Source organism: Macaca mulatta, chromosome 9, assembly GCF_049350105.2.
Source record: "Macaca mulatta isolate MMU2019108-1 chromosome 9, T2T-MMU8v2.0, whole genome shotgun sequence".
NCBI classification, from domain to species: domain Eukaryota; kingdom Metazoa; phylum Chordata; class Mammalia; order Primates; family Cercopithecidae; genus Macaca; species Macaca mulatta.
Window position 1 is genome coordinate 6,708,261 of NC_133414.1, and position 144,179 is coordinate 6,852,439.

Below are 144,179 nucleotides of genomic sequence, written 5' to 3' on the forward strand. Positions count from 1 at the left end.
CACCTCCCCACTCAGCCCCACCTCCCCCACTCAGCCCCACCTCCCCCACTCAGCCCCACCTCCCCACTCAGCCCCACCTCCCCACTCAGCCCCGCCTCAGCCATGCCTCCCCACTGAGCCCCGCCTCCCCACTGAGCCCCGCCTCCCCACTGAGCCCCGCCTCCCCACTGAGCCCCGCCTCCGCCCCACCTCAGCCCCGCCTCAGCCCCGCCTCAGCCCCGCCTCAGCCCCACCTCAGCCCCACCTCAGCCCCACCTCCCCACTCAGCCCCACCTCCCCCATGCAGCCCCGCCTCAGCCCCGCCTGCCCACTCAGCCTCGCCTCAGCCCTGCCTGCCCACTCAGCTCCACCTCCCCACCTCAGCCCCACCTCAGCCCCACCTCAGCCCCACCTCAGCCCCACCTCAGCCCCACCTCAGCCCCATCTCCCCACTCAGCCCTGCCTCAGCCCCCCCTCCCCACTCAGCCCCACCTCCCCCACGCAGCCCCGCCTCAGCCCCGCCTGCCCACTCAGCCTCGCCTCAGCCCTGCCTGCCCACTCAGCTCCACCTCCCCACCTCAGCCCCACCTCAGCCCCACCTCAGCCCCACCTCAGCCCCACCTCAGCCCCACCTCAGCCCCATCTCCCCACTCAGCCCTGCCTCAGCCCCGCCTCCCCACTCAGCCCTGCCTCAGCCCTGCCTCCCCACTCAGCCCCGCCTCCCCACTCAGCCCCACCTCAGCCCCACCTCCCCACTCAGCCCCACCTCCCCCACGCAGCCCCGCCTCAGCCCCGCCTCCCCACTCAGCCCCGCCTCCCCACTCAGCCCCGCCTCCCCACTCAGCCCCACCTCAGCCATGCCTCTGCCCCACCTCCCCACTCAGCCCCGCCTCAGCCATGCCTCCCCACTCAGCCCCCAGTCACGCCTCCCCACTCAGCCCCCACTCAGTCACGCCTCCCCACTCAGCCCCACCTCAGCCATGCCTCTGCCCCACCTCCCCACTCAGCCCTGCCTCAGTCACAGCTCCCCACTCAGCCCCGCCTCAGCCCTGCCTCCCCACTCAGCCCTGCCTCAGCCCTGCCTCCCCACTCAGCCCTGCCTCAGCCCCACCTTCCCACTCAGCCCCGCCTCACCTCCCCACTCAGCCCCGCCTCCCCACTCAGCCCCGCCTCACCTCCCCACTCAGCCCCGCCTCATCACACCTCCCCACTCAGCCCTGCCGCAGCCACGCCTCAGCCATGCCTCAGCCACGCCTCTTCCCCACCTCCCCACTCTGCCCTGCCTCCGCCCCACCTCCGCCCCACCTCCGCCCCACCTCCGCCCCACGTCGGCCCCACCTCTGCCCCACCTCCCCACTCAGCCCCACCTTAGCCCTGCCTCAGCCCTGCCTCCCCATTCAGCCCCACCTCCCCCACTCAGCCCCACCTCCCCCACTCAGCCCCTCCTCCCCCACTCAGCCCCTCCTCCCCCACTCAGCCCCACCTCCCCCACTCAGCCCCTCCTCCCCCACTCAGCCCCACCTCCCCACTCAGCCCCTCCTCCCCCACTCAGCCCCACCTCCCCCACTCAGCCCCACCTCCCCACTCAGCCCCACCTCCCCACTCAGCCCCACCTCCCTCACCTGGACTTGCCTCAGCCCCACCTCAGCCCCACCTCCCCACTCAGCCCTGCCTCAGCCATGCCTCCCCACTGAGCCCCGCCTCAGCCCCGCCTCCCCACTCAGCCCCGCCTCCCCACTCAGCCCCGCCTCCCCACTCAGCCCCGCCTCCCCACTCAGCCCCACCTCAGCCACACCTCCCCACTCAGCCCTGCCTAAGTCCCGCCTCCCCACTCAGCCCCACCTCCCCACTCAGCCCTGCCTCAGCCCCACCTCCCCACTCAGCCCCATGGCCCTCACCTGGACCCACCTCACCCCCACCTCCCCACTCAGCTTCACCTCCCCACTCAGCTCCACCTCCCCACTCAGCCCCACCTCCCCACTCAGCCCCACCTCCCCACTCAGCCCCACGGCCCTCACCTGGACCCACCTCATCCCCACCTCCCCACTCAGCCCCACCTCAGCCCCGCCTCAGCCCCGCCTCCCCACTCAGCCCCACCTCAGCCATACCTCAGCCCCGCCTCCCCACTCAGCCCCACCTCAGCCCCACCTCCCCACTCAGCCCTGCCTCAGCCATGCCTCCCCACTGAGCCCCACCTCCCCACTCAGCCCCATCTCAGCCCCACCTCAGCCCCACCTCAGCCCCACCTCAGCCCCACCTCAGCCCCACCTCCCCACTCAGCCCCGCCTCAGCCAGGCCTTCCCACTCAGCCCCTCCTCAGTCACACCTCCGCACTCAGCCCTGCCTCAGTCACGCCTCCCCACTCAGCCCCACCTCAGCCCCGCCTCCCCCACTCAGCCCCGCCTCCCCCACTCAGCCCCGCCTCCCCACTCAGCCCCGCCTCAGCCATGCCTCCCCACTGAGCCCCGCCTCCCCAATCAGCCCCACCTCAGCCACGCCTCCCCACTCAGCCCCACCTCCCCAATCAGCCCCACGGCCCTCACCTGGACCCACCTCACCCCCACCTCCCCACTCAGCCCCACCTCCCCACTCAGCCCCACCTCAGCCCCACCTCCCCACTCAGCCCCACCTCAGCCCCACCTCAGCCCCACCTCTCCAGTCAGCCCCACCTCCCTCACCTGGACCCGCCTCAGCCCCACCTCCCCACTCAGACCCACCTCCCTACTCAGCACACATAACAATATTTTAGTCAATGATAGATCACATATACAACAGCAGTTTCATAACTTAATAGTTTATTTTATTGTAGCATTTCCATGTCAAAATGTATTTGGATATGTAAATTGGATATGTAAATACATTTGGATATGTAAAACTATCCATTGTGCTATACTTGCCCATGGTATTCAGTGCAGGACCATGCTGTACAGGTCTGTAGCCTGGGACCCATATTTTTATTTTACAGATTTCTTTTTTGAGTCAGAGTCTTGCTCTGTTGCCCAGGCTGGAGTGCAGTGGTGTCATCGTGGCTCACTGCAACCTCCCTGGTCCAAGCAATTCTCCTGCCTCGGCCTCTCAAGTAGCTGGGATTATAGGCATGTATCACCATGCCTGGCTAATTCTTGTATTTTTAGTAGAGACAGGGTTTCACCATGTTGGTCAGGCTGGTCTCAAAACTCCTGACCTCAAGTGATCTGCCTGCCTCGGCCTCCCAAAGTGCTGGGATTACAGGCATGAACCACCGTGTCTGGCCCCATATTCTATATCATACCTTTTAATGTATAGTAAGCTATGCCATCCAGGTTCATGTCATTATACTCCCTCATGTTTGTACAAAGAAAGATGTAATTGCCTAATAAAGCCTCTTTCAGAAGAGAATCCAGGTCTGATGTGATGCATGATTGAATTAGTGACAGGAAAATGTGACTTTTGCTATTTTCAGTTTTTCCTTTCTGTGGCTTTTTTTGTCTTTCATATCCACAGTTACTATTTTTTTTTTTGGTGTGTTTGTATGATTTTTATAAGTGACATTGGGATTCCCATATCATTTCCTCTTAAGTGTATTCTATAGTTATTTGTGGTTGCTGTGAGGATGACATACAACTTTATAAAGTTATAACAATTTACTTTGAATCAATACTAACCTACCAATATTTCATAAAAAACTTTCCTTTTCCACAGGGCTTCTCTTTACCTCACCTTACTTTTGTCAGTAAAATTATATACTATGTACATATTTAGTGTTATTTGCATACATTTATATTTTAAATCTGGAGATAATTGGAGTACAAATGTGAATTTCAAAAATACATTTTTTTCATATTTTGTCCTATGTATAGAGTCTAGCAGTCTTTATACCTCTTCATGGGTTTGAGTTACTACTTTTTATTTAAACCTGAAGTACTGACTTTAGCATTTCTTTTTTCTTTTTCTTTTTTTTTTCTTTGAGAGGAGTCTCACTCTGTTGCCCAGGCTGGAGTGCAATGGTGCAATCTTGGCTCCCTGCAACCTCCGCCTCCCGGGTTCAAGCGATTCTCTTCCCTCAGCCTCCTGAATAGCTGAGATTACAGGTGCATGCCAGAACAGCTGGCTAATTTTACATGTTTAGTGGAGATGAGATTTCACCATGTTGGCTATGGTGGTTTTAAACTCCTGACCTCAAGTGATCTGCCCACCACGGCCTCCCAAATTGCTGGGATTATGGGCGTGAACCACTGCTCCCAGCCTCACTTTAGCATTTCTTATAGAAAAAAAATAGTGAAATGAGGAATTGGAGGTTATAGAATTTTGTTACATCCCATGTGTTACCAATTTAAGCTTTAAAACATTCTAAGTAACTTTTATTTATTTTTTTTTAATTTATTTATTTATTTTGAGACGGAGTCTCGCTCTGTCGCCCAGGCTGGAGTGCAGTGGCACGATCTCAGCTCGCTATAAGCTCCGCCTCCCAGGGTCACGCCATTCTCCTGCCTCAGCCTCCTGAGTAGCTGGTACTATAGGTGCCCGCAGCCGCACCCAGCTAATTTTTTGTATTTTTAGTAGAGATGGGGTTTCACCGTGTTAGCCAGGATGGTCTCGATCTCCTGACCTCGTGATCCACCCGCCTTGCCCTCCCAAAGTGCTGGGATTACATGTGTGAGCCACAGTGCGTGGCCTTTCTTTTTTAGATAAAGTTTTTGTGAAAATGAAGGATAAACAAGTGGAGTAAGCCTGTAGCAGATTTACTATTTATAAATGACTGTTCTAATTATTACTTCACATCTTGGGGAAAAAAATGTCACGCATGCTAAGAAAATCTGAAATTCTTTGGCATTACAAACTTGACTAATGAGCTTAATTTTTGATTATGTCAATCAACTTTACAAGATGTGAAATAATCATTACTTAGTCTAGGAACATTGAGGTGGAACAGGAAGGCAGCAATCGAAATGAGCTTTGCGGCATGCTAAGTGTGACTGTCCGTTAGGCACTAAGGTAGAGATGCAGTCAATATGATGATTCATTCTGGAGTTTTGGAGAAAAAGCTGAGCTACAGATATTGATTTACAGTTTCTTGGCCTAGAGGTTGTATTTAAAGCCATGAGAATATTTGACATCAAGGAAATGAGTGAAGGCAGAAAACAGTCCAGAGATCACCCAAAGGTCTTCCAAAGTTTATGGCCTCTTCCAATTTTAAGAAATAAATCATTTTAGGAAATATTGTAAACTACGAAACTTGGCAGGATATTTCTCAGCTGAAATACATGGCTTAAGGAAACCCCTCTAATGGGGTTAAGTCAGTGGAGGGTAAACGCATTGGGAAATGTGCACAGGTCATAAACATCTGTCAATCTCAAAGTGCTTTGCCCAGTAGCCCATGACATTGTCCCAACTTTTCAAAAAGTTGTCTGGAATGAAATGTTATGTTCTTGACTAACTGATTAAATTTGTACCCCTACAAAGTATAGGAACAATTAGGTGTCTTTGTAAGAATTATTCCTGAAAGTTACCAAAGTTTGAAAGCATCATGCTATTTTACATACTGTTTTCAAAAGATTTTTGAAATTTTGGATAATTAGATGTATTTGCAATTTTGAAATTAATTTGACAATAACATGTAATGGCTTTTGGATATTTTATATTAGTGTCCCTTTTTAAATGTACGAAATATTTCAAAAGACTGAGTAGAACAAATTAATAGTATATTTTTAGGTCCTAATATTTGCTCTATATGGAGCTGATATTCAGGAGAATGTGACCAGTCAATGGTGTCTTTGGTGTCCTGCTCCACCACAGCCCAGCAAGGCCACTGCTGATACTGGGCACACAGGAGGTCAAGGCCTGGCTCTCAGCCTTGAAACAATGTGGGAAGTTTCCTTTTATGCACAAGACCTAATTGACAAAAGAGCATGTGTTTGTATTTCCCAAGCAGAATTGTGCTCAACTTTCTTCTTCTAACCTCTCCCATATCTGACTTCTCATTATTTATCCTGGATGGGTGCCCTCCCACCTCCCTAACCATTAACCCACAGGGATGCTGCATCCCTAGGTTGCTGGAGCTCCAATTTGCGATGCTGGAGGGAGGCCATAGATTGTTGGTCATCCTGTCAATATGGCTTGTGTTCAGGTTCTATGCTGTGTGTTTTCCTCTTTCTGAAAGAGCTAAAGACAGACTAACTGATAAATACTGGTCACTTGCTCCTCCTCTAGAGGCTGCAAACTCCACCCACTCTCACCTCAAAAATGTATATAAAATATTTATCTACTCTGCCCCAAACTTATAGGCAAATCAATTTTTGGCCCTAATGAAGTAGAAGGAAAAGAAACACACAAGTGTGTAGAAAGGAGTAGGAAAAGAACCTTTAAGGAAAACATTCAATTACTTCAGGATAAAATTTATTTTCTTTGCTTTCTGGACTATGGATGTATGTAGCTAACTGAAGTTGCCAAGCAGGAGGGATTTAACCAGAGGCCGTGTGTCCACCAGCATAGAGACATCCTCTGCATCACCATCCACACGCAGGGCTTCTGCTAGATGTCGTGCAACACCCTCTCTGCTAATATTCATCTGAAAATGGATAATCAGGGTGGTCCACAAGACTGAAAAGAGAAATGATAGTACATAATATGGATGAAATGACTCTATTAAAAAGCTGGTAGCAAAGTGATTTCTAGGACGCTGCCATTAGTGTGAATGTTAAGTTTATTTTCAATTTGTACAATCTGTCTTTCATGAACATGACTTTATAATGTGTGGTTTTTTTTTCCAAATTAAGAGCATTTTCAACTTATATTCCCTTGCCTGGAATTTATCACACAAACTACACAGGGTCAGTTGTTCAAACATAGTCTTCCATATCTGTCAACAGAGCAAAGAGATACTCTGACCTTTTCTATTTCAAATTCTCAATGAAAGCAGCAACTCATTCTGCATTGTTTTGAATAGAAACAAGCCAGCTATATGTTCATCACTAAGTTTTGAGGGTTAAATGTTCTTCGTAGCAATCACACATCCTTTAAAGTATTCATTACTGACTAGCTGCTTACCATATGGAAAATATTTTCGATTCAGACATGTAAACTGTCCTATGTGATATGGGGTTCCATATCCAAAACTCTACAATATAAGGGCAATCTTTAGGTGGAAATAACACAAAATAGAATGAATAAATGATTAATATTGAATAATTGGTGAGAATTACTGATGTTTGCCACTCTTCATTTCCTTTTCCTGATTTCCTATTTTACTATTTTCCTCTAAACTAATAAAAATGTATACAATGATATTTAAAAACGTTTGAGTTCTTACGAAGTGCTGCTGTGTTTATCTTTTTTAATACATTATTTCATGTCTATTACCTGTTAACATCGCCACTGCAAGCAGTGACATAACTTGTTTTTCCCTCATCACGTGAGTGCCTTTCTGTTAATCCTAGAACCTTGGAGCATATAGAAAAAGAGTAAGATCTTTTGTCAGCTATATATTATCCCCAAAGATGGGACTTTCCAACTCTTCCCTTGATTTTTTTTTTTTTAATGATGGAATCTTGCTCTGTTGCCCAGGCTGGAGTGCAGTGGCACAATTTCGGCTCACTGCAACCTCTGCCTCCCAGGTTCAAGGGATTCTCCTGCCTCAGCCTCCTGAGTAGCTGGATTTACAGGTGTATGCCACCACGTATGGCTAATTTTTGTATTTTTAGTAGAGACAGGGTTTCTCCATTTTGGCCAGGCTGGTCTGAAACTTCTGACCTCAAGTGATCCACCTGCCTTTGCCTCCCAGAGTGTTGGGATTATAGGCATGAGCCACTGAGCCTGGCTCTTCTCTTGACTTTTAATCTCTCTTCTCTAAAACTTCTTTATAGTCTGCATTTAGATTTCCATATTGGAAAAAAACTCAAAGCCAAGAGTTCTAACGCCCACTAAGGGCAAACTTTCTGGAGGCAAAATGCAGTGTTTGGGTCATGAGCAAATGTCTGAAGAGAAGGAAGAAAGAAATTTGAAAAGGGTAAAGATACTGAATTGACATGATCTAGTGAGCAATTCTACACGGAAGAGATGAATTTCTGGCATGGACACCAATGTTGTTGGAAATGTTTATCTGATAAGGAACTGAGCAGATTTGGAAGAAAAAGCTGTAAGTACAGATTTGGAAAAACATGTAATCAAGCCATGTGCACAATATCCAATTTGTCCACTAGGCCATAGCAGAAATGCCAGGCCAACATGAAAGGTGCTGATTCAGCAATAATATTGGCTGCTCTGGAAATTTTCAGGGAGTCAGGAGAGCAGAGGCACAGGTTGACCCATGCTGACCCTGGGCCCGCTCACCCTGTCAGAGAACAGAGCTCTGGAGTGAATCCAGAAGGAGAGTTCCAGAGTTCCTGTCTCACCTCTGACACATTGGCCTCTGTCTCCCTGGTATTAAGGTCACTTTTCACACCCATTTGACATTCCTCCTCTAAAAATAAACTTGGCAACCCATTTTCCAAAGTTACTTACAAATCCATGACAACATATCGAAAATTTCTGTTTAGGTCATCTAGAACTTTCATATCCTCTGAAGTCAACTGGAATTCAAAAACCTACCAAAGAAGTAGAAAATTTTTGTTGTTAGATTGCATAATTGTCAACTTGGAATAGCCAAGTATATCACAGCAGGGTGTAGAGGCAATATGTAAAATATTTGATGAGTTTCCAAAAGTTATGAAAGATCAGCTCTAAACTCTCGAGTGATTAAAGAATATCAGGTAAAATATAAATCCATTCCTAGATATTATATATTGAAACTGCACAAAACTGCAGACAAAGAAGATCTCAACAGAAGCTGGAGATGGAATGAAGTTGACCTGGTGTGTGCATGATTGGCTCATGTACTTAGAAGATTTAGAAGAATCTAGAGGGAAAATTTTGAAACTTATAATTTAGAGAGTTTGGTGGCGATACAATTTGGATATCTGTATCCTAATCTCATGTTAAAAACGTGATTCAGCAATGATGGAAGTGGGTCCTCGTGGGAGGTGTTTGTGCCATGGGGGCATCCTTCATGAATGGCTGGGTGCCCTCCCCATGGTAATGAGTGTTCACTGCATTAAGTCACATGAAATCTGGTTTAAAAAGGAGACTGACATTTTCTTTGTTTCCTCTTCATCTCTTGCTATTTGATATGCTTCCTCCTCTGTCACCTACCATGAGTAAATGCTTCCTGAGGCCTCACCAAAACCAGATTGGTGCCATGATTTTTGTACACTCTGCAAAATGGTAAGCCAAATAAACCACCTTCCGGCATATTTTATCTGGCCTCAGGTATTTCTTTATAGCAGTGCACAATGGACTAATATGGAAAATTGTTACTAGGAGTGGGACATTGCTAAAAATGTCTGAAAATGGGGTAGTGGCTTTAGAACTGGGTAACTAGCACAGTTTGGAAGTGTCGGGAGGGTTCAGAAGAAAATGGGAAGATAAAGGATAGTTTGGAACTTGCTCTGCATTGGTTAAATGATTCTGACCAAAATGCTGATAAAAATATGGGCAATGAAGTCTAGGCTAATGAGGTCTAAGACCAAAATCAGAAACTTATTAAAAACTGGAACAAAGATCACCCTTGTTATACCTTAGGAAAGAACTTGGCTGCATTGTGTCCATTCCAGGACTTTGTGGAAGTCTGAACTTAGTGATGATTTAAGGGTTTCTGGTGGAAGAAATTTCTAAGCAGGAAGACATTCAACAGATAGTGTGACTGCTTCTAACAGCCTATGATCAGGTATGGGAGCAAAGGAATGACCTAATGTTGGAATTTAAAGCTTCCTGAAGCCTCTCCAGAATCTGGTGCTATGCTTTTTGTACAGCCTGTAAATTGTGAGCCAAATATAGCTCTTTTCTGTATAAATTGCCCAGCATCAAGTATTTTTTTATAGCAGCACAAAATGGACTAATACAGATGGATATTGTTGGATTTCTATATTTCTGTATTTGTCCCCATGACATAAACAGCCCCAACCAGACCCCACTTCCATCATTGAGGATAACTTCTTTTTTTAAGTTCTAGGGTACATGTGCACAACGTGCAGTTTTGTTACATATGTATACATGTGCCATGTTGGTGTGCTGTACCCATTAACTCGTCATTCACATTAGGTATATCTCCTAATGCTATCCCTCCCGCTTCCCCCCTCCCCACAATAGGCCCTGGTGTGTGATGTGTTCCTCTTCCTGTGTCCAAGTGATCTCATTGTTCAATTCACACCTATGAGTGAGACCATGTGGTGTTTGGTTTTCTGTTCTTGTGATAGTTTGCTGAGAATGATGGTTTCCAGCTGCATTCATGTCCCTACAAAGGACACGAACTAACCTTTTTTGCATTTTAAAATGAGATTAGAAGGAGACAAATATCCAAACTCTGTATCATCATCAAACTATCTAAATCATGAGTTTCAAAATTGTTCTCTAGATTCTTAATCTTATAAGTACATGAACCAGTCATGTACACACAAGTTTATTTCATCTCTAGTATTTGTTGAGATCCTCTTTGTGTTTAGAGTTGTACAGTTTCACATCAGATATAGAAATACTGAAATCGAAATATATTCATCTGATTTCCATCTTCAATGAACAGGTATAATGTGAAAATTGTTTTCAACAAGATTCGAGACAGTAATTGTCCAAACCCTAATAACATCATGCTCAAAGAAAACAAGTAGTTGCTTGAAGAGGATCTCAGTATTCAAATTGGAAAGAATTTAAATATCAAAAGATGTCACTAATTGCTAGCATAATACTAAATTACTAAATTTTATTGGAATACTCTCATACAGAGAATAAGAGGAAAAGAGAAAGTCATCAATTTAACAATTGATGAATCTAGGTAAGAAGCATTCATTGTATTCTTAGAATATTTGCATAGATTAGAAAATTCTCAAGTTATCCAAAGACTATTAAAACTATACGTTTTCTATGAATAAATCTAGGAAAACATACACAAATGCCTTAAGAATGCTATGTAACATAATTTAGACAGTACAGGAAAGTTAACTCTGAAAGAAGGGAAATGTCAGAAGTACTTAGGGACACTTTATGACAGGATGAAAAATCAAGATAGGTGAGCAAATATGGACTTTTCAATAATTCTTAGACATTTTAGTATTAAGTGAAAATTATATGTACATTTGCATCCTTATTTCACATATTAAAAATCAAATTATCCCAATTTATGAAAGTACATTAATACTTTTATAAGAGATTAATAGAATATAGTATATTACTTTGTATTACTATATAATATTTTACTACATAATATAGTAACGTATTGTCATGTTTCCAATATAGGAAAAGTCATGATATTAACAACTACAAGACAATATCATAAAGAATTTGACTACGTTAAGAGTAGAAACTTTTGTTAAAACCACCATAAAGAGAATCAAAACACGGGTACATTTTGGGAGAGCTATTTCAACAATACATATGAAGCTCTAAAGAATATCCAGAATACAAATTCTGGATTAATTCTGCAGAGCTGCCTCATTGCCCTGCACACACGTGAGACAGCCCAGCCAGGAACAGAACTAGACTGAGTTCAGGTGGAGCTTAGGCTAAATTACAAACCATGAAATTGTCAGTTAAATAAATGGTTTTCTATTAAACCTCTATGTTTGAGAGGTTTTCTTTTTTATAATTTTACTTAGTATTATGTTTTTCTACACATAGAAAAAGGCAGGCAACCTAATAAAAATACCCAAAGACTTCAACAGGCACTCAAAAAATAATTCTAAGAGAATAAATACATGAAATTTATACGGAATAAACAAGGGCATGAAGAAAAAATCTGCAATGATTTGAAGACTAGAGAACATCTAACCCAACTCACTTCAGAAAATGAAGACAAGGTGATGTCCCTAGCAGAGGGATACAGAGTAAGTTGCCAACTTTATGCCAAAATTTCTGGTTTTGGTCCCATCCTGATTCTCTCCACCCATGCTGCCCCTCCTAGAGTATAATAGAAAACCCTTATGATGCACACAAAGCATTTGTACATAGGAAATGCCCAGGAGATGGACTTAGTGCAAGGGTGTCCTGAGAAGCTTACAAGAAGCACACATGTGAAGGACACCATGCAGGAGCCCTGACGCCCACTCAGCTCCTCACCTGGACATTTTCTCTGATCCGCTGCTCATTGTAGCTTTTGGCCAGGACCACAACCCCACGCTGCAGCTGGTAGCGCAGGGCAATCAGGGCTGGGGATCGTTTGTGTTTCTTTGCTAAGGCGCAAAGAACTGGGTCCTCCAAAAGAGCTGGGGAGTTCTGGTCCACCCTGGAAGGAAAGCCAGAAATGCTGAAGTCTTGAGGCTGGATTCAGTTTGGTAGGAGGCTCCCTAAACAGACTAAGGTGTTCATTCTGCACCAGAGCCTCTCAAGTGAGGCCCCTGAACAATAGCATCACCTGGGATCTCATCAGAAATGCAAATTCTCCCCGTACACTGATTCACTGAGAGTGAACTCCAGGAGACTGAGTAGGCTATAATTAAACTTTTTCATCAAAATGGCATTTTAGGTAAACTTCCTGTTGCTTTTATTACCATAGTTTATGTCGTTGGGTTCCCAGAGCACTATGGGCAACCAGGACAATGTCTTTTGACTTGCAGAAATCCAGCAGTTTGCTCTGGTTGAGGTAAGGATGACATTCCACCTGTAGATGAGCAAGATGGAAAAGCATCAGATAATTCAAAACATATGTTAATATAAAGATTAAAATAAGCTGAATAAAGTATAACATTAAATTTGAACTGAGAATATTACTGTCAAGTAATGATCTTTTTAATAAAAATACATTTTATATTGCTGTCCTAAAAGTATACACAGAAATGTTATTTCTGAGCATAAGCAACTCTATGAACCAAAGTCAGGTTCTAACAACCTTTGACCACTAGAATTGCATGTGGCCAATTCCAGACTTGGGATAGGTTAAGATTCTGAGCTTTGAACATCAAATTGTGCCAGAACGTAAGAATTTCTTTAAAGACTTATGAGGTCAGATTTAAAAGAAAAAAGTAGTTTTACAGGAATCTCAGTAATATTTGTGTAGATTTGAGCATCAAAAACCAATAATGAATAAAAATCACATATTATAGGAAAACAATCCATGTCTTCATAGTGTTGAGTGGTTAAAAGTGATCAAAAGTATTTGCCTTCACCAATGGTGATTGATATGTTTTGGCTCTGTCCCCACCCAAATCTCATTTTGTAGCTCTCATAATTCCCACATGTTGTGGAAGGGGGTCTTATCTGTGTTCTCATGATAGTGAATAAGTCTCTCAAGATCTGATGATTTTAAAAATGGGTTTCCCTGCACAAGCTGTCTCTTTGCCTGCTACTATCTATGTAAGATATGACTTGTTCCTCTCTGCCTTCTGCCATGATTGTGAGGCGTCCCCAACCATGTGAAGCTGTAAGTCCATTAAACCCCCCTTTTCTTCCCACTCTTGAGTATGTCTTTATCAGCAGCATGCAAATGGACCAATATGGTAACTTCGTACCAGTACAGTGGGGCATTGCTGAACGATACCTGAAAATGTGGAAGTGACTTTGGAACTGGGTAACATGCAGAGGTTGTAACAGTTTGGAGTCCTCAGAAGAAGACAGAAAAATATAAGAATATTTGAAACTTTCTAGAGACTTGTTGAATATCTTTGACAAAAATGCTGCTAGTACTATGAACAATAAGGTCCAGGCTGAGGTGGTATCAGATAGAGATGGGGAACTTGTTGGGAACTGGAGCAAAGGTGACTCTTGTTATGTTGTAGCAGAGAGTGGTGGCATTTTGTCCCTGCCCTAGAGACTTGTGGAACTTTGGATTTGAGAGAGATGATTTAGGGTATCTGGTCAAAGAAATTTCTAAGCAAAGCATTCAAGAAATGACTTGGGTGCTGTTAAAAGTTTTAAAACTTTTAAAACCAGTTTTAAAAGGGAAACAACATAAAAGTTCAGAAAATTTGCAGTCTGGTGATGTAGTAAAAATTAAAAACCCATTTTCTGAGAAGAAATTCAAGCCAGTTGCAGAAATTTGCATAAGTAACAAGGAGCCAAATATTAATCACCAAGACAATGGGGAAAACGTCTCCAAGGCATGTCAGACACCCTTGTGGCAGCCCTTCTCATGGCAGGCCCAGAGCTGGAGGCCTAGGAGGAAAAAATGGTTTCATGGGCTGGGCCCAGGGTCTCCATTCTGTGTGCAGTCTAGGGACTTGGTGCCCTGCATCCCAATCACTCCTGCTGTGACTAAAAGGGGCCAAAGTACAGCTCAGGCTGTGGCTGCACAGGGTACAAGTCCTAAGCCTTTGGCAGCTTCTATGTGGTGTTGAGCCTACGGGTGCACAGTAGTTAAGAATTGAGGCAAGGGGCCAGGCGTGGTGACACATGCCTTTAATCCCAGCACTCTGGGAGGCTGAGGCAGGCAGATCACAAGGTCAGGAGTTTGAGACCAGCCTGACCAAGATGGTGAAACCCCATCTCTACTAAAGATGCAAAAATTAGCCAGCTGTGATGGTATGTGCCTGTAATCCCAGCTACTCAGGAGGCTGAGGCAGAAGAATCACCTCAACCTGGGAAGTGGTGGTTGCAGTGAGCTGAGATCGTGCCACTGCACTCCAGCCTGGGCCTGGGTGACAGCAGCACTCTGTTTCAAAAAAAAAAAAAAAAAAAATTGAGGTTTGGGAACCTCCACCTAGATTTCAGATTTCAGAGGATGTACAGAAACGCCTGGGATATCCAGGCAGAAGTTTACCACTAGGCCCGTGCTCTCATGGTGAACCTCTGCTAGGGCAGTGCTCTGGAGTCAGAGCCCCCACACAGAGTCCCTGCTGGGGCACCACCTGATGGAGCTGTGAGAAAAGGGCCACTATCCTCCAGACCCTAGAATGGTAGATCCACTGACAGCTTGCACTGTGCACCTGGAAAAGCTGCAGACACTCAATGCCAGTCCATGAAAGCAGCCAGAAGGGAGGCTGTACCCTGCAAAGCCACAGGAGTGGAGCTGCCCAAGAACATAGGAACCACCTCTTACATCAGCATGGATGTGAATGGAGTTCCATTGACTCCTGGATGTGAAACATGGAGTCAAAGGAGATCATTTTGAAGCTTTAAAATTTGACTGCCCTGCTGGATTTCAGACTAGCATGGGTCCTGTAGTCCCTTTTTTGGCCAATTTCTCCCACAGGGAACAGCTGTATTTACCCAATGCCTGTACCCCCATTGTATCTTGGAAGTAACTAACTTGCTTTTGAGTTTACAGGCTCATAGGTGGAAGGTACTTGCCTTGTCTCAGATGAGACTTTGGACTGTGGACTTTCGATCTAATGCTGAAATGAGTTAAGACTTTGGAAAACTGTTGGGAATGCATGATTGGTTTTGAATTGTGAGGACATGAGATTTGGGAGGGGTTAGGGGTGGCATGATATGGTTTGGGTATGTGTCCCCACCCAAATCTCATCTTGTAGCTCCCATAATTCCCATGTATTGTGGGAGAGACCTGGTGGGAGATAATTAAATCATGGGGGCAGGTCTTTCCCGTGATGTTCTTGAGATAGTGAGTAAGTCTCATGAGATCTGATGGTTTTATAAGGAGGAGATTTCCTGCACAAGTTCTTTCTTTGCCTGGTGCCATCTGTGTAAGATGTGACTTGCTCCTCCTTGCCTTCTGCCATGATTGTGAGACCTCCCCAGCCATATGGAACTTTAAGTCCATTAAACCTCTTTTTCTTCCCAGTCTCAGATATGTCTTTATCAGTAGCATGAAAATGGACTAATACAGTGATCATTACAGTAATTTTTTTCCAGGACATGAATAATTAAAGGGAAAGAGTTAAGCTTTTTAGCATATCCAAGAGGAGTAATTGTTTCTTGACTTAGTGAAAAAAATTTTTTCATAATAAAATGTAAAGTGAGAACAGTAAACTTGTAGTTAAAATTGAAAGTAATTACTTTAAAGCCCCCAGGAAAGAACAAATACAATAATAATGCAATACAAAAATTTAAAACATCATTAATGTATACTCAATCATTATGTGAAAATTTGCTGTGGAATATAACTTTCCCTTTTGATTATTTTCACCCAGCAGATTACTAGCAATTGCAAAGTGGAGAACACGTGTCTCTGGAAATTATTGTTATTTCCTTATATATAATAATTGCAGTGTTACTGGGAGAATATCTTCATTCCTATGCCATGCTTTGAAAGGTCTGTAGAGGTGAATTGTGATCATTACAATATATTTTGAAGAGATTCAACAAAGACTACATGTATTGATGCAGATCTACTCATATATACCTATATATTTGCCAGGTTGGCAAAGTGTCAACAATTTTGGATATAGATGGTAACATGTAGATGTCCTGTATTATCCCTTCAAATTTCTCTAAAATTTGAAAATGTCATAATAAAAAAATTGAGTAAAACTAATATTAAAACCACATTAATTCCTTAACTTTTTAATTGGCAATCAAGATTTTGTATTATATTACCAAATACATAAATTTTAAATACTACATGTTTCAGCTGTAGACCTGTACTCATTGACTCTAAGTAGTAAAAGAGTAAGTTAGAGAACCAGAACCATATGCAGAATAGATGCTTCTCAACAGTTGATTTGATGACAGAAAGCAAAGAGGTGCATCAAAATTAGATGTGGGCAGTCACAAGGTCGGCTCAATGTTCTGCTAAATTTTCCTCAGTGTTGATTTCATCCACCACAACTAGTGATCTCCATAAATTGTTAACTCTCTTTTTTTCAGTCTTTAAAGTTTTATTTCACCAACTTCGCGTCAAATTTCCGCAATTGCGTTCTGGTTAATTTAGTATACTTGCTTGACTTCCCAAAATGATAGTACTGAAATATTTGTGGGGTAGGGAGAAGAGACCACTTGAAGCATCACTGCATTTACTCATCTTCCACACAGCCACAGAGTTGGGCATCTGATTGTTCGATGAAACGAAGCTTTGACAGCACGCAGGAGGGCATACGGGATCTGATTGTTCAATGAAATGAAGCTTTGACAGCACGCAGGAGGGGCATACAGGAAAACCAGGCTTAGACAGTCTTGCATTTGTCAAAATCAGACCAGAGAAAATCTATTCCACATATATAGAAAAGGTATCATATTCATCTTTTTATATTACTGCAATATTTTTCTTTTCATTGTCACATCATGGAGTTTCTCAAATCCTTTATTTCATGTCCTATGATTGCACAGGTAGGCGGCAAATGCCAAGGAGTGGATGAGCTCAGTTCAACCATTGCTAACAATTTCTCAATTTCTGAGAGAGACAAGTTCTTCAAGTCTAGTTTCTTAGCACCCGTAAGTACAGGGACATCTTTATTTTCTTATACCCTATTTTATAAAGTTCAGTTTTGACTTCTTCCATTCTTTCAACATCAACAGAGTCCACAGCAAACACAATGCCATCTGTGCATCTTGCATATGGCTTCTACAGTGTTCCTCATTTCCCCTGACCACCTACATCTCAGGAGTGAAAAGTGACTGTTTTAGAATTTTCCAAGGTTACCTTAATTTTTCAGTGTTAAATCCTTTGGTGGGTATGGTATTTACAAATTTATTGAATAGCAGCCTGTATAAAACAGTTCTTCCAGCACAGTCCAAACACGAAATAACAATGTGGAAGGACTGAAATGAACGGCAGGATGGACAGGATGGTAATTTAGTCAGTCCATTCCCCTATTTCCAGCTGCAAATAAGTGTTCCAAAATGAAATGCTTTCTTTTTTGTGCTTTAGAACTTTTCTTCCCAGGTGGTCTAGCTATAAGACTCCCGTTTTGGGTCTGGGTCTAAATGAGACAACATTAGCAGGCTTTTCTACACGAGGCAAGGGTGGGGGTAGCACGCCACGTCCTTTCAGCTTCTCTCTCAAGCAGCTCTCATAAACAGGTAACTTCCTCTCCCTAACCTGGATGACTTTCACTGTTTCCAGTTAGTTCTTAGTACCTGCTGAAGAACTATGAAAACAGAGATGCCAATAAAAAGCATTCAGACATCTAAACCTTATTTAAACCCGTAGTACCTATCTTCTCTTATTCTCACTCCCCTGATTTATTGCTCATCCCATGTTTTTATGGTCTTTATAATTATACACATTATACTCCAAATCATCTTTACCAATCCACTCTCTGGTGGTTTTTTTTTTTTTAATTATTATACTTTAAGTTGTAGGGTACATGTGCATAACGTGCAGGTTTGTTACATATGTATACTTGTGCCATGTTGGTGTGCTGCACCCATCAACTTGTCATTTACATCAGGTATAACTCCCAGTGCAATCCCTCCCCCCTCCCCCCTCCCCATGACAAGCCCCTGTGTGTGATGTTCCCCTTCCTGAGTCCAAGTGATCTCATTGTTCAGTTCCCACCTATGAGTGAGAACATGTGGTGTTTGGTTTTCTGTTCTTGTGATAGATTGCTAAGAATGATGGTTTCCAGCTGCATCCATGTCCCTACAAAGGACACAAACTCATCCTTTTTGATGGCTGCATAGTATTCCATGGTGTATATGTGCCACATTTTCTTAATCCAATCTGTCACTGATGGACATTTGGGTTGATTCCAAGTCTTTGCTATTGTGAATAGTGCTGCAATAAACATACGAGTGCATGTGTCTTTATAGCAGCATAATTTATAATCCTTTGGGTATATACCCAGTAATGGGATGGCTGGGTCATATGGTACTTCTAGTTCTAGATCCTTGAGGAATCGCCATACTGTTTTCCATAATGGTTGAACTAGTTTACAATCCCACCAACAGTGTAAAAGTGTTCCTATTTCTCCACATCCTCTCCAGCACCTGTTGTTTCCTGACTTTTTAATGATCGCCATTCTAACTGGTGTGAGATGGTATCTCATTGTGGTTTTGATTTGCATTTCTCTGATGGCCAGTGATGATGAGCATTTTTTCATGTGTCTGTTGGCTGTATGAATGTCTTCTTTTGAGAAATGTCTGTTCATCTCCTTTGCCCACTTTTTGATGGGGTTGTTTGTTTTTTTCTTGTAAATTTGTTTGAGTTCTTTGTAGGTTCTGGATATTAGCCCTTTGTCAGATAAGTAGATTGCAAAAATTTTCTCCCATTCTGTAGGTTGCCTGTTCACTCTCATGGTAGTTTCTTTTGCTGTGCAGAAGCTCTTTAGTTTAATGAGATCCCATTTGTCAATTTTGGCTTTTGCTGCCGTTACTTTTGGTGTTTTAGACATGAAGTCTTTGCCCATGCCTATGTCCTGAATGGTACTACCTAGGTTTTCCTCTAGGATTTTTATGGTATTAGGTCTAACATTTAAGTCTCTAATCCATCTTGAATTAATTTTCGTATAAGGAGTAAGGAAAGGATCCAGTTTCAGCTTTCTACTTATGGCTAGCCAATTTTCCCAGCACCATTTATTAAATAGGGAATCCTTTCCCCATTTCTTGTTTCTCTCAGGTTTGTCAAAGATCAGATGGCTCTAGATGTGTGGTATTATTTCTGAGGACTCTGTTCTGTTCCATTGGTCTATATCTCTGTTTTGGTACCAGTACCATGCTGTTTTGGTTACTGTAGCCTTGTAGTATAGTTTGAAGTCAGGTAGCGTGATGCCTCCAGCTTTGTTCTTTTGACTTAGGATTGTCTTGGAGATGCGGGCTCTTTTTTGGTTCCATATGAACTTTAAAGCAGTTTTTTCCAATTCTGTGAAGAAACTCATTGGTAGCTTGATGGGGATGGCATTGAATCTATAAATTACCTTGGGCAGTATGGCCATTTTCACGATATTGATTCTTCCTATCCATGAGCATGGTATGTTCTTCCATTTGTTTGTGTCCTCTTTTATTTCACTGAGCAGTGGTTTATAGTTCTCCTTGAAGAGGTCCTTTACATCCCTTGTAAGTTGGATTCCTAGGTATTTTATTCTCTTTGAAGCAATTGTGAATGGAAGTTCATTCCTGATTTGGCTCTCTGTTTGTCTGTTACTGGTGTATAAGAATGCTTGTGATTTTTGCACATTAATTTTGTATCCTGAGACTTTGCTGAAGTTGCTTATCAGCTTAAGGAGATTTTGGGCTGAGACAATGGGGTTTTCTAAATATACAATCATGTCATCTGCAAACAGGGACAGTTTGACTTCTTCTTTTCCTAACTGAATATCCTTGATTTCTTTCTCTTGCCTAATTGCCCTAGCCAGAACATCCAACACTATGTTGAATAGGAGTGGTGAGAGAGGGCATCCCTGTCTTTTGCCAGTTTTCAAAGAGAATTTTTCCAGTTTTTGCCCATTCAGTATGATATTGGCTGTGAGTTTGTCATAAATAGCTCTTATTATTTTGAGGTATGTTCCATCAATACCGAATTTATTTAGCGTTTTTAGCATGAAGGGCTGTTGAATTTTGTCAAAAGCCTTTTCTGCATCTATTGAGATAATCATGTGGTTCTTGTCTTTGGTTCTGTTTATATGCTGGATTATGTTTATTGATTTGCGAATGTTGAACCAGCCTTGCATCCCAGGGATGAAGCCCACTTGATCATGGTGGATAAGCTTTTTGATGTGTTGCTGAATCCGGTTTGCCAGTATTTTATTGAGGATTTTTGCATCGATGTTCATCAGGGATATTGGTCTAAAATTCTCTTTTTTTGTTGTGTCTCTGACAGGCTTTGGTATCAGGATGATGTTGGCCTCATAAAAGGAGTTAGGGAGGATTCCCTCTTTTTCTATTGATTGGAATAGTTTCAGAAGGAATGGTACCAACTCCTCCTTGTACCTCTGGTAGAATTCAGCTGTGAATCCATCTGGTCCTGGACTTTTTTTGGTTGGTAGGCTATTAATTATTGCCTCAATTTCAGAGCCTGCTATTGGTCTATTCAGGGATTCAACTTCTTCCTGGTTTAGTCTTGGAGAGTGTAAGTGTCCAGGAAATTATCCATTTCTTCTAGATTTTCCAGTTTATTTGCGTAGAGGTGTTTATAGTATTCTCTGATGGTAGTTTGTATTTCTGTGGGGTCGGTGGTGATATCCCCTTTATCATTTTTAATTGCGTCGATTTGATTCTTCTCTCTTTTCTTCTTTATTAGTCTTGCTAGTGGTCTGTCAATTTTGTTGATCTTTTCAAAAAAACAACTCCTGGATTCATTGATTTTTTGGAGAGTTTTTTGTGTCTCTATCTCCTTCAGTTCTGCTCTGATCTTAGTTATTTCTAGCCTTCTGCTAGCTTTCGAATGTGTTTGCTCTTGCTTCTCTAGTTCTTTTAATTGCGATGTTAGAGTGTCAATTTTAGATCTTTCCTGCTTTCTCTTGTGGGCATTTAGTGCTATAAATTTCCCTCTACACACTGCTTTAAATGTGTCCCAGAGATTCTGGTATGTTGTATCTTTGTTCTCATTGGTTTCAAAGAACATCTTTATTTCTGCCTTCATTTCGTTATGTACCCAGTAGTCATTCAGGAGCAGGTTGTTCAGTTTCCATGTAGTTGAGCGGTTTTGATTGAGTTTCTTAGTCCTGAGTTCTAGTTTGATTGCACTGTGGTCTGAGAGACAGTTTGTTATAATATCTGTTCTTGTACATTTGCTGAGGAGTGCTTTACTTCCAATTACGTGGTCGATTTTGGAGTAAGTACGATGTCGTGCTGAGAAGAATGTATATTCTGTTGATTTGGGGTGGAGAGTTCTATAGATGTCTATTAGGTCTGCTTGCTGCAGAGATGAGTTCAATTCCTGGATATCCTTGTTAACTTTCTGTCTCGTTGATCTGTCTAATGTTGACAGTGGAGTGTTGAAGTCTCCCATTATTATTGTATGGGAGTCTAAGTCTCTTTGTAAGTCTCTAAGGACTTGCTTTATGAATCTGGGTGCTCCTGTATTGGGTGCATATATATTTAGGATAGTTAGCTCTTCCTGTTGAATTGATCCCTTTACCATTATGTAATGGCCTTCTTTGTCTCTTTTGATCTTTGATGGTTTAAAGTCTGTTTTATCAGAGACTAGTATTGCAACCCCCGCTTTTTTTTGTTCTCCATTTGCTTGGTAAATCTTCCTCCATCCCTTTATTTTGAGCCTATGTATGTCTCTGCGTGTGAGATGGGTCTCCTGAATACAGCAGACTGATGGGTCTTGACTCTTTATCCAGTTTTCCAGTCTGTGTCTTTTAATTGGAGCATTTAGTCCATTTACATTTAAGGTTAAGATTGTTATGTGTGAACTTGATCCTGCCATTATGATATTAACTGGTTATTTTGCCATTAGTTGATGCAGTTTCTTCCTAGCCTCGATGGTCTTTACATTTTGGCATGTTTTTGCAATGGCTGGTACCGGTTGTTCCTTTCCATGTTTAGTGCTTCCTTCAGGGTCTCTTGTAAGGCAGGCCTAGTGGTGACAAAATCTCTAAGCATTTGCTTATCTGTAAAGGATTTTATTTCTCCTTCACTTATGAAACTTAGTTTGGCTGGATATGAAATTCTGGGTTTAAAATTCTTTTCTTTAAGAATGTTGAATATTGGCCCCCACTCTCTTCTGGCTTGGAGAGTTTCTGCCGAGAGATCTGCTGTTAGTCTGATGGGCTTCCCTTTGTGGGTAACCCGACCTTTCTCTCTGGCTGCCCTTAAGATTTTTTCCTTCATTTCAACTTTGGTGAATCTGGCAATTATGTGTCTTGGAGTTGCTCTTCTCGAGGAGTATCTTTGTGGCGTTCTCTGTATTTCCTGGATTTGAATGTTGGCCTGCCCTACTAGGTTGGGGAAGTTCTCCTGGATGATATCCTGAAGAGTGTTTTCCAACTTGGTTCCATTTTCCCCCTCACTTTCAGGCACCCCAATCAGACGTAGATTTGGTCTTTTTACATAATCCCATACTTCTTGCAGGCTTTGTTCATTTCTTTTTCTTCTTTTTTCTTTTGGTTTCTCTTCTCGCTTCATTTCATTCATTTGATCCTCAATCGCAGATACTCTTTCTTCCAGTTGATCGAGTCGGTTACTGAAGCTTGTGCATTTGTCACGTATTTCTCGTGTCATGGTTTTCATCTCTTTCATTTCGTTTATGACCTTCTCTGCATTAATTACTCTAGCCATCAATTCTTCCACTTTTTTTTCAAGATTTTTAGTTTCTTTGTGCTGGGTACGTAATTCCTCCTTTAGCTCTGAGAAATTTGATGGACTGAAGCCTTCTTCTCTCATCTCGTCAAAGTCATTCTCCGTCCAGCTTTGATCCATTGCTGGCGATGAGCTGCGCTCCTTTGCCGGGGGAGATGCGCTCTTATTTTTTGAATTTCCAGCTTTTCTGCCCTGCTTTTTCCCCATCTTTGTGGTTTTATCTGCCTCTGGTCTTTGATGATGGTGATGTACTGATGGGGTTTTGGTGTAGGTGTCCTTCCTGTTTGATAGTTTTCCTTCTAACAGTCAGGACCCTCAGCTGTAGGTCTGTTGGAGATTGCTTGAGGTCCACTCCAGACCCTGTTTGCCTGGGTATCAGCAGCAGAGGCTGCAGAAGATAGAATATTTCTGAACAGCGAGTGTACCTGTCTGATTCTTGCTTTGGAAGCTTCCTCTCAGGGGTGTACTCCACCCTGTGAGGTGTGGGGTGTCAGACTGCCCCTAGTGGGGGATGTCTCCCAGTAGGCTACTCAGGGGTCAGGGACCCACTTGAGCAGGGAGTCTGTCCCTTCTCAGATCTCAACCTCCGTGTTGGGAGATCCACTGCTCTCTTCAAAGCTGTCAGACAGAGTCGTTTGCGTCTGCAGAGGTTTCGGCTGTGTTTATTATTGCCCTGTCCCCAGAGGTGGAGTCTACAGAGACAGGCAGGTTTCCTTGAGCTGCTGTGAGCTCCACCCAGTTCGAGCTTCCCAGCAGCTTTGTTTACCTACTTAAGCCTCAGCAATGGCGGGTGCCCCTCCCCCAGCCTCGCTGCTGCCTTGCCGTAGATCACAGACTGCTGTGCTAGCAATGAGGGAGGCTCCGTGGGTGTGGGACCCTCCTGGCCAGGTGTAGGATATGATCTCCTCGTGTGCCTGTTTGCTTAAGGCGCAGTATTAGGGTGGGAGTTACCCAATTTTCCAGGTGTTGTGTGTCTCAGTTCCCCTGGCTAGGAAAAGGGATTCCCTTCCCCCTTGCGCTTCCCAGGTGAGGCAATGCCTCGCCCTGCTTCAGCTCTCGCTGGTCGGGCTGCAGCAGCTGACCAGCACCGATCGTCCGGCACTCCCCAGTGAGATGAACCCAGTACCTCAGTTGAAAATGCAGAAATCACCGGTCTTCTGTGTCGCTCGCGCTGGGAGTTGGAGACTGGAGCTGTTCCTATTCAGCCATCTTGCTCCGCCCCTTCTCTGGTGGTCTTTTCAAACCTTAGAGATAAGTCCACCTTCTCCCTGAGCTCTGATTAACCATTTCAGTCCTCCTTGATGAAATTTACCTTCTCCAAAAGTAGTATACAGAATTCAGCATGAAGGTCTCTGTACCTTTTTCACTAAGACTTCTCCAAGGAGAGGTACAATTAAGGGTCTTCCATGTTCTTCTAGGCAGAGGCTTTGCTTTCTAGAATCTTCTATTTCACAAATGTAAGTGGAACAAAATGAATGGAAGCCAGGCAGTAGGACAGGAAGATGGGTATTGAGAAAAGAAAGGAGAGGAGGCTGAGGGCCCTCACCTGGTTGCAGACGGGCTTGTACTTGAGTCCTGGGTTGTTGAGGATCATCTCCAGCTGTCTGCGGTTGAAGTTTGACACCCCGATGGACTTGGCCAATCCTGCATCCTTACACTTCTCCATGGCCTGGGAAGGGGTTGTGAGGAATTATTTGTGCAGTTGGCTGCAGATTATGATAAATGCAAGACAGAACTGCTAAGCAACAACTGTTAAGATATGACAATGAAAATAGCAGTGATTCTCAAGAGAATCACAACGGATAACAGAAAAGGATAGTGACAGCAAGAAGAATTTGGGTATCCTCTTTAGGAAGCTGGAGAGAAAAATGCACATGGAGGGGGAGGAATACCTGTCTTCCTTGTCCCCAATTTATCTCCTTCATTTCCCACTATTCTATTTCAGTCATGTGTTCTTCCCTACCACTCAGCAAAACTTCCTTCGTCAAGCTCCTGAATTTCTAGTTCCAGTGATGCATATTCCACTGGTTGCACATGAAAGCTGGGAAACAGGTTTACCTCTTGTCTTCCTTTTCTGTACTCTGTCCTCCTAGCACTTACCTCCCATATGGCACAGAGATCCACTGTGTCGAACATTACTTTTCCATTTTCATCTTTTGGTAGTGGCGTCTCACCTGGCTGAAGTAGAAGCAGTCATTTTAATGTCACAATTTAATTTCTCCACCCATAGGCTTGTTCCCATGTACATTTTAGGATAATCCACCAGGTGCTGCAATGTTCTAGAAAGTGGTGTGGGCAAAGTGTCTCACATACGGAGTTTTAAGGCATGTCTTTAGGAGACAGGTTTCCTTTAATCTCCTACTTTCATTATATATATATATATGTATAGTATATATAATATATATACACTATATAAATATATATAGTGTATATATATATAAACATTTTACAGGTTTTACTTTTATCTGCTCCTATAATTTTCTCTGGGGAAATGCCACTTTTTGACTCAAAAAGTCCTTGATATCCAGCAATAAGGGATTGTATTCTTGATCCACGTGATACAATAAGAGTTCCTTATCCCCCTGAAGATTTGATAGCACATGAGCAGGATCATAAACCAAACATGGTCAAATGGAAGTTCTTTTCAATATGTATTTGAAAGTTGTAAGACCCATGGAGGCTGTCTTATGTTAATCACCATGAGCCTTGAGCTGCCTCAAAACTATCATTGCCAACAATGAAAAAGGCTGGGACAAAAATCCAGAAAACCTCTTGGAGTTCATAGATAATTATGGAGAAAAGGTCACATTTTTAGAGTGTAGGTGAAATCTTTATTCATGGCAGTGACTACCCATTTGCATCATGCAATAAACTCTTCTTTAAATAAACTAGCCTGAGTTTTTCCCTATAAATTTAAAAGTTATGCACAACCGAAATTCATGACTAAGCAAAGCTACAAACTCCAGTGTGAAACAAGCTTTAGTGAAGAAGGCAACGATTCTCAGGTCCCATTATGGTTTCCTTTTTAAGACTCACCCAGAGTGAGTTCCACCAAATCTACTTCAGCTTAAAATGGGGAGAGATAATGGAAACTCACTGTACCACATGTGCAGTGATTTTTTTTTTTTTTGGCACCACAGCTGCATAAATCTCTACATCTGTGAACATCCTAAGAGATGGACTCAGGAACCCCAATTAAGACAGGGTCTTAAAGGTGGCTATCATTATTTTCTTGAGTTTTTGAAGCAGAGGCTTTTGAGGTTGATGTACTGTCTTCTGTTGTCATCATATATTAGACAAGAAGGTTTCACTATTTATTCAATAAAGCATGTTAGACATTATACTTGGGACCCTTCTCCCATGTAATAATACCTACATCCTCAGAAGCTTAATTCAACCATCATCATAAAGGATGGTCATGCTGACAACAGAAGAGAAAGAAGTTTGATCTCAAGATTCCTTACCTTGAGAGCCATTGGGAAATGAATAAGATAGAGGTCCACATAGTCCAGTTGAAGTTTTTTCAGTGAGCTTTCCAAGGCTGGTTGGACCAACTGTGGTCGAAAGAAAGTGCACCAAAGCTGCATGGTAAAATAAAGGATTGATGTTGAATAAAAACATGAGCCAATTTTATTAGTTTGCTTCACCTAATATTTAGACATTTTTCACCGTTCCAAACTGATGACCCCTGGCAAAAAATATTCCCTTTGTTTATTTTGATATGACCTACCCATATGAAAGCTATTCTATATTGCATATATAGTTAGTACAACTACTGAACAATGGAATTAAAATTTTCAATAGGTAAAAATTGGTATCAAATAATAATTCTGATTATCTGAACTGTGTTTGAGAGAAATTGTAAAGCATTTGAATAGTCTAATTTTCTCATCCATTGAACCCGATGGCTAAGAATAAGTATTCCTGTTTAGAAACTGAAGAGCAAAAAGTTGTTACATGCTGACAAGTGTTGAGCATCATTCAAGATACTTTTATCTGTTGTTTCACACTCATAGGGCTCTCTTATGTTGTATCTCCCTGCCTCCCACACTCTTCAATGAAAAGGACAATTGAGATTCAGAATAATAAGATACTGAAGAAAGTCATCCCAGACATAAGAAAAACTAAAATATGATTATAGGTCACTATTAATCTCTAGTCTAGGTTAAACCATCCTGATTTGAGTTTTTTGTTCCCAAGATCGTGGATCAGAGGCAGTGTTAGCATGACTCTCCCACTTGGAAAGACAGAATAGCGTGTAGAGATTCACAATGCAAACTTTTTTCCAGGAAGCAATGCGGTAACTGAATAGGAAAACTGAAAGAATCCACAGACCCTTTGAAAGAAGTGGCAGGCTGCAGCCTACATTGTGAGACAGATGAAAAACTAAGTGCCCAGAGTGTGAGAAGGGGAGAAACTGCCTCCAGAATACCCTTCCCCACCAGGGACTCTGAAAATTCAGGCCATGGGTGTAAGGCCTTAACCCTACCCAGGCTCAGAGCTGATTTAGGGAGAGGTGAGAAATAAAGTAGAAGCAGCAGTGACAAGTGCCACAAGGGTATTACCAATCTGCAGCATGGACTGAAGGAAGCCATTTCTTATTTTATCTCACAGGGGACATCAGGGAAGTCAGCCAATCTGAACTTGGGGAGTTCCGGCACATGCCACAGATCGAAAGAGGCTCCCAGCTGAATTTCATGATATTAATATTATCTCGAGTAGGGATGAGCTCCTTTGGCCAGAACTCTGGAGGAAAGCAGGAAGTGTGCTGCAGACAAATGCAGAAGCCTGGCACCTGGCCCTGCAGGTGGATGGGCAGGACATAGCTTGAAAGCCAAAGTTGCTATCTCCACAGGAAAAGCTTATGGCCCATGGCAAGTCTGAGTTCTGAGCACAGGATTCTTGGAACTTAGTTCAGTGCTCTTAGAGCACTGTGGAACTGGGATCTGCTTCTAACTGCATGCGATCTTGGTGAGGCTTACTGCCACTAGCTACTCCTTACTCCATGTGTGAATGCTTTTGTGCAGCAAAGGCAGTTATGCTCCCCTTTGGAACATTACCCCAGTAGTCTGAGCACCATCCCCTGATGCTCACAGCAGCTGTAGCTAGTCTCCAGAAAGTCAGAGTGCATACTTGCCTAACCCGGACCAAACTTGGTTGTGCCCCTCCACCCACCCTGGTAGCGTAACACACAATAAATTTTTAGAAAATTTATGGCCCTGCCCGTCACCTGAGAAACCAGAATACCTCCCCAGGGCAACATAAGGGAAGTTCAAATCTCACTGCTACCACCACAGCTGGTGCTCTTTTGCAAGTGCCATCTCTTGGTTGGAGGCCAACCAACACAGTTCATCACAGAATATCTAGGTAGACTAACACTGCACCCCGCTAGGAGAAAACTTGTGTAGGATCTCAGCTACCACCATTGCCTGCAACTACCTGGCCAGACAGAAGTCCTGAGTGTGGCCATGGGACAAGTTTGCTACTATTATCACCAACATTTGAGAAAGCCAGCACATCAGGGCTATTGATAATCAAGGCATCTCAGAGTCTATGTCACTTCCCTGCCTTCCCCATGACAGCTGGAGCTGGTACCCACTGCTGGGAGACTTGAAGACAGGCCACATCACCGAATCCCTTGCAGATATTCCCCAGCACTAGTCCAGAGTGAGGCAACCTCACTGCTGGGTGGCTAGACCCAGAAGAGCAATAACAATCACTGTAGTCTGGCTCTCAGGAACTCCTACTCTCAGGGTAAGGGGATCGCATCACATCAAGGGAACTTTCCGTGGGACAAAATAATCCAGAGAGCAGGCCTTGAGTCTCACATCTTTCCATAGGTGGAAAGTTTCAGCAGACACACAATTGCAGTGCTGGGTTCAGTAGGGAAAGTCTCAACCTCTACTCACAACAGTCAAGCAGCCTTGGTGCTCATGAAAGGTCTTAGAGAAGGGGTGGTCTTTCCCCTCTTGTCCATCACTGCAGACAAAGCTAGGGCTTCTCCCAGAGGAGCTCAGCATTGGTATACCTATAGCCAGCCTTCCTGTAACATTTCAGCATGACTGCATCCCCACAGGAGGAGCACTTCCCAGGTGCAGGCTTCCATGAGCGGCAGTCATGATTTCTCCCTACTTGGAACATTTGCGTTCCTATAGACGAAAAGTGGTGCCTGTCTGATCTCAATATCCAGAACACTGGGACAAAAGAGGCTGGGAGGTGGATAGCTTTCCTGTCAGCCTGGCAGGTGAGCTGTTCAATTCCCACCTATGCGGTGTTTGGTTTTCTGTTCTTGCAATAGTTTGCTGAGAATGATGGTTTCCAGCTGCATCCCTATCCCTACTAAAGGCCATGAACTCATCCTTTTTATGGCTGCATAGTATTCCACGGTGTATATATGCCACATTTTCTTAATCCAGTCTGTCACTGATGGACAGTTGGGTTAATTCCAAGTCTTTGCTATTGTGAATAGTGCCGCGATAAACATACGTGTGCATGTGTCTTTATAGCAGCATGACTTATAATCCTTTGGGTATATCCCCAGTAATGGGATGGCTGGGTCAAATGGTATTTCTAGTTCTAGATCCTGGAGGAATCGCCACTGTTTTCCACAATGGTTGAACTAGTTTGCAGTCCCACCAACAGTGTAAAAGTGTTCCTATTTCTCCACATCCTCTCCAGCACCTGTTGTTTCCTGATTTTTTAATGATTGCCATTCTAATTGGTGTGAGATGGTATCTCATTTTGGTTCTGATTTGCATTTCTCTGATGGCGAGTGATGATGAGCATTTTTTCATGTTGTTGGCTGTATGAATGTCTTCTTTTGAGAAGTGTCTGTTCATATCCTTTGCCCACTTTTTGATGGGGTTGTTTGTTTTTTTCTTGTAAATTTGATTGAGTTATTTGGAATAATTAAGGAAAACTTTCCTGGCCTGGCTAGAGATTTAGATATCCAAAGAAATCCTGGGAAATTCATTGCAAAAATATCACTACCAAGGCACAAGGTCATGAAGCTATCTAAAGTCAACATGAAGGAAATAATTCTAAAAGCCATGAGACAAAAGCATCAAGTAACTTATAAAGAAAAATCTATCAGACTTAACAGGAGGCTTCTCAGCAGAAACCTTACAAGTTAGAAGGGATTAAGGTCCTATCTTTAGCCCCCTTAAACAAAATAATTGTCAGCTAGGAATTTTGTATCTAGCAAAACTACATCTCGTAAATGAAGGAGAAATAGTCATTTTCAGACAAATGCATAAGGAATTTGCCACTATCAAACCAGCACTGCAAGAAATTCTGTAAGGAGTTACAAATCTGGAAACAAGAGCTCATTATGCACCACAGTAGAACCTCCTGAAAGCACAAAACTTACAAAGCCTATTAAACAATAACACAAAAAACCAAAGTATATAATAACTAAAATGATAAATAGAATAGTGCCTCCTATCTCAATATTAACATTGAACATAAGTGACCTAAGTGCTCCACTTAGCAGATACAAAATGGCAGAATAGATAATAAACCACAAACCAAATACCTTCTGTCTTCAAGAGACTCACCTAACACATCAGGATTTGTATGAACTCAAGATAAAAGGGTGAAAAAAAAAGATTCCATGCAAAAATGGAAACCAAAAGTGAGCATGAGTTGCTATTCTTACATCAGACAAAATAGCCTTTAAGGCAAAAATAGTAAAAAAAAAAAAAAAAAAAAAAAAAAAAAAAAAAAAAAAAAAAAGACAAGGTCATTATATAATGACAAAGGAATCAATCCAACAGGAAGCTATTATAATCTTGAATTTATATTTACCTAACCCTGGAGCTCCCAGATTTATAAAACAATTACTACCAGACCTAATAAATAAGATAGCAGCACAATAATGGGGACCCAATACTCTACTGTACAGCACTAGTCAAATAATTGAGACAGAAAATCAAACAATGGATTTAATTGTACTCTTAAAAAATGGACTTAACGGATGTTTACAGAACATTCTACCCACCAGTTGCAGAATATATGTTCTTCTTATCAGCACATAGAACATTCTCCAAGATAAACCATATGATAGGCCACAAAACAAGTCTCAATAAATTTAAGAAAATCCAAATTATATCAAGTATCTTCTCAGAACTAAGTGGAATAAAACTAGAAATCAACTCTGAAAGGAACCCTCAAAACTACAAAAATACATGGAAATTAATCTGTTCTTGAATGTTTTTGGGTTAAAAAAATCAAAATGACAAGTAATTTTTTGAAATAAATGATAATATTGACACAGTTCTCAAAACCTCTGGGATATAGCAAAAGCAGTGCTAAGAGGAAAGTTCATAACATTAAATGCCTACATCAAGAAATCTGAAACAGCACAAATTCACAATCTAATGTCACACCTCTATGAACTAGAGAAACAGGAAGAAACTAAAACCCAGGCTAGCAGAAGAATAGAAATGACGAAGATCAAAGCAGGACTAAATGAATTGAAATAAAAAATTACAAAAGATCAATGAAGCTAAAAGCTGGTTCTTTGAAAAGATGAACAAAATTGAGACCATTAATGAGATTAACCAAGAAAGGAAGAGAAATCGAAATAAGAACTCAATTAGAAATGAAACTGGACACATTACAAATGATACCACAGAAATACAAAACAATCATTTGAGACAACTAAGGATACCTTTATGTGCACAGACTAGAAAATCTAGAGTAAATGGATAAATTCCTGGAAACATACAACCCTCCTAGATTAAATCAGGGAGAAATAGAAACCCAGAAAAGACCAATAACAAGCAGCAAGATTGAATCAACAACAACAAAAAAATTGCCACCAAAAAGTCCAGGTTCAGGTGGATTCACAGCTGAATTCTGCCAGACATTCAAAGAAGAATTGGTACCAATCCTACTGAAACTATTCAAAAATATAGAGAAAGAGGGAATCCTGCCTAAATTATTCTATGAGGCCAGCATCACCCTAATACCAATACCAGGAAAGGACATAACAAACAAAAACAAAAAGCAGAAAAAGAAAACTGTAGACCAATCTCCCTGATGAACACAGATGCGAAAATCCTCAAGAAAATACTAGCTAACCAAGTCCATCAGCACATCAAAAATATATCATGATCAATGGGTTTCATCCCATAGGTGCAGGGATGCTATGATATACACAAGCCAATAAATATATCACACAAAGAGAATTAAAAACCAAAACCATATGATCATCTCAATAGATGCAAAAAAAAAAACAATAAAATCCAGAATCCGTTTATGATTAAAAATCCTCAACAAACTAGGCATAAAAAGCATGTATAACAAATCCATAGCCAACATCATACTGAATGGAGAAAAATTGAAAGCATTCCCCTGAGAACTGGAACAAGCTAAGGATATCCAATTTTTACCACTTCTGTTAAATGTAATACTGGAAGTCCTAGCCAGAGTAATCAGGCAAGACAAAAAAATAAAGGGCATCCAAATTGGAAAAGAGTAAGCCAAAGTATTGCTGTTTGCCAATAATATGATCATATACCTACAAAACCCCAAAGCCTCATCCAATAAGGCTCCTCTATCTGACAAATTCAATAAAGTCTCAGGTTACAAAATCAGTTTACAGAAATTAGTAGCACTGCTATTCAACAACAACCATGCTGAGAGTTGAATTAAGAATTCCATTTACAACAGCTGCAAATAAAATCCCTAGGAATATGCTCAACCAAAGAGTTGAAAGATCTCTACAAAAAAATACAAAACACTGCTAAAGGAAATAATACATAAACAAATGGAAACACATCCCATGCTTATGGATAGAATCAATAGTATGAAAATGACCATATTCTAAATTCACATGAAACCACAAAAGGGCCTCAATAGCCAAGGCAATACTAAGCAAAAAGAAGAAATCTGGAGGCATTTTATTACCAGACTTCAAATTATACTACATGGCTATAGTTACACAAACAGCATGGTACTGGTATAAAAAATAGGAACTTAGATCAATGAAACAGAGAACCCATAAATCAGGCCAAATACTAATCTTCGTTCGACAAAGCAAACAATAACATAAATTAAGGAAAATAACCCTATTCAATAAATGGTCCTGGGACAACTGTCAAGACACGTGTAGAAGAATAAAACTGGAAGCCATCTCTCACCATATGCAAAAACCAACTCAAGACGGATCAAAGACTTAAGTCTAAGACCTGAAACCATAAAAATTCTAGAAGATAACATTGGAAAAACTCTTCTTTACATTGGCCTGTACGTTGGCGTCAGCAAAGAATTTATCTCTAAGACCCCAAAATGCAAATGCACAAAAAGCAAAAATAAATGGGACCTAATTAAACTGAAAAGATTCTGCACAGCAAAAGAAATAATTATGTGAGTAAACAGACAATCTACAGAATGGGAGAAAATTTTTGCAAACTATGTATCCAGCAAAGGACTATTATCCAGAATCTACAAGGAACTTAAGTCACCAAGATAAAAACAACCCTGTTGAAAAGTAGGCAAATAACATGAATAGACATTTCTCAAAAGAAGTATACAAACAGCCAAAGAACATATGAAAAAATGCTCAACATTACTAATAATCAGGGAAGTACAAATTAAAATCACAATATCACATCACCTTCTGCAAGAATGGTTATAATTAAAAAGTTGAAAAAACAGAAGTTGGCATGAATATAGTAAAAAGAGAACACTTTTACACTGCTGGTAGGAATGTAAATGACTATAATCACGGAAAACAGTATTGGAGATTCCTTAAAGAACTTAAAGTAGATCAACCATTTGATTCAGCAGTCCCAATACTGGTATCTAACAAAAAGAAAATTCATTATATGAAAAAGACACATACACATGTTTATAGCAGTACAATTCACAATTGCAGAAATATGAAACCAATCCAGGTGCCCATCAACCAATGTATGAATAATGAAAATGTGGTATATATATATACATCATGGAACAGTGTGTATATAAAAAGGAATGAAATAATATATTTTGCAGGAACTTGGATGGAGCTTGAGACCATTATTCTAAGTAAGGTAATTCAGGAATGGAAAACCAAACACTGTACATTCTCTCTTTTAATTGGGAACTAAGCTATGAGGATGTATAGACATACAGATTATATAATGAACTTTCAAGACTCAGTGTGGGTTAGGTTGGGAGTAAGGTAAGGGATAAAAGCCTACATATCGAGTACAATGTCCAGTGATCGCCTGACAGCTTCACTTAAATCTCAGAATCACTACTATAGAATTGATTCATGTAACCAAAATCAACTTGTATCCCCAAACCTATTGAAATTAAAATATGAATTCATAAAAAAATTACACTGAGCTGAGGCTCAACACTTAAAGTAATTTTCAAGTAATAAATTTGAACACAATAATGATGAGAAAGGCATCATCATTCTCTGCCTTTTATTTCAGTTTTAATACATGAATATGTGTGAATAAATTGGAACTAATAAGCACAATTCACCCACAACTACTGAACCAGTTACAGAATTGTCATCTCCACACGATCACATTAAATACAGGTGCATGCAAGCTCATCATAGGCACAGTACCTTTGAAGTGTAGAATATGTCTTCTCTCTTCACACTGCCGTCTGCAATCTTGCTTCGGATGGCCAGTCCAACTTGCTCCTCATTGTTGTATAAATAAGCAGAATCAATATGGCGGAAGCCAGCTTCTATTGCCAATTTGGTGACCTCCACAACTCTGTTCCTCGGAACCTGAAGGAGCAACGGAAAGTAGTAGTTGGTGATTAGTGTGCTTGAGAGGTAGTGAAACAGGAAAAGTTCCCTTGTCCTCACAGGGTGTGCGATGGGTGTGTGGTCAGTGCTCCGCTGCTCAGACCTCTAGGGGAGCATACAGATGGGGGCAGGGTGTGGGGCTCCGAGCCCGCAGCAGTGTCTAGGTGTGGATGTTTACAGCTTCTGAAGCCCCACTGGGCGTGTGTTACAGGGTGCTCTTTCAGTTTTGTTCTTTTAGTTTTGCCATCTACAGGCTTGTGTTAACCAGCTCAATTAGACCCTCTACCTTGTTGCAAGGACAGAGGGGCTTTCTGTATCCTGGATTCTTGCTTTGCTGCACCGGAAGGATCGGATCACACCTGGGCTTGGAGAATGAGTGCAGGGTTTTATTGAGTGGAGAGTGGAGGTAGCTTGGGGGAAGTCAGAAGGGGATGGAGTAGGAACGTTTTCCCCTATCAGCAGCCTGGATTGTCTTTTGACTGCCTCAGTCATTCAGCGTCATTCTGCTTCTGCCAGTAGGTGGCCCGCTGGCGTGCTGGTGCCTTTTGGTGAGTTTCTCTAGAGGTCCAGCGGCCTGTGTGTGTGTTCCTCTGCCGATGTGCTCCTCTCAAAGTCCATCCGGTTCTGTCTCTGCCTTTCTAAGATTTGGGGTTTTTACAGGCACAGGATGGGGGCATGGCAGGCCAGGGTGGTCTTGGGAAATGCAACATTTGGGCAGGAAAACAAAAATGCCTGTCCTCACCTAGGTCCCTGGAGGTGGAGCCCTAGCCAGGGACCACATCCTCCTCCACCCAGCACTTCCCTTCCGCGCTTCTGTATAATTTAAAGAGACCACGCTCTTCCCTTCCCAGCACTTCCGTATCAGTAGTTCAGGCACCAGCAATGACCTTCACAAAAATCACATTATCCTCGTGTCTTGGGTTAGTTCTACATGTGGAGTGATAAACCCATCCCAATTTGCTTTAGTCTTTCCTAGTTAGTAATAAAGATTGGGTATCCCTGGACCTCTTCAGTCCCAGGCAATTACTGGTTAATCACTAGCATGAAGTTGCCCAACAAAAACTTCAGATTTAGTCATTTCTTGGAAAAATTAACAAGACTCAACTTATAGTTATTATTTGAGACAGAGTCTCACTCTGTCACCCAGGCTGGTATAAAGTGGCACAACCTTGGCTCACTACAAAATCTGCCCCCACCCCCACCTTCTTCACCTCGGGCTCAAGTGATCCTCCCACCTCAGCCTCCCAAATAGCTAGGACCAGACAGGCATCATGATCCCGGTTAAGTTTTTGTATTTTTGGTAGAGAGGGGATTTCACTATGTTACCCAGGCTCAAACTCCCGAGCTCAAGGGATCCACCTGGCTTGGCCTACCGAAGTGCTGGGATTACAGGCATGAGTCACTGCATACCCACTTCTAATTATTTTTTAATATAGTGAAATTAACACATGGAAAAAGGCACACGGAAGAAATTATGGTAAGAATACAATGTAAGTTCCTATGATTAGTCTCTCAGTGATGTTTCAGGAAACACACTGACTTCCTCCAGCAATGTTGACTACAAGGGATGCTATTTGGAGACTCAATTCCCAAGATTTTAACTGGGTGCTGGTTACATTGACCCAGTCTGTATAGCACCCACCAAACTTCCAGTCTTGTAAAGAAAGCAGGTATACAGAAACCCTACACTTTGTACAACCAGTTAATTATAGACAGCACCCTTATCAGTTAGGAAAGGGTGAGAAATTCAACTTCTCAGATACCAGCCAGGCTCCAACTTTGAAAACAGGTGCATCTACGGGTGGCAGTCTATTGTGTTGACTCCTTTCTACACAGTCATTAGCCATTCAGTGTGCATGACAGAATTAAATACTAGGAGTAAAGACATATACTCCAAGTATGTAGATTTATAGCTAAGAAATTAACTGCAACCTGTGAGAGATTAGTAAAGTACGCTTTATCCCTAACAAATAAGATCAACTCTTTTAGGAATGATATAATTTCAGTGAAATTTAAAATTATTGACTTATCTACCAAATTTGGATAAAGATTTTAAAGGTATATTTTTTAAATGACAAACCCATAAATGAAACAATTTTCTATTTTAATATAAGTATTTTGGAAGCTTTCTTTTTCTAGTGAAATTAAAAGGAACTAGATGCCAGGTCTCACTGCCTTCCCCTATACCAGCCCTGATCTTCTCTTTGCTGTGCAAGCACTCAAGGTTTACCAAAGCTAGAGCTTCTGTGTTGTGTTTTTCCTTACTTCCCCTTCATGCCAATTTGCATTACAAAGTGAACCACTCCTGTTGATGGTCTTCAGGATGTTTCTCTGTAAATTCTTAAAACATATAGTTGACCAAATTTAGACACAAATTTTATGTGACTAGTCCTTGTTAACACACTTAGTAGTCTTGGAATACAAGTTTTCCTCCAATGTAGAAATAGCTCAGTCTAGAAAAAAAGTCTCCATTTTGCCCACTTCTGTGTCAGAGGACCACCCCTATCATTTTGATACAAATTTCTTAAAGTTATTTTTCCCGTCAGGTAATTTTCCTAGAGTTGAGAGTTGTACAGGGTATTAAGTCCAGGACCAGTATTACTGTGCCATGCTCAAGGCCACGCAGCAGCTCAGCAATACTATCCCAGCGGTTTTCATACACCCCATCTTTAGGCGCTGTTGCCACAAAGGTTTCTTTTGATCATGTCTAGTGGAAGAATAAAAGATTTCTTCAACCACAGAAATAAATGAGAAACCATTCTCACTGCAGTCATCTCCTACAAAGGGAACGACCAGGCAGTGTTCTTCACCGTTGAGTTTTATATACTCTGCCAAGCTGGGCAACACACAGAAACAGCAGATAAAAACAGTATACAAAATAAGCAGTAAATTACTGAATGACAGACCTCAGTGCAAAACGAACATTGACTACCTTTTCTCTTTGAACGTAGAATAGCTCTAGCCTAGTAAGACAGACCAGATGAGTCACGCAGAGTAACGGAAACACAAAGCTGAACAACCCAGGTCATCGTCCACTTATGCTAGCTTTGCTCTTTTAAATGCTCAATGCTGAAAATGTGATTATTACCTCTGGAGGTGCATAGGAGCCAAATCCCAATACGGGCATGAAGTGACCATCATTTAGCGCCACACGCTGATATTTGGGATCCATTGCATGTCACTTCTTTCGCTATGCAGATCCTGTGTCCTTCGTCAACATCTGGTATTTATATTCAGGGGTTATATAAACAATGGGCAGGCAATGTTGCACTGCTCCCTGGGGCTAATCAATGAAACGTAGGAGGAAGCAAGTGACAGTGTATTACACAAGATGTGAAGAAAATTGAATCCGGTTCACTTGTTTCTTATCAAAGAGAATTTTTAAGTACATTATTATATAGTGAAAATAAAATATTTTTTCTAAAGTGAAATTTTCTATTCAGAATCCATCTATCTATATATAATAACTCATCCAACAGATTTATAGAATGATTGGTGATCATGTTAGACTATAAAATAACTCCAGCTACAAATCTCATTTTTGTTAATGCCATGATGATATCTCATCTTTATCTTCTGTCATTTGAAATAATCAACCATCTTACATCTTTCACACAGACAGTATTCAAAAGAATGACTAGTGAGCATTTTTTTAAAAATGATGACCCTCAATAAAGAAAAAAACCAAAGAAAATTTCTCTTTTTACATTTTTCATCAGCAAATTAATTTTGTTTCTTCTTTCTTTTAATTGTAGTAGGAATTTTCATTCCTGATGGAGGTGCAGTGCTCATGATGTGGCAATCCTGCAAAGGTTCAAAGGGAAAAGAAAAATTCTGACACGATGTTTATTGGAGTATTAATTATTAACAGTGTTTGGACTTTGGACATAATTTACAATATGCAAAGAGTGCTTAAATAGTATTTTCCATCCAGTTTTATAAGAAACCAGCAAAAGTAACTTCCCAAAACACTGATAACTATTTTATATAATTTGTGATCTTATTAAATATTATAAAGAAAAAAGTAATTAAATTGGTGAGTAATCCTCAGATGGCATAATTTTACTTGTTTTTCCCGTTGGAGGACAGATTAGAAAATGATGATTAGGCTGGGGGCAGTGGCTCATGTCTGTAATCCCAGCACTTTGGGAGGCCAAGACGGTAGGATTACTTGAGGTCAGGAGGTCGAGACCAGCCAAGGCCAACATGGTGAAATCTTGTCTCCATGAAAAATACAAAAATTAGTCAGGCGTGGTGGTAGATACCTGTAATCCCAGTTACTCAGAGGCTGAGGTGACAGAATTGCTTAAACTCAGGAGGAAGAAGTTGCAGTGAGCCAAGAATTTTAAGAATAGCCATTCTGACTGGTATAAGATGATATCTCTATGTGCTTTTGATTTGCAACACCCTTTTTGCTTCTATTCACTTCTTCCTAAAAGAAACAATAAAAGAAAATAATTAGGTAAATTACTACACATTGAAGCAATGGAATATAATAGAGCCATTTAAAATTTTCACACAGAGTGTCATCAGCAGGATGGTGGATTAGAAAGCTCTCAAATCTCCCATGGAATTATAAAAAAAAATCTGAAATGAACTAAAATAAACTATTTATAGAGTGGCTCAGTAGAGATGCAGGGTGACGATAGATGCACAGATGCCACTGGCAAGAGATTAGGGGGAAGAGACACACAATAGGCCATCTACGGCACTGAGGAGAAGCTGAGCTGTGAATTTTTGACATGATAAGGTATTCAAAAGCCACTGGGCATTTGGAGAAATCAAATAGGGCACACACAGTCTAGGCAGATGCATATTCAGAAAAGAACTGAGAAGACCTTAAGTTTTCATGTAGAGCTGACGCCGAGACTAAGAATATGCCAAGCATATTAGCTGATTATTGTCATGACACAGAAATAATATAGATTGTGAAATGTGGCTGTTTTTCAAATGTGCAATAAAAACAATAACAAAGCTACAAAGAAACAGGAAAACAGCGTTCATTATGAGGAAGAAAATAAGCTGACAGAAACTGTGAAGAATTACCGGCATTGATATTAGTAAAGAAAGACTTTCTGATTTTTATTTCTTATTAAAATCTTAAATCATTTTAGATTAAATAGGCACATGTGTAAGTTTGTTATATAGACACGTTACATACTGGTGAGGTTTGGGCCTCTAGTGTACACATCATTCAAATAGTGAACATTGTACCCAATAGGAAGTGTTGTAACCTTTGCCCCGTCTCCAACTTTCTCCCTTTTGAAGTACTTGATGTCTATTTCCATGTTTATGTCCATGTGTACCTATTGCTTAGCTTCCCCTTATAAATCAGAATATGTGGTATTTTGTTGTGTTTCTAAGTTAGTTAACTTAGAATAATATCCTCCAGTTCCATCTATGTTGCTGAAAAGGATATAATTTCACTCTTTTTAGTGGATGCTTAGTATTCCATAAGCATATATGCTAAGTATATGTATGTACATTTAGTGTATATATATATATATGCATATTAGTATGTATATGCACATTTTGCCTTCTTTCTACATCCATACTGATATTTGTTGTTTTTTGACATTTTAATAATAGTCATTCTGACTGGTGCAAGATGATATCTCAATGTATTTTTAATTTGCATTTTTCAGATGAGTATTAAGAACAGTTCCCTGTATATTTGTGAGCTGCTTGTATGTCTTCATTTGATGAATGTCTGTTCATGTCTTTTGCCTAGTTTTTAACAGGATTGTTTGTTTACTTGTTGGATTGAGTTCCTTATAGAATCTAAATAAAAGTCCTTTGTTGGAGCCTAAATTTGAAAATATTTTTCCCATTCTGTAGATTTTCTGTTGATTATTTCTCTTGCTGCCCATAAGTTTTTTAGTTTAATTCCCATTTACCTGTCTTTGTTGCATTTCCTTTTTGGAGTCTTCATCATTATATCTTGACCTAGCTCAATGTCCAGAAGAGTTTTCCCAAGGTTTTCCTCTAGGACATTCATAGTTTCAGATCTTCCTTTGTAGGTCTTTAATCCATGTTGATTTAACTTTGCCAACGGTAAGAGATAGGGGTTTAGTTTCATTTATTCTGCTTTGGCTAGCCAATTTTCTCAATACCATTTAATGATTATAGTGTCCTTTTCTCATTGTTTGTTTTTCTTTAACTTTGTCAAAGTTCAGTTGGTTGTATGTTTGTAGCTTTATTTCTAGGTTCTCTATTTTATCCACGTGTCTACTGTTGTACCAGTACCATGTTGTTTTAGTTACTATAGCCTATTAGTATAATTTGAAGTCAGGTAAAGTGATACCTGTGACTTTGCTCTTTTGCTTAGGATTGCCTTTTTATGAAATTTAGATTTTTTTTTTTTTTTGTAATTTGAATAATGATGTTGGTAGTTTGTTAGGAATTGCATTGAATCAGTAGTTTGCTTTGGGCAGTATGATCATTTTCATGATATTGATTCTCCCAATCCATGAGCATGGTAATCTTTTTATTTGTTTCATCCATGATTTTTTTCATCAGTATTTTGTATTTCTGCTTGTAGAGATCTTTCACCTGCTTAATTTTATTTATATCTAGATATTTTATTTTGTTTTTGTCTATTGCAAATGGGACTGAGTTATTAATTGGGTTTTAGCTTCAACATTATTGGTGTATAGAAATGCTACTGATTTTTCTACACTGATTTTGTATCTTCAAATTTTATTGAAATGTTTTTTTCAGTCAAGTCAAGCAGTCCTTTGAAGCAGTCATTATAGTTTGATAGGTATAAAATCATGTCGTCAGAAAAAATTGATCATTTGAATTTCTCTTTTCCAACTTGGATGGCTTTTGTTTTTTTCTATTGCATGGGTTCTCTGGTGAGGACTTCCAGTTCTATGTTAAATAAGAGTGATGACAGTGGACATTCTTGTGTTTTGCCAGTTCACAGGGGGAATGCTTTCAACATTTTCCCATTCCCTTCCCATTAGGAAGATGTTGGCTGTGGGTGTGTTATGTATGACTCTTATTATTTTGAGATATGTCTTCAATACATAGTGTGTTAAGCGTTTTATGAGAAAGAAATGTTGGATTTTATGAAATGCTTTTGTGTCTCTTTCGAGATGATCATATGGTTTTTGTTTTAAATTTTGGTTATTTGGTGAATCAAATTTGTTAATTTATGAATGTTGAAACGTCCTTTATTCCTGCATTAAAACCTACTTGATCATGATAAATTATCTCTTCGATGTGCTCTTGGTTTCAGTTTGGTAGTATTTTGTTGAGAATTTTTGCATCCATGTTCATCAGGGATATTGGCCTTTAGGTTTCATTTTTTTGGTATCAAGGTGACACTTGTTTCCTATAATGAGGAATATCATGAAATAGCTTCAGGAAGGTTTGTTTTGGATCTTTGTACATCTCATAAAATTTGGCTGTGAATCTACCTCGTCCTGGGATTTTCTTTGTTCTTGCTCTTTTACTGATTAAATGTGCTTGCTTATTATTAGTGTGTTTAGAATTTCTATTTATTTCTGGCTCTATTTTGAAAACTTGTGTATTTCCAAAAATTAAATCATTTTCTTTAGGTTTTCTATTTTGTGTGCATGGAGATGTTCATAGTAATATTTGTTAGTTTTTGTGTTCTGTTCTAACAGTTGCAATGTTGCCTTTGTCATTTCTGATTTTGCTCATTTGAATTTTCTCTCTTTCTTGGTTAATATAACTAGTAGTCTATAATTTTGTTAAACCTTTCAAATAACCTTTCAAATAAATATAAATAAATAATAATTTAATTTAAAAGATTAAATTAAAAATTAAATTTTTAATTTCTTTGATTCTGGCATCGTTGTTTTAGTGTCAATCTCATTTGGTTCTCCTCTAATGTCTCTTATTTCTTCTTCTGCTAGCTTTGGGTTTGATTCTTGTTTGTTCTTATTTTTCTAGTTCTTAGAGGTGTGATATTAGGTGGTTAATTTGAGATGTTTCTGTCATTTTTTTTTGGAAATGGATTCTTGCTCTATTGCCCATACTAGAGTGAAGTGGCACGATCTCAGCTCACTGCACATTCTGCATCCTGGGTTCAAGTGATTCTCGTTCCTCAGCCTCCCGAGTAGCTGGGATTGCAGGCACCCACCACCACACCCAGGTAATTTTTGTATTTTTAGTGGAGATGGGGTTTTGCCATCTTGGCCAGGCTGGTCTCAAACTCCTGACCTTGTGATCCACCCACCCTGACCTCCCTAAGTTTGGGATTACAGCCACGAGCCACCACATCTGGCCTATTTCTGTCTTTTTGATGTAGACATTTACCACTACACTTACCTCTTAGCACTGCTTTTGCTGTATGTTAGAAGTTTTGGTAAGTTGTGTCTCTATTTTCATTGTTTTCAAAATATGTTTTTGACTTATGCCTTTGTTTAATGTTTACCCAAAAGTCGTTGAAGACAAGTTTTTTAGTCTCCATGTACTTGTATCATTTTGAGAATTCCTCTTGGTATTGATTTCTAAATTTATTCTCATATAGACCGAGAAGATACTTGATATAACATCAATTTTTTGAATTTATTGAGACTTGTTTTTGAATTTATTGAGACTTGCTTTGTGGTCAGGCATATGGTTGATTTTGCAGAATGTTCCATGCAGAGATAAGAAAAATATATACTCTGTGGTTGTTGTGTATAATGTACTGTAAATACCCATTAGATCCATTTCATCTAGAGGCTAGTTTATATCTGAAGTTTCTTTTTGACTTTCTGCCTTGATGACCTGTCAGGTGTTATCTATGCAGTATGGAAGTATAGCAGCAAATGTTTTCTCATATGTCTAGTGGTATTTATTTCATGAATCTGGATGCTTCAGAGTTGAATGTATACATATTTAGGATAGATTGTGTTTTTCTACTGTTTTCAGTTCGAAGTCACTTTCAACTTATATAAGAATGGCTACTGCTCATTTTTGTTTTTGATTATTATAATATATATTTTAAAAATATATACTATAAAAATTGATTTTGGTGTGTTTGTAATGAAATCTTTGCTCATTCCTGTGTCCAGAATGGTATTTCCTTGTCTTCTAGGGTTTTTATAATTTGGGGTTTTACATTTAAGTCTTTAATCCACCTTCAGTTCATTTTTGAATATGGTGTAAGGAAGGGGTCTGATTTAAATCATATGAATATGGCTAGCCAGTTATCAAAGCACCACTTGTGAAATAGGAAGTCTTTTTCCAATTGCTTGTTTTTCTTAGCTTCATTGAAGATCAGATGGTTGTAGGTGTGTGACCTTACCTCTGGGCTCTTTGTTCTGTTCTTTTGGTCTATATGTCTGTTTTTGTATCAATACCATGCTGTTTTGGTTACTGTAGCCCTGTAGTATAGTTTGAAGTGTGATGCCTCCTGCTTTGTTCTTTTTCTTTTGATTGCCTTGGCTGTTTGGGCTCTTTTTTGGTACCATATGAATTTTAAAATAGTTCTTTTCTAGTTCTCTGAAGAATGTCATTGGTAGTTTAATAGGAATAGCATTGAATCTATTAATTGCTTTGGGAAGTATGGCCATTTTAATGACATTAATTTTTTCTATTCATGAGCATAGAATGTTTTTCAATTTGTTTGTTTTATCTCTGATTTCTTTGAGCTATGTTTTGTAGTTCTCATTGTAGAGATCTTTCCCTTCCTGATTAGATGTATTCATAGGCATTTTATTCTTTTTATGGTAATCCCAGTGAATGGGATTGTGTTTCTGACTTGGCTGTTGGCTTGACAGTTGTTGGTGTATAAAAATGCTAGTGATTTTTGTACATTGATTTTGTATTCTGAGACTTCACTGAAGCTGTTTATCAGTTTGTTAAAGAGCTTTTGGAATGAGACTAGGGGGTTTTCTAGCTACAGAATCATGTCATCTGCAAACACAGGTAGTTTTACTTTCTCTCTTCTTGTTTGAATGCCCTTTATTTCTTTGTCTTGCCTGATTTCTCAACCAGGATTTCCAGTACTGTGTTGAATAGGTGTGGTGACAGACGGCATCCTTTTCTTGTGCCACTTTTCAAAGGGCATGCTTTTATATTTTGCCCGTTCAGTATGATATTGACTGTGGACTTGTCATATATGGTTCTTATTATTTTGAGGCACATTCCTTCAATATCTGGTTTATTGAGTTTTTAAAATGAAGTGGTGTTGAATTTTATCAAAAGCCTTTTCTGCATCTATGAAGATGATTATGTGGTTTTTGTCTTTAGTTATGTTAATGTGATGAATCACATTTTTAATTTGTGTATGTTGAGTCAACCTTGCATCCCAGGGATAGCACCTACTTAACTGGGGTAAGCCACCATTGTTTCTGTGTTTCATCCTTTATCAGAACATTGTTGTGTGTCTCATAACTGTATATTAAATGTAAATGGCTTAAATTTTCACATTAAAAGGAAGATTTGCAGAATGAATTTAGAAAAATCTAGGACCCAACTGTATGTTCTGAACTAGAAACTCACTTTAGGTGAGGACATAAATAATGTGAATATGAAAGACAGAAATAGGTATTGTATGAAAGTAGTAACCAACAAAGTACTGTGATAGCTATACTAGGATCAGACAAAATACAATTTAGTCAAAAACTCTGACAAGAGATAATCAAGACATAGCACACAGGCATACATTATAGATATTACATGTTGGGTTCCAGACCACCAACATAAAAAATAGCACAAAATCTGAATTACATAAATTTTTTTTTATTTCAACTGCATATAAAATTATGTTTACACTATTCTGTAATACATTAGGTGAGCAATAGTATCTAAAGAAACAATGTACATACCTTAATTTAAAAAAAAAGTTGTGACAAAATGCTACCAATCATCTGAACCTTCAGCAGGCTGTAATCTGAACTCCAGTTTAGACCTTTTTCCAATAATTCAGACTGGAATAACAAATTGTCTGTTCAGCACCTCCTTTTGAGGGTTTAATGGACATTTCAAGCTCAGGATGCCCCAGAAAAAAATTTCTTTAATCTCCATGCAATTCAGCTCCACCTTAAATTTTCACAGTCTCGATAATTCCGTTCTTTCCATCATAAAGAACCAAATTTGGGGACTGAGTCTTGCCTTTTAAAATTCTCTCATAATCAGTATAAAACCTGTGAACAAGTCCTCCCATGTTCACCTTAAAAATTACCCAGAATCTGACCACTCCTCATCACCTGCTCTACAACCATCCTGTTCCAAATTACTCAATTTCGTACATTGGTTATTAAATAGCCTCCTAACTAGTTTTCCCCTTTTATCCCTTACCAACCTACATTCTACTCTCTACACAAAAGCTCAGTTTCATCCAGTGTCCCCTTATCTGTCCTAGAGTGAAAGCAAAATCCTTGCAGTGGCCTACAGGGCTCTGCCTAAACATGGCCTTTCCTTCCTTTCTGACCTCTTTCCTAATCCTGCTGTTCCCAGATCACACGTGCTCTTCCCTTGCTGCAGGGACTATGCCCTTCAGGATCCCTCTGCCTGAAGCCCTCCCCTCAGCTGTCAGCAAGGCTGGCTTCCTTTGCTCCTTCAGGTCTTTTCTCAAATGTCTTTGTCTCAGTGAGGATTCCCTGCTTGAGCTATTTGTGATTTCAATTGTTCCTGCACTCTTTCCATACTCTACCCCTTTCCCTGCTTTTTCCCCTTCACAGTGCTTCCTATCATACAACATGGTTTTCATTCTATATAATTATTAGCTTTTTGTCTGTTTCTGTCTCCTTGAAAATGAGTTCAGTGCAGGCTTAGATTTTTGTCTGTTTTTAATGCCTACAACAGTATCTTGCACATTATAGCTACTCACTAAATATTTATTTTTGAACGAAATACACTTTCATATAATTCTTGAATGTGTTCCTTGGAGGCCATTGCAACATATTTTCTGGCACTCCTTCCACTCCTTCCAGAATGGCACATGTCCTTCTGTTTCCTTGGGTGCCATGCTGTATTATAATTGCCATTTGCACTCTGTCATCTTGTGTGGGTTTTAAGCTGCTAAGGTTGTAGTGACTTGTGTGCAGCCATGCAGAGTTGATCTAGTACCTCTGCTCAGATCCTCAATGGGCTGCAGTAAAGGCATAAGCCTAAAGCAGGATCTCCCTGAAGGCTTAGAGTGGAATAACCTGCTTCTAAGATCGGGGGGGAGCTGGCAGGGTTTGGTTTCTTCTGGACTGTCTGAATGAAAGCCTCAGTTTCGAGCTGACTGGTGACCAGAGGCCCCACTCAGCTCCTCTCCATGTGAGCCTCTCCTATGTTGCACCAATTTTATCAAAGTTTGAAAACTGAGAAAACAGTAGAGTTTCCTAGCACAATGGAAATTACAATTTTGTATTTCCTAATGATGGAAATAATATCACTCTTCTTTACAATAGTCAATTGTTTAGAATAAAGACACAAGTGCTAGCCACAGTTGATAAGAGGGCATTACACACATTACACAGGGCCATAAATACCAGGAGGCAGGGATCATAGGGGAACAATTTGCCATCTGCCCACCTCTTATCCAATAAACCATGAGCTTCCTGAGAGCATCTCATATCCTTGGTAGCTTTTGAAAACCTGAGGAAGTAAAAATAGTGCCAGGAAACCATGGACAAATACCTTTCCAGTTACAAAGGGAAGATGGACTCTGAAAAGTGTTAGGTACAAAGTATGACATCTAATCTATAAATGTTTTAGGATAATGCTTAAGGCAAGTTTTATGAGAAGAGGGGCAGGGAGCATGAAGCCCTGCTTTGGATTTACTGAGAATAAAATTGGCCTACTCTCTTTCAGTAACAAATTTCCTAGACTGCTAAATTAGGAAAGTGAGAGAGAAATAATGTCTCTTACTTGGGTCAACCATTTAGTGCAAAATACGGGTTAATATTGCAAACTTGTTAGACAAATTTTTAATCTAGTGAATGATGAGCTTCTGGCTATTACTGGTAATAAAGACACGCTTTTCTTGTGACTTTACTGAGAACTTAACCCCATCTCTTTAGGGTTCAACAGTTTTACCAATGTAATATAAACAGTATGCTTACCAGATTTAGGTATTGCCTCTAAAATGCCATGTTTCAGGATTGCCTCTAAAATACCCATGGCACAAATACATGTTGGACAAAGCACAGCATAATAAAAACACCAAAAAAAATACCACTTAGGCATCTTATGTAGCAGAAGCTCCTTGTTCGAGGAGAGTGTAATTTCAACGATGTGATTCTTTTTACCTGCTTCATAGAAGCTAAGAGAATAAAGGGCACGCAGAGAAGGTTGGTCAATCCACCCAGGGAGATTATAGAAGAAGTCATCTTTTCTTTTTATAATATTTCATAATGTGATAATTAAATCTATTACTTAAAATTTGAAAAAATAAAAGATGAAGAGGTGTTTTTAGCCATAACCGGTGACCCTGCTGATTATTTCAAAGTCAGTTATTTTATTTTATGTTTTTGAGAAGGAGTCTTGCTCTGTTGCCCAGGCTGCAGTGCAGTGGCACAATCTTGGCTCACTACAAGCTCCGCCTCCCAGGTTCATGCCATTCTCCTGCCTCAGCCTCCTGAGTAGCTGGGACTACAGGTGCCTGTCACCACGCCCAGCTAATTTTTTGTATTTTTAGTGGAGACAGAGTTTCACCACATTAGCCAGGATGGTCTTGATCTCCTGACCTCATGATCCGCCCACCTCAGCCTCCCAAAGTGTTGGGATTACAGGCGTGAGCCACTGCGCCCGGCCCAAAGTCAGTTATTTTGAACTATTTAAGATATTAACCTTGATCCAGATCTGCTGCCCTCACCTACAGAGGATGAAAGTGTCCAAAGTGAATTATGCAGCAGACCATTATGCTGAACCTCTAGGCATTCTGAATTGGATGCCTTTTTTGATTTTCATTTTTCTCATAGTTGTGTATGTTTCTGTTTGCAAAAGCAATTTCGGCCCTGGAATTCCAAGCTGTTCGGTTAAGACCCAGGCTGCTTTGCTATCTCCTATCTTTGTTCAAAACAAACAAACAAACAAACAAAAAACAACAAAAAGGAGTCATAAAGGATGTGAGACTGCAGGAGGTGCTTTTAGGATAAGTAAAAATCAGAAACCCGCTGGAGACCAGGAGGGAGTCGAGCAGGCTGTTCTAGAAAGAGGCAATGGCTGGAACAAAGGCAAGAGCATAGACATTTATCCATGATCTCAGACAAGTTTTTTTCTGCAAAACATTCAAGGAAACAAGTCAGAGAAAATGGAGTGGGGCTTGGCACAGGAGGGAAGTACACTGGGAGTAGGGGTGGGTGTTCTTACAGAATTTCATTACATGAGTGGCTGGTACCAGGCGTCAAGCTTTATTCAAGGAATTCTAATAAGCTGTTTTTAAAGGGATTAACAATCAAATGTAAGTGAGAAAGTTAACTTCAGTCTGTAGCAGAATTAGTGCTTTGAAATGACCACCCTAATGATAATTTGCATCTTGTAAAGGAATTCTAGTGCACTTATCAAGGACGAATTGGCATGGTTAATTTTTCAACTAAGGAATCACGTGTGAACAGCACGGAGGAGAAAATCAAATTCCTCTGACATTCACAGCATTTCCGAATGAGTTTTCTGTAAAATACTCCCACAGGGACACAGAAGAATCAGAGAAAAGGCACTGGACTGATTCCAGCTTCATTTCGAAATCATTGGCAACTGTCGTCTCCACCCCACCCATCCTGTATTTGGTGCAAATAAAGAACGCAGGAGCCTTGTCTCCCGCTGGGCTGTCAGTGAGGAAATGGTGGAAAGACAGATTAGCTGGGCATAATGACGGATCTGAAGCAAAGCTATTCTGTGAGGCTGAATGATGGACACTTCATGCCAGTGCTGGGATTTGGCACTTATGCTCCTGATCATGTAAGTGGACCCCAGGAGGCTGAAGTTTCTTAGGTTAGCTGTACTTGCAGGGTTAGCTGTTGCAGTCATCAGGCAACAGCCCTGCACTTGGTAGACAGTGGATGCTTGGAAGGGCTTATCTGAGCTTCCATTTAACTGTCTCTAACTTGCTCCTCTCAAGGTCACAGAGATCTTTTTTGCATTAGGTGGCATGACAAGTTATTGATTGTGGGGATTCTGAGATTGAAAATTTTGTGGGTATATTATTTTTATTTCTATTAAAAGTATCAATATTACCTAATATATCAAATGCCTTCCATGTATTTTAGGTGTTTTACATGCATTACTTTATTTAATTCCTTAACAACTGGCCTAGGTAAGTACTCATCAAAATTTGTTACATTTTTAAAATTCAAGTTCAGGCTGTTCTCATCTTTTGCTCTGGTCAGAGCCACTTCACTCTTGCTTAGAAACGTGAAGGGCCAAGGGCCCAGGAGGAATCAAAAGCCAAAGTGAGTACTTAGTGGCAGCTTTGCTGTGAGGTTATTGGAGCTTGGAAGTATTTGCCAGAGAGTTTCAACCATCCAAACTTTTTGCCATGTAAGAAGCCACTATGATTCTGTCATAGTCTCATCAATGTATTAAAAATATAGTAGTCTTTCATTTTGAGGGATTACCTGAAGTTTTTTGTCTTATGACTGAGAAAATTAAGGATTGTGGACACAAAGGGTAAGGTTGGAGTGAAAGTTTAATAAGTGAAAGAAGGAAGTTTTCTGGAGTAGAGAGGGGACCTGGATGGATAGTTAACTGTGAGGTCAGGTCTAGGGTTTTGACGGACTGGGAAAGAAAAGAATTTGTCGACGGGTCTTGGAGAAAGTGTAACTCAGCTTGTCCTGGGACCTTGGTCTGGGACAAGTCAGAGACTGAAGTGAAAGTTTGGTCCAGCACCTTGGTCCAGGACTAATCAGGAGTTGAAGTGAAAGCTTGGCCCAGGGCCTTGGCCCAGGAGCAGTCAGATGCTGAAGTGATGATTCATAAAGGCTCGTCTCATAGTCCATATGTCCACAAAAGGAAAGGAAAGTGCCCACCAGAGCCCACCGGAGCCCACCATGTACAAGCCCACAAAAGGAAAAGAGACTTTCCTAGAAGTCTGTTGGTTATACAAAAGACAGATGTGTTTCTCTGTTGGTTCTTGTGCTCACATTAGTGCAGTTGTTGGTATGCCTTAGACATAAAGGACAAAGGCATTTTTACGTTGGGCCTTGTTCTTTTTTTTATGTGAGTAAGCTGGAGGTTTGTGTAAGTTTCCTTATCTGTGTGTGTAGTCTGATTTTTTTAGGCTGTTTCTCTGTTTAAAGGAGTTTTACCAGGAACTCATGCTCACCGTTTAAGTTTTTTCTCTCAGTTTTACCCTCAGGAGTGGAGTCCCTAATTGTCGTTAGGGAGATTGAGTGTTGACTTTTCTGGCTGTTTTTTGTCTGATGGTGGTGTCATGTGGGGAATAGTACTTAGAGTTCTTCTTGGGGTTGGTTTAATGGTCTTTGGAAGAAAGATGTGTTTATGTGTGGTGTTATTAGTATTATCATTTAGAGTTTGATAGTTTTTAGGTGAGAAGAAATAATTTGGGCTATTAGAGTACATGTATTAAAATGAAACAAGGGGGGATAAGGATGGTTTAAAAATTCTGAGGTTGTTGACATATCCTGATAATTGGTGGTTATAGTTATGTCTGTTAAGATTTTGGTGTATGGAGCTTGGTTTTGGTTAATTTTTTTGGTCTTCTTTTCTCAAATAAACTGCTGGATTATGGGTATTCTATATATTCTTATGACCTGGTAGGATTTGTAGGATAATTGTTCAGAACTAGAATATTGTTCTAAATTTTATATTATTTATCTTTTTCTGTTTTTATTTTTTGTGGTAGTCAGAGATTGTTGGTTCATAAGAATAAGTGGGGTTAGTCTAAAATGTAGGTAAACATTTAAAAGTAATTAGTGAGACTAGAATTTAATGACAACTGGTAAGTTTTGACACACTATTTCTCTCTCTCCAGTTCTTATTTTTGTCAAAAACAAATCATGATAGGATAGGACTGAGTTGTTTGTAAAATAAATTTTAGTTTCATATTTGGTGATTATTTGTGTAAAGAGTAGTAAAAAAATTTTTTTCTGAGACAGAGTCTCGCTCTGTTGCCCAGGCTGTAGTGCAGTGGCATGATCTTGACTCACTACAACCTCCGCCTCCCGGGTTCAAGCAATTCTACTGCCTCAGTCTCCCAAGTAGCTGGGACTACAGGTGCATGCTGCCACATCCGACTAATTTTTTGTATTTTAGTAGAGACAGGGTTTCACCATGTTTCCCAGGCTGGTCTCGAACTCCTGAGCTCAGGAAATCTGCCCGCCTCGGCCTCCCAAAGTGCTAAGATTACAGGCATAAGCCACCATGCCTGGCCTTAGAATAATTATTTTTATATAGTGTTTTAAAATTGGTTTTGATGGAATTCTATTCCATAAGTAACCTCAGATAAGACCTCAGTTTAAAGTTGAGTCTAGTCATGGGTTTATACTCTCAAATATTTATGAGTTGGGTAAATTCTTCTCTTTTTGAGGTCTCAAGAACATGGGGTTCTTGGGCCTGTTAGAAAGTGACATTCTTTACTTACTATAGGTTAGGAACTCTGGGAACTGCATAGACAAGGTATGAGGCCAGTTTTTCTAAGAGGTTTTTATTGGTTTTGGAAGTTAAGTTTGATTCTTCAAAGGGAAATATATCCTTCTAGTCAAAGTCTTGGTAAAATAATCATTTTTAAAAATTGTGTCTTGTTGTAAAAGAAAATGGATTTTTATTGTACTGATGTAAACAATTGTATTGTTATAAGTCTAGAATATTTATAATTAGTTTCTGAATTTTAGAGGAACCAGGTAGAGATAAATAAATATGTTTTAAATTTTGTTCACAGAAGTATATGTTACTCAACTGTTAAAAGTTGTAGTTAGTTCAAAAGTTTTTTTGACTCTGAAAAAAACAAAATGATGATCAGTAATTTTTTAAGTAAAAAAAAGGATTACTTCAGTTTTCTATTAGTCTATTTGGTTAACTCTTGTTCTGTTTGATATTTATAAACACTAGTTTTTTGTGAGTCTTATATGTTTTTTGTTATTAGAAAGTTGTATTTGAGAGTATTTGTTAAAGTCTTATAGTTGATTATGAATCATCTTTTGAAGAGGATTAAAACAAGATAACAATTGCATGTGAATGACAAAATTTCCAGGGTAGTTGTAGTTAAGAATATGATTGACAAAGTAATTTGGTTATTTCTGTGGTTTACAATAGTTTAACATAATAACCTTAATTATGGTTGACAGTATATATTTAGACATTTTATATGATTTTGGAACATATATTAATATTTACTGAAATATAACTTGAGGAAGATTAAATATCATTTTGGCAATCTCACATATTTAAATATGTCAAGTGATCCTGTTTACTTTTTTGGAATTGTTTTAGGGGCCTTCTGTAGTTAAACATTAGGGGTCAGGGAAGACAATCTTGAAACTCAAGCTTGATTTTCGGAAGCCTGTTGAATATGTTAGAGTTTAAAAACTACTTGATATTATGAAATAAAATTTCAGATTACCATAAGTCATTTGCTTTGTTAAAATGATGATTCAAAAATTTAAAAAAGTAAAAACTTTTTATTAGTCTTTATTATGACATGAAAATCTTGTTCAAAAGAAAGTCGAATTTCACCCTTTTATTAGTTTATTATTAATGTCAATCCCAATTTTAATGAAACTTTATAGATAATTCTATTTAATCATAACCAATTTGACCATGAGGTGAGGTCTTTATAAACCTTTAATAATTCTTTATACATTTTATTAAAGAGTAGATTAGCTTATTAAGAAAACCTTGTTGTGTTTTTATTTCAATGTTCAATTTATGAAAAAAAGTAATATTTTTGAATTTAGTTAATAGGTTTACATAGAGTGGTTTTGTAAAATTTTTATAATTTTTCACAACCTGTTTAATCTTTCAGTTTTATTTTCTTTAAGACAGCCGTGTATTCCTAGGCCAAATTTATATTTTTATGTCTTTTTATAATTTTTTATTGAAAACACTTTTTACTGTTTTTACATACTTTGTATGTAAATTTATTTATATAGTCTCAATTATATGTCATAATTCTTAGTAATTTTTAACTTTAATGTAAAACCTGGTAAGTTGTTTTAGTGATGTATTAGGCATAAAACCTGACTTTTTCTTGTATAGTTAGAGGTGTGGTTATTACTATATGTCCTCAGGTCTTATTAATTGTGAAGTAGGAAAGTCAAACAGTTTTTAAAGGTCAAACAAGTAGTTTGCCATCTTAAAATATTTAGTAAATTTAGTATATGACTTGTATAATGTATACCACATATTTATATCTTGAAGACATTTGTATTTTACCAATACTTTTTAAGACTTTTAATTTTGTAAAGATTAAAGTCATGTGAACTAAGAAGCATTATAACTTTTAATTTGCCTTCAAAAATCTTTTTTTAGGTCAATTAATTAGAATTTTTTTTTTATAGACATCACATACCTAACATATATATGACTATATAGACAGAAGAAGATCTAGTAGTTGTAAGATATTCTGTTTGTCAATCTTCTAATTGGATTATTGGTCTCAGGAGGGAGATTTTTAAGAAAAGGGCTAGGAAAATATGCAGTTTCTAGGACCTAATAAATAGGTGTAGTTGAAAGAAAAAATAGATTTTGAGAGGCATTTACCTGTCTCTAATTCTTTGGGTTCCACAAGGAAAACAGAGATTTCTCTCAAAATGGAATTTGTTGTGTCTGTGTATATGGTGTTTTAAATTTTTTTTCCAGAGGAGTCCCAGGTCATCAGAAGTCATCTTAGGGCCTTTTATGTATGTATTAAGGGTGGTAAGACAGAGTGGAGGAAAGTAATTTAGTTGACTGAGAATAAAACCTTTTCCGGAAAAACAAGATCTAAGAAAACTACAAAGGCCTTTTAAATATACCTATAGTTTCGATCTCAACCTTTAGTTGAGTGTTCTTTAAGAAAATTATTTTTCATTAATTAAAATTTTACAGAAACTAGCAACAGTGATGCTTATTATTCTTTTTATTGGTTTGTATAGGGAGAGAGGCCTAAAGTCTGACTGGATTTTTTTTTTTTTTCAATCATTTTGTCGGTATGTCTGGCTTTTGGGTTTTCTAGGGGAGTTTTTCTTGAAGTCTTTTTTGGCTGTATAAGTTTGTACCACTATTTGTTTATAGTTGTGTTCAGGTTTTCTAGTTTCTTCTCGGGTGAATCGCCTCTGTATTCTTACACCTTTGCATCCGCTTCTCGCTTGTCCTAACGCTCTTGCCTCCTGCCTCCAAGCCTTCAGTCCCAAACCCCACTCCTCCTCAGTCTCCACCTGTTACCCATTCAAAAACCATCTCTGCCATTCTCTCTCTCTCTGAAAAGTGGCTGGGGTTAAAGGCATTGCTTGCATTCATGTTCCTTTCTCCATGTCTGATCTGTTGCAGATCAAAGTTGTAAGTATATTCAAAAGTCTTTTATATTTTTCTCTTCAGTCTTGTTTTCCTGGAAAAAGGTTTTTTTCCCAGTTAACTGAATTACTTTTCTCCATTCTGTCTTGCCACTCTTAGTGCATGAATAAAAAATCCTAAAATAACTTCTGGTAGCTTGGGACTCCCTGGGAAAATAGAAAAGTCGCCACAAATCTCATTTTGGAAAAATTCTCTCTTTTCCTTATGGAGCCCCTGGAATTAAAGGTAAATAAGTATCTCTCGAAATCTTTGTCTTCCAGCTATGCTTGCTTATTGGGCCCTAAAAATTGTTTTCCTAGCCCTATTCTTAAAGGCCCTCATCTGGAGGCCAATTATCCAATCAGGAAATTAGCAAATGCAAATTTTATAACTACTAGATCTTCTTCTGGTTGTCTGTGTGGATATATGTGTGTTATGTGTGCAATGTCTATTAAAAGAGCTCTAATTAATTGTCCTAAGGAAAATAAGCACTTAAATATTTTTAAGGAAAAAGTTAAAGCTGTGGAACCTTTGAGTTCATGTGACTTTGATCTTTAAAACTTACTTGTACAGTAAAATTAGAAATGTCTTAAGAGTTGCTAGCATACATTTTTGTTTGCATTTATTAAGCAATTTCATACTTATCTCTGCCAAATACTATAAGGTGTCAAAATTTGGCATAGAGGCTACAAAACTATAACTCAGCCCAAACAAAATAATGTTTGTGTATTTTTTAATAAATAAAAATTAATACTAATTTAATGAAAATAGCTACATCTTAAACTATTTAGTAAAATATCCTTACTGGTTTTTTTTTTTTTTTGAGATGGAGTCTTGTTCTGTCACCCAGGCTGGAGTGCAGTGGCGCAATCTCGGCTCACTGCAAGCTCTGCCTTCTGGGTTCACTCACGCCATCCTCCTGCCTCAGCCTCCCAAGTAGCTGGGACTACAGGCGCCTGCCACCATGCCTGGCTAATTTTTTTGTATTTTTAGTAGAGATAGGGTTTCACTGTGTTACCCAGGATGGTCTCGATCCCCTGACCTTATGATCTGCCCGCCTCGGCCTCCCAAAGTGCTGGGATCACAGGCGAGAGCCACCATGCCTGGCTAAAATATCCTTACTTTTCATCTTGTGGCCCTAGGCAGTCTAGTCCACAGACATGAAGGAAGTTTGTTTTTGGAAAGAACTGTTATCTTTTTTTTTTTTTTTGAGACAGAGTCTCACTCTGTTGCCCAGGCTGGAGTGCAGTGGCCGGATCTCAGCTCACTGCAAGCTCCGCCTCCCGGGTTCCCGCCATTCTCCTGCCTCAGCCTCCCGAGTAGCTGGGACCACAGGCGCCGCCACCTCGCCCGGCTAATTTTTTGTGTTTTTAGTAGAGACGGGGTTTCGCCGTGTTAGCCAGGATGGTCTCGATCTCCTGACCTTGTGATCCGCCCGTCTCGGCCTCCCAAAGTGCTGGGATTACAGGCTTGAGCCACCGCGCCCGGCCAGAACTGTTATCTTTAATATTTAAAAAAAGATAATTTATATTTAAAAAATCGTATATGGCAAATTCTTGTCCTAAAGTAAGTTAACTGGTTGTTTAAAGAAAGGAATGTTTACAAGTCAAAAATTAATGCATATCAGAAATTGACTGTGAAGGTCATGAAAAATTTTATAAAAGGGATTTTATGCAAGAAACATTGTACAATTTAAAAGTAATTAGGCCTCATAAATGCTTTATAAAATTCCACTGTAACTCTTAGCTGTACAACTTGCCTGCTTTGCAGCTAAGTAAAACCTAGGACACATGAAGTTAAATGGTGGAATAAGTCAGACCTTATCTGCACTTCTCTCTGGGTCCTAGGCTCTACACCTAGTACAGAATTAAAATCTCAAACTTATGAAGGTTTTCAACAAAAGTAAAGGTTGCTAAAACTTAACAGCATAACATGTATTTAAAACTATTGAAGAAACGTTTTATATGCAAGGTGTGTAAGAAAAGTAAAATATACTTTTGGTAAAAAGATTATTAAGGAGGTATGAGAATGTGGATTTTTATCTCCATTAAAAGGTTGAAGAATTGTTTTAAGGCTTAAGCAAGTTTTGAGAGGTTAATTGTAAAGGAAATTCTGTGTGTAAATGTATTGGCTAAGGTTAAAGGGGCATCATCCAGTTTTTCTGTAAATTGAGCATTAAAATAAAAGCACAATGGTTTTTTCTTAAAGCACTAACCTGCTCTTTAACAAAAATTATAAAGGGTTAAAAAGAGTCTATAGAACTCTTACCTTATGCTCAGACATTAAAATTGGGTAAATATGTATACAAGGTTTTATTAAAAACTAAGTTTAAAATTAATAGCACACTAATATAAAAGTAAAGTTTGGCTTATTTAGTATAAAATCATGCAGAAAGCATTGTCAAGTATAAAATGGTGTTTAGCTTTCTTTGGGCTATATTTATATAAATATATTGTATGTGTCCCAAAGTTATAGGAAATGCCTATAATTCCCATGTACCTTAGTGTATCTATCTTATCAGTAATAATTATAATTGTTATGTTAAAATTATTGTGTGCCACAGAGGTAACAGATATCCTTGTCAATTGTGTCTTAAACTATGGCTACCTTAAAACTTTTTGTTATCCATAAGCAATTGTTGCCTTGCTTTGGTCTTCTTCAAAAGGTGGTTTTATAATCAGCTATAAAGCTCCAACAGGTACTCTTAAATGCAGGTTTCTGATAACTTTGGAGAATTGTAACATCAAAATAAAGGAAAAATGTTCAGGACTTTTAAAGAACTAAAATGTTAATGTTGAACAGGACAGGAATTAGCTGCATAAATTAAATTAATAAGAAGCTAATCTTTTTAACATTTTGCTTAAAATATTGCTAATCTTTTGTTTTGCTTTTCAAAGTCAAAGAAATTTTTCTTTTGAGCCATTAACAACTTTTAACAATTTAGTTTACTCCCGTAAACAAAATTTGGAACATACTTGTTTCACTCTACCTGATTGTCTCCAAAATTTGGAAACTATCTGTGAGTATTCTTAAGTTATGGCAATATAGTTATTTGTATAAGTGCAATAAGAATCTGTTTTCTTTTGTAACAGGACACAATTAGAAAAACTGGTTATTTTACCAAGGCTTTGACTGAAATGGTGTGCTTTCCTTTAAGGAATCAAACTTAACTTATGAAGCCAATGAAGCCCTTGGAAAACCGGCATCATATTTTGTCTACAGAGTCCCTGTACAGGGTTTCTGATCTGTGGTAAGTAAAGAATGTCACTTTCTAGCAGGCTGGGAGCCCTAAGTTATCTTGTGATCTCAAGAGAAGAGAAATTCACCAACTAATAGGTATTTAGTGGTACAAATTCATGAATGGGGTTGGGTTTAAAAAGGCCTTATCTCACATTCCTTCTATGGAACAAAGTTCCATAAAAGCCAATTTAAAAGGCCTATGTAACAAATAATTATTCTTGCTGCACTGTATGCAAATAATTAAGACAAGTATAATAAAGCAAACCAATCCTACCATAATTTGTCTTTTAATAAAAATGGAAAACTGAAGAGAGAAAATTATGTTTCAAAAACCATAGCACACCTCTTGTTAAATTGTAGTGTTGTGTAATGTTTTTCAATTTTTATTATTTTCTACTGTTTTAAATTCTATTTTTTCCGGCTACAAGTTTCTAAAATAAGCTATCCTTTCTTAAAGTCCTGTAAACGGAAAACTAGATGTTTCAGCAGGCACTGCATCTAAGTCCCCCGACCGTCACAGGAGGAAATCTCTTCACTGCTGGTGTCAACAACTAATAACTAAGGGTGTCCGGAATCCTTTGTCCCCATGTCTAGTGAGTCCATGGAACCCAGGGTAATTAAGATGGTGCCTGTTACAGGAATCAAATCCTAGATAACATCACACTCAGGTCAAAACCTGGAAAGCTAAGGAAGCAACCCCTGACAGCCCAAAAAATGTCCTAAATATCACTGTAAACAAATAAGAAATCTTAAACTGAAAATCATAAAAAGTAAGTAACTAAGTGAAAATTACTCATCTTACTCAGCCTCAACCCTACCTCACCAAATACTTTTTGTTGTTTCTACCTCTCCTTTAAAGCTAAATATTAAAACTTTTTAATGGAAATTATTTACTATGATACCCTTGTGAGAACTGCTTTACTCACTCTGCTATTTAGTAGGACTATATACTGTAGTACCCTCAGGATGGAATGTCTGATAGACAATCTCAGTTACCGTAGCATTTTACTTAGTAACTGTTATTCCTGCTATGAGGATAATAACTAACAAAAAAATAACACATGTCTCTTTCCAAATATGTGCCTCTGACTGTCATTAAGAAAAAAATGTTACATCTGTCTCAACCATCAGGCCAAATAAGAAATGCTGCTAAAAAGAACTAATGTTTTTACACAGCTTAATTAATCTTTTTCAAAAGTTTTTTTAACAGAATCATGGCCATTTCATAGACAACTACCCAGAAACATCTACAGACTGTGTTGCTCCTGCAGTCAATCCAACACCAAGAAACTCTCCTCCGCCCCCCAGCAGGAAGTAGCCAGAAACAACACATCACCCTTTGTCCTTTTATAACTATAGGGTCTGGAATTATTGAACAGGAGCACCATCATCTCGGACAAACACCACCACTTTAAATTCCAGCTCCCTTTCTAGCCTTATGCATTTCAAGGAAATCACTTCTCTACTACAAGCAGCCAGAAAGAGCAGACAGTAAAACACAGAAAAGACAGCTCAGACACAGGCAGAGGTGGGGGGAGAGTCTCTTGGGTAACTGCCAAACTTCACCCTCATACAACGGGCCCCAGTAAAACAGTGGGCCTTAATAAGTGAATTCCTTTCCCTTCAGGTGCACTAAGATAGGGAAGCTAAAAGCAGACTCCTGGGATATGCCTGCAGCTGCAGAAAGATGTATGGGAACAGGCACACAACTCTCCCTCCCACATGAGCACAACAAAGAAACACAGAAGCAGTCCAAGCCTCTGATCAACTCTCCCACTGTGAATCCTTAAAAACTCTTAGTCTGTAAAGAGAGCAAACCTCTGACCTAACTCAGCCAGAAGGCACCTCTCAGATTTGTTTTCTCTAAAATAAATCTGTCCAGACTGGCAAGGCACCTTTTCATGTTTCTTTTGTGTTTTTTTCCTCTTTCTTTAATTCTTACACCCCCTATTAGAATTAAGTGGTTTAGAAAAATATTGGGTTAAAGTCTTTCCTGAGACGCCCATAAGAGTTGTGTTATGGGGGGAGGGGAGGCCTGGACTGGAGAGGAGAATAGAGAGACTGGCTTCAGAGTTTTGAACGAAATCTACTTTTTTTCCCCTTTTATTGTTAGCGTCACCTGGGGCCCCCTGGGTAGTGATGACAGATTGAGTCATTGGAGTAGGGGAATTGAGTCCTGGGACCCATCAATCTTGTTGGACCATCTGGGAGACTGGCCCTGGACTCAGAGACCTGTGTCTCCAGGGACAGTCCACCTTCCAGTGGTCACCACACGTTGGACAGGGTTGAGATGACTTTTTGTGCTTTGACAGTTCTTTTTAAAGTGTCCTGACTTGTCGTACTGGTAGTAGTTAGTAGGTGTACCTGGGGATCTTGGATTTTATAGGCCTGTAATGTGGTCACTCGAGTCTCTGTCCTTTTTTTTTGTATGTTTCCTCTCTTTCTCCTGGCCCCCCTCCTCTTGGTCCCTATTGTAAAAGACTAAAGTAGTTAATTTCAGGAGTTTCTCTAGGGTGTTATTTGGACCTATGGCCTGTTTTTGTAGTTTCCTTTTGATGTCAGTGGTTGTCTGAGTAATGAATTTGTCTTTTAAGATTCATTGTCCATCAATTGAATCAGGAGATAGGGAGGTGGGTTTCACTAAAGTCTATCTCAGCCTTCCCATAAAGGCTGAGGTATTTTCATCTGTTTTTAGATTCAACATGCACATTTTAGAGTAATTAAGAGATTTGGTTCTGATTTTTTGTAAGTCTTTTAATATGTACATCAGAGAGTGCTTTCTTTTTCACACCTCTATGGGATCACTAGAACTCTAATTATGGTTTTCAAGGGACGTTGTCTCCCTTCTTATCGGGAATGGGGATCTTGTCTCTTTTTCATTCTCTTTCCCCTTTTTACTGGTTTTCTTTTTCAGCCAGTTATAGGAGATATGTTTTCATCTCTGAATCTCTTTGTTGTTTGCAGAGCTCTCTGTTTCTCAGTAGTTAGGGTTTGGTTCAAGAGTAACGTAACATCTCTCTATGTAAGATCAAACACTTAAGTTAGATTTTGGAAAGCCTTTATATATCTGTCAGTGTCATCAAATAACTTGCCCAGGTCTCCCTCTATTTGTTTAAAGTCTTGTAATGAAAAAGGAATCTAAACTGTAGTGGTACCGTGACTATCAGGCATTTCTTGTAGGGATAGTAGTGGATTCGGGGGTTTGGGTGGTAGAACTGGAGGAATTGATGATTATCTGACTACAGAGGCTCTGTGAAGTGGGGACAAGGGCTGGGACACCTGGGAGTTGCATTTCAGGGTTTTCTGGGGGTTCTTTTCTCTGACTTTGGGGAGTTGTCTACTGTGGGCTTGTCTGATGTAACTGTTAAGAGGGCAGGGTCAATTTTATAATGCTTACAAAGATCTGGGTTGTTTTTCAGGGCAAAGAAGGCTTGTACATAGGAAACTTCAGACCATTTCCTCTCCTGTCTGCAGAAAAGATCTAGTTGTTGGATAGCGTTAAAATTAACACTTTTCTCAGGAGTCTAGGCCTGTCCATCCTAGAGTTGGTAAGAAAGCCATGTCCTTGTGTATAAGAATTTGAGTCTTTTTTTCAGTCTCAGGGTCAAAGGAATCTCAATGCTTCAAAATGCACTTGAGAAGAGTGCAGGCTGAAGATGGTTTGTTACTCATCTAGAAAAGGGGAGGAGAAAAGATGTTCCTTAGTCTCTTTCTTCTTTTTAGAGTGACCCAGGGTGGAGAGAAAGAAAGAGTGTCTCCCTTTTCCTCTTTTCTCTCATCCTCCAGGTCCCAGTGACTGTTATAGGAGTCACCCATGGATGCAAATGTGACCTTCACCCATAGATCTGAACAAGTTAGTCGTTAGGAGTAGTCATGTTCACCTGTATGAAGTACTAGTTCTCTGTCTTTCTAGGTTTCTTAGACCATAAGCCTCCCTGGGGGAACCCTAGGTGTCTGAGAGACATTGTACAGTAGTTGGATTTGGGTAAGACCCTTTAATGAAGGGAGCGTTTTAACCTCATCTCTGTCTTTTCTAGCTATGGTGCTGGTAAAGCATTGAATTTCTAGAGAATGGGACTGATTGACTATTAAACATAAAGTACTCCTTTTTGTTTAAATGTCAGTGTAACTGGATGTAGAACAGGTGTCTCAAAAGAACCTGAGGATTGAATGACTGTCCTCCCTCTAATGGGGACAGCACTGAGGCTAGAATTTGTTTCTCAAGGGAGGTTTCTTTCTGATTGTTGAAAGTGGTGTATTTCTGTTCACAGATAGGGTATGAAGTTTGATCACTGTTAGAGGGACATAGGAGAGAGAGGAATTGGGAAACCAGAGGTTTTGAGCAAAGGGCTGACAAGGCTCCCCATGGAGAAAAAAATGCCATCCCCCTAGGTGGTGTTGTAGGGTCTGAAATGTTAGGTAAAAACTCTGACTCCAAATTTTTTTGCAGGCAGAAGTTAGAGGTCAGAGGCATAATAGGCTGTTCCTGTATGTCTCACAGTAGAAAAAAAATTAATTAGTCTCATAAAGCAACCGTTAAAATACATTGGGCAGTGGTGAATTTTTACATGGAGGAAAGACAACCCAAATGGAGAGGGAGGAAGGTATTCACTCATGGTGAAATGACCCCCTATACAGTGTCATGAATGTCTATCAGTAGGGACAAAAAGACCCTTATTAGGTGAAAATTTAGACAGAAATGTTGAATTCCACTTGTTTCTAGGGAATCACAAAAACAGTACCTATTTGAATTACATTCCTGATTACTACAACACTGGCTGAGTTTACCCAACAAGAATATATTCACAGCTTGTAAAAATGCTATAACATTGTCTACGAAGAAGGAACAGAAGACATGACAGCCATGAAAAGAGAGAAAGAAAATGCAATAGGAAAGGCTATAAGTTCTGGTGCCAAAGCCCTGATAAGCTGTTGGGAACTGGAGTTAGTACAGGCGCCTTCAGGTAATATTGAGGTGTAGCCTCAGTCAGAAACTTTGTTGTCTTAGGACCTCTGAAAGTTTGCATGCATGCAACAGCTAGGTCTTCCATGAAAGAAAACTGGAGTGGAACAGAGTCAACATTCCCAACACCTGAGGATGATAGGGATTGACAAAGTCCTCTCCAGGAAGCCTGTCCCCTGAGTCTTGTAAGACTGGCAGCTGCCCTATTCACTGACAGGGGGCCCAGTGTTTTGTTTGCTCTTGAGAGAAAAAAAAAAATCTGAAATGAAAGTAAAGAGTTTGGAAGTTGTCTCCTGCTCACCCTTCCCATTAATACCATTCCCAACCCATGCACCAAAAATGTGTTACAGTCTCATCAATGTATCAAAAATGTAGTAGTCTCTTGTGAGGTATCATCCAAAGTTTGACCGACCACCAACAAAATTGTGGACACAAAAGGTGAGGTTAGAATGAAGGTTTAATAAATGAAAGAAGAAAGCTCTCTGTAGTAGAGAGGGGACCTGAATGGGTTGTCAACTCTGAAGTTGGGTCTGGGGTGTTTTGAACTGGGAAGGGAAGGAATGTGTTGACCGGACTTACAGAAAGTGTTACTCAGCTTTGCCTTGGACCTAGGCCCAGGACTAATCAGAGACTGCAGTGAAAGTTTTGTCCAGGACCTTGGTCTGAGACTAACAGAGAGTTGAAGTAAAAGCTTGACCAAAAACCTTGGCCAGGAGCAATCAGACACTGTAGTGATGATTCTTAGAGGCTCAGCTCACAGTCAAAAGCATGTCCAAAAAAGAAAAGTGTCCACTGGAACCCACTGTAGCCCATAGTGTACATATCCACAGAAAGAAAAAGAGACTACTTTCTAGAAGCCTGTTGGTTATACAAAGGACAGAGGCATTTCTATGTTGGGTCTTGTTCTCTTACTAGTGTAGTTGTGGGCATGTCTTAGGTTTAAAGGACAAAGGCGTTTTTATGTTGAGTCTTGTTCTCTTATTAGTGTAGTTGTTGGTATGTCTTAGGCATAAAGGACAAATGTGTTTTTATGTTGGCCTTGGTCTTTTATCTGAATGGGCCAGAGATTTGTGTAAGTTTCCTTATCTGTGTCTGCAGCCTGATTTTTCAGGCCATTTCTCTGTTTAAAGGAGTTTTACCAAGAGCCCACCCTGACTAACTTTTTTATCTCAATTCCACACATTAGGAAATGAGAAGGGAAAACTCAGAGTCATAACGTCATAATGGGGACTAGATTGTGCTTCTCAGTGAAATACACTATTCAGCCATCCACTCAGTTCACTGAAGGGAATTTAAAGTGTCACACTCTGGTCACAGTGAGGTAGGGGCAGCTTTGGGGTTTCTTTGCAAGAATTGCTCTAAAAATGAGAGAACAATGTGCTTAATCTTGGAAGAACTATAACATGAGAAGTGAATTTATAACAGCCATCAGACAGGGCCAGTTGCTGTCAATGGCATAATTTTCCATTTTATCCAGTAAGTATAAGGTGTGTCTAACATATGTTATATTCAGTTTCTACAATTGATTGATATGGAATGAGACACAATTTTTCCATACTCCAGGGTGAAGCTGATTTCTCTAATTCATTTGGGAATAGAAGTTATACTGGAGTTTAATCAATGTCCTTAGAGTACAGGTCTATCATTGAAACCCATGCCATCAAAATTGGAGGAGGAGGCCAGCAGAAACTACCAGTGAAAATGCTATTGGGGGAAATGCATTGATGTTCTCTGGTTCGGGCAGATCAACAACTCGTCTTACTCCTGTCTTGTAGACTCCCAAAAGCCAGGCTGCTGAAGCCACCAAAGTGGCTATTGACGTAGGCTTCCGCCATATTGATTCAGCGTACTTATACCAAAATGAGGAGGAGGTTGGACAGGCCATTTGGGAGAAGATTGCTGATGGTACTGTCAAGAGAGAGGATATATTCTACACTACCAAGGTGAAAGTTCTGTGTGTGAAGTGGTCAGAGGCCACTACCAGTTGAGATATGTTATTTTGAAATGAAAATATGGTCTAAGTTGAATTGTTTATTTACCTCCTAATATTGGGAAGGCACATTATAGAAACAGAAACAGAAATGACTTGCTTACTCTGAAATATGTTACGGTGGAACACAGTTCTTTAGTGTCTCTGAGCATCAGACAGTATTCATATATAAAATGGAAATAATAATACTTATCTCCTTTAACTGTTGTACAGATTAACCAAGCCACTATGGGTCCACTCCTTCAGGAGATCTTAGGATGTAGCAAGTAAAGTTAGATATTATTCAGAAAAGGGATCCAGACAAGAAAACACTTTTTCTAAAATCAGCATTGAGTTTTCTGAACTTTCTAAAATTGTCCTAGGTGGAAATCCATGCTTCCAATGTAAACAGAGCTGAGGTCTTCAGGGATGCACCCTGTGTGTGTTTATATCGATACAAACTTAATTTTAGAATGTGAGTCTCTCAGAATAATTCTTCCTGGGAATTTATTATACAGGACAAGAGATTCTGTTCTCTCTGTCCTGCCATTTATTGACTCATTTTGGTGGATGACTCCTCTAACCCTTGATACACTGAAGTTGATTTTCCTGCCCCTTGTTAGTTTTATTCAGTTTTCTTACATTGCAGTCATTCAAGGAAATCTCAGTGTCCCATCAAGGACCTGATTTATACTGAGTAACATATATTTAGTGCCACTCTTTTAGCTTTAGACTACAGTGTTTTAAGACTCACATCTCAGTATCTGACCATGAAGTTTAATTTTGGTCCTCAAATGTGTAAAATTATAATCCACTTCGTTTCTTTTGGTCACTGCAGCTTTGGGCTACTTTCCTTCGGCCAGAATTGGTTCGCCCAGCCCTAGAAAGTTCACTGAAGAAACTTGGACTGGATTATGTAGATCTCTTCATTATTCATGTACCATTTGCTATGAAGGTCAGCTTTTGTTTTTCCTTGTTATGCCCAAGACTGTTTCATCATTGTTATAAGCACCTGAATTATCTCATTCTGGCTTGGTTTCCTGGGTTCTTCCAGAGAGAGGCAGATTTGAGTGAGGTGCATAGGACATCCAAATCTTTCATGAGTATCTTTCACATTGAGTGCTCTACCATCAAGATTTTCTGTCTATCCTTGTCCCCCAGCCTTAAGGGGGGGTTCAGATTCAATGATCTCACTTCCTCCACCCTAGATAGTTGAGGGCATTGCCCTGTCTCAGTGCTTGTGTTCCTGAATGGAGGCCCTGAGCTGTTAGGATCCTCAAGAATGTTGAGTTACCACAGACTGCAGAGATACAATAGGAACCCCCACCTCTTTAACAGGAGGGTCTCCCATATGTACCCCTCAGCCCAACAAAAGAGAGATATCTGTGATGGTGCATGTGGCACAACTGGGCTCCTTTGGGCTTCACTGATCCAACCTCTCATCACAGGGGACATTGGCTGAGCACATCTGATGTCCTTACTATCTGAGTTGGGTAAGCATAAACTGGGGCTAAACACACTGAATGGTTATACTAAGCTCTGTCCTCCACATCAGTTTGTCCTTGGGAAACAAAATGAATTCCAACTATAGGGACCTCATTCTTAGTGAAGAGTAGGGACATGTGGAGGATGGAGCCTGGAGGTTACTGGGGCAAGGTGTTTTGCGACAGTCACTCATGATTTTTTTCTTTCAACCCATGTCTTTGTTTGCACACACATACACATATGTACACATAATCCACACATGCCTGCAAACACACACACACATTTACACACATACCCACACATATATATACACACATGCACACATGCATGCACACACAGGCACAAATAGGCACACTCAGATTAATAATCACAGCCTCCTGAAACTCTTGAAGGTTGTTTGACCAAACTCATTAGGCACCAGAAAGGGGAGTTCCATAGAAAACATCCTTCTTTATCTTCTGTTCTATTTTCCAGGTTGGGGAAGAATTACTGCCAAAGAATGCCAGTGGGGAGATTATTTTAGAAACTGTGGACCTTTGTGACACTTGGGAGGTATGTTCTGCTGCAGACACCAGGCAGCACTGTGTGGTGAGGTCGAAATCACAGGAGGAGGGGTCAGAAGAGATGAGATTTTGTTCCAGCAGTTGTCTGACCTCACATCTGACCTCTGTGCCTCTGTGTTCTCATCTGTGAAGTGAGAGAGTGGAATGAGATGGCCTCTACGGTTCATTTTAATTGTAACTTCTAAGGTTCTAATTAGACACAGAAGCACCTTTGGCCTTGAGATCAGGTTGAGGATGTGAGCCCTATAAGAGCGGTCAGCGTGTTATCCTTGGATAGAAACACATCATGGAGGAGGGACAGCTGCGGACTGACTCAGCAGGAGGGTGGAAGGTGCAGGACGGTGAACCTGCCCTTGAAAAACCCATTTGATTGATTTTTTTTTTAACATTCTAGAATAGATGTAGCAAAAAACCGTCTACTAACAGAAAACCTGAGAGTCTTCCTTTCTTATGACTTTGGTATAATTTGTTAAGGAACTATTGCATGTCTCAAGCCAAATAGGTACCATTGAAATAAGTGGGAGACAACAAATATGTCTACTTGCTGTCCTAAGTGTGCATGTAATAGAATCAAGGAGACAAACGTATATGCATAGCAAAGTAATGCATTAGCAAATTGTATATTCAAGTGATAAAACTGTTTAATTCAGTCTAATATTTATATATGTTAAAACAGATTTCCAGCATTTACAAAGTCAAATGCCAATTGAAAAGAAAAATTTACACTAAAGGTCTACCACCCATATCCTTCCTCCGCAGGCCCTGGAGAAGTGCAAAGACGCAGGTTTAACCAAGTCTATCGGGGTGTCCAATTTCAATCATAAGCTGCTGGAACTCATCCTCAACAAGCCAGGGCTCAAGTACAAGCCCACCTGCAACCAGGTGAGCCCTTAGCCCACAGGGCCTTCTCTGACTTTCTGCTCTTCACACACTTCTTGCTTAATCATGTCTCCAAGTTTCTGCTTTGATGTCATCTATGTAGATGAGAGTTCTTTTCTCTCAGAAATAGAAGATACGAGAGAAAGGCAATTTGAGTGGGGTGGAAGAGCACAATTCTTCAGAGGGGATGAAAGTTCCTGTGAGACAGCCATGTGGAGGTGCTGAGTTGGGAAGTGGCAGCTCTGGTCTGGAGCTCAGAGAGTGGTCCAGGAGGAGATACAGATGTTTGCAGTCATTGTTTTATGGATAGTAACTAAACTCACAGACATGGATTTGTTCTCCTAGGGAAAGTTCATGAATGAAAAGGAACAGGCAGGAAAATCCACAGGAGAGGGTGAGGCAGAGAGGCACTGGCAAGGAGATTGAACAGGAGCTGCCAGACAGGTGGAGACAACCAGGAGAGGGTGGTGTCAGGAATCCAGTGAAAGTTTCAGTTTTATGAAAGAAATTAATTCATTTGTTCTGTAAAAATTTCCACATCACTTACTAATGGCTTACTCATTGATCCACGTGACACACTTTGACATGTTCCTTTTGTGCTTCCTGCAAATTGAAGCTTAGTGCTACAGATTTCATCTCATTTGATTAATGCCATGTGAATTTATGAATTTTAGCCAATATGTCATTTTCCATTAATCATAATTACTATGTCTTTTGATGCTCAAATTTCCATATTTAGACCAGCAGAAGCCTCTTCAAGTAAGATCCTGGATCATTTGGCAGCATGCGTCATTGTCATTATTCTTTCCTTTCTAGAGTGCAAGCTCTTCTAGGCTCAAATGGAAACTTTCACACTCAGAACTGGAATATGCCCTTCCTCTAAGAAATATTGGTTTCTTTCACTAAAAATGGCTTTTAGAGGCTATAATTGGGACACAAGGTATTTTAATAATTTTCAAACATAAATAGAAAAGGAATAAGAAAATTACTGTATCAGTATGGCAAACGATGGGATTTAAAGGTGCTTCAGAAGGTGCATGGGGAAAAGGGCCAACATGAAAATATAGTACATCTATTAATGTGGTATTACACATGCCTTCCGGCCAATTTTAAATTTGCATGTGATTGTTGGTTCATATATTGTGACACCTTTTGGTCTTGAAAAATTACAGGTGGAATGTCACCCTTACCTCAACCAGAGCAAACTCCTGGAGTTCTGCAAGTCCAAGGACATTGTTCTAGTCGCCTACAGTGCCCTGGGATCCCAAAGAGACCCACAGTGGTAATAAGAATATCAAAGAGCTAATCTATGGCGGGAATTCTGTTGATGCTGAAAAACTCCTATTAAAACTAAGTTCTAAAATTTTATTATTAAAAAGTTCAAAGATTAAAAACAAAAAGCAATGGTGTAGTTTGTTCCCATGTATCACCACTGAGCTTAAATATCACCAACATTCTTTCCTTCCTGTGTCATCTATGTGACTACTTATGCCCAATCCCACTCCTCATATAAATTTTAAAGTGATCTTTAGGTAAAACTTGCATAGGCTGTAATGCTATACTATTTTGGCAAATGGACATACTCTGTAACCCACATCCCTAATGTGGTATACAAACTTACTATCTCCCAAAAACGTTATTTTTTGTTCCTTCTGAGACAATAACTTCTCATTGCTAGGAAACTATTTTCTGATTTTTTTTCTCCTTAGATTAGTTTTGTGTGCTCTAAATTTTCATATGAAAGAGATCATGCACACTGTTTTGCACCTGGCTTCTTTGGCTCACTGTGTCTGTGAGATGCATTCATGTAGTTGTGAGTATCTGTAATTCTTTCCATTTTATTTCTGGATATTATTCCAGGGTATGGATAACTTGTTTATGCATTCACCTGTTAATGGACAGCTTTATTGTTTTCAGTTCACTGCATTTATGAATGAATCCATATGAATAGTTATGAGACCGTTTTAAATCAAATTGTATTGTGCCTACTCCTCTCAACTCTCTGGAGAATTTGGGGAAAGGGAGCAGCACACTCTAGATTTTCCGTTTTGCATCCTTCACATCTGTGTCTGTTCCTACCCCAACAGGGTGGATCCCGACTCCCCACATCTCTTGGAGGAGCCAATCTTAAAATCCATTGCTAAGAAACACAGTCGCAGCCCAGGCCAGGTCGCCCTGCGCTATCAGCTGCAGCGGGGAGTTGTGGTCCTGGCCAAGAGCTTCTCTGAGAAGAGAATCAAAGAGAACTTCCAGGTACAGGTTGAGCAGAGTCACTCCAGAGTGAGCCATGGACGCTGGTCTGGGTTATCGCCCTTACATGGGAAAATGCAACACGTGTCATTCATTCCTGTGCTTCTCTCCACTGTGTGCTAAGGGAGGAGGGCAGTGTGGAAGGATCGAACAAGAGAGCACTGAACTCAGGCCTAAGGTTTATCATCTCTAGGCCTGGCTTTGCCGCTTACTAGTTGTGTGACACTAGGCAAATTTCAATTCACTTATTTTCATCCTTTTCAGGAATTCTACATGGTAATGAACTTCAAGGACCCTGATTCCTCTCCTTCACTTTCTCTACCTACAAATACCTATTTGTATTTTAAAATCAAACCCAAATAAAATTAGCTGCTCTGTTAAACTACTGGGACACCCCAGCCCAGTTTTCACCACAAAAGCCCCTGGCATGACTCTGTTAGTGAGTTTTTTCTTTATTAATTTTATATCATTTGCTAAGACTTCAGTGTGCTCTCTGGACTGTGAGAACCTAAATACAATGACTCCTTCTGGATTATCTTTTATTACCTTTCCCCTGGCAGTGACCCTAGCAGGTATGAAGTTAGGTATAAGGTTACAGACTAACCAAACTAAGAAATTGATGAGTGAAGTTATTTTGTAAACCCTTCTCCACATACACTCTGGACCTTATATTAATCACAGGTCTCCAACTTATTTTGTTTTGAATCCCACATGAATTTTGAAAAAATATGTAAGCTGTTTCTCATTTTAAAATGACAGCTACAAATTTTATTATGAGTTTAATATTTATAAGAGATGACATTTGAGTCATATATAATGTATTTATTTCAAAATAAGTTATAGATTAAATATATTAACTTGTGGAAAAATTAAATCGGTAAATCTAAATCTCATTGTTACAACGTAAAGAAAAAATATCCATTTTATTTTTTGATCCAAATCAAAATGTTAATACCTGCTCTCTTGACAACCATATAACTTCTGAAGTACATTTTTAAAAAGAGTTGTGAATAAATGTGTTGGTAGATAGAAAGAAAATGGACAGATATATATAAAGAAAGAGATAAACACGTTAGATAGATAGATAGAGGGAGAGGTATCTGAGTCTTTCGTGGAATTGTCTCCTGGATCACATAATGAACTTAGTATTTTTTTTTTTTTTTTTTTTTTTTTTTTACCAAAAATATCTGTTTTACTATTAAGGGACTCCTCATCAGGGACTATGTGTTGACACAAATGAACCTCTCTTGACTTAAGTAAGAGAGAGTTATTAAAAATGCAGAACTCTTTGAACATAAGATGTAAGTGTCTCAAAGATCAATTAGTAAGCATTTTTTATAAGGAAGATAAAACACAGCTAGAAATAGACAGTATTTAGGGGTCCTGAGTTGAGCAAGTAGAACAGTTGTCCAGAAATGCTTTTTCTGGGGTAAACAGATTCTTGAGTGGGAGTTTCCTGTGTTCTAAGGCTTTCTCATTCCAAGGATGGATCAAGTTCCAGGGGAACTGAGGAAACAAAAGCCTGACCAAGTGTGGACGTGTCCAGGTGGCAGTTATTTTGCACACTTTCTTTTCTATTTTAAAATAAAGGATTTCCTTTTTCTGTCTCAAGCAATTCTCAACAAATATTTTAGATTGATGAGTGCATACCTTTCTTTTGAGAAGTGGAGCTCAGTAGGAGAGGGGTGGGATGGAGAAGAGGCAGAATGTAGGTGGAAGAGGTCTCAGGCCAAGTGCATCTGGAAGCCAATGAAGATGAAAATGCTTCCCCTAATGCTGTCCTCGCCTCTGCCTCCTGGAAAGTCCTTGTATTCCCATGTAGAAGCCGCTGCCCTGGGTAGGGGTTAATGTGAGTGTTTTCTTCCTTTCAGATTTTTGACTTTGAGTTGACTCCAGAAGACATGAAAGCCATTGATGGCCTCAACAGAAATCTCCGATATGATAAGTTACAATTGTAAGTGATGCTTGTAGATTCTTTCACAGGCTGTTTTCTGTAGTATGCAGGGAAATGGGGGAACAAATCTTCCCCCTATCAGGAAGACATGCCCAAATTCAAGCATGGGATAAAATAGGAGATGCCCTATAGCCCTCAGACCAGAGGTTTCCTCCAGGACTCAATATCTGACCCAGCAGAAATGTGTCTGTAAGTGAAACTGCCAGTGTCTGCACCATTGTGAATCCAATTCTTGAATACCCTTACTATCTGTGCCTGGGTCTAGCACTCAGGGCCCACTGCCTGTGAGTCTAGAAGGCTCAGTGTGTAGTACCTACAAACCTATGGGGGTCCATCATAATGTTCTCTTTAATTTATATTAAAATCAGAAGAAAAATGAATACAATAATAATGCATATGTAATAATGACTCCATCCTGCTCTATCTTTGTGTTTGCATCATGGTAATGGAAAACATAATTTAAGTATTAGTGCAGGATGGGCCCCCGAAGGCAAAGGTTGCCTATGTCCTAGGGAAGCCTTAATGTGGTATTCCCTCTTCAGGATACCAACTATTTCTGCAATATTTCTGTCTTTCTTGGCCTTCTTTACCTACCACAACCCCCCATTTCCTCAGTTATATAATCTCACCATGCTGAATGGTAAATGAATTATGAGAGTCATAGACCTTCAAATGCTAGTGACTGAGGTGTCAATGGCCTTTACCAAGATAAGATCCTTTGGAGTTTCTCTGGATCCTCAAGGCAGGACTCTTACTCCAGTGTCATCTTTGTCCACCTGAAGTCCACCTCTGGGGAACCCAACATCCCTTGACTGGTTTATTTATAAACGTGATGTTCCATTTGCTCAACTACTGCAGGATTTCAGGACTAAGGAGAGAGAAGGCTAAACAGAGAGGAGTTTAGAGGAGAGTTTAGAAACAGGGGAAATACAATTTTGGTTGCCAGAATAAAGACTCAGTCTCCAAAAAAGATCTGAAGAATCCCTCTCCTTTACATAAAATCACACCAGGATTCTGAGAAGAAACATTTTCAATGAGAAAAATGTAGGAAGTAACTTTTCTATACCCGAAGGCTGAGTATAAGTCTGTGATCTGCCTTATGAGACTGTGAACGCCTTGTCCTACTCTTGTCTGTGGCCCTATGTCAATATGACTCCTGGCACATTTAACTGCTTAGAAGGTACTTTTTAATGTCACTCAATTAAAAAGAACAAATTATGAAAAAGAAAAATGAACATGAAAAGGAAAACAAACAGTAATTTTAATTCCTAACTAACAGGTATGTTTATAATTATATTTAAGTAAGACATAATTGTTTTTTAGGTGTGAGTATTAGAGATGCATCTCATCCCCTCCATAGATTAAATTGTGTGTGCCGAGGTACAAGTAGGGACTCAATGGTAAATTCAGAAATTTTAGCCCATCCTAAGTGTATCTTCAGAAAAAACTCTTTGACAGAATGGAAAAAAGTTACTAAATTAATATTATTTTTTCTCTTTCAGTGCTGCTAATCACCCTTATTTTCCATTTTCTGAAGAATATTGACCATGAGCTATTGAACATTACCACCACAATTTCCTCCTTTTAGGTGACATAGAGAGGATTTCTGTATTTGATAGAGGAGCCGGAAGTAGGATCTGAAGTTGCAGGTTGCTTGCCTTTCCTTTCTTTTATGAAATGAAGACTTTAACAGGAGATGTTTGTTTTTCCTGATAAAGTAATACCCATAAATTTTTTAAAAAAGAAGAATAAAGAATATAAAACAAAAATGATCTGTAGTTCTTTCGTTACAGGATACTTATCATTTGGTACATTTTCCTTCATGATTTTTCTAAACAAAAGGTCTGATATGGTTTGGATCTGTGTCCCCACCCAAATATTATGTCAATGGTAATCTTCAGTATTGGAAGAAGGATCTGGTGGGAGGTGATTGAATCATAGGGATAGTCTTCACCCTTGCTGTTCTGGTGATAGTGAGTTCTCATGAAATCTGGTTGTTTAAAGATGTGTAGCATCTCCCCTTCACTCTCTTCCTCCTGCTCTGGCCACATGAAGACGTGTCTCCTTCCCCTTGCCTTCCACCATGGCTGTAAGTTTCCTGATACTTACCCAGCCATGCATCCTACACAGCCTGCAGAACTGTGAGCCAATTAAACTCCTCTCTATCTCCTATACTACTGAGTATTCTCCTGGCCTCCTGAGATCAGTTTCTCATTGTATACAATCTGGGAAAAATTTTGAATTCTTATCAACCCCACGAACCCACACTCTTCAGGCAGAAGTCCCCCACATAGCAGCCACCTAGTCCCTTGAGCCTTGTGAAGCCAGAGGCCTCATACCTGGTCATTGGAGGGAATTCTGAGTAGAAAAAAAAAGGGGAGCTTCAAACCAGATATCTCTGTGGCACAAGAGTAGTTGAGATTTGGCAGCTTCACCGAGCCAGGCAGAAGCCTACTGCAGGAGTGGAGGCCCCACCCAGAGTCTCTACTTGGGCAATGCTAAGCAGAAATGTGGGGTCAGAATTCACCATGGGGTTTCTGCCTAGTGGAGATGTGGGAGCAGGACCACAGCCCTCCAGATCCCAGAATCACAGACCCTTTGGCAGCTTGAAACTTCTGCCTGGAAAAGTCTCATGGGAATAGAACTCCAACCTGTAAGAGGAGTCATGTGGGCTGCGCCCAGCAACACCATGGAGACAGTGCTGCCCAAATGCTCAAGAGCTGGCCCCTTGCACCAATGTGCCCAGGACGCAGGACACAAAGTCCCCGGAAATTATCTTGGAGCTATAAGGTTTCACGTCTGCCTTGCTGGCATTCTGACTTCCACAGGTCCTGTTTCTCCTGACCTTACCCACACCATTTTTTTGTTTTGTTTTGTTTTGTTTTTAATTTTTTTATCTTCTGGAAAAGGAATGTTTACTCACAACTGATAACAATGTTCTACTTCAAAAGTAAATAACTTGTTTTTGACTTCACAGGCTCATAACTGGCAGGAACTTGCCTTGAGTCTGAGATGAACTTTTGTGCTTTGGAATTTTAAGTTGGTGCTGGACCAAGTTAAAACTTTTGGGGACTATTGGGATGAAATGGTTACATTTTGCCTGTAAGAAGGGTGTGACGTTCATTGACCAGGGTCAGAATGCTGTAATTGGGATATTTGACCCTCTAAACCATATGCTGAGTTCTCAATGTAGGAATTGGGGCCTAGTGGAGTTGTTATGGTCATTGGGACAGATCCATCATGAGTGGCTTGGTGCTCTGCCTGCAGTAGTAAGTGAATTCTTGCTTTATTACTTTTCTTGATGGCTGCTTGTTAAAAAGAACCTCACACCTTACTCCCCTTCTATTGCTTTCCTCTCTCACCATCTAACCTCAGTGCATGCTAACTCCACATCCCCGTTTGCCATGAGTGTAAGCAGCCTGGAGTCCTCTCCAGAGGTCTACCAGATCTGTAATCTTGGTGTTACTGCTATACTTGTTTTGGGATACCCTAAACTGTGCCCATATAAGACAGTGAATGCAATAGATAATTGTGTGTCTTCTGACTGCTTCAGTGACAGGTGGTTCCCCTATCTCTTTCCCTCTGTTCAGGCCTTCCTATACCCTAAGACACAAGAATGTTAAAACTAGGTCAAATTGTAACCCTCCAGTGGCCTCTAAATGTTCACATGAAAGAAAGAATAGCATATCTTTCACTTAAACACAAAAGCTACACATGATTAAGCTTATTGATGAATGCATGTTGAAGGCTGAGGTAGGTTGAAAGCTAGGTCTATTGTTAATTATTTAGCCAAGTTGTGAATGCAAAGGAAAAGTTCTTTAAGGAATCTGTAATGCTACTCCAGTTGAATACAAAATGGTAAGAATGCAAAACAAGTTTTATTGTTGCTAAGAAGAAAGTTTTAATGATGTGGACAGAAGATGAACCAGCCACAACATTCCCTTAAGCCAAAGCTTAACCCAGAAGAAGACCTTAACTCTCTTCAACTGTATGAAGGCTCATAGAGGTGAGGATGCTGCAGAGAAAATGTTGAAATCTAGTAGAGGTTGGTGCATGAGGTTGAATAAAATAAGCCATTTCCATAACAAAAAAGTACAAAATAAAGCATCAAGTACTGATGGAGAATCTGCAGCAGGTCAACCAGATTTATGTAAGATCATTAATGAAAGTGATTACAATAAACAATTGATTTTGAATGTAGGTGAAAGGGTGTTGTATCAAAAAAGGTGCCATCTAGGACTTTTATATTTAGAAGGAAGTCAATGCCTGGCTTCAAAAGACAGGCTGACTCTTGTGTTAGTAGCTCCTGTGCCTGCTGATTTCAGGATAAAACCAATGCTTTATTATAATTTCAAAACCACACTCTATAAATAGAAAAAGACTGTATTACAGCATAGCTCTTCATAGCATGGTTACTGAATATTTCAAGTCTACTGCTTAAAATAAGAAGCAGCAGTTGAAACCGACTGCTCAAAAAGAGATTCCTTTCAAAATATTGCTGTTCAATGACAATGCACCTGGTTAACAAAGAGTTCTAATGCAGAGGTACCAAAATATTGCATTTGTTTTTATGACTGCTTTCACAACATTTATTCTTCAGCACATGGATAAAGGAGTAATTTTAACTTTCAAGTCTTATTGTTCATAAAATACATTTCAATCAGTTATAGCTGCCATAGATAGTGATTCTTCTGATGAATCCAGGAAAAGTAAATGGAAAGCCTTCTGGAAAGAATTCAGCATTCTGAATGCCATCATGAAAATTTGTAATTCATAAGAAAATGTCAAAATATCAACATGAACAGAAGTTTGGAAAAAGTTAATTACAACTCTCAAGGATGATTTTAACGGGGTTAAGGTTTTGGTAACTGCAGGTGTAATGGAAATAGCAAGAAAACTAGAATGAGAAGTAGAGCTTTAATATGTGATTGAATTGCTGTAATCTCATGACAAAACTTTAAGAGATTAAGAGTCCCTTCATATGAATGCACAAAAAGTTGTTTTTGGGTTGAAATCTCTTTTCTTAACCATTGTGAGATGGTGAAGATGCTCCAATGATAAAAGATTTAAAATATTATGAAAAGATAGTTGATGATGTAGTGGCTGGATTACAGAGAAATGACTTCAACTTTCAAAGAAGTTCTACACTGTAAGCTGTCAAACAGAGAAATCTCTCTACAGTGAAATCTTTTGTGAAAGAAGTCTATCAATGAGGCAAATTTCATTGTTGTATTTTATTTAAGAAATTGCCACAGTCATTTCAGAACTCAGCAACCATGACCCTGATCAGTCAGCAGCAATCAACAGTGAGGGAATAATTTCTTTCTTTCTTTTTTTTTTTTTTTATATACTTTAGGTTCTAGGGTACATGTGCACAATGTGCAGGTTTGTTGCATATGTATACATATGACATGTTGGTTTGCTGCACCCATTAACTCATTTACATTATGTATTTCTCCTAATGCTATCCCTCCCCCATCCCCCACCCCGCAACAGGTCCTGGTGTGTGATGTTCCCTGCCCTGTGTCCAAGTGTTCTCATTGTTCAATTCCTACCTATGAGTGAGAACATGTGGTGTTTGGTTTTCCATCCTTGCAATCATTTGCTCAGAATGATGATTTCCAGCTTCATCCATGTACCTACAAAGGACATGAACTCATCCTTTTTTATGGCTACACAGTATTCAATGGGGTATATGTGCCACATTTTCTTAATCCAGTCTGTCATTGCTGGACATTTGGGTTAGTTCAAAGTCTTTGCTATTGTGAATAGTGCCGCAATAAACATATGTGTGCATGTGTCTTTGTAGCAGCATGATTTATAATCTTTTGGGTATATACCCAGTAATGGGATGGCTGGGTCAAATGGTATTTCTAGTTGTAGATCCTTGAGAAATTGCCACACTATTTTCCACAGTGGTTGAACTAGTTTACACTCCCACCAACAGTGTAAAAGCATTCCTATTTCTCCACATCCTCTCCAGCACTTGTTTCCTGACTTTTTAATGATTGCCATTCTAACTTGTGTAAGATGGTATCTCATTGTGGTTTTGATTCACATTTCTCTGATGAACAGTGATGATAAGCATTTTTTCATGTGTGTGTTGGCTGCATAAAAGTCTTCTTTTGAGAAGTGTCAGTTAATGTTCTTTGCCCACTTTTTGATGGAGTTATTTGATTTTTTTCTTGTAAATTTGTTTAAGTTCTTTGTAGATTCTGGATATAAGCCCTTTGTCAGATGGGTGGATTGCAAAAATTTTCTCGCATTCTGTGTAGGTTGCCTGTTCACTCTGATGGTAGTTTCTTTTGCTGTGCAGAAGCTCTTTAGTTTAATTAGATACCATTTGTTAATTTTGGTTTTTGTTGCCATTGCTTTTGGTGTTTTAGTCATGAATTCCTTGCCCATGCCTATGTCCTGAATGGTATTGCCTAGGTTTTCTTCTAGGGTTTTTATGGTTTTAGGTCTAACATTTAAGTCTTTAATCCATCTTGAATTAATTTTTGTATAAGGTATAAGAAAGGGATCCAGTTTCAGCTTTCTACATATGGCTAGCCAGTTTTCCTAGCACCATTTATTAAATGGGGTATCCTTTCCCCATTTCTTGTTTTTGTCAGGTTTGTCAAAGATCAGATGGTTGTAGAGGTGTGGTGATATTTCTGAGGGCTCTGTTCTGTTCCATTGGTCTATAGCTCTGTTTTGGTACCAGTACCATGCTGTTTTGATTACTGCAGGTGTGTAGTATAGTTTGAAGTCAGGTAGCATGATGCCTCCAGCTTTGTTCTTTTTGCTTAGGATTGTCTTGGCAATGTGGGTTCTTTTTTGGTTCCATATGAACTTTAAAGTAGTTTTTTTCCAATTCTGTGAAGAAAGTCATTGGTAGCTTGATGGGGATGTCATTGAACCTATAAATTACCTTGGGCAGTATGGCCATTTTCACGATATTGATTCTTCCTATCCATGAGCATGGAATGTTCTTCCATTTGTTTGTGTGCTCTTTTATTTCGTTGGGCAGTGGTTTGTAGCTCTCCTTGAAGAGGTCCTTCACATCCCTTGTAAGCTGGATTCCTAGGTATTTTATTCTCTTTGTAGCAATTGTGAATGAGAGTTAGCAATTGTGAATGAGAGTTCACTCTCTGTCTCTTATTGGTGTATAGGAATGCTTGTGATTTTTGCACATTGATTTTGTATCCTGAGACTTTGCTGAAGTTGCTTATCAGCTTAAGAAGATTTTGGGCTGAGATGGTGGGGTTTTCTAAATATACAATCATGTCATCTGCGAACAGGGACAATTTGACTTCCTCTTTTCCTAACTGAATATCCTTTCTTTCTCTTGCCTGATTTCTCTTGCTCCTATGTTGAATAGGAGTGATGAGAGAAGGCACCCCTGTCTTGTGCTTGTGGGAAGTCAGGGACACCAAATGGAGGGACTGGCTGGAACCATGGCAGAGGAACATAAATTGTGAAGATTTCATGGACATTTATCAGTTCCCAAATAATACTTTTATAATTTCTTATGCCTGTCTTTATGTTAATCTCTTAATCCTGTTATCTTTGTACGCTGAGGATATACATCACCTCAGGACAACTGTGATAATTCTGTTAACTGTACACATTGATTGTAAAACATGTGTGTTTGAACCATATGAAATCAGTGCACCTTGAAAATGAACAGAATAACAGCGATTTTTAGGGAACAAGGGATGACAACCATAAGGTCTGACTGTCTGTGGGGTAGGGCAAAAAAAGCCATATTTTCCTTCTTGCAGAGAGCCTACAAATGGACATGCAAGTAGGGAAGATGTCACTAAATTCTTTTCCTAGCAAGGAATATTAATATTAATACCCTGGGAAAGGAATGCATTCCTGGGGGGAGGTCTATAAATGGCCGCTCTAGGAATGTTTGTCTTGTGCAGTTGAGATAAGGACTGAGATACACCCTGGTCTCCTGCAGTGCCCTCAGGCTTACTAGGGTGGGGAAAAACTCTGCCCTGGTAAATTTGTGGTCAGACCAGTTCTCTGCTCTCGAACCCTGTTTTCTGTTGTTTAAGATGTTTATCAAGGCAATATGTGCACCGCTGAACATAGACCCTAATCAGTAGTTCTGCTTTTGCCCTTTGCCTTGTGATATTTGTTGGACCCTTCTCAGTAGTTCTTCTTTTGCCCTTTGTCCTGTTCCCTCAGAAGCATGTGATCTTTGTACCTACTCCCTGTTCTTACACCCCCTTCCCTTTTGAAACCCTTAATAAAAATTTGCTGGTTTTGAGGTTCAGGTGAGTGTCACAGTCCTACCTATATGTGATGTCACCCCGGTGGCCCAGCTGTAAAATTCCTCTCTTTATACTGTATTTCTCAGCCAGCTGACACATGGAAAATAGAAAGAACTTACATTGAAATATTGGGGGTGGGTTCCACCAATATTGTGCCAGTTTTTAAAGGGAATGTTTCCAGTTTTTGCCCATTCAGTATGATATTTGCTGTGGGTTTGTCATAAAAAGTTATTATTTTGAGATACGTTCCATCAAAACCTAGTTTATTGAGAGTTTTTAGCATGAAGGGGTGTTGAATTTTGTCAAAGGCTTTTCTGCATCTATTGAGATAATCATGTGGTTTTCATCATTGGTTCTGTTTATGTGATGGATTACGTTTATTGATCTGCATATATTGAACCAGTCTTGCATCCCAGGGATGAAGCCAACTTGATCTTGGTGGATATGTTTTTTGATGTGCTGCTAGATTTGGTTTGCCAGTATTTTATTGAGGATTTTCACCATTGATGCTCATCAGGGATATTGGTCTAAAATTCTCTTCTTTTGTTGTGTCTCTGCCAGGCTTTGGTATCAGGATGATGCTGGCCTCTGTCTTCTGCATCAATCACGCTGGGAGCTGCAGACAGGAGCTGTTCATATTCAGCCATTTTGGAATGGACTCCCAGTGAGGGAATAATTTCTAGCAGCCAAAAGATTACATCCTGCTGTGAAGGTTCAGATAATTGTTAGCTTTTTGTAACAAAAAATATTTAAATTAAGATATGTATATTTTTTCCTTAGATACTATTGCTCATCTAATATAGAATAAACATTATTTTTATATACAGTTGAAATTTTAAAAATTATGTCATTCATTTTATTGTGGTGTTTGCTTTATATTGGTGGTCTGTAACCCGACTTTTAATAGCTATAAAATATGCCTGTGTTTTATGTCTTGTTTATCTCTTGTCAGAGTTTTTGACTAAATTTTATTTTGTTTGATCCTGGTATAGCTATCACATCTTTTCTTTGGTTACTATTTTCTTAAAATACTTATTTCTGTCCTTCATGTTCACACTATTTATGTCCTCATCTAAAGTGAGTTTCTGGTTCAGAACATATAGCTGCATCCTGGATTTTTTAAAACCCACTCTGCAAATCTTCCTTTATGTGGAAATTTAAGTCATTTACATTTAATGTACACTGACGATACACATTACAAAGCACATTAAGATATCATTTTACACAAGTCAGAATGACTATTCTTAAAATGTCAAAAAACAACAGATATTGGTGTTGATTCATCAGGGATGTTAATCATATATCATGCAAACTGGAGTACAGTAGCACGACCTTGGCTCCCTGTAGCCTCTGCCTACTTAGCCTCTTGAGTAGCTGGGATTACAGACATTTGCATGGCTAGTTTTTGTATTTTTGGTAGAGATGAGGTTTTGTCATATTTGCCAGACTGGTCTCGAACACTGGATCTCAAGTGATCCACCCACCTCAGCCTCCCAAAGTGCTGGGATTACATGGGTGTGAGCCAACGTGTCTGGCCCAATCTGTTCAAAGCTGCCCTCCAAAGAGAGACACAAGTAAAAATTAAGGCATGTGAGGATTATTCACCAATTTATTGTAATTAGTTTCCAGTTTTATAATATTTAACAGGATCACAAATTATATAAAATAGTTACCAGTTTTTTGGGAAGTTACTTTTGATAGTTTCTTCTAAAACTGGATGAAAGATACAAATACTATAAGGCACTGTTTGCATATTGGAAATGATGTCCAAAGACCAAACATTGTTAATAATTAATACTCTAATAAACATGTCAGAATTTCTGTGTTTTCTTTTTCCTTTGTACTTTTGTCAGGATTACAACATCATCAGGACTGCATTTTCATCAGGAATGAATATTCCTTCTACAATGCAAAGAAAAAATATATATATTAGCTCATGGAAAGGTAAAAGGAGAAAGTTTCTTTTGGTTTTAATGTTTAATTTTTTTATTGTCACCTGTTAAAAAATGCTTACTAGTCACTCCTTTAAATAGTGTCATGTGGCAGAAAGATGTAAAATGGTTGATCATTTATATGACATAAAATAAAGATGAAACATCGTCATGGCATGAACAAAAACGAGACTTGTTTCTAGAAGTGTTTTATAGTCTAATATATGATAATCATTCTATAAATCTGTTGGAGGAATTTATAAGATAGATAAGACAGATGATAGATTATAGATAGATAGATAATAAATTGCCAGATAGATAGATTCCAGATAGAACATTTTACTTTAGCAAAAAATAATTTTATTCTGACTATATAAAAATGTACTTAAGAATTATCTTTGATAAAAGCCAAGTGGACTGGATTCAATTTTCTTCACAGCCTGTGTAATATACCATCACTTGCTTCTTCCTACATGGCATTGGTCAGCCCCAGACAGTGGGCAGTGTCACATTGCCTGCCCATTGTTTATATAACCTGTGAATATAAATGCTGGATGTTGAAGAAGGAAACAGCGTCTGCTTAGCAAAAGGAGTGACATTCAATGGATCCCAAATATCAGCGTGTGGAGCTAAATGATGGTCATTTCATGCCTGTATTAGGATTTGGCACCTATGTGCCTCCAGAGGTAACAATCATATTTTCAGTGTTGAGCATTTAAAAGAGCAAAGCTGGAATAAGTAGATGATGACCTGGCTTTTAGCTTTGTGTTCCTGTGTTACTCTGCATGATTCACTTGGTCTGTTTTAATAGGCCAGAGCTATTCCAAGTTCAAAGAGAAAAGGCAGTCAATCTGTTCTGCATTGAGGTCTGGTCATATGGTCATGTACCGCTTACTTTTCTTTTGTGCACTGTTTTTTTTTTCTTCTGTTTATGGGTATTCCCAGCTTTGCAGAATATTTAAAACTCAACAATGAAGAACACTGCCTGGCATTTCCTTTTGTAGGAGATTGACTGCAGTGGAATGGTTTCTCTATTTCTTTCTATCATTGAAGAAATTGTTTATTCTTCCAAGTGTACATGATCAAACAAAATCTTTGTGGTAGCAGTGTCTGGAGATGGGGTGTATGAAAACCCTTGGGGAGAGTATTGCTGAGCTGCTGTGTGGCCTTGAGCATGACAGAGTAATAATACTGGTCTTGGACTTAATACAATTTCCCATGTACAACTTTCACCTCTAGGAAAATTATCTGAAGGGAAAAATAACTTTAAGAAAAAACTAGAACCTCACAAGAGAAATTTTAAATTTTTGGTCCATGTTAATATGCATCAGATTTGTATCAAAATGGTATGGGTGGTCCCCTGACATGAAAGTAGGCAAAATGGAGACTTTATTTTCTAGACTGAACTATTTCTATACTGGAAGAAAGCATGTATTCCAAGGCTACTAAGTGTGTGAATAAGGACTAGTCACATAAAAATTTGTCTCACTTTTCTCAACTTTACATTGTAAGAATTTACAGAGAAACATCTTGAAAACATCAACACTAGCGGTTTACTTTGTAATGAAAATTGGCATGAAGGGGAAGTAAGGAAAAGCACAACATGAAAACTTTAGCTTTGATAAACTTGAGTGCCTGCATAGCAAAGAGAAGATCAGGGCTGGTATCAGGGGAAGGCAGTGAGACCTGGCATCTAGTTCCTTTTAATATCATTGGAAATAGAAAAACTCCTGAAATACTCATATTAAAATAGAAAATTGTTCCATTTATGGCTTTGTTGTTTTAAAAATGTACCTTTCAAATATTTATCCAAATTTGATAGATAAGTCAATCATTTTAAATTTCACTGAACTTATGTCTCCTAAAAAAAGTTATCCTTATTTTTTAAGACTAACGCATACTTTACTAATCTTTTACAGGTTGCAGTTAATTTCTTATGTATAACTCTACATCCTTGGAGTGTATGTCTTTACTCCTCATATATAGTTCTGGCATGCACACAGAATGGCTAATGGCTGTGTAGAAAGGAGTCAACACAATAGACTGCCACCCGTAGATGCACCTGTTTTCAAAGTTGGAGCCTGGCTGGTATCTCAGAATTTCTCACCAATCTACTCTAGATTTTATAGTTTGTGCACATAAAGGTGTTCTTAGTTGTCCTGAATGATTTTTTGTATTTCTATGATACATTTGTAATGTGTCCAGTTTCACTTCCAATTGAGCTTATTTGGATCTTCTCTCTTCTTTTCTTGGTTAATCTCACTAATGGTCCAGCAAATTTGTTCCTCTTTTCAAAGAACCAGCTTTATCTTTCACTGATCTTTTGTTGGGGGTGTTTTGTTTCAATTTCATTTAGTTCTGCTCTAATATTATTTCTTCTAATATCTTTGGGTTTAGTTAGTTCCTGTTTCTCTAGTACATCTTTAGTCAATTTGTGCTCTTTCAGACTCTTTGATGTAGGCATTTAATGATATGAACTTGCCTTTTAGCTCTGCTTTTGCTGTATTCCAGAGGTTTTCATAACTTGTGTCACTACTATCATTTATTTCAAAAAATTACTGAATTGCCATTTTGATTTTATTGTTAACCCAAAATCATTCAAGAGCAGATTGTTTAATTTCCATGTATTTGTATAGTTTTGAGGGTTCCTTTCAGAGTCAATTTCTAGTTTTATTACACTGTGTTCTAAGAGATACTTGATATAATTTGGATTTTCTCAAGTTTGACACTTGTTTTGTGGCCTATCATATGGTCTATCTTGCAGAATGTTCCATGTGCTGATGAGAAGAATGTATATTCTGCAGTTGGTGGGTAGAATGTTCTGTAAACATCTGTTTAGTAAACATTTTTCTAGAGTATCTGAAATCCATTGTTTCCTATTTACTTTCTGCCTTGATTATCTGACTAGCACTGTACAATGGAGTATTGAGTGCCTCACTATTACTGTGTTGCTATCCATTTCTTAAGTCTGCTAGTAATAGTTTTACAAATCTGGGAGCTCCAGTGTTAGGTGCATATAAATTTAAGATTGTAATATGTTCTTGCTAGATTGGTTCTTTTATCATTATATAATGATTTTCTTTGTCTTTTTTTTCTTACTGCTGTTGCTTTAAAGTCTGTTTTGTCTGATATAAGAGTAGCAACTCCTGCATACTTTTGGTTTCCATTTGCATGGAATCTCTTTTTCCACCTTTTTAACTTGAGTTTATCCAAATCTTTATGTGTTAGGTGAATCTCTTCAATACAGCAGGTATTTGGTTTGTAATTTATTATCCATTTCGCCATTCTGTATCTTCTAAGTGGAGAATTTAGGCCATTTATGTTCAATGTTATTACTGAGATGTGAGGTACTGTTCTTTTCATCATTTCAGTTGTTACCTAAATACTTTTGGTTGCTGTTGTGTATTGTTTTATAGGATTCATGAGTTTTATGCTTTCAGGAGGTTCCATTGTGGTGAATAACAATCTTTTGTTTGAAGATTTAGAACTCCTTATAGCATGCTTTGTAGAACTGGTTTGATAATGTCAAATTCCTTCATCATTTGTTTTTCTAAAAACGACTTTATTTCTCCTTCATTCATGAAACGTAGTTTTGCTGGACACAAAATTTCTGGCTGACATTTATTTTGTTTAAGAAGGCTAAAGATAGGACCTCAATCCCTTCTAGTTTTTAAGTTTTCTGCTTAGAAGTTCTGTTAGTTTGATTTTTCTTTGTGTTACCTGATGCTTTTTTCTCACATCTCTTAGAATTATTTCCTTCATGTTGACTTTAGATAGACTCATGACTATGTGACTTGGTGGTAATATTTTTGCAATGAATTTCCAAGGAGTTCTTTGAGCTTCTTCTATTTGGATATCTAAATCTCTAGCCAGGCCAGGGAATTTTTTCTCAATTATTCTCTCAGGTAAGTTTTCCAAACTTTTAGACTTCTTTTCTCCCTCAGGAACACCAGTTATTCTTAGGTTTGGCTGTTTTACATAATCTCATATTTCTTAGATAATTTGTTTTTTGTTTTTTGGTTTTTTTTTTTTTTTGACAAGAGTCTTGCTTTGTTGCCCAGGCTGCTGGAGTGCAAGTGCGTGATTTTGGCTCACTGCTGCAACCTCTGCCTCCCAGGTTAAAGCGATTCTCCTGCCTCAGGCTCCTGAGTAGCTGGAATTGTAGGCACATGCCACTATGCTGGGCTAATTTTTGTATTTTTAGTAGAGACTGGGTTTCACCATGTTGGCCAGGCTGATCTTGAACTCCTGACCTCAAGTGATTCATCCAACTCAGCCTCTCAAAGTGCTGGGATTACAGGTGTGAGCCATCCATCCAGCCTGATTGATTCTTCTTTATCATTGTCTGATTGGATTAATTCAAAAGCCTTGTCTTTGAGCTCTGAAATTCTTTCCTTTACTTGTTCTAGTCTATTGTTGAAACTTTCCACTGCATTTTGTATTTCCCCAAATGTGTCTTTCATTTCCAGAAGTTCTGATTGGTTTTTCTTTGTGATATTTATCTCTCTGGAAAATTTTTTATTTATATCCTGAATTTTTTTTTAATTTTTTAGGTTGTTTTTCACCTTTCTGTGATATCTCCTTGAGTAGCTTAATAATGAACCTTCTGAATTCATTATCTGGTATTTCAAATATTTTATCTTAGTTTGAATTTATTGCTGGGGAGCTAGTGTGATCTTTTTGGGGTGACTTGGGTGGCCCCAGGGTTTGGGATTGACAAAATCTTTTGTCATATTACCATAATTACATTTCTGATGTCCTATCATTTTGCTAGATTATTTCTTCTAATTATTCTTGAATTCATTTTTGATTTCCCTGTTTTTCTTTAATTTCTTTTTTCCCTTTTAAGGATCTGACTTTAATATTTATAGTTTATAATAGCCTAATTGGGTTCTTAGTGCTATTAGGTGTGAAGACTTATATGAGTTCCTTGGTTATAGAGAGTCTTTGTATAATGGCTTCCTCAGATGTTGGTTGTAGTAGCTATATACTCAGTGTGTGGGCAAGTTCACTGTCTCCTGTGGGATTGGAACGGCAGCAGTCTCTTGAAGCTTATCTTATACTGCTGTTATATGTACTTTTATATTTATTCAATTTTTCCCACTATTTTATTTATTGAGTATCCCCTACCCAGGGATACAACCACAGGCCAGTAGAGGTGGTATCTCTGGGTAGGAACCATTTGTAACTAAAGCAGGTGGATAAATGAAGTACCCAATGTGGTTGGGAGAGTTTTCAATTGGATTCACCTCTTTTATCAATGCTAAGGATGGAAGCTACCTCTGCTCCCATGCCAGGTTGACAGGAAAGCTATGCGCTTCCCAGTCTCACTCTTGTCCCAGTGTTCTGAATCTTGAGATCAGACAGGTACCTCTTTTCATCTGTAGAAATGTTGATGTTCCAAGTAGGGAGAAATTGTGACTGCCTCTCATGCAAGCCTGAACATGGGGAGTGCCCTTCCTGTGGGGACGCAGTCATTCTGAAGTGTTCCAGGAAAGCTGTGTATGGGTGTACCCATGCAGAGCTTCTTTAGGAGAAGCCCTAGCTATGTCTGCATTGATGGAAAAGGGGGGAAAGAAGACCCCTTCTCCAAGACCCTTCATGAGCACCAAGGCCACTTGACTGTTGGTGGTAGAGGTTCAGACTTTCCCTACTGAATCTAGCACTGAGATTGTGTCTCTGCTGAAAGAAACTTGCTGCCAGTGTAAAGATCTGGAACTCAAGTCCTGCTAACTGGATATTTTTGTCCTGATGTGATGCTCTTTCTATTACATTATGAGTAAAAGATCCTGAGACCCAGACTACAGTGACAGATTGCTATTGCTCTTCTGGGTCTAACGACCCAGTGGGGTTGCCCCTCTCTGGGCTAGTGCTGGGGAATATTGGAAAGGGATCCTGTGATGTGACCTGTCTTCATGTCTCCCAGCAGTGGGTACCAGCACCAGTTCTCATGATAGCGTCAGGGAAGTGACATAGACTGTGAGATTCCTTGGTTGCAGATAGCCATTTTGTGTTGACTTTCTCAAATGCTGGTTATAATGGTAGTGAACTTGTCTCAGGAACAGACTCAGGACTTCTGGTTAGTCAGATAGATGCAGGCAATGGGGTCAGCTGAGATTACAAACAAGTTTTCTTCTTCCTGGGTGCAATGTTATTCTACCTAGGAATGCTGTAATGAACTGCATTGGCCTCCAGCTCTTGCACAAGAGCACCAGCTGTGCAATTTGAGCTTGCCTTATGTTTCCCTAGGGAGGTATTCTCGTTTCTCAGGTGATGGGCAGGGTCATAGAGTTCCCAAAAGTTTACGTCCTTTGTGTTAAGCTACCAGGGTGGGTGGAGGGGCACAACCAGGTTGGGTCAGGGTTAGGCAGGTCTGCATTCTGACTCTCCTGGAGTGGTGCTAGCTGCAGCTGCTCTGAGGGCAAGGAGATGGTTCTCAGGCCAATAGGGTCATGTTGCAGAAGGGAGTATAACTGCCTTTGTTGCGCAGAAGTATTCACACAGGGAGTGGGAGTAACAGGTGGCAGTAAGCCTCACTGAGATCCCACACAATTGGCAAGGCAGATCTCAGTTCTACAGTGCTTTGTTGCCCAGGCTGCTGAGTGCAGGTGCTAGGAGCACTGGACTAAGTTCTAAGTAGCCTGTGCTCAGAATTCAGAACTGCCCTGGGACAAAAGTTTTCCTGTAGAGATAGCAACTGTGGCTTTCAAGCTATGCCCCTCCTTATCCAACTGCAAGGCTGGGCACAAGAATTCTGCATTTGTGTCTGCAGCACACTTCTTGCTTGCCCCCCGAGTTCTAACCAAAGGAGTTCATCCCCACTCAAAACAATAATATGAAATTCAGTTGGGAGCTTCTTTCAATCTGCGACCCTTGCCTGAACTAGTTGGCTGACTTCACTGAGGGTCCCCTGTGAGATAAAATAAGAAATGGCCTCCTTCTGTCCATGCTGGAGATTGGGAATGCCTTTGTGGCATTTCCCACTGCTGCTTCTACTTTATTTCTCACCTCTCCCTAAATCAGTTAGGCCCCATGGCCTACATTTTCAGATTCCCTGGTAGGAAAGGATATTCTGGAGGCAGTTTCTCCCCTTCTTACACTCTGGGCACTTACAGTTTTTCATCTATCTTATAGTGTATGCTGCAGCCTGCCACTTCTTTCAAAGGGTCTATGAATTCTTTCAGTTTTTCTATTAAGTTTCTGTGTTGCTTCTTGGAAAATAGTTCACAGTGTGCATATCTACACACTATTCTGTTCTTCCAAGTGGGAGGGACATGCTAACACTGGCTCTGATCCACACTCTTGGGGAAAAAAATCTCAGATCAGGCTATAAAATCATAGAGAACTATAGGCCGGGCGCGGTGGCTCAAGCCTGTAATCCCAGCACTTTGGGAGGCCGAGGCGGGCGGATCACAAGGTCAGGAGATCGAGACCACAGTGAAACCCCGTCGCTACTAAAAATACAAAAAATTAGCCGGGCGCGGTGGCGGGCGCCTGTAGTCCCAGCTACTCAGGAGGCTGAGGCAGGAGAATGGCAGGAACCCGGGAGGCGGAGCTTGCAGTGAGCCGAGATTGCGCCACTGCACTCCAGCCTGGGCAACAGCGTGAGACTCCGTCTCAAAAAAAAAAAAAAAAAAAAAAAAAAAAAAGAAAAAAAAAAAAATCATAGAGAACTATAATAATAATATAGCTTTTCTTAGGTCCTGGATGACTTTCATTAATATATTATTCTGAATCTCAATTGTCCCTTTCATCAGAGTGTGTGTGAGTGGGGAGAGTACAAAATAAGGGAGCCCTATAGGTATTAAATAACATATAACTAAAGTATCTTGAATGGAGTTCCACAAATGTCATCATGTTAAGAACATTATTTTCTTTAGTTTCTAAGCAACAGGAATAACTATTATTGTCCATTGGGTTCAATGGATGAGAAAATTAGACAATTGAAGTGTTTTATAAATTCTATCAAACATTCAGATAATGAACATAATTATTGATATCAACTTTTACCTATTGAAAATTTTATTTCCATTGTTTAGCAATTGTACTAACTATATTTGCAATAGATAGTAGAATTTACGTGGATAGATCATATCAAAAGAAAATACAACAAGAATGTGAATTTTTTTTGCTAGCAGTCTTCAGTTTTGAACCAGTGGAAAAAATGTCTAACTATTAGATGGGGCAAACTAATAAAACTGGGTCATGTTTTTATTCAACACAATTCTTTAGTTTTACCCTGCAGCTTTGGTGTACTTTCCATCAACCAGAGTTGGTACAACCAGCCTTGGAAAGCTCACTGAAAAAAACGTCAACTGGACTATGTTGACCTTTATCTTATTCATTTCCCAATGGCTCTCAAGGTTGGCAGTTTTTGAGATCAAACTTCTTTCTCTTCTGTTGCCAGCATGACAATCCTTTACATTGATGGTAGAATTAAGCTTCTTCTTAGGAGGATGTAGGTATTGTTACATGGAAGAAGAGTCCTAAGTATAATGCCTAACCCCTGTTTTATTGAATAAATAGCGAAACCTTCCTTCTCTAATGTATGATGACAACAGAAGACAGTACATCAACCTCAAAGCCTCTGCCTCAAAAACTCGAGAAAATAACAATAGCCACCTTCAAGGCTCTGTCTTAATTGGGGTTCCTGAGTCCATCTCTTAGGATGTTCACAGATATAGAGATCCACGCAGCTGTGGTACCCAAAAAAACTGCTGCAATATGGTACACAGTGAGTTTCCATTATCTCTCCCCATTTTAAGCTGAAGTAGATTTGGTGGAACTCACTCTGGGTGAGTCTTAAAAAGGAAACCATAATGGGACCTGAGAATCGTTGCCTTCTTCACTAAAGCTTGTTTCACACTGGAGTTTGTAGCTTTGCTTAGTCATGAATTTCGGTTGTGCATAACTTTTAAATTTATAGGGAAAAACTCAGGCTAGTTTATTTAAAAAAGAGTTTATTCCATGATACAAATGGGTAGTCACTGCCATGAATAAAGATTTCACCTACACTCTAAAAATGTGACCTTTTCTCCATAATTATCTATGAACTCCAAGAGGTTTTCTGGATTTTTGTCCCAGCCTTTTTCATTGTTGGCAATGATAGTTTTGAGGCAGCTCAAGGCTCATGGTGATTAACATAAGAGAGCCTCCATGGGTCTTACAACTTTCAAATACATATATTTGACCATGTTTGGTTTATGATCCTGCTCATGTACTATCAAATCTTCAGGGGGATAAGGAACTCTTATTGTATCACCTGGATCAAGAATACAATCCCTTATTGCTGGATATTTGCTGGATATCAAGGATTTTTGAGTCAAAGAGTGGCATTTCCACAGAGAAAATTATAGGAGCAGATACAAGTAACAAAAGTCAACTGTGAAACCCCATTATAAACCTGTAAAATGTTTATTTTATATATATATAATAATATATACATATATTATATACACATATATATTATATATACATATATATATAAAATGGAAGTAGGAGATTAAAGGAAGCCTGTCTCCTAAAGACATGCCTTAAAACTCCGTATGTGAGACACTTTGCCCACACCACTTTCTAGAACATTGCAGCACCTGGTGGATTATCCTAAAATGTACATGGGAACAAGCCTATGGGTGGAGAAATTAAATTGTGACATTAAAATGACTGCTTCTACTTCAGCCAGGTGAGACGCTACTACCAAAAGATGAAAATGGAAAAGTAATATTCGACACAGTGGATCTCTGTGCCATATGGGAGGTAAGTGCTAGGAGGACAGAGTACAGAAAAGGAAGACAAGAGGTAAACCTGTTTCCCAGCTTTCATGTGCAACCAGTGGAATATGCATCACTGGAACTAGAAATTCAGGAGCTTGACGAAGGAAGTTTTGCTGAGTGGTAGGAAAGAACACATGACTGAAATAGAATAGTGGGAAATGAAGGAGATAAATTGGGGATAAGGAAGACAGGTATTCCTCCCCCTCCATGTGCATTTTTCTCTCCAGCTTCCTAAAGAGGATACCCAAATTCTTCTTGCTGTCACTATCCTTTTCTGTTATCTGTTGTGATTCTCTTGAGAATCACTGCTATTTTCATTGTCATATCTTAACAGTTGTTGCTTTAACAGTTCTGTCTTGCATTTATCATAATCTGCAGCCAACCACACAAATAATTCCTCACAACCCCTCCCCAGGCCATGGAGAAGTGTAAGGATGCAGGATTGGCCAAGTCCATCAGGGTGTCAAACTTCAACCGCAGACAGCTGGAGATGATCCTCAACAACCCAGGACTCAAGTACAAGCCCGTCTGCAACCAGGTGAGGGCCCTCAGCCTCCTCTCCTTTCTCTTCTCAATACCCATCTTCCTGTCCTACTGCCTCACTTCCATTTGTTTTGTTCCACTTACATTTGTGAAAGAGAAGATTCTAGAAAGCAAAACCTCTGTCTAGAAGAACATGGAAGACCCTTAATTGTACCTCTCCTTGGAGAAGTCTTAGTGAAAAAGGTACAGAGACCTTCATGCTGAATTCTGTATACTACTTTTGGAGGAGGTAAATTTCATCAAGGAGGACTGAAATGGTTAATCAGAGCTCAGGGAGAAGGTGGACTTATCTCTAAGGTTTGAAAAGACCACCAGAGAGTGGATTGGTAAAGATGATTTGGAGTATAATGTGTATAATTATAAAGGCCATAAAAACATGGGATGAGCAATAAATCAGGAGAGTGAGAATAAGAGAAGATAGGTACTACAGGTTTAAATAAGGTTTAGATGTCTGAATGCTTTTTATTGGCATCTCTGTTTTCATAGTTCTTCAGCAGGTACTAAGAACTAACTGGAAACAGTGAAAGTCATCCAGGTTAGGGAGAGGAAGTTACCTGTTTATGAGAGCTGCTTGAGAGAGAAGCTGAAAGGATGTGGCGTGCTACCCCCACCCTTGCCTCGTGTAGAAAAGCCTGCTAATATTGTCTCATTTAGACCCAGACCCAAAACGGGAGTCTTATAGCTGGACCACCTGGGAAGAAAAGTTCTAAAGCACAAAAAAGAAAGCATTTCATTTTGGAACACTTATTTGCAGCTGGAAATGGGGGAATGGACTAACTGACTAAACTACCATCCTGTCCATCCTGCCGTTCATTTCAGTCCTTCCACATTGTTATTTCGTGTTTGGACTGTGCTGGAAGAACTGTTTTATACAAGCTGCTATTCAATAAATTTATAAATACCATACCCACCAAAGGATTTAACACTGAAAAATTAAGGTAACCTTGGAAAATTCTAAAACAGTCACTTTTCACTCCTGAGATGTAGGTGGTCAGGGGAAATGAGGAACACTGTAGAAGCCATATGCAAGATGCACAGATGGCATTGTGTTTGATGTGGACTCTGTTGATGTTGAAAGAATGGAAGAAGTCAAAACTGAACTTTATAAAATAGGGTATAAGAAAATAAAGATGTCCCTGTACTTACGGGTGCTAAGAAACTAGACTTGAAGAACTCGTCTCTCTCAGAAATTGAGAAATTGTTAGCAATGGTTGAACTGAGCTCATCCACTCCTTGGCATTTGCCGCCTACCTGTGCAATCATAGGACATGAAATAAAGGATTTGAGAAACTCCATGATGTGACAATGAAAAGAAAAATATTGCAGTAATATAAAAAGATGAATATGATACCTTTTCTATATATGTGGAATAGATTTTCTCTGGTCTGATTTTGACAAATGCAAGACTGTCTAAGCCTGGTTTTCCTGTATGCCCCTCCTGCGTGCTGTCAAAGCTTCATTTCATTGAACAATCAGATCCCGTATGCCCTCCTGCGTGCTGTCAAAGCTTCGTTTCATCGAACAATCAGATGCCCAACTCTGTGGCTGTGTGGAAGATGAGTAAATGCAGTGATGCTTCAAGTGGTCTCTTCTCCCTACCCCACAAATATTTCAGTACTATCATTTTGGGAAGTCAAGCAAGTATACTAAATTAACCAGAATGCAATTGCGGAAATTTGACGCGAAGTTGGTGAAATAAAACTTTAAAGACTGAAAAAAAGAGAGTTAACTATTTATGGAGATCACTAGTTGTGGTGGATGAAATCAACACTGAGGAAAATTTAGCAGAACATTGAGCCGACCTTGTGACTGCCCACATCTAATTTTGATGCACCTCTTTGCTTTCTGTCACCAAATCAACTGTTGAGAAGTATCTATTCTGCATATGGTTCTGGTTCTCTAACTTACTCTTTTACTACTTAGAGTCAATGAGTACAGGTCTACAGCTGAAACATGTAGTATTTAAAATTTATGTATTTGGTAATATAGTACAAAATCTTGATTGCCAATTAAAAAGTTAAGGAATTAATGTGGTTTTAATATTAGTTTTACTCAATTTTTTTATTATGACATTTTCAAATTTTAGAGAAATTTGAAGGGATAATACAGGACATCTACATGTTACCATCTATATCCAAAATTGTTGACACTTTGCCAACCTGGCAAATATATAGGTATATATGAGTAGATCTGCATCAATACATGTAGTCTTTGTTGAATCTCTTCAAAATATATTGTAATGATCACAATTCACCTCTACAGACCTTTCAAAGCATGGCATAGGAATGAAGATATTCTCCCAGTAACACTGCAATTATTATATATAAGGAAATAACAATAATTTCCAGAGACACGTGTTCTCCCCTTTGCAATTGCTAGTAATCTGCTGGGTGAAAATAATCAAAAGGGAAAGTTATATTCCACAGCAAATTTTCACATAATGATTGAGTATACATTAATGATGTTTTAAATTTTTGTATTGCATTTTTATTGTATTTGTTCTTTCCTGGGGGCTTTAAAGTAATTACTTTCGATTTTAACTACAAGTTTACTATTCTCACTTTACATTTTATTATGAAAAAATTTTTTTCACTAAGTCAAGAAACAATTACTCCTCTTGGATATGCTAAAAAGCTTAACTCTTTCCCTTTAATTATTCATGTCCTGGAAAAAAATTACTGTAATGATCACTGTATTAGTCCATTTTCATGCTACTGATAAAGACATATCCGAGACTGGGAAGAAAAAGAGGTTTAATGGACTTAAAGTTCCATATGGCTGGGGAGGTCTCACAATCATGGCAGAAGGCAAGGAGGAGCAAGTCACATCTTACACAGATGGCACCAGGCAAAGAAAGAACTTGTGCAGGAAATCTCCTCCTTATAAAACCATCAGATCTCATGAGACTTACTCACTATCTCAAGAACATCATGGGAAAGACCTGCCCCCATGATTTAATTATCTCCCACCAGGTCTCTCCCACAATACATGGGAATTATGGGAGCTACAAGATGAGATTTGGGTGGGGACACATACCCAAACCATATCATGCCACCCCTAACCCCTCCCAAATCTCATGTCCTCACAATTCAAAACCAATCATGCATTCCCAACAGTTTTCCAAAGTCTTAACTCATTTCAGCATTAGATCGAAAGTCCACAGTCCAAAGTCTCATCTGAGACAAGGCAAGTACCTTCCACCTATGAGCCTGTAAACTCAAAAGCAAGTTAGTTACTTCCAAGATACAATGGGGGTACAGGCATTGGGTAAATACAGCTGTTCCCTGTGGGAGAAATTGGCCAAAAAAGGGACTACAGGACCCATGCTAGTCTGAAATCCAGCAGGGCAGTCAAATTTTAAAGCTTCAAAATGATCTCCTTTGACTCCATGTTTCACATCCAGGAGTCAATGGAACTCCATTCACATCCATGCTGATGTAAGAGGTGGTTCCTATGTTCTTGGGCAGCTCCACTCCTGTGGCTTTGCAGGGTACAGCCTCCCTTCTGGCTGCTTTCATGGACTGGCATTGAGTGTCTGCAGCTTTTCCAGGTGCACAGTGCAAGCTGTCAGTGGATCTACCATTCTAGGGTCTGGAGGATAGTGGCCCTTTTCTCACAGCTCCATCAGGTGGTGCCCCAGCAGGGACTCTGTGTGGGGGCTCTGACCCCAGAACACTGCCCTAGCAGAGGTTCACCATGGGAGCACGGGCCTAGTGGTAAACTTCTGCCTGGACATCCAGGCATTTCTATACATCCTCTGAAAACTGAAATCTAGATGGAGGTTCCCAAATCTCAAATTTTTTTTTTTTTTTTTTTTTTTTTTTTTTTTTTTTTTGAGACAGCGTGCTGCTATCGCCCAGGCCCAGGCTGGAGTGCAGTGGCACGATCTCAGCTCACTGCAACCTCCACCTCCTGGGTTCAAGTGGTTCTTCTGCCTCAGCCTCCTGAGTAGCTGGGATTACAGGCACTTACCACCACGCCTGGCTAATTTTTGCATCTTTAGTAGAGATGGGGTTTCACCATCTTGGTCAGGCTGGTCTCAAACTCATGACTTTGTGATCTACCTGCCTCAGCCTCCCAGAGTGCTGGGATTAAAGGCGTGAGCCACCACGCCTGGCCCCATGACTCAATTCTTAACTACTGTGCACCCGTAGGCTCAACACCACATAGAAGCTGCTAAAGGCTTGGGACTTGCACCCTGTGCAGCCACAGCCTGAGCTGTACTTTGGCCCCTTTTAGTCACAGCAGGAGTGATTGGGATGCAGGGTACCAAGTCCCTAGACTGCACACAGAATGGAGACCCTGGGCCCAGCCCATGAAACCATTTTTTCCTCCTAGGCCTCCAGCTCTGGGCCTGGGATGAGAAGGGCTGCCACAAAGGTGTCTGACTGCCTTGGAGACATTTTCCCCATTGTCTTGGTGATTAATATTTGGCTCCTTGTTACTTATGCAAATTTCTACAGCTGGCTTGACTTTCTTCTCAGAAAATGGGTTTTTAATTTTTACTACATCACCAGACTGCAAATTTTCTGAACTTTTATGTTGTTTCCCTTTTAAAACTGGATGCTTTTAACAGCACCCAAGTCATTTCTTGAATGCTTTGCTTAGAAATTTCTTTGACCAGATACCCTAAATCATCTCTCTCAAATCCAAAGTTCCACAAGTCTCTAGGGCAGGGACAAAATGCCACCACTCTCTGCTACAACATAAGAGTCACCTTTGCTCCAGTTCCCAACAAGTTCCTCATCTCCATCTGAGACCACCTCAGCCTGGACATTATTGTTCATATTACTAGCAGCATTTTTGTCAAAGATATTCAACAAGTCTCTAGAAAGTTTCCAACATTCTTACATTTATTTTTCTGTCTTCTCCTGAGCACTCCAAACTGTTACAACCTCTGCATGTTACCCAGTTCCAAAGTCACTTCCACATTTTCAGGTATCGTTCAGCAACGCCCCACTCTACTGGTACGAAGTTACCATATTGGTCCGTGTTCATGCTGCTGATAAAAACATAAGAGTGGGGAGAAAAGGGGGGTTTAATGGACTTACAGCTTCACATGGCTGGGGATACCTCACAATCATGGCAGAAGGCAAAGAGGAGCAAGTCATATCTTACATGGAGGGCAGCAGGCAAAGAGACAGCTTGTGCAGGGAAACCCATTTTTAAATTCATCAGATCTTGAGAGACTTATTCACTATCATGAGAACACAGGAAACACCCACTCCCATGATTCAATTATCACCCATGGGCCCCTTCCACGACATGTGGGAATTATGAGAGCTACAAAATGAGATTTGGGTGGGGACACAGAGCCAAAACATATCAATCACCATTGGTGAAGGCAAATACTTTTGATCACTTTTAACCACTCAACACTATGAAGACATGGATTGTTTTCCTATAATTTGTGATTTTTATTCATTATTGGTTTTTGATGCTCACATCTACACAAATATTACTGAGATTCCTATAAAACTACTTTTTTATTTTAAACCTGATCTCATAAGTCTTTAAAGAAATTCTTACATTCTGGCACAATTTGATGTTCAAAGTTCAGAATCTTAACCTATTCCAAGACTGGAATTGGCCATGTGCAATTCTAGTGGTCAAAGGTTGTTAGAAACTGACTCTGGTTCATAGAGTTGCTTATGCTCAGAAATAACATTTCTGTGTATACTTTTAGGACAGCAATATAAAATGTATTTTTATTAAAAAGATCATTATTTGACAATAATAGTCTCAGTTCAAATTTAATGTTATACTTTATTCAGCTTATTTTAATCTTTATATTAACCTATGTTTTGGATTATCTGATGCTTTTCCGTCTTGCTCATCTGCAGGTGGAATGTCATCCTTACCTCAACCAGAGCCAACTGCTGGATTTCTGCAAGTCAAAAGACATTGTCCTGGTTGCCCATAGTGCTCTGGGAACCCAACGACATAAACTATGGTAATAAAAGCAACAGGAAGTTTACCTAAAATGCCATTTTGATGAAAAAGTTTAATTATAGCCTACTCAGTCTCCTGGAGTTCACTCTCTGTGAATCAGTGTACGGGGAGAATTTGCATTTCTGATGAGTTCCCAGGTGATGCTATTGTACAGGGGCCTCACTTGAGAGGCTCTGGTGCAGAATGAACACCTTAGTCTGTTTAGGGAGCCTCCTACCAAACTGAATCCAGCCTCAAGACTTCAGCATTTCTGGCTTTCCTTCCAGGGTGGACCAGAACTCCCCAGCTCTTTTGGAAGACCCAGTTCTTTGCGCCTTAGCAAAGAAGCACAAACCATCCCCAGCCCTGATTGCCTTGCGCTACCAGCTGCAGCGTGGGGTTGTGGTCCTGGCCAAGAGCTACAATGAACAGCGGATCAGAGAAAACGTCCAGGTGAGGAGTTGAGTGGGTGTCAGGGCTCCTGCATGGTGTCCTTCACATGTGTGCTTCTTGTAAGCTTCTCAGGACACCCTTGCACTAAGTCCATCTCCTGGGCATTTCCTATGCACAAATGCTTTGTGTGCATCATAAGGGTTTTCTACTCTACTATAGCAGTAGTATGGGTGGAAAGAATCAGGATGGGACCAAAACCAGAAATTTTGGCATAAAGTTGGCAACTTACTCTGTATCCCTCTGCTAGGGACATCACCTTGTCTTCATTTTCTGAAATGAGTTGGGTTAGGTGTTCTCTAGTCTTCAAATCATTGCAGATTTTTTCTTCATGCCCTTGTTTATTCCGTATAAATTTCATGTATTTATTCTCTTAGAATTATTTTTTCAGTGCCTGTTGAAGTCTTTGGGTATTTTTATTAGGTTGCATGTCTTTTTCTATGTGTAGAAAAACATAATACTAAGTAAAATATAAAAAAGAAAACCTCTCAAACATAGAGGTTCAATAGAAAACCATTTATTTAACTGACAATTTCATGGTTTGTAATTTAGCCTAAGCTCCACCTGAACTCAGTCTAGTTCTGTTCCTGGCTGGGCTGTCTCACGTGTGTGCAGGGCAATGAGGCAGCTCTACAGAATTAATCCAGAATTTGTATTCTGGATATTCTTTAGAGCTTCAGATGTATTGTTGAAATAGCCTCTCCCAAAATGTACCCGTGTTTTGATTCTCTTTATGGTGGTTTTAACAAAAGTTTCTACTCTTAATGTAGTCAAATTCTTTATGACATTGTCTTGTAGTTGCTAATATCGTGACTTTTCCTATATTGGAAACATGACAATACATTACTATATTATGTAGTAAAATATTATATAGTAATACAGAGTAATATACTATATTCTATTAATATCTTATAAAAATATTAATGTACTTTTATAAATTGGGATAATTGATTTTTAATATGTGAAATAAGGGTGCAAATGTACATACAATTTTCACTTGATACTAAAATGTCCCACTAAGAATGATTGAAAAGTCCATATTTGCTCACCTATCTTGATTTTTCATCCTGTCATAAAGTGTCCATAAGTACTTCTGACATTTCCCTTCTTTCAGAGTTAACTTTCCTGTACTGTCTAAATTATGTTACATAGCATTCTTGAGGCATTTGTGTATGTTTTCCTAGATTTATTCATAGAAAACTTATAATTTTAATAGTCTTTGGATAACTTGAGAATTTTCTAGACTTACCTAGACTTTTATTCTCTTTTCCTCTTATTCTCTGTATGAGTATTCCAATAAATTTTAGTAATTTAGTATTATGCTAGCAGTTAGTGACATCTTTTGATATTTGAATACTGAGATCCTCTACAAGCAACTACTTGTTTTCTTTGAGCATGATGTTATTAGGATTTGGACAATTACTGTCTTGAATCTTGTTGAAAACAATTTTCACATTATACCTGTTCATTGAAGATGGAAATCAGATGAATATATTTCGATTTCAGTATTTCTATATCTGATGTGAAACTGTACAACTGTACGACTCTACAGACAAAGAGGATCTCAACAGATACTAGAGATGAAATAAAGTTAACCTTGGGTGTACATGACTGGTTCATGTACTTATAAGATTAAGAATCTAGAGAACAACTTTGAAACTTATGATTTAGATAGTTTGATGATGATATGGTTTGGATATTTGTCTCCTTCTAATCTCATTTTTAAAATGCAAAAAAGGTTAGTTCGTGTCCTTTGTAGGGACATGAATGCAGCTGGAAACCATCATTCTCAGCAAACTATCGCAAGAACAGAAAACCAAACACCACATGTTCTCACTCATAGGTGTGAATTGAACAATGAGATCACTTGGACACAGGAAGGGGAACACATCACACACCAGGGCCTATTGTGGGGAAGGGGGGAAGAGGGAGGGATAGCATTAGGAGATATACCTAATGTGAATGACGAGTTAATGGGTACAGCACACCAACATGGCACATGTATACATATGTAACAAAACTGCACGTTGTGCACATGTACCCTAGAAATTAAGAAAAAATGTTATCCCCAATGATGGAAGTGGGGTCTGGTGGGAGGTGTTTTTGTCATGGGGACAAATATAGAAATCCAACAATATCCATCTGTATTAGTCCGTTTTGTGCTGCTATAAAAAAAAATACTTGATGCTGGGCAATTTATACAGAAAAGAGCTATATTTGGCTCACAATTTACAGGCTGTACAAAAAGCATAGCACCAGATTCTGGAGAGGCTTCAGGAAGCTTTATATTCCAACATTAGGTCATTCCTTTGCTCCCATACCTGATCATAGGCTGTTAGAAGCAGTCACACTATCTGTTGAATGTCTTCCTGCTTAGAAATTTCTTCCACCAGAAACCCTTAAATCATCACTAAGTTCAGACTTCCACAAAGTCCTGGAATGGACACAATGCAGCCAATTTCCTAAGGTATACCAAGGGTGATCTTTGTTCCAGTTTTTAGTTTCTGATTTTGGTCTTAGATCTCATTAACCTACACTTCATTGCCCATATTTTTATCAGCATTTTGGTCAGAATCATTTAACCAATGCTTAACAAGTTCCAAAGTATCCCTTATCTTCCCATTTTCTTCTGAACCCTCTCGATACTTCCAAACTGTGCTAATTACCCAGTTCTAAAGCCACTACCACATTTTCAGACATTTTTAGCAATGTTCCACTCCGGGTAACAATTTTCCATATTAGCCCATTGCACACTGCTATAAAGAAATACCTGAGGCCAGATAAAATATGCCAGAAGGTGGTATATTTGGCTTACCATTTTGCAGAGTGTACAAAAATCATGGCACCAATTTGGTTTTGGTGAGGCCTCAGGAAGCATTTACTCATGGTAGGTGACAGAGGAGGAAGCATATCAAATAGCAAGAGATGAAGAGGGAAAAAAATGTCAGTCTCCTTTTTAAACCAGATTTCATGTGACCTAATGCAGTGAACACTCATTACCATGGGGAGGGCACCCAGCCATTCATGAAGGATGCCCCCATGGCACAAACACCTCCCACCAGGACCCACTTCCATCATTGCTGAATCACGTTTTTAACATGAGATTAGGAGGGGACAGATATCCAAATTGTAGCACCACCAAACGTCTAAAATTTCTAAAAATGTTTCAAAATTTTCCCTCTAGATTCTTCTAAATCTTCTAAGTACATGAACCAATCATGCGCACACCAGGTCAACTTCATTCCGTCTCCAGTTTCTGTTGAGATCTTCTTTGTCTACAGTTTTGTGCAGTTTCAATATATAATATCTAGGAATGGATTTATATTTTACCTGATATTCTTTAATCACTTGAGAGTTTAGAGATGATCTTTCATAACTTGGAAACTTATCAAATATTTTACATATTGCCTCTATACCCTGCTCTGATATACTTGGCTATTCCAAGTTGACAATTATGCAATCTAACAATGAAAATTTTCTACTTCTTTGGTAGGTTTTTGAATTCCAGTTGACTTCGGAGGATATGAAAGTTCTAGATGGCCTAAACGGAAATTTTTGATATGCTGTCATGGATTTGTAAGTAACTTTGGAAAATGGGTTGCCAAGTTTATTTTTAGGGGAGGAATGTCAGATGGGTGTTAAAAGTGACTTCAATACCAGGGAGACAGGCCAATGTGAGTCAGAGGTGAGACAGGAACTCTGGAACTCTCCTTCTGGATTCACTCCAGAGCTGTTCTCTGACAGGGTGAGCGGGCCCAGGGTCAACATGTGCCTCTGCTCTCCTGACTCCCTGAAAATTTCCAGAGCAGCCAATATTATTGCTGAATCAGCACCTTTCATGTTGGCCTGGCATTTCTGCTATGGCCTAGTGGACAAATTGGATATTGCCCACATGGCTTGATTACATGTTTTTCCAAATCTGTACTTACAGCTTTTTCTTCCAAATCTGCTCAGTTCCTTATCAGATAAACATTTCCAACAACATTGGTGTCCATGCCAGAAATTCATCTCTTCTGTGTGGAATTGCTCACTAGATCATGTCAGTTCAGTATCTTTACCCTTTTCAAATTTCTTTCTTCCTTCTCTTTAGACATTTGCTCATGACCCAAGCACTGCATTTTGCCTCCAGAAAGTTTGCCCTTAGTGGGCATTAGAACTCTTGGCTCTGATTTATTTTTCCAATATGGAAATCTAAATGCAGACTATAAAGAAGTTTTAGAGAAGAGAGATTAAAAGTCAAGGGAAGAGCCAGGCTCAGTGGCTCATGCCTATAATCCCAACACTCTGGGAGGCAAAGGCAGGTGGATTACTTGAGGTCAGAAGTTTCAGACCAGCCTGGCCAAAATGGAGAAACCCTGTCTCTACTAAAAATACAAAAATTAGCCATACGTGGTGGCATACACCTGTAAATCCAGCTACTCAGGAGGCTGAGGCAGGAGAATCCCTTGAACCTGGGAGGCAGAGGTTGCAGTGAGCCGAAATTGTGCCACTGCACTCCAGCCTGGGCAACAGAGCAAGATTCCATCATTAAAAAAAAAAAATCAAGGGAAGAGTTGGAAAGTCCCATCTTTGGGGATAATATATAGCTGACAAAAGATCTTACTCTTTTTCTATATGCTCCAAGGTTCTAGGATTAACAGAAAGGCACTCACGTGATGAGGGAAAAACAAGTTATGTCACTGCTTGCAGTGGCGATGTTAACAGGTAATAGACATGAGATAATGTATTAAAAAAGATAAACACAGCAGCACGTCGTAAGAACTCAAACGTTTTTAAATATCATTGTTTAGAGGAAAATAGTAAAATAGGAAATCAGGAAAAGGAAATGAAGAGTGGCAAACATCAGTAATTCTCACCAATTATTCAATATTAATCATTTATTCATTCTATTTGGTGTTATTTCCACCTAAAGATTGCCCTTATATTGTAGAGTTTTGGATATGGAACCCCATATCACATAGGACAGTTTACATGTCTGAATCAAAGAAAATATTTTCCATATGGTAAGCAGCTAGTCAGTAATGAATACTTTAAAGGATGTGTGATTGCTACGAAGAACATTTAACCCTCAAAATTTAGTGATGAACATGTAGCTGGCTTGTTTCTATTCAAAACAATGCAGGATGAGTTGCTGCTTTCATTGAGAATTTGAAATAGAAAAGGTCAGAGTATCTCTTTGCTCTGTTAACAGATATGAAAGACTGTGTTTGAACAACTGACCCTGTGTAGTTTGTGTGATAAGTTCCAGGCAAGGGAATATAAGTTGAAAATGCTCTTAATTTGGGGAAAAAAAAAAACACATTATAAAGTCATGTTCATGAAAGACAGATTGTACAAATTGAAAATAAACTTAACATTCACACTAATGGCAGCGTCCTAGAAATCACTTTGCTACCAGCTTTTTAATAGAGTCATTTCATCCATATTATGTACTATCATTTCTCTTTTCAGTCTTGTGGACCACCCTGATTATCCATTTTCAGATGAATATTAGCAGAGAGGGTGTTGCACGACATCTAGCAGAAGCCCTGCGTGTGGATGGTGATGCAGAGGATGTCTCTATGCTGGTGGACACACGGCCTCTGGTTAAATCCCTCCTGCTTGGCAACTTCAGTTAGCTACATACATCCATAGTCCAGAAAGCAAAGAAAATAAATTTTATCTTGAAGTAATTGAATGTTTTCCTTAAAGGTTCTTTTCCTACTCCTTTCTACACACTTGTGTGTTTCTTTTCCTTCTACTTCATTAGGGCCAAAAATTGATTTGCCTATAAGTTTGGGGCAGAGTGGATATTTTATAGACATTTTTGAGGTGAGAGTGGGTGGAGTTTGCAGCCTCTAGAGGAGGAGCAAGTGACCAGTATTTATCAGTTAGTCTGTCTTTAGCTCTTTCAGAAAGAGGAAAACACACAGCATAGAACCTGAACACAAGCCATATTGACAGGATGACCAACAATCTATGGCCTCCCTCCAGCATTGCAAATTGGAGCTCCAGCAACCTAGGGATGCAGCATCCCTGTGGGTTAATGGTTAGGGAGGTGGGAGGGCACCCATCCAGGATAAATAATGAGAAGTCAGATATGGGAGAGGTTAGAAGAAGAGAGTTGAGCACGATTCTGCTTGGGAAATACAAACACATGCTCTTTTGTCAATTAGGTCTTGTACATAAAAGGAAACTTCCCACATTGTTTCAAGGCTGAGAGCCAGGCCTTGACCTCCTGTGTGCCCAGTATCAGCAGTGGCCTTGCTGGGCTGTGGTGGAGCAGGACACCAAAGACACCATTGACTGGTCACATTCTCCTGAATATCAGCTCCATATAGAGCAAATATTAGGACCTAAAAATATACTATTAATTTGTTCTACTCAGTCTTTTGAAATATTTCATACATTTAAAAAGGCACACTAATATAAAATATCCAAAAGCCATTACATGTTATTGTCAAATTAATTTCAAAATTACAAAAACATCTAATTATCCAAAATTTCAAAAATCTTTTGAAAACAGTATGTAAAATAGCATGATGCTTTCAAACTTTGGTAACTTTCAGGAATAATTCTTACAAAGACACCTAATTGTTCCTATACTTTGTAGGGGTACAAATTTAATCAGTTGGTCAAGAACATAACATTTCATTCCAGACAACTTTTTGAAAAGTTGGAACAAAGTCGTGGGCTACTGGCCAAAGCACTTTGAGATTGACAGATGTTTATGACCTGTGCACATTTCCCAATGCGTTTACCCTCCACTGACTTAACCCCATTAGAGGGGTTTCCTTAAGCCATGTATTTCAGCTGAGAAATATCCTGCCAAGTTTCGTAGTTTACAATATTTCCTAAAATGATTTATTTCTTAAAATTGGAAGAGGCCATAAACTTTGGAAGACCTTTGGGTGATCTCTGGACTGTTTTCTGTCTTCACTCATTTCCTTGATGTCAAATATTCTTATGGCTTTAAATACAACCTCTAGGCCAAGAAATGGTAAATCAGTATCTACAGCTCAGGTTTTTCTCCAAAACTCCAGAATGAATCATATTGACTGCATCTCTACCTTAGTGCCTAATGGACAGTCACACTTAGTGTGCCTCAAAGCTCATTTCGATTGCTGCCTTCCTGTTCCACCTCAATGTTCCTAGACTAAGTAATGATTATTTCACATCTTGTAAAGTTGATTGACATAATCAAAAATTAAGCTCATTAGTCAAGTATGTAATGCCAAAGAATTTCAGATTTTCTTAGCATGCGTGACTTTTTTTCCCCAAGATGTGAAGTAATAATTAGAACAGTCATTTATAAATAGTAAATCTGCTACAGGCTTATTCTACTTGTTTATCCATCATTTTCACAAAAACTTTATTTTAAAAAAAAGGCCACGTGCTGTGGCTCACACATGTAATCCCAGCACTTTGGGAGGCTGAGGCAGGTGGATCACGAGGTCAGGAGATTGAGACCATCCTGGCTAACACGGTGAAACCCCATCTCTACTAAAAATACAAAAAATTAGTTGGGTGTGGCTGTGGCCACCTATAGTCCCAGCTACTCAGGAGGCTGAGGCAGGAGAATGGCGTGACCCCGGGAGGCGGAGCTTATAGCGAGCTGAGATCGTGCCACTGCACTCCAGCCTGGGCGACAGAGACTCCATCTCAAAATAAATAAATTTTTAAAAAATAAAAATAAAAGTTACTTAGAATGTTTTAAAGCTTAAATTGGTAACACATGGGATGTAACAAAATTCTATAACCTCCAATTCCTCATTTCACTATTTTTTTTCTATAAGAAATGCTAAAGTGAGGCTGGGAGCAGTGGTTCACGCCCATAATCCCAGCAATTTGGGAGGCCGTGGTGGGCAGATCACTTGAGGTCAGGAGTTTAAAACCACCATAGCCAACATGGTGAAATCTCATCTCCACTAAACATGTAAAATTAGCCAGGTGTTCTGGCCTGCACCTGTAATCTCAGCTATTCAGGAGGCTGAGGGAAGAGAATCGCTTGAACCCGGGAGGCGGAGGTTGCAGGGAGCCAAGATTGCACCATTGCACTCCAGCCTGGGCAACAGAGTGAGACTCCTCTCAAAGAAAAAAAAAAGAAAAAGAAAAAAGAAATGCTAAAGTCAGTACTTCAGGTTTAAATAAAAAGTAGTAACTCAAACCCATGAAGAGGTATAAAGACTGCTAGACTCTATACATAGGACAAAATATGAAAAAAATGTATTTTTGAAATTCACATTTGTACTCCAATTATCTCCAGATTTAAAATATAAATGTATGCAAATAACACTAAATATGTACATAGTATATAATTTTACTGACAAAAGTAAGGTGAGGTAAAGAGAAGCCCTGTGGAAAAGGAAAGTTTTTTATGAAATATTGGTAGGTTAGTATTGATTCAAAGTAAATTGTTATAACTTTATAAAGTTGTATGTCATCCTCACAGCAACCACAAATAACTATAGAATACACTTAAGAGGAAATGATATGGGAATCCCAATGTCACTTATAAAAATCATACAAACACACCAAAAAAAAAAATAGTAACTGTGGATATGAAAGACAAAAAAAGCCACAGAAAGGAAAAACTGAAAATAGCAAAAGTCACATTTTCCTGTCACTAATTCAATCATGCATCACATCAGACCTGGATTCTCTTCTGAAAGAGGCTTTATTAGGCAATTACATCTTTCTTTGTACAAACATGAGGGAGTATAATGACATGAACCTGGATGGCATAGCTTACTATACATTAAAAGGTATGATATAGAATATGGGGCCAGACACGGTGGTTCATGCCTGTAATCCCAGCACTTTGGGAGGCCGAGGCAGGCAGATCACTTGAGGTCAGGAGTTTTGAGACCAGCCTGACCAACATGGTGAAACCCTGTCTCTACTAAAAATACAAGAATTAGCCAGGCATGGTGATACATGCCTATAATCCCAGCTACTTGAGAGGCCGAGGCAGGAGAATTGCTTGGACCAGGGAGGTTGCAGTGAGCCACGATGACACCACTGCACTCCAGCCTGGGCAACAGAGCAAGACTCTGACTCAAAAAAGAAATCTGTAAAATAAAAATATGGGTCCCAGGCTACAGACCTGTACAGCATGGTCCTGCACTGAATACCATGGGCAAGTATAGCACAATGGATAGTTTTACATATCCAAATGTATTTACATATCCAATTTACATATCCAAATACATTTTAACATGGAAATGCTACAATAAAATAAACTATTAAGTTATGAAACTGCTGTTGTATATGTGATCTATCATTGACCAAAATATTGTTATGTGTGCTGAGTAGGGAGGTGGGTCTGAGTGGGGAGGTGGGGCTGAGGCGGGTCCAGGTGAGGGAGGTGGGGCTGACTGGAGAGGTGGGGCTGAGGTGGGGCTGAGGTGGGGCTGAGGTGGGGAGGTGGGGCTGAGTGGGGAGGTGGGGGTGAGGTGGGTCCAGGTGAGGGCCGTGGGGCTGATTGGGGAGGTGGGGCTGAGGCGGGGCTGAGTGGGGAGGCGTGGCTGAGGTGGGGCTGAGTGGGGAGGTGGGGCTCAGTGGGGAGGCGGGGCTGAGTGGGGAGGCGGGGCTGAGTGGGGGAGGCGGGGCTGAGTGGGGGAGGTGGGGCTGAGTGGGGAGGTGGGGCTGAGTGGGGAGGTGGGGCTGAGGAGGGGCTGAGTGGGGAGGCGTGACTGAGGCAGGGCTGAGTGCGGAGGTGTGACTGAGGAGGGGCTGAGTGGGAAGGCCTGGCTGAGGCGGGGCTGAGTGGGGAGGTGGGGCTGAGGTGGGGCTGAGGTGGGGCTGAGTGGGGAGGTGGGGATGAGGTGGGTCCAGGTGAGGGCCGTGGGGCTGAGTGGGGAGGTGGGGCTGAGTGGGGAGGCATGGCTGAGGCAGGGCTGAGTGGGGAGGTGGGGCTGAGGTGGGGCTGAGTGGGGAGGCGGGGCTGAGGTGGGGCTGAGGTGGGGCTGAGGCAGGGCTGAGGCAGGGCTGAGTGGGGAGGTGGGGATGAGGTGGGTCCAGGTGAGGGCCGTGGGGCTGAGTGGGGAGGTGGGGCTGAGTGGCGAGGTGGGGCTGAGTGGCGACGTGGGGCTGAGTGGGGAGGTGGGGGTGAGGTGGGTCCAGGTGAGGGCCATGGGGCTGAGTGGGGAGGTGGGGCTGAGGCAGGGCTGAGTGGGGAGGTGGGGCTGAGGGGGGAGGCGGGACTTACGCAGTGCTGAGTGGGGAGGTGTGGCTGAGGTGGGGCTGAGTGGGGAGGCGGGGCTGAGGCGGGGCTCAGTGGGGAGGCATGGCTGAGGCAGGGCTGAGTGGGGAGGTGGGGATGAGGTGGGTCCAGGTGAGGGCTGTGGGGCTGAGTGGGGAGGTGGGGCTGAGTGGCGAGGTGGAGCTGAGTGGGGAGGTGGGGGTGAGGTGGGTCCAGGTGAGGGCCATGGGGCTGAGTGGGGAGGTGTGGCTGAGGCGGGGCTGAGTGGGGAGGTGGGGCTGAGTGGGGAGGTGGGGCTGAGGTGGGGCTGAGTGGGGAGGCGTGACTGAGGAGGGGCTGAGTGGGGAGGCGTGACTGAGGAGGGGCTGAGTGGGGAGGCGGGACAGAGGCATGGCTGAGTGGGGAGGTGGGGCTGAGGTGGGGCTGAGGTGGGGCTGAGGTGGGGCTGAGGTGGGGCTGAGGTGGGGCTGAGGTGGGGAGGCGGGGCTGAGGTGGGGAGGCGGGGCTGAGTGGGGAGGTGTGGCTGAGGCAGGGCTGAGGCGGGGCTGAGTGGGGGAGTCAGGGCTGAGTGGGGAGGCGGGGCTGAGGGGCTGGGGCGGGGCTGAGGCGGGGTTGAGTGGGGAGGCGGGGCTGAGTGGGGAGGCGGGGCTGAGCGGGGAGGCGGGGCTGAGTGGGGAGGCGGGGCTGAGTGGGGAGGCGGGGCTGAGTGGGCAGGCGGGTCTGAGGCGGGGCTGAGTGGGGAGGTGGGGCTGAGTGGGGGAGGTGGGGCTGAGTGGGCAGGCGGGGCTGAGTGGGCAGGCGGGGCTGAGTGGGCAGGCGGGGCTGAGGCGGGGCTGAGTGGGGAGGTGGGGCTGAGTGGGGGAGGCGGGGCTGAGTGGGGAGGCGGGGCTGAGTGGGGGAGGTGGGGCTGAGTGGGGGAGGTGGGGCTGAGTGGGGGAGGTGGGGCTGAGGCAGGGCTGAGGTGGGGCTGAGTGGGAAGGTGGGGCTGAGGTGGGTCCAGGTGAGGGCCGTGAGGCTGAGTGGGGAGGTGGGGGGGGTGAGGTGGGTCCAGGTGAGGGCCGTGGGGCTGAGTGGTGAGGTGGGGCTGAGGCAGGTCCAGGTGAGGGAGGTGGGGCTGAGTGGGGAGGTGGGGCTGAGGCAGGTCCAGGTGAGGGCCCTGGGGCTGAGTGGGGAGGCGGGGCTGAGACGTGGGGAGGCGGGGCTGAGAGGGCCATGGGACTGAGCAGGGAGGGCCACTGAGGGGGCTTGGGTCTGATGGGGGAGAGCAGAGGAGGCAGGCATTGATCTGAGGGAGAGGTGGTCGGAGGGAAGCGTGGGTCTGTGAGGGACATGGGCTTAAATGGATTAAATTTCTATTCCAAAAGCAAATCAATTGGCAGAATAGATTTTTAAAACATAGGATCAAACTATATACTCTAGAAGAAACTCAAAATTTTAGGACAAGTAGTTTAAAAGTAGATAGTCCATGGAAATTGTAACCAAAAGAGCTGTGATATTTATACTAGGATTAGACAAAATAAAATTTAGTCAAAAACTGTGACAAAAGATAAGACATTAAATATCGGCATACCCTAGATACTGCAGAGCTTCGGTTCCAGACTACCCCAATTAAGCAAATAACCCAATGAGTGACAAAAATTGTTTGAATTCCTAGTGCCTATAGAATGTTTACACTGTATTGTAATCTATTAGGTCTACAATGGCATTCTGTCTAAAGAAAATGTGTATACCCTAATTTTAAAATACTTTATTATCAAAAGAGCCATCAGCAAAGGAAAATCTCTTTGCTGGTAGAAAGTCTTTCCTTGATGTTGACGGCTGACTGATTAGGGTAGTTATAAGGTTGGAGTTGCTGTGACAATGTCTTTTTCTAAAGGCAAAAATGAAGTCTGCTGCACTAATTGACGCTTCCTTTCCCGAAATATTTGTCACATTATGCTGTTTGATAGCACATTACCCCTAGCAGAACTTATTGCAAAACTCAGTCAATTCTGTAATCCTGCCACTGCTTTAATTAAGTATGTGTATACAATATTCTAAATGCTTTGTCATTTCAACAATGCTCCCAGCATCTTCATCAGGAGTAGAATCCATTTCACCAGACACCTTTCTTTGCTGATCCATAAAAAGCTACTCATTTGTTAAAATTTGTTAAAATTTATCAGGGGATTGCAACAATTCCATAACATTCAAGCTCCAATTCTAATTCTAGTTCTCTTGCTATTTCCACCACATCTGCATTTACTCTCTCCACTGAAGTCTCGAATCCCTTAGTCATTCAGAAGGGTTGAAATCAATTTCTTCCAAAACTCCCAATAACGTTAGTATTTGGCCCTCATCCCATGAATCGTAGATGTTTCTAATGGCATTAAACCCTCCCAGATTTTCAATTTACTTTGTCTACATTCTTTGTAGGAATCACTATGGCAGCTATAGCTTTATTAAATATATTTTGTGAACAGCAAGACTAGAAAAAAAATCAAAATTACCCCACAATCCGTGGGACGCAAAACGGATGTTGTGTTGGCAGGTAGAGGCACAACAGTAATCTCTGTATATATCTCCAACAAAGCTCTTGGGATATCAGGTGCACTCTCAACAATCAACAAGCAATATTTTCATAGAAATCTGTATTTTCTGAGCAGTGGGTCTTAACAATGGAATTAAAATATTCAGTGAGCTATTATTTAAAGAGATACACTGATATCCAAGCTTTCTTGCTCCATTTACAGAACACTTGCAGGATAGACTTAGCTTAAATCTTAAGGGCCCTAGGATTGTTGGAATGGTAAATGAGCACTGGCTTCTCCGAACATCACCATCTGCACTGTCTCCTAACAAGAGAGTCAGCCTGTCCTTTAAAGATTTGAAACCAGCTATTGACTTCTCTCTAGCTATAAAGGTCCACATCCTCTTTCAATAGAAGGGTATCTTTTCTATGCTGAAAATCTATAGTGTAGCTACATGATCTTGGTAAGTCTGGATAACTTGCTGCTTCACCTGGCATTTGTTATAGAGATGGCTTCTTTCCTTCAACCTTGTAAGCCAATCTCTGCTAGATTCCATGTTTTCCTCTGCAGCTTCCTCCATCTCTATCAACCTTCACAGACTAGTAGAGTGTTAGGCTGTGCTCTGGATTAGGCTTGTGGTGGAAGAGAATGTTGTGGCTGGTTGACCCACACCATCAAAACTTTCTCCATATCAACAATAAGGCTGTTTTGTTGCTTACTAATCATTTGTGTGTTTACTGAGGTAGTATTTGAATTTTCAAGAACGTTTCCTTTTTGCATTCACGATTTGGCTAAAACTTACTGCAACAGGCCAGGTGTGGTGGCTCACACCTGTAATCCCAGCACTTTGGGAGGCCGAGGTGGGCAGATCACAGGGTCAGGAGTTCGAGACCAGCCTGCAACATTGTGAAACCCTGTCTCTAACTAAAAATACAAAAATTAGCTGGGTATGATGGTACGTGCCTGTAATCCCAGCTACCCAGGGGGCTGAGGCAGAATTGCTCGAACCCGGGAGGCAGAGGTTGCAGTGAGCTGAGATCATGCCACTGCACTCTAGCCTGGGCGACAGAACGAGACTGTCTCAAGAAAAAAAAAAAAAAAAGTCTGGAAGCTCGGCCTGTTGCACTATCTCAGCTTTCAACATGCCTTCCTCAGTAAGCTTAATCATTTCTAGCTTTTGTTTTCAAGTTAGAGATGTGCAATTCTTCCTTTCACTTGAACACCTAGAGGCTGTTGTAGGATTACTAATTGGCCTAATTTCAATATTGTTGTTTCTCAGGGAACAGGGGAGGGCTGGTGCTGAGGAGAAAGAGACTGGAAAACCACCAGTCAGTGGAACCTTCAGAAAATACTTATCGAATGTTCACCATGTTATCTGGTCACAGTTCATGGCTCCCGAAAACAATTATAATAACATCAAAGATCACTGATGACAGACCAGTAAAACAGATAAAATAATAAAGAATGAAATATTGTAAGAATTACCAAGATTTGACCCAAGGACATGAAGTGAGCGTGTGCTGCTGGAAAAATGCACCCGTGAACTTGCTCAAAAGGGATGTCACCAACCTTGAATTTGTAAAAAATGTAATATCTGCAAAGTACAATAAAGTGAGGAATAAAATGAGGTAATCCTTTCTTGATAAATGGGTCAAATCATGAAAAATATAACATGTGTAATGGTTCATTTTAGGTGTCAACTGGATTGCATTAAGTAGTACCTCGACTGCTGGTAAAGCATTTTGTGGTGTATCTGAGGATAATCCTGGAAGATACTAGGATTTGAATCAGTGATTAAGGAAGTGCCACCACTATGGGCAGGCACAATCCTACTGGCTGAGGGCCCAGATAGAAGAAAGCAGAGGAAAGGTGAATTTGGTCTCTTTCTCTTTTATGGAGCTGGGACACCACTTTCTTTTCTCCCCTTTGACATCAGAGCCCCAATTTCAGTGGTCTTTGAACTCTAGGACATTCACCAGTGGCTCTCCGGGCTTCAGGCTGAGAGATAAAATATTGGCTCTCAGGGCTTCATGTATGGACTGAGCCATGCTACTGGCGCCCTGGTTCTCCAGCTTGTGAATGGCATATGGTGGTGCTTCTCAGCCTCTATAATTACATGAGCTAATGCTCCTGTATAAATCCCCTCACATACACATACATACATACACACACACACACACACACACACACACACAAATTGATTCTGTTTTTCAGAACTCTAATAGATTTTAGTAACAGGAGTATTTCTAGAGGAACAGGAATCTAAGTATAAGTTTTCTGAGCTGGTTGATTGGTTGTGGGGTTTCTAGATTGTCTCCCTAAGATTAGACTTGAAAACATTGAGGACTATTTACAGTAATACAGAGAACAATGATAGTCCATGGCAATTATTTATAGAGATATACAAGACATCTGCAATCACACTCTACTCAATGACCCACAGGTAGCGAGGAAATTGGTGACTCTGCATGTGATACTTTTGAACATTAGTGGAAAACTAAAGAATATAATTAGTTGATTGGTGGCACCTAATGTTGCCAGACAGTGTTGAGGAAAGAAAAGGATGAGCTCATGGGTGAAATTCCAGGATCAAGCAATGCATGGGTGTGTTGGGAAGGGGAATCTTATGTCCTGTAGCCCACAGGGCTAAAAGTGCTGAAAATCAAACACAAGTGACACAAAAAGCACCACAAAAGGAGAAAAACGATAGATAAAAATTGGACTTCATAAAAATTGAAACATTTTTGCATCAAAAGAAACTACAAGGAGAATCAGAAGGCAACCCACAGAATGAGGAAAGTATTTGCAAGTCCTATTTCTGATTAAGCCGAATTCGACAGAATTCCATAAAATAGTTTATTGGATTACATACATGGGAAGGCCAAGACATTAGACTTAATTCCAAGTTGTCTTCAAAAACGTCCTTTTTTCTTGTATCTCTGCATTTTATAGCTTGCTTTATTTTTGTCCCAGCATTTACATTGGTGGAAAATATGACCATGGGACAGTTCAAGACTCAAGGTCATTAATACATGAAGTTCTCTAGACCTTCTGATATCCACTGAGTAGAGGGACTGAAAAGAACATTGACAGACACTGTTATGCTTTTATCTGCCTTTGGACCATCTCGTATCCAAAGGTATAAGAAACGGGTTGTCTACCCTGGGTCAAAACTGCAATCCAGTATTGCTGAACTTTAAGGTCAGGTAACTACTGCCTTTCCCAGTGAAAAGGAGCATTTCCACAAAGCAACATACAGGGGGCAGGAAAAAGTAACTTAAGTCAACTAGGAGACCCCATAAGAAAATGGTATTTATTAGTACATATAATAGATGCAAGGTGTTAGAATTGTCTTTGGAAGACAGGTTTATCTAACAATTTCATATTTAAACACTTTGCAAACGCCAGTATCTGAATCATTGCACCACTTTCCTGATGGAGGTTTAATATCCCAGGCCTACATTTCCTGGGAATATGGCTATAGGTGTGGACATCGATGTGTGATGGTAAAACCACCGCTTCTAAGTATTCGTTATTCTGTTCCAAGTGTGTTATTGGCCCTTCGATTTCCCACAGTGGAGACAACTTTCAGATGTAGCTTTTACTAAGAATTTAAAGATAGTTTGGAGAATCACAAAGTAAGAACAAACTAGAAGAAGAACTTAAAACTACCCAATGTGGCCATGCTCAGAGCTCACTTTCGCTCACTTCACAAATATAAAGTGCTCACTTTACTGAACACTGACTATGCATTAGGTGAGTGCAAAAGTAATTATGAGTGAGCAATTGAATTGGGCAGCCTGTCTTGACACCACTGCACTGAGAGCTTGAGGACGTGTTTCAACAGACGGTTGGGGTTAGTGTGTGTCATCCCATTCGAGTGGGGATTAAGAGAAGGCAGGCTGCCTTGCTGGAGCTGTGTGGTCTTCAAGTGAGAGTTGCAGGCAATAGAACTACTTTCGTTTTTGAGAAAAGGGAGGAATTCATTTTCAGCAGCCATAAGAAAAGCAAGTTTTTTGTTTTTGTTTTTTCCAGGGTGGCTGGCAAAATGGCCGAATAGTAACAGCTCCAGTCTGGAGCTCCCAGTGAGATCAACGCACAAGGCGGGTGATTTCCGCATTCCCAGCTGAGGCAGGTGGCTCATCTCATCCGGACTGGTTAGACAGTGGGTGCAGCCCACAGAGAGCAAGCCAAAGCAGGGTGGGATGTCACCTCACCTGGGAAGTGCAAGGGATCTGGGAACTCCCTCCCCTAGCCAAGGGAAGCCGGGAGGGACTGTACTGTGAAGAATGGTACATTCTGGCCCAGATACTACACTTTTCCCATGGTCTTGGCAACCCACAGACCAGGAGATTCTCCTGGGTGCCTACCACACTAGGGCCCTGGGTTTCAAGCACAGCCCTGAGCAGCCGATTGGACAGACATCAAACTAACTGCAGTTTTTTTCATACCTCAGTGGTGCCTACAACACCAGCGAGACTGAACCAGTTCACTCCTCTGGAAAGGGGGCTGAAACCAGGGAGCCAAGTGGTCTAGCTCAGCAGATCCCACACCCTGCTAAGAGCCCAGCAAGCCAAGATCCACTGGCTTGAAATTCTCACTGCCAGCCAGGCAGTCTGAAGTTGACCTGGGAAGCTCTGGTGGAAGGAAGGGCATCCACCATTACTGAGGCTTGAGTAGGCAGTTAACCCCTCACAGTGTAAACAAAGCCACTGGAGAGTTTGAACTGGACAGAGCCCACTACAGCTCAGCAAAGCCACTATAGCCAGACTGCCTCTCTAAGATTCCTCCTCTCTGGGTAGGGCATATCTGAAAGGCAGCAGCCCCAGTCAGGGGCTCATAGATAAAACTCTCATCTCCCTGGGGACAGAGGACCTGGGGAAAGGGGCAGTTGTGAGCACAGTTTCAGCAGACTTAAAAGTTCCTGCCTGCCAGCGATGAAGAGAGCAGATCTCCCAGCACAGCACTTGAGCTCTAAGGGTCAGACTGCCTCCTTGAGTGGGTCCCTGACTCCTGTGCCTCCTGACTGGGAGACACCTCCCAGCAGCGGCCAACAGACACCTCATACAGGAAGAGCTCTGGCTGGCATCTGGTGGGTGCCCCTCTGGGACGAAGCTTCCAGAGGAAGGAACAGGCAGCAATCTTTGCTGTTCTGCAGCCTCTGCTGGTGAAACCCGGCAAACAGGGTCTGGATTAGACCCTCCAGCAGACCTGCAGCAGAGCATTCTGACTGTTGGAAGGAAAACTAACAAACAGAAAGGAATAGCATCAACATCAACAAAAAGGACGCCCACACAAAAACCCCATCCAAAAGTCACCAGCATCAAAGACCAAAGACAGATAAATCCACAAAGATGAGAAACAAAAAAACAGAGCAAAAAGACTAAAAATTTCATAAACCAGAATGCCTCTTCTCCTCCAGAGGAACACAACTCCATGCCAGCAAGTGAACAAAACTGGATGGAGAATGAGTTTGATGAATTAACAGAAGTAGGCGTCAGAAGTTGCATAATAGAAAACTCCTCCAAGCTAAAGGAACATGTTCTAACCCAACACAAGGAAGCTAAGAATCTTGGAAAAAGGGTTAGAGGAATTGCTAACTAGAACAGTTTAGGGAAGAACATAAATGACCTCGTGGAGCTGAAAAACAGCATGAGAACTTCATGAAGCATATACAAGTATCAATAGCTGAATTGATTAAGCAGAGGAAAGGATATCAGAGATTGAAGATCAACTTAATGAAATAAAGTGTGAAGACAAGATTAGAGATAAAATGAAAACGAACAAACAAAGCCTCCAAGAAATATGGGATTAGGTGAAAGACCAAACCTACGTTTGATTGGTATGCCTGAAAGTGACTGGCAGAATGGAAACAAGTTAGAAAACATTCTTCAGGACATTATCCAGGAGAAAGTCTCCAGCCTAGCAAGACAGGCCAACATTCAAATTCAGGAAATACAGAGACCACCACAAAGATACTCCTTGAGAAGACAACCCCGAGACATAATCATCAGATTCATCAAGGTTGAAACGAAAGAAAAAATGTTAAGGGCATTCATAGAGAAAGGCCAGGTTACCCACAAAGGGAAGCTCATCAAAACTAACAGTGGATCTCTCTGCAGAAACCCTACAAGCCAGAAGAGAGTGGGGGCCAATATTCAACATTCTTAAAGCAAAGAATTTTCAACCCAGAATTTCATATCCAGCCAAACTAAGCTTCATAAGTTAAGGAGAAATAAAATTGTTTACAGAGAAGCAAATGCTGAGAGATTTTGTCACTGCCAGGCCCGCCTTATAAGAGCTCCTGAAGGAAGCACTAAATATGGAAAGGAAAAACCAGTACACCAGTCACTGCAGAAACATACCAGATTGTAAAGACCACCAATACTATGAAGAAACTGCATCAACTAATGGGCAAAATCACCAGCTAGCATAATGACAGGATCAAATTCACACATAACAATATTAACCTTAAATGTAAACAGACTAAATGCCCCAATTGAAAGACCCTGACTGGCAAATTGGATAAAGAGTCAAGACCTATCAGTGTGCTGTATTCAGAAGACCCATCTCAAGTGCAAAGACACACATAGGCTCAAAATAAAGAGATGGAAGAATATTTACCAAGCAAATGGAAAGAAATAAAGAAGCAGGGGTTGCAATCATACCCTCTAATAAAAGAGACTTTAAACCAATAAAAATCAAAAAAGACAAGGGCATTACATAGGTGTTACAGGGATCAATGCAACAAGAACTAACTATCCTAAATATATAGGCACCCAATACAGGAGCACCCAGATCCATAAAACAAGCTCTTAGAGACCATCAAAGAGACTTAGACTCACACACAAAAATAGTGGGAGACTTTAACACCCCACTGTCAATATTAGACAGATCAACGAGACAGAAAATTAACAAGGATATTCAGGACTTGAACTCAGTTCTGGACCAAGCAGACCTAATAGACATCTACCAAACTCTCTACCCCAAATCAACAGAATATACATTCTTCTCAGCACCACATATTTATTCTAAAATTGACCACACAATTGGAAATAAAAGACTCCTCAGTAAATGCAAAAGAATGGAAATCATGACAGTCTCTCAGACTACAGTGCAATCAAATTATAACTCAGGACTAAGAAACTCCCTCAAAACTGCACAACTACATGGAAGCTAAACAACCTGTTCCTGAGTGACTACTGGGTAAATAACGAAATTAAGGCTAAAATAAATTAAGTTCTTTGAAACCTATGAGCATGAAGACACAATATACTAGAATCTCTGGGACACAGCTAAAAGCAATCTTCAGAGGCAGATTTATAGCACTAAATGACCACAGAAGAAAGCAGGAAAGATCTAAAATTGACACCCTATCATCACAATTCAAAGAACTAGAGAAGAGCAAACAAATTTAAAAGCTAGCAGAAGAAATAAGATTAGAGCAGAACTGACAGAGACAGAGACAAGAAAACTACCCCCCACCCACAAAAAAAAAAAAAAAAAACGCAGAAAACAAAAAAAAATGAATCCAGGAGCTGGTTTTTTGAAAAGATCAACAAATAGAAAACTAGCCAAACCAATAAAGAAGAATCCAATAGATACAATAAAAAATGATAAAGGGGATATCACCACTGATCCCACAGAAATACAAACTACCATCTGAGAATACTATAAACACCTCTATGCAAACTAGAAAATCTAGAAGAAATGGATAAATTTCTGGACATATACACCCTCCCAAGACCAAACAAGAAAGAAGTTGAACCCCTGAATAGACCAGTAAGAAGTTCTGAAATTGAGGCAGTAATAGCCTACCAACCAAAAAAAGACCAGGACAAGACAGATTCACAGCCAAGTTCTACCAGAGGAACAAAGAGGAACTGGCACCATTCCTTCTGAAACTATTCCAAACAGTAGACAAAGACGGACTCCTCCCTAATTCATTTTAGGAGGCCAGCATCATCCTGATACCAAAACCTGGCAGAGACATGACAAAAAATTCAGGCCAATATCCCTGATGAACATCGATGCAAAAATCCTCAATAAAACACTGGCAAACCAAATTCAGCAACACATCAAAAAACTTATCTACCACGATCAAGTTGGCTTCATCCCTGAAATACAAGACTGGTTTAACATATGCAAATCAATAAACGTAATCCATCAAATAAACGACCAATGACAAAAACCACATTTTCATCTCAAATAGATGCAGAAAAGGCCTTCGATAAAATTCAAGAGTGCTTCATGCTAAAAACTCTCACTAAACTAGGTATTGATGGAACATCTCAAAATAATAAGAGCTATTTATGACAAACCCACAGCCAATATCACACTGAATGGGCAAAAGCTGGAAGCATTCCTTTTGAAAATTGGCACAAGACAAGGATCCCTTCTCTCACCACTCCTGTTCAACATAGTATTGGAAGTTCTGGCCAGGGCAATCAGGCAAGAGAAAGCAGTCAAGGATATTCAAATAGGAAGAGGGGAAGTCAAATTATCTGTTTGCTGCTGACATGATTTTATATTTAAGAAAAGCCCATTGTCTCAGCCCAAAATCTCCTTAAGCTGATAAGCAACTTCAGCAGTCTCAGGATACAAAATCAATGTGCAAAAATCACAAGCATTCTTATACACCAATAATAGGCAGAGCCAAATCATGAGTGAACTCCCATTCATAATTGATACAAGAATAAAATACATAGGAATACATTTAAAAGGGATGTGAGAGACCTCTTCAAGGAGAACTACAAACCACTGCTCAAGGAAATCAAAGGACACAAATGGAAAAACATTCCATGCTCATGGATAGGAAGAATCAGTATCATGAAAATGTCCACATTGCCCAAAGTAATTTATAGATTCAGTGCTATCCCCATCAAGCTACCATCGACTTTCTTCACAGAATTAGAAAAAACTACTTTAAATTTCATATGGAACCAAAAAAGAGCCTGTATAGCCAAGACAATCCTAAGCAAAAAGAACAAAGCTGGAGGCATCACATTACCTGACTTCAAACTATACAAGGCTACAGTAACTAAAACAGCATGGTACTGGTGTCAAAACATATATAGACCAAAGGAACAGAACAGAAGCCTGAGAAATAACACCACACATCTACCACCATCTGATCTTTGACAAACCTGACAAAAACAAGTGGGGAAAGGAATCCCTATTTAATAAATGGTGTTGGGAAAACTGGCTATATGCAGAAAACAAACTGGACCCCTTCCTTATACCTTATACAAAAATTAACTCAAGATGGATTAAAGACTTAAACATAAACCTAACATCATAAAACCTCTAGAAGAAAACCTAGGCAATACCATTCAGGAGAGGCACAGGCAAACACTTCGTGACTAAAACACCAAAAGCAATGGCAACAAAAGCCAAAATTGACGAATAAGATCCGATTAAACTAAAGAGCTTCTGTACAGCCAGAGAAACTATCAGAGTGAACAAGCGAACTACAGATGGGAGAAAATTTTTGCGATCTATCCATCTGACAAAGGGCTAATACCCAGAATCTACAAGGAACTTAAATTTACAAGAAAAAAAACAGTCGTCAAAAAGTAGGCAAAGGATATGAACAGACATTTCTCAAAAGACTACATTTATGCAGTCAAACATGAAAAAAAGCTCAACAATACACATTAGAGATATGCAAATCAAAACCACAATGAGATACCATCTCATGCCAGTTAGAATGGCAATCATTAAAGTCAGGAAAAAACAGATGGAGAGGATGTGGAGAAAGAAACGCTTTTACACTGTTAGTGGGAGTGTAAATTAGTTCAACCATTGTGGAAGACATTGTGAAAATTCATCGAGGACCTAGAACCAGAAATACCATTTGACTCAGCAATCCCATTACCAAGTATATACCTGAAGGATTATTAATCATTCTAAGACACATGCACACGTATGTTTACTGTTGCATTATTCACAATAGCAAAGACTTGGAACCAACCCAAATGTCCATCAGTGATAGACTGGATAAAGAAAATGTGGCACATATGCATCATGGAATACTATGCAGCCATAAAAAGGATGAGTTCATGTCCTTTGCAGGGACATGGATGAAGCTGGAAACCATCATTCTGAGCAAAACATTGCAAGGACAGAAAAACCAACCACCACATGTTCTCACTCATAGGTGGGAATTGAACAATGAGAACACATGGACACAGGGTGGAGAACATCACACACCAGGACCTGTTGTAGGGTGGGGGGCTGGGGAAGGGATAGCATTAGGAGAAATACATAATGTAGATGGATTGATGGGTGCAGCAAACCACCATGGCACTTGTATACCTATGTAACAAACCTGCACGTTCTGCACACATATCCCAGGACTTAAATTTTTAAAAATGTGGTTTTTGCATTGTTGGAATTTTCTGTGTGATACGAGAATGCATTCTTAAATAAACGTGATTATATTATGTATCATTTTAATGGGCATTTCTCACTTTATGTATTTTGTTAGTGACTTACTACTTGATGTTTATTTTATGTTTTAGACTAGAAATTAGACAAAAAGCAAATTCAAGCGATTTTCTTATTCAAGTATAAAATGGTTTGTAAAGCAGCAGAAACACACAACATCAAAAACTCGTTTAGCCCAGGAACTGCTAACTAATATACAGTGCAGTGGTGGTTCAAGAAGTTTTGCAAAGACGAGAGTCTTGGAGATGTAGTAGCCGGCCATCGGAAGTTGACACTTACCAATTGAGAGCAATCAAAGCTGATCCTCTTACAAGAAGTTGACAAAGAACTCAACATCGACCATTCTACAGACATTTAGCATTTGAAGCAAATTGGAAAGGTGAAATAAGTGGTACCTCATGAGCTGAGCAAAAAATCAGAAGAACCATGATTTCGAAGTTTCGTTTTCTCTTATCCTATGCAACAACAATGAACCATTTCATGATTTGATTGTGACATGCAACAAAAAGTGAGTTTTATAAGACAACTGATGAGGACCAGCTCAATGGTTGGACCGAGAAGCTCCAAAGCACTTCCCAAAGCCAAATTTGCACCAAAAAAGGGCGTGGTCACTGTTTGGTAGTCTGCTGCTGGTCTGATCTACTACAGCTTTCTGAATCCCAGCAAAACCGTCACATCTGAGAAGTATGCTCAGCAGATCTATGAGATGCGCTGAAAACTGCAATGCCTATAGCAGGCATTGGTCAACAGAAATGGCCCATTTTTTCTCCACAACGCCCAATCGCACGTCGCACAACCAGCGCTTCAAAACTGGAAGGAATTCTGCTACAAAGTTTTGACTCATTTCCATATTCACCCGACTTCTCGCCAACCAACTAGCACTTTTTGAAGCATCTTCACAACTTTTTGCAGGAAAAATGCTTCCACAACCAGCTTGATACAGAAAATTCTTTCCACGAGTTCACAGAATCCTGAAGCATGGATTTTTATGTTACAGGAACAAACGTATTTCTCATTGGCAAAAATGTGTTGGTTGTAATTGTTCCTCTTTTGATTAACAAAGATGTGTTTATTACTAGGGAGCTTTTCTCGGTGTGGTAGTCAGAGTTGGAAGAATCAGAAACTATGAAAACACACTATGAAATAAGTGAATAAATCAAATAATTACCAATAGTGACAATTCTTAAACTGAAACAAAGGGTTGACAAGGAGACAGATAATGGGAACTGGGAAGCTACGTTGAATAGAGTGACACAGGGATGAAGACCTCACTGAGACGAGACTGAAGCTAAGAACCAAATGATAGAGGGGGTGACTTGGTGCTCTGGGGAACCTCTGCTCAGACAGGTACAATCCTTGGTGTGACTCAAGTACTTTCCTAAAGGAGAACTTGGCAAGGACATGGTCATATTGTTGTGGGGGGAGGGGGAGTGAGTCTCAGGAGACCCCATTTGGAGCCAGTGCCTCTGCTGGACTTCTCCCAGAATCTGGGAGAAGTAATCCAGAGCCAGGAGATGAGACTTAGCAGTGTGACTTAGATTTGCCCACGCTCTTAACCATGACACCTGCTTCTGGTTCCAGAAATGTAGTGTCACACTTAAATGTGCTCGCCCCCTACACATTACACCTAAAAACAGTAAAAGTCTGAAATGTTGAGAAAAGAAAGTAAGTTGTCTAGGGACCTAGACCCCAGGACTCAGGAGATGACTAGGCAGTGAGTCCTCTGGATCTTTTTGCCTCCTGTGTATCCTGGACTGGGAACTGAGGAGGCTCATGACCTAGAAACTCCGGTGGGCACAGTCAGCAAAACAAAGCAAACAAAGATGGAAAAACAGGATGAGGTGGCTCTCTCTGGGCAGGAGAGTCATCAAACATGGCTAATGAAAAATGTAAGATGGTGCAGCCACATTGAAAAACAGTGAAGCAGTTTAACAAGTTAAACATCCATTTATCCTAGGTCCCAGAAGTTCCATTCCTAGACAACCACCCAAAAGAAAACTGTAGGTTCACAGAGACTCCTACACAAGTGTTCCTTGTACCATTCCTACTCATAATAGCCAAAAACTAGAAACAATCTAAACTCCGTTCACTGGTGGATAGAGAAACAGAATGTGGTACATCCATACAATGGAATAAATACTTCTCAATAAGAAGGAGCAAACTATTGGTACAGGCAGGAACAAAACCACAAATATTTTATCAAGTGAAAGTCAAACATTTAAAAAATTGTTTGACTGGATTTTTATAAGATTTCTGGAAGAGGTGAAGCTTTATAGACAGAAAGTAGGTTAGAGGTTACTTAGAGCTGGTGTTGGGAGCAGGGATTGCCTGCAGATGGGCAGAGAATTTTTTTCGGGTGATGAAAGTGTTTCAAAACGAGATTGTAGTTATAGGGCCAAAAAGGGAAACCTTACCTCTTTATCCTTTGAAGTTTCACTAAAAATGAACAACAACAACAAAAACACATGAGGAGAAAAAAGGGATATAAATTTATTTTTATGTGTATAGCATGGAAGAATTGCAGAAGAATCATGACCCAATAACCCAGGTGAGGTCCAGGTGCTTATACACCTCACTTCACGAGAGAAAGGGAGCTGGGGAAATAGGCGGTATGGGACTCAATGGTTTTCAGGAGAGATGAATGGACCTGGGAGGCAGAGACCATCCTGTAGTCTCTTTACTTTGGATGTTGGGAGCACAGAACAAATAACAATTTGGGACTAAGTTGGTTCAGGCTGTAGATGTTAGTGTTTAAGTTTCAGTCTCTTCCTCTGTTACATAAGTTCTAATCTCCTTTGTTAATGAAATTTCAGGGGAGAGATTGAAAGCAATTGGGTTCCTCTTTGTGAGTCTAGTTTCTAGGTAGATCAGGAAACTTCAGAAAAGAGCCTAATCCTGCACCTTCTTGGGAGACAAAGGAAGGAGAGGTGGGAGGAGGAGAGGGGTATGGTAGGGGAGACCCTGAGGCTGCTGAGTTCAGCCTGTCAAAGCACCCTACCTTGGGGTATCATTTTCCACTTTGATTTTCTGAGCCTTAACATAGGGATGATTGCAGAACTCTAGACGTTTGCTAAAACTCATTGAACTGCATGTTAAAACTTGGTGAGTTTCATGATATGTAAATTACTTCAGTAAAGGTGCTGGCAAACAGCAGTAAGTATTCTTGTTACTGTTCCAATAGCCTCAGCATTTGTCGAACTTCCTGCAGCATCAAAACCAGGAATGCAGATAATTTTAGGCATGAGGAGCTGCATGGCAGATTTCATTCTGTCTCTGGGGTCGGGGGTCGGGGGGTGGGGGTGCCCTGGGGCTGAGAGAAGGATCTGCTCATGTCTTGAGTGGGTCCCAATTACACCCAACTGCTCTCTTGGATGCTGGGTGTCTCCTCTTTTCCTACAGTTCACACACTTAGAACACCCAAGGCTAGGAGAGGAGAAAACTTGGGGTGCTGATGGCAGTGAGCTTTTCAGTATTAAAGGGCAGCTGTGTTCTCTGAAGTTGGAGTGTCTTCAGCTGTGGCTTATCCTCCTCTTCAGCAAGCACAGATCCCATGGCATGGATTCTGAGGAAGACCTTGGTGAAGAATGCACACTCCTAGCTCAGGCCAAACTCTGCAACCTTAGCAAAGTTGGATATTCAATCTGTTGCACTCTTCTCATCATGTGCTACAACCTACAAATGGCAGAGCCGTTGACACTCAAACACCTGATGTTTTTCCCTGGTATAATCCATGCCCCAGACAGACAGGAAATTCTCCCTTCGTCTTCTGGGCCAGTTTGGGAAGGTGTTTACCCCGGGACCAAGGGCTTCAAAATTCAGCAATAATTACTGATATAATTTTGATATTTGTACATTCCATATCCCATGCAGAAATGTAATCCCCAGTGCTGGAGGCAGGGCCTGGTGGAAGGTGATTGGATCATGGCTGGGATCCCTCATTAATGGCTCAGCACCATCCCCTTGTTATTAGTTCTCGCTGTGAGTTCATGGGCCATCTGGCTATGTCAAGTGTGGCACAAGCCCCCTCACTCTGTCTTGCTCCCATTCTTGTGGTGTGAGACACGGGCTCCCCCCTTACCTTCAGCTATCACTGTAAGCTCCCTGTGGCCCTCCCCAGAAGCAGATGCCAGCACCATACTTCATGTCCAGCCTGCAGACCATGGGCCAATTGAACCCCTTTTATCAATTACCCAAGTCTTGGGTATTCTTTCGTCATGATGCAATTGCCCTAACTGCATCACTCCCATGTCCTAGTTTCAAAAACGGCTCTTTAGTCCCAGCCCAGGGAAACATGTGAAGATAATAGCCTCACAAAGTCAATGTGGAACTCTTACTTATTCTTACATGCCTGACTTAAATAGTGTAAAAAGTTTCCTCTTCAAAGTTTTACTTGTAAAATAAATCATAAATGTTAGAAATGATAGTTTCTTTTAAAGGCTAACTTCCTTCAAGTCTCCTTGCTTTATGCTAATAACTTTAAGCCCTATGCTATACAGCTGTTAGACATGCTCACAGGCATGTAATACATCCTATGTCCTTGTACCTTAACCAAGATGTGTGCTGGACATGCTCATAGGCATGTCCAAGCTCACAGCCTATGCCCCTTCCTTATTTGGGAATATTATTACTTTTCTATCTATTTTTAAAAGTTTGAAATTAGCCAATCAGCTTTTAATTCAGATTGTGAGGTCTGGCTCCAGCTAGTGGAGAAAGGATACAGCAATAGGGACCTCATGCATAAGGAATAAATATTCTGATGCCTCTTTATTCTACGTGTGCCGCCCTCACCATTGTTCCATCCGCAAGGGGTACCCTTTCTGCAGAAAGTAAAAATTGCCCTGCTGAGAGCACTTTTGGTCTGAATACTGATTTTTCCTTGCGGCACGAAAGAACAAAACATTTTGCATTTCTAACACTAGGAACACTGATTTCCACATAAAGGATACTCAGTAAATATTTCTGGAACTGAATTTCAGGTAGGGTATTAATCCTAACCTCTGGCAAAGGTGGCTTCAATCTTGTGAATGCTTAAGCCTTAATGAGATTTAAGAATTTTCCCAGGAACAAATACTGTTTTTCGTGTGTTCTAGTTATCCGCCTCAGTGAACACCATGACAATTACATAACCCAGCGTTCCCGCCCCATCAGCCTGAACTACAGAAGGCGGTGGATTTCATTCATACCCCACCAAGGACAGGGGCCACGATCAGCCTGACTGAAACTCCTGTGTGCTCAGTGCCCCTCCCTCCTCCCTCTCCTGCTCTGCTGTAGAGCCCAGGAGGGCAGCCCTCTTCAGCCCTGGGTACTGCCTTCTCTACCTGCTGCCTTCCAGCTGGGCTTGGCCACTTTGAGGTACTGCTGAGAGCAGAAAGGGAAGCTGGAGTCCACATGCCTTTCTTCCCTTCTCTGGGGGACACAGCAGCTTCCATCCCCCAAGTCATCCTGGCTGCCTCTCTCAGGCCCTCCGTAGTTGCTGCTTCCTCCAGGGTGCCCGGGCTCTGCCCCCAGCACTGACTCTGCTTCTCCAGCCTAGGAGGGTAGCGGCTTCCTGGGTTTAAAAGCCTCTGGGTTGCTTCATTGTTCCCTACTGGCTTCGAGGTATTCCCACCATCTGATGACACATCCTGTTTAAATAAGCAGCATGGATATTTATATCCTGGTTCATGACTGATGCTGTTCCCTCCAGATGTCCCTGGTCACCTCTGAACCTCCTCAGGGCTGCCACCCTGCACCTGTCCACAAGCTGCCAAGCGTGAACCCTCCCTGTGGCCACCCTGCCGGCCTGCTGTGCTGCTGTGTTCTGTGACTATGGCATTTGTCACTCAGCTGGGCACAGCTGTACTCTGCTGAGGAAGGCCCTACTGTTAGTCCCAGCCCCAAGGGGAGGGATGACGATTGCTTTGCTGCTCTGAGTGCAACGTGGGCCTCTGAGTTTCCCACTGCAAAAAAAAATAGTGTTGGATGCAACCTTTAATAAGGATTTAGAAACAGTTTGGAAATCACAGTAAATAACAGCACAGAATAACTTAAAAACCCCACTGTGGCCACGCTTAGAGCTCAATTTCATTCATTCCACAAATATTTATTGAGCACTGACCACGTACTAGGGAGCTTTTCTAGGTGTGGTGATTAGTGTTGCAGAAGCCAGTCAATAAATATGAAAATACACCACAAAATGAGTGAATAATTCAGGCAATTGCTCTGGTTACAATTGTTCTGAAGAAACTAAAACAGAGGAGTGAGATGGAGAGACAGTGGGGGACTGGGGAGCTACTTTGATTAGAGTGACACAGGGACAAAGGCATCACCAAGAAGGTGAGATTGAAGCCAAAAACCAATGAGAGAGAGGGGGTGACAGGAGGCTCTGGACAGCCTCTACACAGGTAGGTACAAGTCTCTATGTGACTCTCATTTTCCTAGAGAAGAACATGACAAGGACATGGCCATCTTGTTACAGGGGCAGGGAGTGAGCCTCAAGAGACCTTATTTGAGCCAGCACCTTTGCTTGGGATGCAGGACCTGGGAGAGGTGGCTCAGAGCAGCATGAAGGCTTTGGCCTCGGGGGAGGGGGCAGGCCTGGGAGTGAAGGGCGGTGAGCAGCCCCAGAACACTGACTATTATGAGAATGACCCGCTGCTATGGCCTCCCTTTGCCCCGTGCAATGGATGGAATCTTTCCATACCCATCAAAGCCATATATGAAGCCTTAACCCCCAAGGTAATGCTGTTTGGTGGTGGGTCCTGTGCATGTGATTAGGTCGTGAGAGTGGAACCCTCATGAATGGGATTAGAGTCCCTCTTAATCCATTTATTATTGCTATAAAAGAGAACTTGAAGCTGCATAATTTCTAGAGAAAAGTATATTCAGCTCACAGTTCTGCTGGCTGGAAGTTTCAGGTTTGGGCTTCTGGTGAGAGCCTCAGGCTGCTTCCGAGCATGGAAGAAGGTGAAGGGGAGCTGGTGTGTGCAGAGATGGCCTGGTGAGAGGGAAGCAGGAAGGAGGGGAGGGGCCAGGTTCTGTTTAACAACCAGCTCTCTTGGGAACTAAGAGTAAGACCTTACCCCTCCCCAGAGAGGGCATTCATGTATTCATGAGGGGCCAACCCCATGACCACAAACCTCCCATTAGACTCCACCTCCAACAATGCAGGTCATGCCTCAACATGGGATTTGGAAGGGACAAATGTACAAACTATACTAGTGCTTTTGATAAAATAGCCCCCAGGAGATCTCATGCTTGTTTCACCACATGAGGACAGTGAGAGGACAGCTGTCTATGACATAGGATGCAGGCCCCTGCCAGACCCTGAATCTGCCAGCACCTTGATCTTGGACTTTTATCCTCCAGATCTGAGATATGTTTTTTGTTTTCAAGACACCCAGTCTACAGTACTTTGTCATAGCAGCATTAATGAACTAGATTCCCAGTCAGAAGGCGTGGTATTAACCAGACTTTTCGGGGGCATTTTGAGAACCCTGAAAGGTGATCTTTTTGGCTCCCCACTCGGGCGAAGTGGTAAAGGAGGGATGAGGTGTGTTTCCCTAGCGAATCCAGCAGCATTTGTCTTTGTTGCTTGACAATGGACTTACACTTATTCAGGAAGGATTGTACGGGTGTCTTAGTCTGTTTTCTGTTACAGAATTACCTGAGGCTGAGTGACTGAAAGAAAATAGGTTATTTAGCTCAGTCTTGGAGGCTTGAAAGTCCAGGTGCATGGGGCCCACACCTGGTGAGGACATTTGTGCTGTGTCATCCCACGGCAGAAGGCAGGGGGTGGGAAGCAGGGGTAAGAGGATAAGTGAACAAGAGGACTGAAATGACTTTTACAATAAACCCCCTCATGATAATGGACCCATTTTCACAATGTCAGTGATGAGAACAGGGACCTTATGATCTAGTGACCTCTTGGAGGGCACATCTCTTTACACTGTTGCCTTGGAGATTATACTTTCAACACATGGACTTTGGGGGATACAATCAAACCACAGCAAGGTGTTTGGCATTGTATTCTCATGCAATGTTAACATTGCCGATAGCAGTCTGGTTCCAAGATGGTCTAATAGGAACAGCTGCAGTCTACAGCTCCCAGCACGTGCGGTGCAGAAGACGGGTGATTTCTGCATTTCCAACTGAAGTACCGGGTTCATCTCACTGGGCGCTTGTTGGACAGTGGGCACAGCCCGTGGAGTGTGAGCTGAAGCAGGGCTGGGCATCTCCTCACCCGGAAAGAGCAAGTGGTTGGGGAATTCCCTTTCCTAGCCAAGGGAAGCCGTGACAGATGGTACCTGGAAAATCGGGACACTCCCACCAAATACTGTGCTTTTCCAATGGTCTTAGCAAACAGCACACCAGAAGACTACATCCCACGCCTGGCTTGGAGAGTCCCACGCCCACAGAGCTTCACTCCCTGCTAGAACAGCAGTCTGAGATCCAACTTCAATGTGGCAGCAAGGCTGGGGAAGGTGTGTCCACCATTGCTGAGACTTGAGTAAGTAAACAAAGCAGCTGGGAAGCTCAAACAGGGTTTGAGGCATGCACAAGCTTCAGTAGCTGATTCGATCAAGTGGAAGAAAGGGTATCAGTAATTGAAGATCAAATGAATGAAATGAAGCAAAAAGAGAAGTTTAGAGAAAGAAAAGTAAAAAGAAGTGAACAAAGCCTCCAAGAAATATGGGACTATGTGAAAAGACCAAATCTACGTCTGATTGGTATACCTGAAAGTGACGGGGAGAATGGAAACAAGTTGGGAAACACTCTGCAGGATATTATCCAGGAGAACTTCCCCAGCCTAGCAAGGCAGGCCAACATTCAAATTCAGAAAATACAGAGAACGTGACAAAGATATTCCTTGAGAAGAGCAACTCCAAGACACATAATTGTAGATTCACCAAAGTTGAAATGAAGGAAAAAAATATTAAGGGCAGCCAGAGAGAAAGGTTGGGTTACCCACAAAGGGAAGCCCATCAGACTAACTGTGTGTCTCTGCAGAAACTCTACAAGCCAGAGGAGAGTGGGGGCCAATATTCAACATTCTTAAAGAATTTAACCCAGAATTTCATATCCAGCCAAACTAAGCATCAAAAGTGAAGGAGAAATAAAATCCTTTACATATAAGCAAGTGCTTAGAGATTTTGTCACCACCAGGCCTGCCACCTTACAAGGTCTCCTGAAGGAAGCACTAAACATGGAAAGGAACAACCAGTACCAGCCACTGTAAAAACGTGCCAAATTGTAAAGACAGTTGATGCTAGGAAGAAACTGCATCAACTAATGAGCAAAATAACCAGCTAACATCATAATGACAGGATCAAATTCACACATACCAATATTAACCTTAAATGTAAATGGGCTAAATGTTCCAATTAAAAGACACACACTGGCAAATTGGATAAAAAGAGTCAAGACCCATCAGTGTGCTGTATTCAAGAGACACATCTCACACGCAGAGACATACATAGGCTCAAAATAAAGGGATGGAGGAAGATCTACCAAGCAAATGGAAAACAAAAAGCAGGGGTTGCAATCCTAGTCTGATAAAACAGACTTTAAACCAACAAAGATCAAAAGAGACAAAGAAGGCCATTACATAATGGTAAAGGGATCAATTCAACAAGAAGAGATAACTATCCTAAATATATATGCACCCAATACAGGAGCACCCAGATTCATAAAGCAAGTCCTTAGAGACCTACAGAGAGACAGACTCCCACCCAATAACAATGGGAGACTTTAACACCCCACTGTCAACATTAGACAGATCAAGGAGACAAAGTTAACAAGGATATCCAGGAATTGAACTCAGCTCTGCACAAAGCGGACCTAAATAGACATCTACAGAACTCTCCACCCCAAATCAACAGAATATACATTCTTCTCAGCACCACATCACACTTATTCCAAAATTGACCACATAGTTGAAAGTAAAGCACTCCTCAGCAAATGTAAAAAGAACAGAAATTATAACAAACTGTCTCTCAAGACCACAGTGCAATCAAACTAGAATTCAGGATTAAGAAACTCAATCAAAACCACTCAACTACATGGAAACTGAACAACCTGCTCCTGAATGACTACTGGGTACATAATGAAATGAAGGCAGAAATAAAGATGTCCTTTGAAACCAATGAGAATGAAGACAACATACCAGATCTCTGGGACACATTTAAAGCAGTGTGTAGAGGGAAATTTATAGCACTAAATGCCCACAAGAGAAAGCAGGAAAGATCTAAAATTGACACCCTAACATTACAATTAAAAGAACTAGATAAGCAAGAGCAAACACTTTCAAAAGCTAGCAGAAGGCAAGAAATAACTAAAATCAGAGCAGAAGTGAAGGAGATAGAGACACAAAAAACCCTTAAAAAAAAAAAAATCAGTGAATCCAGGAGCTGGCTTTTTGAAAAGATCAACAAAATTGATAGACCACTAGCAAGACTAATAAAAAGAATCAAATAAACACAATAAAAAATGATGAAGCGGATATCACCACTGATTTCACAGAAATACAAATTACCATCAGAGAATACTATAAATACCTCTACACAAATAAACTAGAAAATCTGGAAGAAATGGATAAATTCCTGGACACATACACCCTCCCAAGACTAAACCAGGAAGAAGTTGAATCTGTGAATAGACCAACAACAGGCTCTGAAATTGAGGCAATAATAGCCTACCAATCAAAAAAAGTCCAGGACCAGACAGATTCACAGCCAAATTCTACCAGAGGTACAAAGAGGAACTGGTACCATTTCTTCTGAAATTATTCCAATCAATAGAAATAGAGGGAATCCTCCCTAACTCATTTTATGAGGCCAGCATCATCCTGATACCAAAGCCTGGCAGAGACACAACAAAAAAAGGGAATTTTAGATTAATATCCCTGATGAACATTGATGCAAAAATCCTCAATAAAATACTGGCAAACCGAATCCAGCAGCACATCAAAGTTTATCCACCATGATCAAGTGGGATTCATCCCTGGGATGCAACGCTGGTTCAACTTATGTAAATCAATAAACATAATCCATCATATAAACAGAACCAAAGACAAAAATCACATGATTATCTCAATAGATGCAGAAAAGGCCTTTGACAAAGTTCAACAGCGCTTCATGCTAAAAACTCTCTAGGTATTGATGGGATGTATCTCAAAATAAGAGCTATTCTATTTATGACAAACCCACAGCCAATATCATACTGAATGGGCAAAAACTGGAAGCATTCCCTTTGAAAACTGGCAAAAGACAGGGATGACTTCTCTCACCACTCCTATTCAACATAGTGTTGGGAGTTCTGGCCAGGGCAATCAGGCAAGAGAAAGAAATAAAGGGTATTCAATTATGAGAAGAGGAAGTCAAATTGTCCCTGTTTGCAGATGACATGATTGTATATTTAGAAAACCCCATAATCTCAGCCCCAAATCTCCTTAAGCTGATAAGCAACTTCAGCAAAGTCTCAGGATACAAAAATCAATGTGCAAAAATCACAAGCATTCTTATACACCAATAACAGACAGAGCCAAATCATGAACTCCTATTCACAACTGCTTCAAAGACAATAAGATACCCAGGAATCCATCTTACAAGGAATGTGAAGGACCTCTTCAAGGAGAACCACAAACCACTGCTCAATGAAATAAAAGAGGACACAAACAAATGGAAGAACATTCCATGCTCATGGATAGGAAGAATTATTGAAAATGGCCATATTGCCCAAGGTAATTTATAGATTCAATGCCATCCCCATCAAGCTACCAATGACTTTCTTCACAGAATTGGAAAAAAATACTTTAAAGTCCATTTGGAAAAAAATACTTTAAAGTTCATTTGGAACCAAAAAAGAGTCCACATAGCCAAGACAATCCTAAGCAAAAAGAACAAACCTAGAGGCACCACACTACCTGACTTCAAACTATACTACAAGACTACAGTAACCAAAACAGCATGGTACTGGTACAAAAATAGATATAGACCAATAGAACACAACAGAGCCCTCAAATACCACACATCTACAATCATATGATCTTTGACAAACCTGACAAAAATAAGAAACGGGGAGAGGATTCCCTATTTAATAAATGGTGCTGGGAAAACTGGCTGGCCATATGTAGATAGCCAAAACTGGATCCCTTCCTTACACATTATACAAAAATTCAAGATGGATTAAAGACTTAAATGTTAGACCTAAAACCACTAAAACCCTAGAAGAAAACCTAGGCAATACCATTCAGGACATAGGCATGGGCAAGGACTTCATGACTAACACACCAAAAGCAATGGCAACAAAAGCCAAAATTGACAAACGCGATCTAATTAAACTAAAGAGCTCTGCACAGCCAAAGAAACTACGATCAGAGTGAACAGGTAACCTACAGAATGGGAGAAAAATTTTATAATCTACCCATCTGACAAAGGGCTAATTTCCAGAATCTACAAAGGACTTAAATTTACAAGAAAAAAATCAACCCCATCAAAAAGTGGGTGAAGGATATGAACAGACACTTCCTCAAAAGAAGACATTTATGCAGCCAACAGACACATGAAAAAGTGCTCATCATCACTGATCAGAGAAATGCAAATCAAAACCACAATGAGAAACCATCTCTCACACCAGTTAGAATGGGGATCATTAAGTCAGGAAACAGGTGCTGGAGAGGATGTGGAGAAATAGGAACACTTTTACAATGTTGGTGGGACTGTAAACTAGTTCAATCATTGTGGAAGACAGTGTGGTAATTCCTCAAGGATCTAGAACTAGAAATACCATTTGACCCAGCCATCCCATTATTGGGTATATACCCAAAGGATTATATATCATGCTGCTATAAAGACACATGCACACGTATGTTTCTTGTGGCACTATTCACAATAGCAAAGACTTGGAACCAACCCAAATGTCCAACAATGAGAGACTGGATTAAGAAAATGTGGCACATATACACCATGGAATACTACGCAGCCATAAAAAAGGGATGAGTTCTTGTGCTTTGTAGGGACATGGATGAAGCTGGAAACCATCATTCTGAGCAAACCATCACAAGGACAGAAAAACCAAACTCCACGTTCTCACTCATAGGTGGGAATTGAACAATGAGAACACTTGGACACTGGGTTGGGAACATCACACACTGGGGCCTGTCGTGGGGTGGGGGGGATGGGGGAGGGACAGCATTAGGAGATATAGCTAATGTAAATGATGAGTTATTGGGTACAGCACACCAGCAGGGCACATGTATACATATGTAACAAACCTGCACATTGTGCACATGTACCCTAGAACTTAAATTTTAAAAATATTCAATTTATAGAAAAGTTGAAAGAGTAGACCAATGAATACTTATTGTTAGCCTATTATCACATTTAATACTTTTCCTTGTTTTTATTGAAACAATAAAAATAAGTGCAGACATCGTGATTTTCCTAAGCCTGCATCTCCTATGGATAAGGACACTGTCCTACATAAGCACAATACTATTATCACACTTTTGAAAACAATTGCCTAATATTTTCTAATAAACAACCCATGTCCAGATTTCCACAGTTGTCCCCAAAATGTCCTTTTAGCTTTTAAAGAAGAATCAACTCAGAATCCAACCAAGGTTCAAGAATTGGTTGTGTCTCTTTGGTCCTTTTAAATCTAGAACAATTCCTCCTTTTTGGGTGTGTATGTTTCATTTCATTGACCTTTTTGAAGGATCTAGCACAGTTGTCTTGCTGACTGTGAAGCATCCTACATTTGTTTCCTTGTCTGCTTTATGTTTTTGGGGTTTTTCTTTCAGTGAATATTTTGAAATATACATACAGAAATGTGCTTAAGTTATAAATATGTGGGTTTGTGAAAGCTTACTTTTCAGCCCCTGGAATTTTAAACTTTTGGCTACTTTGCAAACCCTCATCTCTGTACTTCATTCCCCCATTGCCTCTAGAGAATGCCTATTGCCAAGACAATTTCCTGGCACTTTCCCACATATGAGGGTGCTAAGGATGGGCGGCATCCAATTTAGGCAGTTCCATTGTACTTATCTCAGATCCCCCACCAGGGTTTCAGTTAAAGTCATTGTTCAGTTCCCCCTTCTAAAAATGTTACATTATGTAATTATCCTGGCTTTAGGAGATTTGGGTTTTTATACCATGTGAATAAATTGGCTATCAGGAAAGTCATTTTAAAGCTTTTAGTGATCTAAATTCAATTGTTAAAACCGCTTTAATAACTAGGTTGTAGAAGACAATATAGCAGGTCCTTGAATAATGTTGTTTTGTTCAATGTCTTTGTTACAATGTTGATGAGACAAAAAATCAATACCTGGCTGGGGCCACTGTCAGTGGAGTTCACACTTTGTCCCCCAGCCAGCGTGGGTTTTCTCTGGATACTGCACTTTGCTCCTACATTCCAAGGATGTGCACATAGTGGTTAATTGGTCCCATTCTGAGTGACTGTGGGCATAGATTGTGAGTACACCCTGCCATGGGATGGTGTCCTGTCCAGGTGTGGTTCCTACCTTGTGCCTGGAGCTGCTGGGATGGGTTCTGGCCACCCTTGGTCCCAAACTGTAGTCAACAGGTTGGGAAAGGAATGAATGAATAAATGCAAGTTATTGTAAAATAAAAATTTGCAAGGTCTACAATAATCCTACAAATGCATGACAATAAACAATGTGGTATGAATGTATTTAAAAAAAAAAAAAAAACACCTTTCTGATAAACCCAAGTGCCTTTTCCTCATGAATTGCAGAGCCCTTACTGAACTTTGTTCTGTTTGGTGAAATTCCCTATCAGAGTTTAAACTCTATCCTACTCTTCATGGTTTTTCTGTAAATAACTTTCTTCCATTCCAGCAAAATGTTTTAAAACAAATACTGCCTTTTCTCAGTTTATACTTTTACATGGAAGGGCTCAAACATCTTTTTCTGGGAAGTAACTCACTTGGTGCAGGAAAGAAATTCATTATCCTCTCATCCCATCTGGTGGTTCTTGCTAGAGAAAAGCTGCCAGGATTTCCTTCAGTGCAGGAAGAAGGGTAACTCGAGAGTTGAGATTTGCTGAGAGGGCAATGGCAATTCTTGCTCAGTTCTTTAAGGTCTCAGTTACCCATAGTTCGTCACGTAGATTAGCAGCTGTTACTGTTTAGTTTGGCTTTCATGAGATGTAAAAGAGGGAGTGAGTGAGGTGGAGAAACAGTCCACCAATATCCAGAAACATGGAAAACGGGCAGCAAAGGTGCTCAAAGAAATTAGAAGTGTTATCATACAGATTAAGCAATATCACCAAGAACTAGCTCATACCCCAGGGAAGATCTGGGTTACCGACTTCTCTAGGTCTAGAGAGATTTCATGTGTCTCGTCACTTCCCAGCTCCTGTTGCTTTATCTAACTGGTTCCCCTCAACTAAACTACAAACACAGAACATCTGAACCTTACATTTCCTTTAGGAAAGAATAGGATAAGAAAAACTACTGACCGGGCGTGGTGGCTCAAGCCTGTAATCCCAGCACTTTGGGAGGCCGAGACAGGCGGATCATGAGGTTTGGAGATCGAGACCATCCTGGCTAACACGGTGAAACCCCGTCTCTACTAAAAAAAATACAAAAAAAAAAAAAAAAAAAAAAAAAACTAGTCGGGCGAGGTGGCGGTGCCTGTAGTCCCAGCTACTCGGGAGGCTGAGGCAGGAGAATGGCGTAAACCCGGGAGGCAGAGCTTGCAGTGAGCTGAGAGCTGCACTCCAGCCGGGGCGACAGAGCGAGACTCTGTCTCAAAAAAAGAAAAAAAAGAAAAAGAAACTACAAAAGTCTCATTCTCCAGAAAATACTCAGGGAAAAAAAAGGTGAATTGAAATAAGCATAAAGGAATGGTATCATGTATCTACTTTTGTAGCTATTAAAGATGGTACCAAGTTATAAGTGAGGAACCCATTGTGCTGGGCCCCTATGAACCTATAGGGCTTAGTTGGGGGTTACTTACAGGGTGACCCGGTGTCAGCAGGCTGGACAGAAACACTGTAATCACTTGCCAAAAGAAAAAAAAAACAAAAGCATGCAGTTTATATAGCACCATCACTGAACTCCCTCCCACCAGCGACCTCCACGTGACAACCTTCATTTCTTAGGATAAGTTATTGCTGCCATGTGCGCCTGCCTTACATGGAATGCCTACGTTATTGATGTCAGGTGACTCTACCCTGCAGGTTATGCCTACGTTATTGCTGCCAGGTGAGTCTACCTTACAGGGTATACCTCAGTTATTGTTGTCAGGTGAGTCTGCCTTACAGGGTATGCCTACGTTATTGCTGACAGGTGCATCTGCCTTACAGCATATGCCTAAGTTATTTCTATCAGGTGTGTCTACCATACAGGTCATGCCTAAGTTATTGCTGCCAGATTTGTCTACCCTACAGGTTATGCCTCAGTTATTGTTGTCAGGTGAGTCTGCCTTACAAGCTATGCCTACGTTATTGCTGACAGGTGCATCTGCCTTACAGTGTATACCTACGTTATTGCTGACAGGTGTGACTACCCTACAAGCTATGCCGTCCACACAGCACCAAAGACAATGGAACAAATCCAGGGAGAGAAATGGATCAGGCCTCCAATTCATGAAGAGCAATGCAAAGAGAAGATGCCAAGACAGCAACTCTGGCAGCAAATTCAGAAGACAGGAGAGGTTCCTCAAGTATGAGCTGCATGAGGATTCAGGACAGGGGTCTTCATAATCTTCTGCTTTGCAAACATTCCCCTGGCCAACAATCGATGACTTTAGGAAACTGACACTGGTGTGTGGGTGTCATGGTGGTGATGAGAATGGCCAATGCTTGGGTTCGTAAATCTGACAGTCAGAAACAGAACCAGATGACCAAGCGGGGTTTGAAAGGAATTTGGCCCAGGCAGGTAAAAGGACCACAGGAAACATTAAGAACTGAAAAATAGTCCTAGCTTTCGCATCACAGCCAGCACAAAGGAGAAATCTGGAGGTGGCATCCATATCAGAAAAGGTTCCCTGAAACCATACAGTGCAGAGAGAGGGAGAAAAGGGGACAGAGGAACAACACAAGCTCCGTGAGGGAGCTGCCCCCAGGTGTCCCTGGTGTATCACAGGCATTTGGATTAGGATGTACAGCGGGTAGTGCATGAAGATTGTTGCCCAGAGGAATGAATGTCCATTCCCAAGAACCCAAGGAGGGGTTCTTACCGGGGCAGCTCCCCTGAGGAGCTTCCAAGAATGCAAATGCCTGGGCCTAACCCTGGGAGATGCTGAATCAGGAAGCCAGAGGTAGGGTCTTTATTTTTAAACAAAATCAATAAAAACTGAAGGAAACCAAAGTATTTCAGTCTAATATGGGTCTTTCTTTGACGTATTTTGAGGTGGCCTTTCAAAGGGACTGCCAACAGAAACAGCTCTGCAAAGCTGGCTTGGGCAGGGGAGAGTTGCATCTGGATAGAATCTGCCTCGATGCAGCCTGGCTTCCTCGGAGCCCCTCCCTTAGACCTAGGGATGATTAACTGAGAGTCTGATACCTTTATAGACCTGAAACCTTCACCTCTTCTCTCTGAGCGCTGCTCCCTGTGAGGTTTCAGCTATACAACAAGACCACCTTTGCTAGCCAGGCTTCCTTTTCTCTTCCTCTCATAACTTAATACTTCACCAGAGCCTGTTTTGTGCCATGCTCTCAACTCCCATTCTTTTGGTAACCTTAAGATACTACATACACTTCTGAACCCAATTGAGGGAGGGGTTGGGGTAATCACCCTGATTCTGTCCTTTGCACACTAATACCTTTGTACGCCTGTTCTCTTATTAATCTGCCTTTTGCCAGTTAATTTTCCAGTAAGCCTTTTTCAGAGGCAAAGAGGATGGTGTCCCTTGGTCCCTACAAAACCAACAAACACAAAAACGTGTGCCATTTTGACCTGTTGTCAGGGTTTCAACCTTGCATTAGAGTTTTGGTAAACCCATTTTTTCTTTCCTAGAATTCCTAGACCCTGTACTTGTGTTAACTTCAAGTTCCTTCGGTGGATTTTAGTTCATCTCAGCTGTGCTGAAGGAGAAACAAGGCCACGCAGTCTTGTCACCTCTGTTCTGGGTGTGGACAGCGTGGAGATCATCAGGTCAATGCAAGGAAGATGAGGTCTTGGGCCAGGAAGCACAGAGAACGCTGGGCCGCTGTCCTTTTCTTCACGGGAGGGTGTTTAGAGAGCATTCTCTGGTGACAAAGACTCTCTTCTTGCCCCAACCCTAGTCAGGCTCCTCTGAGCTCCTTGTTCAGTGAGACGCCATTTTGGGGTGTGTCCCAAGACCCCAGTTTTAGCAAGAATCTTGTTACCTCAGTTTAGCCAGAATGCCCCACCCTTGATGTCTGTCACCCTCAGCCTCAATATCTGGCCAGGTTCCTTGTCCCTCACCATCCCCAAGGAATTTCTGGCCACCCTGAGCTGCCTTCAGCAGGAATCCTTTTAGGTTGGTTGAGTCAGAATGCCCCTTACCCTGGGCACTTCCTCCTAGTGATCCTCCATCCCCCGCCCCAACCCTGCTTCTTGGCTTTCCTTTAGCTGCACACTCCTGTTTTAAACAGTCATGCCCAGAATTATGTGGCTACATGGTGCAAACAAACACAAATCTAGTTTGTGAAGTCGTATGGCTTGCTGTTCATAAGAGTCATGTCTACGTATTTGTGAGAATCACATTGCAGTGGTCCCTGTTTCAGCACCTGACTGAGATTATTCAAATCAAGTAAACTCTTTACCTGAACTTCAAATGTTCATAAAAGCCTCTAGCCATTTCCCTGCTGCAACACGATAATTTTTTTTTTCACTGAAGAAAATCTGTGATTTTTCTTAGTCTGAACATGAGGCATGTGAAGAGAAACACGGAAATGTTTGGCCATAAGATTAATTTGCATCATTTTTTTCCCCAAGAAGAATTTTGTTGGACTGAGCTATGCAGAGCAAAGGGCTGTTCACTTGCCCAGTGGGTCCCCGAGTCCCCCAGCGAGTCTTGAGTAGCTGTTTCTCATGGAGAGGAGAGGGTTGGTAGATTCCTGGTCACAGAATTTTATCTTGGCTGTCAGTGGAGAAGACCAAGAAGCAGAGAAGGAAGAAAAATGTGTCTTGCCAAGAAAAGAATGGGTCAAACCAAAACTGGGCTTGATTTTCTTGTGTTGCATGTTACAACGTTGTTCTAGTGGGAAACGTAATATCTGAGTTCTGAATTTCCCAATTCTCCTTGACTGTCTACATAACCCTTCATTCTTAAGAGACTGGCATCTAATCACTTTGTCCTCTTTTGAAAATGCAGTGTTTATTTTCTGGATGGATTTCTGAAGACAAAGGGAGAACATTAAAGTTTCATTTATTGTATGTTTATCTGGGCTATCAATTTGATTTTTTTGAACATGCCCCAGGATAAAATCACAGATGTCTTTAACTGGCATCACAACTCACCACAGTTTTAAATACCAAGTAGGTCAACAGTAAAGTATAGTACTTGTTTGTGAGTCGATTTTTCCTCTAGTCCAGTAATTTTCTTCAATATATTTTCTAATTAGCTTAAGGATTGCAGTTTCAGATATACAAGTTATATAAACATATATATAAACATATATAAAAAAACATATATATATCATATATATATATGAGATATATATCAAGCAGCCCAGAAAGGTTAAGACCATAAGTGGTTTAACTGCTGTTACCTTTGCTTTGTAGTTAGTGTTGGAAGTTGAAAATATTTCCCACCTGTGCTAGTGACAATTTGCCTCAAGGTTAAACAGGTGAAGAGGAGCTTCCAGAGGCTAGCTTTTGGTAAACGACAGGACAGGCCCATCTGCTGTCAGGAGCAGACATTTCTCCCTTGTCCCACCCTCATTTACAAACTCATGCCCACCACGGTGGATAATCCAAAAGTGATTCAATAGCGTTAAATCCAGCCGCCCTCTCTGGACAATATCGCTGATTCACAGTGACCAAGGGGCTTTGACGGCATGCTAGAACTGTCAATCACCAACCTGGATCAGGGAACGTGCTCTGAGTTGCACAGGTTTTAGTACCAGCTGGTTGAAAGGAGGCTCCTAAAATGGGGCTATTAATTTTCCAGTCATTCCATGTACTGAAGTTCTCCCCAGGGTTCTGAAGTTCTCCAAGGAAAACACCAGGAAGCAAGTATGCCAACAGCACTGCCGTTCGGGGAATATTGTGTGACAAGGACTTTCCTGGCCTCCCGAGCAGCAGGTTTTTCCCACTGCATTTCAGTCATTTCTGGAGAGCTGAGGGAGGGTAAACTTCATGAACTTGACCTAGAGAAATGGCAGTGGCTCCTCTGAGGTATAGGCAAGGACAATGCCTCAATGTGAAGGTCGCAGAGGTTTTTCTCTGACCTCCTCCTGCTGTTCTGTCTCCCGCTTTCCTGAGGTGCCACCGAAACTAGACTCCCTCTTCCTTGAAGTGGGTCGTAGAAGGCAGAGCCCCTTTCCCAAAGCCAGCCATGAAACATAAAAATATTACTCTAACTTTGGGAGGCCAAGGCAGGTGGATCACCTGAGGTCAGGAATTTGAGACCCACTTTGACCAACAAGGTGAAACACTCTCTCTACTACAAATACAAAATTAACCGGGCATGGTGGTGCATGCCTGTAATTCCAGCTACTTCGGAGGCTGAGGCAGGAGAATTGCTTAAACCCAGGAGGCGGAGGTTGCAGTGAGTCAAGATTGCACCGTGGTGCTCCAGCCTGGGCAACAAGAACGAGACTCCATCTCAAAAAAAATATTACTCTAACTTTCCCTCTGCTTTTCTGTGTAAATGCTGTCTATTAAATAATTATTTGCCCACCTTCTTTGACTGTAGGTCATAAGAGCCCCATTCCACAGAGGGCCCTGCCCCGCAGCAGCAAGGAGGGAGCGCTGCTCAGGGAGGCTGCGGAGAATCTAGACAGTCAGGCCTTGCTGGGGGCCCCGCTCTGTCCATTAGCATTAGGTCAGGCCCTTCTTATCCCATCCTATTTCTACACAGCTGTCCATACTTTGTTGAACCTAAGAATAAACGTGTGTAATTTCCCCTGTATCTTTGGGTCTTCATTCTGAAGGTTTCTGTTTGTACATGTTAAATATATTTTTCCAAATAATCTGGTTTTTTTTTTTTGAGTTGAGTTTCCAGTGAAACTTCAAAGGGCCAAAGGGAGAGGATGAAACGCAAATGACTATTTGAAAGGTAAAGAGGCTGAGACGGGTGGATCACCTGAGGTCAGGAGTTCGAGACCAGCCTGGCCAACATGGAGAAACTCGTCTCTACTCAGGACCGAGGGCCATCAGAGTCAAGTCTCTTATCTTTCCTTCCTCCCTTCCGTGTACCCCCAGCTGCACACAGGTGGACACAGGCCAGGGTTTGGTAAGAGCATCTGGTTAGGGAGGGTAGCTGGGAAACAGTATGTGAGTTTGTGTGAATATGTTACGAATTGAGTTGAGAAAAATCTTTCCCTGAGCAAGTATATTTACTCGTGTGTGTGTGTGTATGTGTGTATGTATATGTATGTGTGTGTATATATATATACACATGTGTATGTGTGTGTGTGTGTGTGTGTGTCACACACACACATACACACACAATTCACTCCTGGCCTGCCCTTGCTGCAGGGACTGCCCTTCAGGATCCCTCTGCC

The 144,179-nt window shown here is 40.6% G+C and overlaps 3 protein-coding genes and 2 pseudogenes across 6 annotated transcripts; 3 read left to right on the top strand and 2 right to left on the bottom strand.

The window, feature by feature from the left end:
- Positions 1–6,340: 6,340 nt before the first annotated feature.
- AKR1C4 (aldo-keto reductase family 1 member C4) lies at positions 6,341–38,094 on the bottom strand. Of its 2 annotated transcripts, XM_001118631.5 has the most exons (9): positions 37,905–38,094; positions 34,628–34,795; positions 26,523–26,639; positions 25,159–25,236; positions 24,605–24,727; positions 12,531–12,640; positions 12,100–12,265; positions 8,458–8,540; positions 6,341–6,558 (listed from the first exon to the last, which is right to left on the bottom strand). In XM_001118631.5, the coding sequence occupies exons 1-9, from the start codon at positions 37,986–37,988 to the stop codon at positions 6,516–6,518; spliced, it is 972 nt and encodes a 323-aa protein (XP_001118631.4). In that variant the 5' UTR covers positions 37,989–38,094; the 3' UTR covers positions 6,341–6,515. The 2 variants fall into 2 exon arrangements, with proteins under 2 accessions (XP_001118631.4, XP_028681770.1); XM_028825937.2 differs by lacking the exon at positions 24,605–24,727.
- Positions 12,647–17,991, bottom strand: LOC106996206 (ADP-ribosylation factor-like protein 4A; annotated as a pseudogene).
- Positions 38,095–49,523: 11,429 nt separating the features above from the next.
- On the top strand, positions 49,524–74,270 carry AKR1C8 (aldo-keto reductase family 1 member C8). 2 transcript variants are annotated; one of them, XM_015146378.3, is made up of 9 exons: positions 49,524–49,669; positions 65,177–65,344; positions 66,209–66,325; positions 67,330–67,407; positions 68,178–68,300; positions 69,470–69,579; positions 70,385–70,550; positions 72,419–72,501; positions 74,004–74,270. In XM_015146378.3, exons 1-9 carry the CDS (start codon positions 49,580–49,582, stop codon positions 74,044–74,046), a joined length of 978 nt encoding a protein of 325 aa, XP_015001864.2. In that variant the 5' UTR covers positions 49,524–49,579; the 3' UTR covers positions 74,047–74,270. The 2 variants fall into 2 exon arrangements, with proteins under 2 accessions (XP_015001864.2, XP_077801785.1); XM_077945659.1 differs by lacking the exon at positions 66,209–66,325.
- A 133-nt stretch (positions 74,271–74,403) lies between these two features.
- On the top strand, positions 74,404–105,068 carry LOC722483 (aldo-keto reductase family 1 member C4). Its single transcript, XM_015146375.3, has 8 exons — positions 74,404–82,712; positions 83,139–83,385; positions 92,378–92,455; positions 92,888–93,010; positions 98,859–98,968; positions 99,234–99,399; positions 102,890–102,972; positions 104,848–105,068. Exons 2-7 carry the CDS (start codon positions 83,302–83,304, stop codon positions 102,953–102,955), a joined length of 627 nt encoding a protein of 208 aa, XP_015001861.3. The 5' UTR covers positions 74,404–82,712; positions 83,139–83,301; the 3' UTR covers positions 102,956–102,972; positions 104,848–105,068.
- Positions 93,213–95,037, top strand: LOC107000019 (ADP-ribosylation factor-like protein 4A; annotated as a pseudogene). Its single transcript, XR_013397872.1, has 2 exons — positions 93,213–93,244; positions 93,770–95,037. The product of XR_013397872.1 is annotated as an ADP-ribosylation factor-like protein 4A (transcript).
- Positions 105,069–144,179: the final 39,111 nt, after the last annotated feature.

What these genes read in the sequence shown, in the direction of transcription:
- AKR1C4 (XM_001118631.5), bottom strand. Translation starts at nt 37,988, where the DNA reads ATGGATCCCAAATATCAGCGTGTGGCGCTAAATGATGGTCACTTCATG. An exon ending in ATTTCCCAATGGCTCTCAAG is followed by an intron (nt 25,237 to 26,522) that starts GTAAGGAATCTT and finishes CTTCTACTTCAG; the next exon opens with CCAGGTGAGACGCCACTACC. An exon ending in CGATATGTTGTCATGGATTT is followed by an intron (nt 6,559 to 8,457) that starts GTAAGTAACTTT and finishes TTCTCTTTTCAG; the next exon opens with TCTTGTGGACCACCCTGATT.
- AKR1C8 (XM_015146378.3), top strand. Translation starts at nt 49,580, where the DNA reads ATGACGGATCTGAAGCAAAGCTATTCTGTGAGGCTGAATGATGGACAC. An exon ending in ATATATTCTACACTACCAAG is followed by an intron (nt 65,345 to 66,208) that starts GTGAAAGTTCTG and finishes TGGTCACTGCAG; the next exon opens with CTTTGGGCTACTTTCCTTCG. An exon ending in ACAAGCCCACCTGCAACCAG is followed by an intron (nt 68,301 to 69,469) that starts GTGAGCCCTTAG and finishes GAAAAATTACAG; the next exon opens with GTGGAATGTCACCCTTACCT.
- LOC722483 (XM_015146375.3), top strand. Translation starts at nt 83,302, where the DNA reads ATGGATCCCAAATATCAGCGTGTGGAGCTAAATGATGGTCATTTCATG. An exon ending in GCACCTATGTGCCTCCAGAG is followed by an intron (nt 83,386 to 92,377) that starts GTAACAATCATA and finishes CTTCTACTTCAG; the next exon opens with CCAGGTGAGACGCTACTACC. An exon ending in ACAAGCCCGTCTGCAACCAG is followed by an intron (nt 93,011 to 98,858) that starts GTGAGGGCCCTC and finishes GCTCATCTGCAG; the next exon opens with GTGGAATGTCATCCTTACCT.